Source organism: Oryx dammah, unplaced genomic scaffold, assembly GCF_014754425.2.
Source record: "Oryx dammah isolate SB20612 unplaced genomic scaffold, SCBI_Odam_1.1 HiC_scaffold_11, whole genome shotgun sequence".
NCBI classification, from domain to species: Eukaryota; Metazoa; Chordata; class Mammalia; order Artiodactyla; family Bovidae; genus Oryx; species Oryx dammah.
The window spans coordinates 5,390,668-5,534,846 of record NW_024070195.1 but is presented as its reverse complement, the minus strand read 5'-3'; positions in this window follow the sequence as shown (position 1 = coordinate 5,534,846).

The window sequence follows — 144,179 nt, the reverse complement described above, 5'->3', positions numbered from 1 at the left end:
GCCACCTCATGCGAAGAGTTGACTCATTGGAAAAGACTCTGATGCTGGGAGGGATTGGGGGCAGGAGGAGAAGGGGATGACTGAAGATGAGATGGCTGGATGGCATCATGGACTCGATGGACGTGAGTCTGAGTGAACTCCGGGAGATGGTGATGAACAAGGAGGCCTGGCGTGCTGCGATTCATGGGTCACAAGGAGTTGGACACAACTGAGCGACTGAACTGAACTGAACTGGGCATATAATTATTTTCAACCATGAGTGAATAACAACACCAAGTCAAATTGTTATATAAATTAAAGCCGTTATGAAATATTGTGTTAAGAAAGATTCTGGGAATGTAGATTAAAAATAAAATGTTCAGCTCATATATGCCTAATTAATGGCTTAGGCTGTAGCCTCATTAAGCCTCAGAGAAGAGCTGGGTCCTTAGCTCACAAACTTAGGTGACCATTTCCATTGTCCTGAGATTGTGCTGTAGGACCACCTTCTCCATCTCTGGCCTCCCTGAGAGTTAGGTTCAATAAGTCTGAAAGCTTCATGATCCTTGTAAATTCTGAACATCACTGGGTAAGATGAATTTTTTCATTGTTTTCATCTGTGAAGATGTCTATGAAGATTTTTATTTTAAATGTTTTTCTTTTTGAGGTATATTTTATGTAGAATGGAGAAATTGGCAGAAATTTACTATTATTTCTATAAACAAAAGAATCACCATTACTGTGCAAACCCTAATTAGAGATATTATCTATTCAATTTCAGTGACATTCTTCAAGAGAAAATAGAAACTCTGCAAACTCTGACTACAAATGGCACTTATGCAAGTATGTTTTTATCCTATCATCTGTGTATCTACCTATCTATCTAATCTATTTGTCTAAAATTTGATTCGGGTAACCTTTCCAATAAATGCTTATTTTAAAAAAGGACATGTAAGCCCATTTATATAAGTGTTTATATTTCTTTGATTTATTGATTTCCTAAAATCAGAAAAATACCATCAGCAATCCATCAGTGTGGGTTTCTTACCCTCAACACTATCCAACTCGCAGGAGTTCCTTTTAATTATAAAGAGTGAGTTTGGTGACCTCACCCAGACGAATCATTTCATCCTATAACAGGCAGTTTCAAAAAGAAACACACTCAGCACACACACGCATATAATAGCAGAAATTCTCTCAGTCATCTAAGCAGACTAGTCTTTACAATGGTGTGATGCTTGTCTCTGTGGGTGATACAGCTTTGGAGGTGAATCTCCTTAGATATGAAAACAAGGAAATGGGTAAGAAGTATTTCAGAGGGTATCTTATCTATTCCATGCTAGGGCTTCACACTAAGTATGTATGGAGTAATTATAATTTCTGTTCAGGGTTTTATTAATAGGCATTGCTCAGATATACATAATTGACTGAAAGTCTGACCTTGTTCACACTAGTGAACTTGTTCTCCAGAGAAGAAAACTGATAACAGGCTTCTTTGTCATCAAAGGGTGAAGAAATGTGACAATCTGGGAACTGGTTTTAGGGCCCCATCTGCTAAACCAGAGAGAAATCAAGATTTTACAGTTCTATAAATATTTTAGTGTATCCCATCATTTATGAACTGTGGCAGCTATCATAAAACGTCTCTGACTTTTGTTACAACTGCATATAAGGCCAGAAAATTGCATCTCGTGGTAAACCATAAAAACCTAAGTAAAAGCACCATTCCTTTCAGTATATTCTAAAAATATACAACCTCCCTGTCAGTACATGGCAGAGTAGTTACCACCCCAGGATGCCTGTTTCTTTCTCATTTTTTTATCTGATCTTACCCTGGTCTTTTCAAGCCCTTTTGTATTTCAGTATCTTTTTATGTTTCATAAATAATAGCCATCACCATATAACAGCTGAAATAGATTTTAGTTTGTCGCAATATACTGTAAGCAAGAGCCACTTGGATCATGGTAATTCTGCCGTCCCCTATGCTTTCATTCTTGATCCAGTGTCTAATTGCTCAAGCTGTCATTCTCCTTTTGTCTCCACTGAGTTTCTTTAGTTGGCGATCAGAAAAGCTGAATTAAGAAACGGTCAGCAGCTTTCTAAGAGGCAGCTACTCCTCAGGAACTATACAGAAAAAAACACCAGTAAGACCAACTTGGCAGTGAGATTCAAACAGCGATTTGTGCTTTGCTCCGTGCCTCATTCCTACACACTCTTGTTCTCTGAGTTTTAAAAATGTTTTATGATACACTCACCATATTTTATCTCTTGAATATGTTTTGATTCTTCTGATGGCCCTTCCAAATATGTAACTGCTCTGAGGATTGTGTGACATTCCAAGGAGGACAGATTGTTCAAATTGGCATCATTTGATCAGAGAGCAGAATGTTCCTCTTCTTATTGGACTATAATTTGCTAGCCTCACTAACGTCAATAAGGTAGTAGACGCTAGAGTTTGCAGTCATTTGTGGGAATCTGAGAGCTCTCACTGTATTCTGACATACATCTGATTCTATATGGATTATATCTGGGGTGGCTGGGTAATAATATTACTTTTTGTTCTTTATTTCTTCCACACAAGTGAACATGTGATTCTCAATGTCCAAGCCTGCCTGAACATTTATCATATAAGTCAAATCATTCCCAGCTTATATTTTAATGTTATTTCCACCCCCTTAAAATCCATCTTTCCACTCTAGCTTTCCTCCCTATAAATAAGCCATTTTCATTTGCAGTGAACAATGCCAGGCTAATACTTGGGATGGGGATGTGAGTTTGAGACAATGTGAGGGTGATTTATGGACCATGAATATAGTTTGGGCGCACCGAGATCTGTGATGGACTGCCCTGTGCGACTGTGTTCTCAGACATAAGTGGTGAAAATTAGGTCATATCCTGGACCTTTCTCCCATACTGTATAGATCCCACTTCTGACCTGGGAAAAAAACATTCAGACACAGGCAATCTGAGCAAAGGAAGACTGGACAGAACTCCAGGAAAACTCTGGAGGAGTCTGCAGGGCCTCGGTAGAAAGATGAGTGCCTTGCTGGTGAGGTTTGAGACCCCATTGCATAGTACTGGAGCTCCTTTCTGGTACTACAGGACTCCACCCAATAATAAGCACAAGAAGATATCGTATACCTGAGTCTTTAAAGGCAGTGACAAAGGGAGGCAATGAAAATTGTGACCGAGAAGCTGGTTTTTGGAAACATTTAACCCAGAGCTTTCAGGATGCCCTGACTTGTACTATGACATGCCATAGAATAAAAGGCAAAACTAAGAGAAAAATCAGAGCTGAAAATCATAGTGCGAGACGGGCTTATCCTGACTGCAAAGTTAACACACACATGGCGGTCTTGAGAAACAGCCCTGAAAGCTTTGCCACTTGCTATCCAAGGTGAGTTGATTTAATAGCTCACATCCTCAGTTTCCTCTTCTGTGAAATGGGCTTCCTTGAGCTCCCAGGATAGTATACTGACAGGACCATAGTACTTGTTGAATATTTTGAACAACATCCCTGTCTACTCATAGTTATTATGAGAAGCAAAGTGTATAAGATGACCCACCTCAGCGCCTGAACCAAGAGATAAATACTCAGTTACTGAGTAACTGAGCTCTTGTTAATATCACTATATCAGTGTGTCTGACACATGGTGATGCTCAGCAGATTTTGGTTGAATTGAATTAAGTTGGACAGAGATGTATGGAAGTGATATGTAGGGATACATTTCTACTCATTAAAAATAGTCTTGGACGGGGGTATTTCCACTTACACTAAAATAGGAATGAGTGAATTGAATGAATATCTAGTAATGCAAGTGGTCCTAAGCACTGTGCAGTGTTTACTTTCTAAAATTATCATTAAAATGCTGTAAGTTAGGCATTTTTCCACTTCAGTCATAAGGACATTACATTTCAGAGCAGGAAAGTGACTTCCTTATGGTTACACAACCAAATGGCAAAGCCAGGATTTGAATTCAGGTTATCTGGCTCAAAACCAGAAGACAAAGAGGAAAGACAATAGCAGACTGGAGATACTGAAAAGCTCCTGAGTCAGCATTCTGTCAGGATAGAAAAACGATATTAGAATACTGAGTAATTGAAACAGCGTTGCTGTTGTTTAGTTGCTAAGCTATGCCAGATCCTTTTGGGACCCCATGGACTGTAGCCCACCAGTCTCCACTGTCCATGGGATTTCCCAGGCAAGCATACTGGAGTGGGTTTGCCATTTCCTTTTCCAGGGGATCTTCCCAGGCCGGGGAACAAACCCACGTCTACTGTGTTGGCAGGTGGATTCTTTACCATCTAAGCCACCAGGGAAGTCCAATGAAAACAAGAAACATGTTAATATTTTACCTAAAAATTCCTAAAAGATCTCTCAAAGTGTGATGATTTGTGAATCCTATAGTAAGCTCTGTCACCTTAAAAAAATAACTCCTATCATTAGAGATTGGCAATTAATGAGTGCTCTGAATTTGTGCTCTTCCTCTCGACACCAAATCCTGGTGGCACTGGGGCATACGGTTGTGGTGCCGGTGCAAGATTCCCCTTGCGTTCCAGGGAGAGAGTTCTCGCCTGCTCCCACACAAATGAGCAGAAGGACCTTGCTGGAGTAGCCCACCAGTGCCTTCTTTAATCTGTCACAGAGGAATTGGACAGTATGTAAGACCTTATTTATTGTTGGCGTGTTGTTGCTGCTGCTGTTGTTTCACTAGAATTAAGACCAGTGAGAAGACTTGATAAGGAAGTAGATTTAAGTCCTATAAAATAAAGAATGTTTCCAATCATTAGAGCAGTTGTCAAGTGTCATCTACTCTAGAAGAGATTTTAATAGTGAGCAGAAGAGTCAACAGATGATGTCTAGGCTGCCTTTTGACCAGAAATGCGGTGATTCTATGCGAGAAGCTATCTTGAAAGCAGATGTTTTTCCTTATTTGATAATCTTTCATTGTTTAATTGATAATCACATTTTAAAAAGAGAATAGGAAGTCTTTCTCTATGGCAGCATGGGAACTGTTAGTTGCATTATATGGAATCTAGTTCCCTGAACAAGGATCGAACCCAGACCCCCTACATTGGGAGCATGGAATCTTAGTCACTGGACCACCAGGGAAGTCCTGAAATGAAGTCTTTTTAAAGAAAGACTTTTAAAGTAAAATGGAGAAGCCTGGTCGCAGATAAATTTGTTTAATCCTGTAATCTGGACTCATTGAGCACATTGTATGTTTCGATCAAGGCAAACGTGGTTCCAGCCTTGTGAACCGCACAGAGCAGTGGGATCTCGTTGTTGACAATGATCCTGGTAGACTCTAACTGTATATACAAATAAGTGTCTGAAAATTTTGAAAGTTTAGCATTGCAGGTCTTCCAGGGAGGGCTGAAATTTCCATCAAAGAAGACTCTGACGTGTTTCCGAGGTCCCTTCATACACTGTGCCTTTTGTCATCATTCTTGGTTGGATGCAGTTGTCCAGTCTGAGTGCTGACAAGACTGCTCTTCAGGGCTCCAAGCTCCATGCCCAAGCTGCCCATGTGTATCAAAAAGTACAAGCCCTCCTTTCTTTCGTCAGTTATGCGTTTACGATGGCCCTGATGGAGCGACTGTGGATGGTGGGAATTCATTTCCGAAGCAGGAAGTGAGACCAGGAGGAAGCACAACAAAGCCGATGAGTGTCTGTCGTGGTAACTAAATCCACGTCTGGGTTTAATCAGAGGGCAGTGGTGAGTCATAATGTGGAGAGCAGGGGTCTTCATGGCACTAATCAGCAGCAGAAACCCACATCCAAATGCAGCGTCCATGCTTGACTTCCTGCTCTCCATTGTTCCAGACAGACATCCTTAGAGCAGAAGGTGCAGCAGAGCCGGTCGATGCTTTAAGTTCTTGTTTTCACATTTCACAGCTTTCACAGGAGTGCATTCCCCTAAGCCACAGAGACAGGCCAGCACAATAGTATTTATCCTGAGAGCAATAACCTTGTTGGATCTGGATTCACAGTATCGATGCTTGTCTGCAGCCTCCTGTTCCAGTAGCTCTGTGATTGGACCTACGGGAGAGGCTGCGTCTCCCTCTTGTCCATGCTGGCATCTTGCCTGGCTAACAGGGTGTCCCTCCCTCATGTGAGTTATCTCTCTCCCCAAGATCTCAAGGGGACTCCAAGGCAACTTCGCCTGGGGCTTTGTGTTTTGAAAGTCTGCCCCTAGAAAACGTTATCTTTCTGCAGCACATGGGCCTCTGCGGGAAGTGTTCTTCTAAGGAAAGCAAATCATTCTTATTCATCACTGAGTGCTGCCTCACATGCAGACTCGGAAGTACATTGCAGGCAAATTACTGTATGTAGAGTTACAGAAGGAGGGTTAAAGCTCACATTCTGAGGCTACAAGCAGGAGGCTACATCTAGTGTTACTGTTCTTTTAGAAAAAGAACATAAGTGGAACAGAGGCTAGAAAAATCGGCATGTTAACTTCTAGGCCATTTTCCTATTCCATGAACTATATCTGTAATCAACATCAGTTTACACTCAGCAAGTACAAATGGATACTCTGTATACTCAGCAACTCAGCAAGTTGGAGAAGACTCATGAGATTCCCTTGGACTGAGGAGATCAAACCAGTCAATCCTAAAGGAAATCAGTCCCAAATATTCATTGGAAGGACTGATGCTGAAGCTAAAGCTCCCTCCAATACTTTGGCCACCTGATGCGAAAAACTGACTCATTGAAAAAGACCCTGATGCTGGGCAAGGTTGAAGGCAGAAGAAGGGGATGATAGAGGATGATACGTTTGGATGGCATCACCTACTTGATGGACGTGAGCTTGAGCAAGCTCCAGGACATGGTGATGGACACGGAAGACAGGTGTGCTGCAGTCCATGGGGTCACAAAGAGTTGGACACAACTGAGCAAGTGAACTGACTGATACTCAGCAAGTTTTGGTATTTGGAATAATATTATTTTTGCAAATAGCAAAAATTATTATTATTACAAACAGTAATAGGTTGTCATGTCCTTACTCAAAATGAAGATTTCTGTGCCACTTTTGAATTCTGCCATGAATTTTAAATTATTTCTTTCATTACTTCATCTGGGATTTGAAATAAGAGTTATTAGAGCTTTAAAATCTATTTAAATGTAGATCTGACTTTTTCCTTGATTTTTCATGCCCATTTATACTTGAGTGATTTTCTATAATCAGAAAAATATCATTGGTGTCTTAGTTAAATTGGTGATTTTATTTTGCATTTCCTAATGCATAAAAATTAATGCATAGCAAATTAATAAACATTTAGTCAAAAGGGTCTATAATTCTCTACCCCCAGTATAACAGGATGGACTGAAGAAGGCTTTTCTTCACTCTGAAACAAAATGCATTCCCTCACCATTAACAGAAATAATTTATACAACAAATCTAAAAGTTAACTCTTGATCAAATTCACAGGTGAGGAGAGTTCACCCTTGAAATGAATGACTGGTGACCTGGTGACGAGTCACTTAGAGATCTTCAGCACAATGGGCAGTTTTTGTCCATAATTTAGGGCAGAAGTTCCATTCTTCTTAGGGGACATTCACTTCTGGAAGAAGAATGTCTTGTCAATGCAAGTCCTGAGGAGGAGTCATTACAGACTTTTCGTAAAATATTGTTCTTCTTGTATAACAAAAGGGATCAGCCTATGGATGGAGAAAGTTATTCTGAACAGGTGTGTCTCCTGGACGTTTGAAAAACAGCAGCTTTTCTACTTTACGCACGTTTCATAACCTCCTTGACACAAACATGTTGGCAGAACTGTTTGCTTTTTCCTTGTTATATTATTTCTTGTTGAGCTTAACTTGTTGACTTGAGCAGAGCAACCTGATCTCGTAATTGCATCCAGAGGAAATACTCCTGTGACCCCCTAGGCTGCCAGGAGTTTACAGCATCCAGTTTTCACTACCTCTAGGAGGACCACCTTACTTCAAAGGGAAATGGAGAATGTTTTACTTTAGATACAGTCTCAAAACAAGACTTGGCGAAAAGCAACAGAAATGAGAGCTAGTGAGGGAATATCAAAAAGTTCCCATTGCCTGTTCCCTTTTGTTCTCAACTTTCAGTGCCTTTTCTCACTGCAGACTTAAGCAACACAGTGGAAAATGGTGTTGCTCTCCCACGAAACTATAAGAATAATTTTAGGTTAAGGAATTGATTTTGCCATGGCAGGAAAACAAGCACAAAAAAGTTTTGTGTTCCGGAAACTTCTGTTCTTGCCCATAATGCTGTCAGTGGTCCTTCATGCTCTTTGTAATGTCCCAGGGAGCAATCTCGGGGTGGCAGTGAGCATCATTAACCTAATGACTTGGAGTGCTTTGCCCTGGGCCACAATTTCCATTCTTACTTTCTCAGGACATAATTTGGTTTAGCCAGGACTTAATTTCTTTAGAGGCTTGAGCCCAGGGACCTCCACAATAATTTCCATGTCCACAGCACTATATTTTTGGTAGAAAAACATCCAGAAATAACCAATAGACATGCTATACTTGATTAATAAAATTTTAGAGTGCCACTGACAATTTTATTCCACAACTGCTCCTTCCAACAGGTATTTCTACACTTGATAATTAGAGTTGTCATTGAAATGTAGAATAAATAAATAGCTAATAGGTAGATCCCTGGTAACTCAGCGGTAAAGAATCTGCCTGCAATGAAGGAGACACAAGAGACTCGGGTTCGATCCCTGAGTCAAGAAGATCCCCTGGAGAAGGAAATGGCAAGCCACTCCAGGATTCTTGTTGGGAAAATCCCATGCACAGGAGTCCCGTAGGCTACACTCCGTGAGGTCACAGAGTTGAACACGACTGAGCACACGTGTACACAAGCAAGAACGATTTTACCTTCTCCTTTGTGTGTTGGAGGCACTGTATAAGAAAAAAACTTCACAGTCGCAACCGTCTATGTTTTGAAGTAACTCGTAGAAGAGTTTCTTTTGTGCCACTAAAGCGCTGGCACTAACACTATCTGTGCTTTTATTTTATATTATACAGTTCAAGTTCAGCTTGTCTTTTTATCAGGACTTTGGCCTGAGAGTAAAAGATTCCGGATCTGCATTCCCTTAGACTGCACACAGAACGTCTGAGAATGGCTTTCACATTCTGACAACCTCAGAATTTTATTTAAACAAATTCTTCTCCCCCAATTCCCTACAGAGCAGCTATTGTGCCCTTTTGTTGATTGTAGTGGACACACTGCAGATCTCCGATTACGTCCCCGTGGACCACCCACCACAAGGCGGTTTTGTCCCCCCAGAGCAGCAACGCTGGCAGGCTTATGCCTCCTGGAGACTGGAGAGAGGCTTCTGTCCAGCCCCACTCTCCACTGGCCCCCAATCTGTGCTTTTCCTGACGAATAACCTAATCAATTACCCCAAACCGCTTAGGAGCATGTACATCGTCTAACATAATAATCATTAGGTGGTGAAAAGAAAACATCTTAATGTTCTCTTGGATAGGGAAGTTGACAGCTTCCAGACAACACAGAGCTTTATCTGGATGTGATGCCGTAGTACAGGAACAATCAAGTTGCCTTTGAAAGCCTGTCTGTCCAGTCGCTCAGTTGTGGCTGACTCTTCTGCGACCCCACGGACTGTAGCAAACCAGGCTCCTCTGTCCACGGGACTCTCCAGGCGAGAATACTGGAGTGGGCTGCCGTTTCCTCACCCAGGAGATCTTCCTGACCCAGGAATCGAACCCATGTCTCCTGAGCCTCCTGCATCTCAGGCAGATTCTTTACCCACTTAGCTACCCGAGAAGCCCTGCCTTTGAAACTGCAACAAAATACTATATGACAGATGATTCCAAGTATTGTTATGAATCTCTGAGTATTTACAATCAATACCTTAAACCTCGCACTTCTTTTGTAATCTTCCGAAGGAGGTAATTTGATTATTAAAATCTCTTGTTAGTAAAGTAGCATTTGAAAATGTTCTTTGTATACCACTTGAGGCAACATATATCAAGGTAAATTGTGGGTTGAAAATGAGGATGTGGTTCTGGGTAAATAATGTAGATTCTGATTCTTTGCATTAAATTCTTTTCCCAGTTAAGTTTGGTTTACATGAATATGATTTCTGGAATGATGTCTTACTCCTTTCCACTTTCTCCTTGGTATTTTTCCTGAAAAAATAAGGATACTTCCTTAAATTTGAATAAATCAGATGCTATTTCAATTGGTATGTAAAACTACTCTGAAAATATATTCCTATTGTTATAGCTACCATTTACCATACATTTGTAGCTCAAATTTTTTAGAAAAAGGAACAGCCCTTAAAATTTTATGAGTTAGAGTACTAGAATAAAAAGTAAAAGAATCAGATATAGTTTCAATTTATTGGTTTGTCTTCACTAACATCAGACAAAATTATCCTATTATTCAATTTTTTCATTAATAGAAATATGCATAACCCTGAATTTATGTTTCAACACAGAAATGTGGAAAGAATTTTGGGTTTATATGTGAAAAATATTTTAGCTCTTTCAAATATATATTATTTAGTTTCTTCTAAAAATGAATAGCAAAGAGCCACAGTTAAAGATAAATATAAAATGTGTTAGCTGACTTCAACCATTCCTGCTTTTCATTATCACTCAAGAAACTTATTCCTTAATAATTGCATCATTATGAATCATATACCCACAATTAGGATGGAAAATATGAGGCTATCAAATTCATGCTCTTTTTAATTTATGGATCAGAATTAAGTATTGCTATTATGCATAGTAGAGACAAACTGATACCTGAATAGCTTTCCTCTTACATTTTGATTCTGCAGTCTTGCTCACCTCCAACACTGTGCATGAATGCACACACACACACACACACACACACACACACACTTGCTCGCTTTCTCTCTCTCCAGGATCAGTTTTTGATCACGATTGATCAGTTTTTGATCAGGATTGTGATTTCTTTTTTACCATCCAGTGTTTGAAGGCATTTATTATGGAACAATAAAAAAGTGCCGGTGTTTTGTAGACTGGAAAAAGCTGATGGTAGTGATAGGCCTGCACACATACCTGCAGGTGTGTATAGAAAGAGTTAGTCACTCAGTCGTGTCTGACTCTTTGGGACCCCATGGACTGTAGCCCACCAGGCTCCTCCGATCATGGGATTTTTCCAGGCACATGCAGGTAAATCCCTGATGGCTTAGCGATAAAAGAATCTGCTTGTATTGCAGGAGGCACAGGAGATGTGGGTTTGAACCCTGAATCGGGAAGATCCGCTAGAGGAAGAAATGGGAACCCTCTCCAGTATGCTTTTCAGGAAAACCCCATGGACAGAGGAACCTGGCAGGCTAGAGTCCATGGGGTCTCAAAGAGTTGAACACAACTGAGCAACGAACACACTAAGTGTTTATAATCACTTTTAGTAGGTCCTGCCAAGTGTTTTCCAGAATGGTTGTGCCAACGTGTACTCCTGTCTGCAGCTCCTGAGAGTTCTAGTTGCTGCTGATCCTCACCAGCGCCAACAATCTAATTTCACATCTTAGTCATTGTGATGTATGTGTGGTCGTATTACATTGTGTTTTGAAGTATTTCTTTCAAAACCAACATATTGATGATTTTACAGATATTTTTGGTAGTTTTTGAAATCATTTTTATAGCAAAGTGCCTTTCAAGTAGTTTTCTATCGTCCTGTTGGGCTGTGGGGTCTCTTTCTTCTTGTCATGTAGGAGTTTGTTGTAGATTCAGAAGATGAATCCTTTGTTAGCAACAAACACTTCAAATACATTCTCCCTGACTAGAGTTTGCATTTTCCATCTCTTAGTGGTTTATGAGAAAAAGTAATTCTTAGGTTTAAAGAGTTTCAATGTCTCATATTTTCCCTTCAGAATTAGAAGTTTCCATGTCTTATTTGAGAAATCTTTGCTAAATCAAATAACATGAAGACAGTCTTTTGATTTTTTCTTCTAAAATTTGTACTGTTTTTACCTATTACATTAAGATCTAGAGTCCATTTGAAAACTGGATTTGTGCTAGTGTGTATTTGTGTGAGATGAGGATTAAGAGGCATCATTTTCCCATGTGATTTCTAATGACTCAGTGTTATTAATTGAAAACACTATTCTTTTACAGTATTCTTTTACGGTAATTTTGCTGCTTTTATTGTAAATCACATGACTGGATACCCATGATAGACAAGTAATCACTTGTCTTTCCTTCCACCAATATGCTATTTTCTATGACTCAAACATTTTAATATGGATTCTTGTTATGTCCTGACAATCCTCTGGCTTTATCCTTCTTATTTAAGACTGTCTTAGTTATTTTTGTTCCTTTGTATTGCCTCATAATTTTTAGTATAAAAATTTTAACTTGTATCTGCACATACAAACACCTGAAGTACTGTGGTGTTACAGTCCTCCACCATATAGGTCTACCTTAATTTTCTCAGTAATGTTTTGAAATTCTCTGTGTAAAAATTCATCATTTATTTATTATTTTAACTTAACTATCTGATATTTCATGTTCATGTAAGTGACATTTAAAAATTTTCACTTTCTATTGATTTATGCCAGTATATAGAAATGTTATTGATTTCTCTAAATTGACCTTTTGTCATCTGATCTTTTGCTTAATCCACTGATTAGTTTTTCTAGCTCCTCTATAGATGATATGTGCACATCATGTCATCTTTATTTGTTCCTTTGTGATCGCTTTCTTTTCAGTTTCCTTTGCTTTGTTTCCCAAGTTAGGTAGGATCTCCAGTAAAATGTGAATGGAATTAATAATAGTAGGTATCTTTGTTATGTTTTGAGCTTCTGGGAAATATTTCAGTGTTGCATTATTAAACATTATTCTTCATACAATTTTGTTATAAATACATTTATTAGGTTAGAGAAGTTTTTCTCTCCCTACTTTTCAAGATTGCTATTATTATGAATAAGTCTTGAATTTAATCAGTTTTTGGCATCTATTGTAATGGTATTTTCTTCTTTTCCTATTAATGTGATAAATTACCATGATTTTTTAAAATGATATGATAAACGTCTTCCTAGAAAAAAGAAAAAGGCTTAAATTGGTCATGATATATTGTCATTTGTGTGTATCTTTGCATTTGACTTTCTAACATTTTCAGTTCAGTTCAGTTCAGTTCAGTGGCTCAGTCGTGTCCGACTCTTTGCGACCCCGTGAAAAGCAGCACGCCAGGCCTCCCTGTCCATCACCATCTCCCAGAGTTCACTCAGACTCACATCCATCGAGTCCCTGATGCCATCCAGCCATCTCATCCTCGGTTGTCCCCTTTCCCCTTGGAAAAGCATCAGAGTCTTTTCCAAGGAGTCAACTCTTCACATGAGGTGGCCAAAGTACTGGAGCTTCAGCTTTAGCATCATTCCTTTCAAAGAAATCCCAGGGTTGATCTTCTTCAGAATGGACTGGTTGGATCTCCTTGCAGTCCAAGGGACTCTCAAGAGTCTTCTCCAACACCACAGTTCAAAAGCATCAATTCTTCAGTGCACAGCTTTCTTCACAGTCCAACTTTCATATCCATACATGACTACAGGAAAAACCATAGCCTTGACTAGATGGACCTTTGTTGGCAAAGGAATGTCTCTGCTTTTGAATATACTATCTAGGTTGGTCATAACTTTTCTTCCAAGGAGTAAGCGTCTTTTAATTTCATGGCTGCAGTCACCATCTGCAGTGATTTTGGAGCCCCCCAAAATAAAGTCTGACACTGTTTCTACTGTCTCGCCATCTATTTCCCATCAAATGATGGGACCAGATGCCCTGATCTTCGTTTTCTGAATGTTGAACTTTAAGCCAACTTTTTCACTCTCCTCTTTCACTTTCATCAAGAGGCCTTTCAACTCCTCTTCACTTTCTGCCATAAGGGTGGAGTCATCTGCATATCTGAGGTTATTGATATTTCTCCCGGCAATCTTGATTCTAGCTTGTGTTTCTTCCAGTCCAGCGTTTCTCATGATGTACTCTGCATAGAAGTTAAATAAGCAGTTAAATATACAGCCTTGATGCACTCCTTTTCCTATTTGGAACCAGTCTGTTGTTCCATGTCCAGTTCTAACTGTTGCCTCCTGACCTGCATATAGGTTTCTCAAGAGGCAGGTCAGGTGGTCTGGTATTCCCATCCCTTTCAGAATTTTCCACAGTTTATTGTGATCCACACAGTCAAAGGCTTTTGCATAGTCAAGAAAGCAGAAATAGAAGTTTTTCTGGAACCCTCTTGCTTTTTCCATGATCCAGCAGATGTTGGCAATTTGATCTCTGGTTCCTCTGCCTTTTCTAAAACCAGCTTGAACATCAGGGAGTTCACGGTTCACGTATTGCTGAAGCCTGGCTTGGAGAATTTTGAGCATTACTTTACTAGCATGTGAGATGAGTGCAATTGTGCAGTAGTTTGAGCATTCTTTGGCATTGCCTTTCTTTGGGATTGGAATGAAAACTGACCTTTTCCAGTCCTGTGGCCACTGCTGAGTTTTCCAAATTTGCTGGCATATTGAGTGCAGCACTTTCACAGCATCATCTTTCAGGATTTGAAACAGCTTAACTGGAATTCCATCACCTCCACTAGCTTTTTTTGTAGTGATGCTTTCTAAGGCCGACTTGACCTCACATTCCAAGATGTCTGGCTCTAGATTAGTGATCACATCATCATGATTATCTGGGTCATGAAGATCTTTTTTGCACAGTTCTTCTGTGTATTCTTGCCACCTCTTCTTAATATCTTCTGCTTCTGTTAGGTCCAGACCATTTCTTTCCTTTATCAAACCCATCTTTGCATGAAATCTTCCCTTGGTATCTCTAATTTTCTTGAAGAGATCGCTAGTCTTTCCCATTCTGTTGTTTTCCTCTATTTCTTTGCATTGATAGCTGAAGAAGGCTTTCTTATATCTTCTTGCTATTCTTTGAATCTCTGCATTCAGATGTTTATATCTTTGCTTTTCTCCTTTGCTTTTTGCCTCTCTTCTTTTCACAGCTATTTGTAAGGCCTCCCCAGACAGCCATTTTGTTTTTTTGCATTTGTTTTCCCTGCTTTTTTTTGCATTTCTTTTCCATGGGGATGGTCTTGATCCCTGTCTCCTGTACAATGTCACGAACCTCATTCTATAGTTCATCAGGCACTCTATCTGTCAGATCTAGGCCCTTAAATCTATTTCTCACTTCCACTGTATAATCATAACGGATTTGATTTAGGTCATACCTGAATGGTCTAGCGGTTTCCCCTACTTTCTTCAATTTCAGTCTGAATTTGGTAATAAGGAGTTTATGATCTGAGCCACAGTCAGCTCCTGGTCTTGTTTTTGTTGACTGTATAGAGCTTCTCCATCTTTGGCTGCAAAGAATATAATCAATCTGATTTTGATGTTGACCATCTGGTGATGTCCATGTGTAGAGTCTTCTCTTGTGTTGTTGGAATAGGGTGTTTGCTAACCTTTTAAGATTTTTGTATCTATAATAATGAGAGAGATTTTTTCCTCATTATAATCTGTTTGGCTCTCATAGTCAAGTTATGCGGACTTCAGAAATACTTTGAGAAGTTTCACTTTTGAGTATTTTGAGAATTAACTGTAGAAGTGATCTGGGTCAGCTTTTGCTTTATGAGAAGGTCTTTATAGATTCAACCGCTTTAATTATGTAGAATAATTCAGATTATCCATTTTTTCTTATTATATTACTTTTGAGACCTTGCTTCTTATCTAGGAATCTTTCAGTGTGTTCTAAATTTGTAGATTATACTGATCCTAAAATTCTCATGAGGTTGCTTATACCTTGACACATAGGTTCCTTAGAAATATTTTGGCTCATTTTCAAACTGCTGGGCATTTCCTAAAAGTTGTTTTGTTATTAATTTCTAGCTTCTTTCACTGTGGTCAAAAAAACATATGAATGGTTTTGGTCATTACAAAAGTAATGAAGCTTACACTGTTTAGTTGCTAAGTTGTGTCCGACTCTTTGAGGCCCCATGGACTGCAGCATGCCAAGCTTCCCTGCCCTTCATGATCTCCTGGAGTTTGTTCAGACTCATGTCCATTGAGTCCGTGATGCCATCCAACCAGCTCATCCTCTGTTGCCCCCTTCTCTTTTTGCCCTCCATCTTTCCCAGCATCAAGGTCTCTTCCAATGAGTCAGCTCTTGGCATCAGGTAGCCAAAGTACTGGACCTTCAGTTTCAGCATCAGTCCTTCCAATGAATATTCAGGGTTGATTTCCTTTAGAATTGACTGGTTTGATCTCCTTGCTGTCCAAGGGACTTGCAAGAGTCTTCTCCAGCACCACAATTTGAAAGCATCAATTTTTCAGCACTCAGCATTCTTTATGGTCCAACTTTCACATCTCTACATGACTACGGGAAAAACCACAGCTTTGACTATACATTAGTATTCATTGTCACACCACACGTGATTGGTCTGGATGAGATTCATGTGATCTTGAGATGTAAACTTTGTTTCCTGTTGTGTTCAGTTTTCTAGATATGTTATTTAGATCAAATTTGTTGATCATGATCAACTATATTCCTAATAGTATGTGTCTGCTTCTACAATCAGCCTTTGGCAGGAATTACCCCATTTAATTCACAAATAATCCTATAAGATCGGTATTTAAAGATGAGATGTCTTATGTATGGAGTTTCATTAATTGAGCAAAAGTACTAAAGCCAATGAATGGCAAAGCTGAGACCCAGACATAAGTTTCTTTGTCTGCAAAGTTTGGCTTCTCTTTCCTTCACACAACACTGCCTCCTTGCATCACTAAGTAGATGTACTTTAGGATGTCTGTCTAGGCCATGATACGTTCTATTCTCCTGAGAAATGCCTTTCTTCTATAAGGACTAACCTAGGGCAGCTATCTGTGTTCTTAACATACTCCAGACTTGCGGGTGGTTGGGAGAGAGATGAACAACACTTGACCAATGTTGGGCCCCCAGAATCAATCTCTTGGAATGTTTTGAGATAAATTGAGACTAATAGTTGGAAGTTATGTCAAATGATAGCATAAAGGTCAATCCATTTTTTTGCTACCCAGGTTTCCATGCTTCTTAATGTCTGCTTGCCTTTTCATTAGCTGATTTATAATGGTTTGTTTCACTAGCAGCTAGATACTCTAATCTTTGCTACAATGCTGCCCTCCAGGCATTTGCCAATTTTTACCTGTGAACTGTGTTCATATACAGAATATATAAATAATTTCTATAAGTCAATAACAAAAAAACACATTAATGAAATACAGGCAAGACAATCAGCTGATGATGTGATGGTTGTATTCGGTTTCCAAAAATCTATCAAGCTATATGGAACAGCTAAGCCCATGTGCCACAACCACTGAGCCTGAGCTCTAAAGTCCACAAGTCACAGCTTCTGGGCCTGCAACTAGTGAAGCCCATGCACCCTAGAGCCTCTTCTCCACGAGAAACGCCAGCACAACAAGAAGCCCACAGATTAGAACTAGAGATCCAGTTGCTGCTCTCACTCGCTGCAGCTAGAGAAGAGCCCACGCATCAACGAAGACAGGGACAGTCAAAAACTGCTTAATAGTCTAATTGGAAGCTCAGTGGATATCTTGCTCCAAGGCACCATCAAAATCTGATTAAAGAAAAAAAGTCATTTTCATCACAGAAAATGAAAACATATATACATTAACATTCACAGTTAAACATAAAGCATATAAATACACATTTTATTTTCGCTCATCTTTGATACCATCTTTATTGGTCAGTTGATTAAATTTCCTCATATTTTCCTGTGACCTTTTGACCAAAACTGCACTCATGTTGTGTCCTTCCTAGTGCCCAGTTTTTGTCTTAATTGGATGGAGAGCATGAAGATACCACAACTGGAGGAAAAGCAACTCAGAACAATGAAGACCCAGCACAGCCAATAAATAAATAAAATCACTTTAAAAGATCTATCAAGCTGAATCCTGTGATGTGTGTACTTTTTTCTGGGTATTATATTTAAATATGAAAATATTCTTTAAAACTTTATAGGTACTTTCTAATGCATTTAAAATTACAGAAACATCTAACTTTCTCTCTTTCTCCATACAAGCCCCATATGAGATGGTTTTCTTTTTCTCAGATACAACAAGTCTTTATGTTTTCTTCTTCAACAGTTCTGCCCATCTTGAAACAGTATTTGGTGCTGATACTGAAAAATAGGACATGGGTCCCTCCCAGGCATTTTAAAATGGAGGTCCCTCCCATATGCCTGTGACGTTGATGAACTGCTCTATGAAGGAGGAGTATAAAGTTTAGAATCAATTCCTTCACAGGCACTACTAGTCACCTCCTGCCACAAAGAAAGTATTGAAAGATCAAAAGAAACATACTTTTGCCACTCAAATGCCCCTGAGATCTTTCCCCAGTGCTATTATGTATGTATTAATAATAACTTTTAAACAGAAATTGACTCTTAAATAGAAATTTAAATAGTGAAGTTTTCACAAAGTGGAACAAACAGGCTTTGAAGCATTAATCACTTAGAAGAATAAGTATGAGAAACACAAAGAAAAATACATAGTTCTCCCGAACATTGACCACTAGTTAGAATTGAATTTCCAAGAGCCCTGTTTTGAATCAAGTGAACCTGAATGGTTCTTCTTTAAAAGCAAAATGAAAGGACTGAAAGAAAAAAAAAAAGGAAAAAGGATGAAAGGAAGGAAAGGAGAAAGGAAGAAAGAAGGAATGAGGCCTCTGTATGAAAATTCACGTTACTACAATCCCAGCAGAGTCTTAATAGTTTTACAACTACAGTAATAGCTGCTGATTAAATATTTAATTAATAATATCTGGCTCTGAACACTTTTTTTTTAATTTGAAGTACAGTTGATTTACAATGTTGTATTAGTTTCTGGTGTACAGCAAAGTGATATTTATATATATGTGTGTGTGTGTATATGAATCACTTCGACACAAAAAAAGAAATATGTATACCACACACACATACAAAATGTGTGAACTTATGTATGTGAATCACTTTTATCACACCACATTTTCTTTATCCATTCATCTATCAATGGATATTTGAACAGTTTCCAAATGCAATTGCTTCCATGTCTTGGCTATTGTAAATAGTACTTCAGTGAACACTGGGGGTGCAAGTATCTTTTCCAAATAAAGTTTTCTCCAGATCCATGTCCAGGAGTGGGATTGTAAGATCATGTAGGTAGCTCTATTTTTTTTTTTTTAAGGCCTCCATACTGTTCTCTGTAGTGGTTGTACCAATTTATATTCCCACCAACAGTGCAGGAGGGTTCCTTTTTCTCCATACCCTTTTCAGCATTTATTGTTTGTAGACTTTTTGATGTCAACCATCTGACTTCTGTGAAGTGATGCCTCATTGTAGTTTTTATTTGCATTTATCTAATAATTGGGCTTCCCTTGTGGTTCAGCTGGTAATGTGAGGGATCTGGGTTCGATCTCTGGGTTGGGAAGATCCCTTGGAGAAGGGAATGGTTACCTACTCCAGTACTCTGGCCTGCAAAAATATAAAGCACAGCCATGCAGTGCATTAAGCTATAATTTAGAAAACTCCAAGTGGTTATTGAAAGCTGTGTTAGCTGGGATGTTCCATAAACACCACATTGGATGCTGAAACAAACAAAAGAATGTGCAAATAGACAAAATAGAAAGGTGAGGACATATAATTGTGTAAAAATACTTTGAGAAAGGATAAGGCAATTATGCATAAAGCAAGACATGTTTTGAATCACTCTATGTTAGCTTAAATTGGAAAAGGAGGGAACAACTTTGCTTCTTGGTAGAAAAGAAAGCCATTTCACTGTTCTTGGAATGATCAGACTCTACAATTGTCTGGAGTCACCCTGGAGACCAGAAGGATTGGAAGAGATATGTGAACAGATAGAGTCATGCTGAAAGAGTGCACAGATAAAATATAAATATGTATAGCAGTTTGCCACCAAGGGCATCTTGATCGCAAGCAGACCTTACTGAAAAGCCCCTAGCCATTTTTTTGTTTGTTTAAAAAAGCAAAACAAAAAACAAACACACACACACACAGAAACAAAACATGGAATTATAAAGTAAAATATGACTGGGGTTGAAATCTACCTTTCAGAGGGATGAAAAAAATACAAAGCATGACTTCTAACTACAGACTTTTCAGTTTACTAAGGAGTTTTGTGGAAGCTTGTGTGAGAAACTCAGTAATAAATTAATAACTACTTCTAATAATAGATATGCTTAGAATACTTGAGTGCCTCTGAAGAAGCTTTGCTGGTGAAGTGGGAGAAAGCCAGTAAGTTATTTTTATGACAAAGTCTCCCATGTGTCATCCTTGTTTCCGTAGTGTCTATAACTACGAATCAAGAAAAAATACAATAATTTAAAATTTTGGATATACATTTATTTTGTATATTTGTAACAAATTGATACTGAATTAAGTTTTGTAAGGACAGGTACAGCAGAGAATGGGGGATTCCCAGGTGGTGCTAGTGGGAAAGAATCCATCTGCCAATGCAGGAGACACAGCAGACCCGGGTTAGATTCCTGGGTCTGGAAGAAGGAAATGGAAACCCACCCCAGTATGCTTGCCTGGGAAGTCTCATGGACAGAGGAGCCTGGAGGGCTACAGCCCATGGGGTCTCAAAAGAGTCAGACACATCTGAGCACACACAGAGGACAGCAGAGGGTAGAAAATATATGTGCCTTTTGAGTCAGGTTAACCTAGATTCAAATTCTAATCCAGCTATTGACCAGCTACATGACCTTGTACAAGAACAACCTCTCTGAGCCTCAATTTCTTCTTCTCTAAAATGATGGTGATCACTCTTATTTGTACTTAAGGAAGCTCTGATGAAAATAGTGATTGTCTTTACCAACAAGATAAGAAGAAAAATATTAATCTCCTACAAAGTTTCATATTGTTTTCTAAGTCAATTGTTTCTTTGTCAGTAATTTGTTGGGAAAAATTTTTTTTTTTTTTTTAAATTTTTACTAACCCTATATTTTTCCAGCCAAAGCACAACAAAGCCTAAGAAACAGTTTACTTTTTGGAAAAAAAGAAAAAGTTGTACAAAATGTATGTACTGTTATATGTGGCGTACTTTATAGTTCTCATAACTCCTTAATTACCTTTTAGCTAGGGAATCACAGTGGAAAAAAGCTGAATTGAAATTAGACATTCATGACCCGTTTTATAATTTGAATAATAATGGCCTGTAGTTGAAGCAACACAGCACTATTCATTGGCAATTGGTAATAGCGAAACTTCTTAAGTATGTCTCTGGCTTCAGTACTTGGAACTGTTAGACCGTTTTATGCATGACCATTTTATAAACAAAACAAATATTTCTCCTCTGTATTTAAAGTAATTTTTTTTTCCGCAGGCTGTGTGATTCCACTGGCAGAATGAGCTCAATGGTAAGACTGAATGAGCTGATTTTCCTTCAGTATGTGACGGCAACACTTAAGCACAGAGACTTATTTGTAAGTACGCAAACAAGGATTTTGTGTTACAGAAACATTTTATAGATTTCTGCACCAGAGGCCATTGATGAGATGGCATAAGCAATGGAAAAGTAGTTGGGCAGCTGGAGAAATAACCTTGATTCAGCCCCCGCTGGCCGCAGCACCCTACATTAGTCATGTAACCACTTCTGGCCTTAGACTTCCTTCCTGACAAGGTCATGTGGACTCTGTGACCTCTAAGTGTTTCTTCGGGCCTCATGTAATCTATGAGTCATGATAGACAAACCCCAATGACCGGAAAGAATTAATTTTCCTTTTAAAATCCTGCCTCTAATATTTCAATCACAAATAGCAATACCTTAACCAGTGTGGTGGTTACATGAGTGTTTTAGTTATTCACTATGACCTACACCTTTGTTAATGTACTTTCTGTGGATATATGTTATAAATTAATCTTTACATGTTTATAAAGACTAAATAAGTACAGGAATGTGACAGTTAAAATTCACTTTTTTCTTATAGGGCACTGCAAAATACAAACCTTTTAAAAATTATTTGCTTTCTAAGCTGGTGTCCCCTTGACAGTTTTGTGATGGTCTATTGTTTTCCTGAACTATCTTCCTCAAACTCAATAACAAATGCACCAGATGTACTATAAACTAATTAGACACAGAGATTTGGAAAGAAGTTCCATCTTCTCGAAAAGCATTGTTATCACCTATGTAATGTTGTCCAAGAGTGTTTCCTAGGTGGCTCAGTGGTAAAAAACTTGCCTGCAATGCAGACAGCACAGGTTTGATCCATGGGTGAAGATCCCTTAGAGAAGGAAATGGCAACCCATTCCGATATTCTTGCCTGGACAATTCCATGGACAGAGGAGCAGCCCGTGGGATCCCAAAGAGTCTTACAGAGCTGAGCAACTGAGCACACACCCACATACTGTCTAAGAGGCAGACTCTTACAGCTTATCAAGCTCTTCTGCTCATTCACACTTGTGATTGAAGTGTGTTTATTCTTATTCCTCCCCGTGTGCTTAGCAACACTCTTTCTCTTCGTGTTGGAAACAAGATGACCCAAAGCCTTTTGTTACCAGCCCCAGCACCCGCCTTAATGTAGGAGCAGTTTAGATCATGTTCTTCTAGGTGACTTCTTTTTGGTTGTTCCTTTGTTCTGTTTGGCTGTGGTCTCAAATCTGAGTGTATATAATATTGAGCCAAATCCTCCAAACACTCTAAAATCCCCCCAGTGCTCATGAACTTTAACCACTTTGTCTTCACCACATGCTTTCCCAGCAACTGTAGATGTATATAGAGCCTAAGTTGCAAATCCTTTTATCCTTAATGAGAATACTAGAGGCCACTGGGGAAATCCTGAAGTTTTATGATTTGTGGAAAACAGGCAGAACCAGAAAGGGTTACTTGAGACACCAAATAATGATATTTATGTTCTTTTTTCATTTTGTTAGCAATTATATGCCTACGATTTAGAAGTGGGGGGATTTCTCTGTTCTTTTTACCATTTCCCTTTTCCATTGCCATCTCCAAACTTCTTTCCTTATGACTTGTTTTTTTTTTTTTTGCATGAAACATTGAGCTCATTGATTACCCGGATGGCACCAAGTGACCTAATGACGTGTCAGTCTTAATGAGAAAAGCAAGCGGCTGCCTGTGATGTGGCCGGGCTTGGCCACCCCCCACCGCGTCCCGGCATGTCAGACTTAGTCCCCTTTAGGAGAGGGGAGCATGGAAAATCAACAGAGACCCGCCCGGTGCCTCTTCACAGAATGGACATGGGCATGGCTATTTAGCCTGTAAAAGGGGGCGCATTTGCACAAATGGGAGTGAACATAAGGAGTCCTTCAGCAAAGAATGGGACCTTGGCAAATTTATAGACTCCCCTGAAAGAAAGTGATTACAGATCATTGTCCAATTGAGGCAGATTGATGGGCTGGGGTCAAAGTAATATTGCAGATCCCACAGAGGGCACAATGGCTGCTTGTCACAGTGAAAGGAAAGAAAGGGCAGGGGTGGGGGTGGGGGAGACAGCCACACAGAGAGGCAAGGCTTAAGCTTTACCAACTGCTCTGAAAGGGCCTAGATGTGTATGTCGTTACTTTTCTAGAGCACCATGTTTTATTTTATGTTGGAAAGGACATGCCATTGAGATCAAATTGGGCATTCAAACGTACCCCAATGAAGAACATACAAAAGCCCTTAAATATAGACGGCGGCACTCTTTCTTTTTCCTCCAAAAAGCACTAAAGCAACATAAATGGGGAAGAGGATGGACCACATAAAAATGCTTCGCTCCTCCTTTCTCTCCCTCTTTCTCTCTCTCTTTCTCAAGTGGAACTATCTCGTAAAATACGAATATGCAAAAAGAAATAATAATAGACAGAAGGTCTTAATGTCTATAAGTGAAACTCCCTTAAGCTGACAGCCAGGGGATGAGATCTGACTCTGAAACTTTGCAACATCTGTTCAGGCACAACGTGGTAGTCCTGAAATGGAAGAAAACAGGGCGAGATGTGTCCCCACTGCTTCCTTTGTGTTGGTTCCTGAGTGTTTAAAAGTGCTTTGCGTTCATGCGTTTTACAAAATGCGATACAAAAGACGGAAGAATAGCCAGCGTGCTCAAGTGCATTTGCCTTTCATTTTGCAATAGGTTTTTGGGATCTAGAGAGTGAGAAGTATCAGGCAAACATGTATTCAGAGGAGATCCGGTTTTTATCTACTTTGTTGGGGTCCAGAGAGTATTAGCAAGTAAAAAAGAACACATTTATATTCTGAACGTGTTTTACCAGGAAGAAGCATAGTCATTTTTTTCCCTACATAAACACTATTCTTAAACAATAAAGTTCTTTGATTTCTCTAAGATATATACAGCTAGAATTTTAGGATAGATAGATGATAGATAGAGACATAGATAAAACTGGAGGAAAAGAAAGGAAGGAAAGAAAAACCTCAGTTGGGGAATAGGGAATTTTTTAGCTTTCTCCTTCATGACAAAATTAAAGTTATGAATTCAATCACTTGTGTCATCTTTTCTTATTAAGGCAAATCAGCTAAGCTATAACAAATGGTAATATTATTATTTTTTTGTTTGTTTTTATAAGTATGTAAGTAGCTTACTTGCCTTTATCATTAGACATCACGGATGTGTTTCAAATTCTTGAGTTCAGAAATAATTGAGAACACTCACAAATGAAGATTTCCTTCTCAGCGCTGCTCTTTGTTTATTTTTTTCCCCTATTTCCCCTGATCACAAGGTCTTCACTGTTTCCTAATGAGCTCTTAATGAGCTGTCAATTGCTTATGTAAATAGAGAAGGAAACAGACACTGAGGGGATGCTGGATATTCAGTTAAAATTTGACACTGCCTAACCTCTCAAAGTTATTAAAAATGTAGATTGCTCCAACTTAATAGCTAGCCTCGACTCTCCTTTTCTTTTACTTCTCTACTTTCTGCGAGTATGCCATTTGAAAGACTCAGAGATACCATCACTTTACTTCTAGATTACTAGCTTTCTATTTAAAAATACTGCGTACATAGTTAAAGTTTCATGTTGAATGCACTGTAGAGATGTAGGTTAAAAAAAAAAGTGAAAATTGTTTCATCTTATTTGTGATAATTATGCTAAAAGCCTGGAAGTATGTTTGCTGGATTGATAACAGCAGTTGTCTTTGGTGGGGAGAGAAATAGAAGCTGTAGCAGGACTTTTCTTTTTTTTCAGATGTGTACATATTGCTTGGATAAATTTAACAGAAATTAAAGATTTAATTAAAAACATTTCCCTGTCCCTGAAAATGATTTCCTGAAAATATCTGGGATTCATGAACATTTACAAAGAAATTTAACTTTTAAGTCTATTTTCATTGTGTATTTTACTCCAGTTTTATTTCAGAGTCACTGATGTGTAAATCTGTGTTATGTCTTTTTCCTAAATATGCTGCATTCACGCACATATTGAGACTCTGAAGGGTTTGTAGATAACTCCTTAGGAACTAGATTCTTCAGTGGAGATTGGAAGGGTAACTTGCCATGTGGATTATCATACTGCAGATATGACATGTCAGAACTGATGTTTGAGGCCTTCACGTATGCTGCAGGACAAGCTAATTGAGACCAGTGATTGAACTGAGCATCCTAAGTTAGGAGGGGATTTGGGGGAATGTTGGGCAGTCATGGTGCTAATTAATTTGCTGCTACTTCACACTGAGATAAGGATTGGGCTAGTTTCATAAATGTCCCAAATTCCTTCCTGCAATACCAGCCCTGGGGTCTCAAATTTATTGGCAGTTGGGAATTATAGACCCAGAATGTGACATCTTTTCCCGAATGTCCAGACACCTGGAGTTCTCAAGGGGGCCCTGATTTCATTAAGTATCTAAGGGGAGAAAGGTTCCGAGGAAATACGGGGCAAGGAGAGACGGTGAGTGGGAGTTCCCAAAGGTAAAAGGACCCACTTTTCCATTTATCCGGGATGGATTGTGCCTTGAAACCAGGATCCATAAGATGCTTGATGCCCCTTCAGAAACAAAGACCTACCTGACAGTACACAGCTATCAAGCGAGTTCACTGAGATTGTAACTCGCATGGACTTGATCGCCCTTTTTCTTGTTTCATGAAAATGGTAATGGAGAAAATCCAAGCCACTGTCGATAGGTCTGAAACCTGTTAGGGTTCCACACTGTATCCAGTTGGAGGTAAGCGCAATTCAAGTTATCTTGGCACAAAAAGATTGGCACGTTTCTTTATAGCCTTGTATCCTCTTGGCAAGATTACTGTCTTCCTATAGGGGGCCTTTTATACACTGTGAGTTTCTGTAGTAAATCCAGAAATTATGAGACTTTCTGTGAAAGGCAGGCTGAATTCAGACATTAGTAGAAAGAGCTAGGAAAAGGGAACTGTGGACAATTCTGAAAGAGATGGGAATCCCAGACCACCTGACCTGCCTCCTGCAAAGCCTGTGTGCAGGTCAGGAAGCAACACGGATAACTGGACATGGAACAGCGCACTGGTTCTAATGGGAAAGGAGTCCGTCAAGGCTGTCTACCGTCATCCTGCTTATTTAACTTCTAGGCAGAGTGCATCATGCGAAATGCCAGGCTGGATGAAGCACAAGCTGGAATCAAGATTGCTGGGAGAAATATCAATAACCTCAGATATGCAGATGACACCACCCCTATGGCAGAAAGCGAAGAGGAACTGAAGAGCCTCTTAATGAAAGTGAAAGAGGAGAGTGAAAAAGCGGGCTTAAAACTCAACATTCAGAAAACTAAGATCACGGCATCTGGTCCCTTCACTTCATGGAAAATAGATGGGGAAACAGTGGAAACAGTGACAGACTTTATTTTCTTGGGCTCCAAAATCACTGTGGACAGTGACTGCAGCCATGCAATTAAAAGACACTTGCTCCTTGGAAGAAAAGCTATGACAAACCTAGACAGCATATTAAAAAGCAGAAACATTACTTTGACAATTTGTATTGTCAAAGCTATGGTTTTTCCAGTAGCAACGTATGGATGTGAGAGTTGAACAATAAAGAAGGCTGAGCGCAGAAGAATTGATGCTTTTGAACTGTGGTGTTGGAGAAGACTCTTGAGAGTCCCTTGGTCTGCAAGGATATCAAAGTAGTCAATCTTAAAGGAAATCAATCCTGAATATACAATGGAGGAACTGATGCAGAGGCTGGAGATCCAATATTTTGGCCACCTGATGTGAAGAGCCGACTCCCTGGAAAAGACTCTGATGCTGGGAAAGATTGAAGGCAGCAGAGAAGGGGAAAACAGAGGATGAGATGGTTGTATGGCATCACCGACTCAATGGACATGAGTCTGAGCCGGCTTCAAGAGATGGTGATGGACAGGGAAGCCTGAGGTGCTGCAGCCCATGGGGTTGCAAAGAGTCGAACACAACTGAGTGACTAAACAACAACAAATCAAAACATAGATGAAGTTACCAGCTTGAATATAGTTTGACTTTTCTCTTGTAAAAGATGCCTATTTAGATTGCTGTATTCAAGTGCGTACTATGAGAGAATACTTACGGCTTACATGGTGTTCTCTAGAAATAGGCTGATTGTGAGTAATAAATCTTTGAGAGGATTGTAGCTAAATTGTTTAGGTTTCCATACTATATCTGTTCAACTCAGTTCAGGTAACTCAGGTTTTACACTAGCAGACTGAGTAACTGTTTTGATAAAACAAAATGCATTTATTTTCATAGATATTTTGTAAAGAAATTGGAAAAATCTTTCGGGAGGCTGTGATTACTTGTGACAAAGTAGAGAAAAAGATATAATTTTTATCAATCTGATGTATTTCTATAGCTAATCGGGATCATGCCAGTCTGTGAAGGGTGTTTGGGGCCTGACTGATTTGCTTCATATTTCTCCAGTTACCCATGATTGTCTAAAATACTGTCTAGAATGCCTTCAAAAATTTTGGAAAAATAAAAGAAAATGATGAATCCCTATATACTTCGGTTATTAATCTGAATTAAGGTGGAATAAATAACACTGTTTTCATGTTATAGTATTTGTTTATATGATATTTTTATCAAAATAGCCTAAGAATAAAATAGATTATCCTCCCTACACAAAGTATTTTAGGAGTATTCCAGCCAGTTAAAATGAAATACCTCCTTAAACCGACACTTTTCTCAGCTTTAGTTGACTGTTACATATGTAGGAAATATATATATGTAGGAGGTAGATATATATATGTGTGTGTATATATATATATATATAGATGTATATATCTATCTATATATATATAGATATATATATATGTAAGAGATAGATTATTGTGGTTAATTCTTATAAGTATCCCAAAATTCTTATCATCATAACAGCTTTGTTTTAAAGTGTTATAATTTCAAATATTATTTTTGATACATTTTATTTAATCCTTATAGAACATTATAGATGACTTCAACAGTAACAAAACATAAACAATTTCTCAACAAAATACAGCTACTAAGGGAACTATAAACAGAATGAGCTTCTTCAGTGGCTCAGTGGTAAAGAAAATCTGCCGGCAATGCCGATGCCGCAAGTTCCATCCTTGGATCAGGAAGATTCCCTTGAGAAGAGAGTGGCTACCCACTCCAGTATTCTTGCCTGGGAAATCCCATGGACAGAGGAGCCTGGTGGGGGACAGTCCATGGAGTCACAAAAGAGTCAGACACAACTTTGCGACTAAACAACAACTTACCACCTTACTCAAAGCCTACCTGAGTCTGTTAGATGACAACAGGCCACACACTGGAGTGGAGTTGGATGCATTCATTCTTGAGATGGCTTCTGGATCTCTAAATTTGGAAGTCTGTATAGTTCCTCACAATTGCTCACGGTCCTGCCACGCTGAAGCCATTAGGTGTCCCAGAGGTCTCTAAGTTGAAAATGAAGGACCACGGTTCAGCCTCTGGGCCCCTGTGTGCATCATATTAGTTGAAAACAGCTCGGTAAATGTAATGGAGGCCATCCGTTCGGACTCAGAGCTTAGCCCCTCCTAATAGATTCTAAATATCCAGGCCAAATTCAACTTTGTTGAAGCCAGTGGAAAGCCACTTAATGCACTTTCATTAGTCTGATAAAGCACTTCTTGAATATTAATTGTGTACATTGCTGGTAAGACAATTTTAAAGAAACTTAATAACTTCACACACAGTTTGGCCTAAAAGAATTAACGGAACTCCCAAGAGGTGAATCATTTGTTCCACAGAAGTAGTCTGGCACATTGAAAGACTTCACTCGTTAGTGATAGAACAAAGTAGGATTTCTCCAACATATTCTCCACATAACATAGGTCAGCCTTACCAGTGTATAATTCTGCCCCAGTTCTCCTCATCAAGAAATTCCAGTGTCTAGTCACAGCTGTGGCATATTTATTTTTACATTTTCAAAATATGTTATTTCCCCAAATTGGCCAAAACATTTATTTTCTTTCCCCTCCAAAATAAGTCTTCACAATAGAACATCAATTTTATTCATGCAGAATGTTATATTTTTCAGCCTTGAAAATTGTTTCACTTCTTTCTAAAGTCTTACATTAAACTTCAAAGCCTAACCACAAAATCTTTCCCAATCTTGCAATACTACCAAACTTAGATTTTCCCCAAGTTTTGCCAGAAAATAAAATTTGTTTTGTGCCATAATTGTTTTTTCTAAGAAAGAAGTCTCCCTAGAGGTTAAGAAGAAAAAAAAAAAAACTAACCAATTGTATCATGTAAAAGACAGCATAACACAAGCAATATGTGTCACAAACAAAACGTACCAAAGGCAAGGTATCAGTTTATTGAGAAAAACTGATTATGCCATATGCCATTACAAGGTAGCCGATTGTTTATCAAAATGAACAAATTGACTGTGCTTGGACCAGAGTAAATACATTAACCATCCTTTCCCAGAAAGGCTTTGCTATAAAACCACCCTTGGGAGGCAGTTCTCCTTGAGTTTCTTACCCTTACTGATAATGAGTTTGACCAAATGTAAATAGAATGGTCTGGGTCTGGCACCCACCAGGCTTCTCTGTCCATTGAATTTTCCAGGCAAGAATACTGGAATGGATTGCCATTTCCTCCTCCAGGAGATCTTCCCAGCCCAGGGATCGAACCTGCATCTCCTGTGTCCCCTGCATTGGCAGGTGAACTCTTTACCACTGAGCCACCTGGGAAACCCACCCCAGGGTTAGAAATTATAAGCATTTTCAGATGAGTCAGTGGTTCAGTAGCTCTGATTGCTTCTTGGCTTGACTAAGGATGTAATTCTAAATCTTCTACAGAGACAGAGGTCCTCAGACTGTACCCTCACTGCTCCACATCTCTCTGGAGCCTTCTGCAATGCTGAAGGTCTACATTTGGACCCTGACTAATTGAGCTGAATTTTCTGCTGACCCTCTTTGCCCCAGTAGCACATCTTTGCGTTGTACTAGCTCTGGTTAATAATTGCATCAAGTCACTCAAGCATATTTCCTTGAAGCAGGAAAAATGCCTGGTTCTTCATTTGACATTTGGTCTCATCATTCACAGGGAGGTGGGCCAGGTCACTCTTAGGAGGTCATGGGCATTGAAAACTACTCTGCTTTGTAAGGGATCTGTGTTATGCATCTGATGAAGTTTGTCCGAAAATCTGCCTTTAGATTTTGTTTGATTAGCAACTGGAAAACAAGCAAGAAAGCAAGATAGATTATCTAGCTTTTTTAAGTAAAGACAGTTTCTACACAATGGACAGTTGATACAATAGGGCCCTCCTGTGGACCCAGGGCAGGTCAATCTTAAAGCTCCCAGTTAATCTTCCTTGCTGGTGACGTCTGCTTTCTAACGCAAGTTCTTCAAGTGTTTTCAAGTACAGAAATGGCAACTAATAATTGCCATTTGCACCATGAGTTTTTTAAAAAAATTGTTTATATATTTCCACACAAGGAAAAGCTTATTTTGTCTCTTAAAATCTTGACATCAAGAATTATATTTTTAAATATAATAATGGTATTCAGACTTGAGATACTTTCTTTGGCTTGAGTTTTGTGAGAGCAAAAAGTTGGGAGGGTAAAGATACATCCTTAATATCCTAAAGGAAATCTAGGCGAAGTCACTCACCCAAATTATATTGACCATAAAGACTTCACGGGGCCATTTCATTAGTTTATGAGGCAAAATTAAATGAAACGGGACCTTAAATGAATTATAACCAGCTTGTGGAATAACAAATATATTGTGCATGAGAAAACTAGCTCCATGTGACTTGAACGGCCACCATATGTAAAAACGCCTATTATTTGTCCTGTCTCTTTGAAAATCATTTTATTGGAATGTATCAGCTAAAGCAAAACACATGACCATCTAGTTGGTACATGAAAGAAACCACTGAAGACGAGTTTCTGCCCAGCCCCCACACCCATCATGTGAGCACTCTGGGAAAACAGCCTGAAGGATTTCTTTTCTTTCCTTTCTTTTTTATCAGCATCTATGTACCAGCAAGTGCATCACATGCACCCTCCACCATTAGCTGCCTCTGCCTAAAAAAAAATTTGGTCAACATTTAAGCCTTTGCTTCATGAAAGGCTAGCCTATTGAAAGCTCTGTTGGCCAGAGGAGCGGCTTGGGTCGTCTCTGACTTCCTGGATCCCTGTAAGTGCTGCTCGGCGGCTCATCCATGTGACCCTGCCCAGGCCTTGGACATCAAGACAACACTGTGATGTTGGAGCCCACACTGTCTGCTGTGGACCTCAGGCTTGATTTCTAAGACGCCCTTCGTTTTGCACACTGCAGCAGGTGGCACTTATTATTGAATGCACAGCGTCAACTTGTGCCTGGAAAGTGCCCTCAGGTGGTCTTCTGGGAAAGGGGTGCAGCTATAGTATGGCAAAGTGTCTAGTTATCTGCAGGAATCTTCATCAGAGACAGTGCACCATGAATTTCTGTTTAAGGCTACCTCCTACAGCAAATGCTAAGGGGCTCTTACCAGAACTTGCTTTTGAGGTTTGGTTGTATGGAAAGATTCAAACATACACGAATGCCTGCCCAGTTGTGTCCAGCTCTTTGCAACCCCACAGACTGTAGCCTGCCAGGCTCCTCTGTCCATGGAGTATTCCAGGCAGAAATACTGGAGTGGGTTGCTATTTTCTACTCCCAATGATAAATCCAACATAAAAGAAGTTCTTTGACCAAAGAAGTTATGTCAAATTATTTCAATGTTTCCACAGTACTAAGTGTAGCATGAGAACTTGATATTATCATATTTTACACAGAAAATGCATTCAGTAGATAATTGCTTACCCATTGCATGTTAACATCAGTCACAGATTGAAATAGTGGGTCCTGGACTGTTAATTTAGAAGGCCAGAGAGGACCACATTTGCTGAGTATACTTCTATGCAGTCATCACTGAGTCATCATTATTTTTAAACAAATAATCTCATTTATTTATATTTAATAAAAAGATTTAAGTTCTAATTGGTCTTCATCATTAAAAATCTGTGTGATTGAATAAATAACATCACCTCCCTTGAGTCTTGAATTTTCATCTAAAAAATGAGGAGACTGTTTTAGATCATCTTGAATGCCTCAAATTTCCACGCACACATTTCTCTCAACTCTATAACTGTTCTTTCATAGTTATTAAGAATTTCAGAAAGCAAATATACAGATAGCTAATAAACACATGAAAAAATGCTCAACATCTCTCATTATTAGAGAAATGCAAATCAAAACTATGATGAAGTATTGCCTCACACCAGTCAGAATGGCCATCTCTGAAATGTCTACAAACAACAAATGCTGGAGAGGGTGTGGAGCAAAGGGCAGCCTCTTGCACTGTTGGTTGGAATGTAAATTGATACAGCCACTATGGAGACAGTATGGAGATTCCTTAAAAAACTAGGAATAAAACTATCATATGACCCAGCAATCCCTCTGCTGGGCATATACCCTGAGAAAAGCCATGACTGAAAAAGACGCATGCACCCCAATGTTCATTGCAGCACTGTTTACAATAGCTAGAACACGGAAGCAATCTAGATGTCCACTGACAGATGAATGGATAAAGAAGCTGTGGTACGTATACACAATGGAATATTACTCAGCCATAAAATGGAATGCATTTGAGTCAGTTTTAAAAAGGTGGATGAACCTAGAGCCTATTATACAGAGTTGTGTGGAATCTAGGAAAATGGCACTGATCATTCTGCAGGGCAGCAATGGAGACAGAGACATAGAGAACAGACTTGTCACAGGGGAGGGAAGGAGAGGGTGGGGCAAATTGAGCGAGTAGCATTGAAACATACGCGTGACCATGTGTAAAACACAGAGCCAGTGGGAATTTGCTGTATGACACAGGCAGCTCAAACCTGGTGCTCTGTGACAAACTAGAGCAGCAGAATGGGGAGGGAGGTGGGAGGGGGGTTTAGGAGGGAAGGGCGGATATTTGTGGCTGTGTCATGTTGGTGTACGGCAGAGACCAACACAATATTGTAAAGCAACGATCCTCCTATTAAAAATAAATAAATTAAATAAAAATAAAAGAAAGGAGAGAGAGAAAAAAATAAGAATTCCAGATTTTTAGGACATATCATGTTTGTGTGTTTGGGGCCCTGAATTTAAGTATCATTTTTCCACAGTAAACACACATGTAGATAAGCTCTTGGAGACACTGCTCTCCATCTAAGAAAGAACAGAAGCCCCTCTAGTCACCATCACCATCACCATCACCCATAGCTTCCCTTCCTCCAAATCCTCTCCTGTGATCCTAGTCAGCAAGGGTTGGCGGCATTATTTAATGAGATGTTGTTGTTCACCTCATGGGCATTGAACGTCATCAAAGAAGCTTGTGCCTTGGTTTCTTTTCTTGCCTGGAGAATCACATGAACAGAGGATCCTGGCAGGATACAGTCCCTGGAGTTGCAAAGAGGCAGACGTGACTGAGAGACTAACACTTTCACTGGAATTTAAGATATAAGAATTGTCTAATTCTAAATTTGTCCCTAGTTGATATAAGCTTACTGTTTGTATCTTTTACCCTCAATGAAACACTGTTCCTCCATCTTTCACTGAAAGAGAGAACTAGACTGCCATCAAATTGCATTTATTTCAAAAGTATTATTGCCATATTTACCAGAATAATCAATTCTCTTTTCCCAAGTCCTGCCATTCAGATATAAGATCTTTTAAAATGTCCCATTTAGGAAGGTGTTATAGTGAATAGGAATAAAGACTTCAGAAGTAGTTGGTCATCTGGGGTGATGAAGAATTTTGTTCATACTCATTTTTCTTAATGGCAAAATGAGATAACAATGGTATTTATCCCATTGCTTTGTTGAGAATATTAATTGAAGTTATATGCATAAAATTCTTAGAATCCTGGTTACAAGTAGACAAATTATAGATAGCATATATTCAGTTTGTTGTTATGACTTTTAACTATTAGATTTGTTAATACAAATATTATTCTTACTTATCACTTTCTACAATAATTTAGATGGTTTAAAAATAAAAGTACTTGCCAATGAAAATAGGGAACACAAGTAAAAATTCAACATTTGAGAAGATATTTCGTTATTAAAGTCAGTTTAAATATAAGCAATTAATGCTAATATTTTTATACAAACTTGTAAAAATATAGAGGCTCTCTTTATCCTGAATTGAATTGCTCCTTCTAGAACAGGAAAATCCTAAATTATAATTTTCTTAATGAATTAATATACCAATATAAATACATGTTATTAATTTTAACAACAATATCTTTATCCATGTATAATATATAAATTAAGCACATAACTAGTAATTAACATGACTTGCTAAATTATGACACATATTTCAGAAAAATCTTGATATTTTTCTTGTTACATGTAGCTGTCAAATCTGTTTTCAGGTTTTAGTAGCTTAATTTCTTTTAATGTTTCCATAGAAATATCATTAACTAGATGATAGATTAGAGGCAATAACATGATATCCTTGACATGCAGTCAAATTTATCTTCGTCACAGGTCTGGTAATATCCTCTTATTGTGTAATGGACCCTGCTATTTGTATCTATCATATTTTTATTCATTCATCTTCTTAGCTCCTAAAGATAGAATTCTCATCCAGACTCTGTTACAGTCACAGATTCACATGCCTCCACGTGTCCTCCGTTATTTGTGGTCATCTAAGAAATTGGCTCTTTGTATACCAGATCAAGTGGCATAAGACTGGAATGCATGCCCATAAGATAATACAGAAACATTTTATATATCAGTAATCCCAGTTGAAGAAGAAATTATGGTAAGCAATTTTTTAGGCATGTTTGCAAAGTGTCAATAACTGCAAACACCTTTCTACTAAAAGCATGAGCTAGGTAGAAAGTTGAGAGGAGGCATGAGAATGGGATGAAAGCTCTGCTGTCTACGTTGGTTCTCAGAACGGGAGTATCTGAGAACAGGAGCCATGTCAAAAGCTCTCCTTTTCCCTGTCTCTTTTTGTCTTTAATCACTCACTATCTGTATTCTATCAATAGCTTTGCTCTTGGCTGGCAAAAAATGGAGAAGAAAACAGAAAGTAGATTTGCTCGCTTTCTAGAATTTAGAGGGACTTCCCTGGGGGTTCAGACAATAATCTGCCTGCAATGTAGGAGACCTGGGTTTTATCCCTGGGCCCAAAAGATCCTGTGGAGAAGGGGATGGCAACCCACTCTTGTATTCTTGCCTGGAGAATAACATGAACAGAGGATCCTGGTAGGATACAGTCCCTGGAGTTGCAAAGAGGCAGACGTGACTGAGAGACTAACACTTTCACTGGAATTTAAGATATAAGAATTGTCTAATTCTAAATTTGTCCCTAGTTGATATAGGCTTACTGTTTGTATCTTTTACCCTCAATGAAACACTGTTCCTCCATCTTTCACTGAAAGAGAGAACTAGACAGACATATATGAAGGACTAACTGTATCGCAAGAGATATGTGAGCTTCTTGGAGTAAAGTAACCAAAATACTTGACTCCCAACCTTCCTTGCACCTATATTCTGTATATGGAACCAGATAGGGAAATCATTTTTACTCACTGGGGGAAGAAAAGAAACAAAAAGTACCTTGACAGGGAATGGGTGGGTGGACAGAGTTGCCCAAGGATGGCAAAACCTTGGAAACACAGGCTATATATCACATAACTTCATAGAGATTAAATTGGAGCCATAGGTGAAATGGATATTTTTTGAGGAAAATGCAGTTTACCAAACTGACCTCAGAAGACATAGAAAGTTGAAACAGGCCAATTTCCTCCAGAAGAAATAGAGAAAGTTTACAAACCTACCCTTTCCTCCCACCAAAAATCACCAAGGAGCAGCTTTTACTGTGATAGAAGTTTATTCCCAGTGGTAAAGAATCTGCCTGCCAGGGAGGAGACGCAGGTTCGATCCCTGGATCAGGAAGATCCCCTGAAGAAGGTAAAGGCAACCCACTCCAGTATTCTTGCCTGAGAAATCCAATGGACAGAGGAGCCTGGTGGGCTACAGTTCATGGGGTGGCAAAAGAGTCAGACGCAACTTAGTGACTAACAACAAAACATCAAGTTTATTCTACTTATGAAAAGAGCATGCAATCTTTAGATAATTTATCATCAAAAGATCTAAAAATAATAATTATAATCAGCTTCATAGATGCTGTGTTCTGCTCATAACCCTTCATATATATATATATATATATATATGTATGTATATATTTTACCATTTCTGAGCACCCTATTCACCCCCACAGTGTTTTCAGCAACCAGGAAATACTGTTGATCTTCACACTGTTGTCCTTAGGTTGCTGGAGCCACTTTGAACAGATATACAGAAATCTGAATTTTTCTCCTCCCTCTCCCAACCGTGATCCCGGTGGCTGCTGACCAGTGATTGGAAAGTTTGGGGTATGAAAGTCAATGGCCTGCCCCGATTGGGACAACTCTGAGATGTAATTTACATTCCAGGGTGGCCCTGCAGGAAACGGCTGAAGTCCACCCTCTGCAGGACTCTTGCCTGCAATTGCACTTGGGTTTGCTGTGTCCCACTCTTCTGGCTTGCTCTCCCTCTTCCCTTACTGGTCTCTCCTGGGATCATTTCCTTAATAAATGACTTACTTATGTGTGCTATCCTTAAGATCAACTTCAGGAGGACTTGTTCAGAGTAGACACTAAAAGTGTATTCAACATTAACTGATTGATTTTTTTTCAGCCAATAAAGTAGAAACAAAAAGAAATTCTCTTATCCATGTAGGATACAACTATCTCAGTCAAAACTAGCATCATACTTGATGGGAAATGGAAAAGCCATTTCTGCTAAAGGCAGGAATTGGACAGGAATTCCTGCCCTAGTTTCCAGGTTCTACTTGTTTCTTACTACAGTAAATCTCAAGCTTGTTCCTAATATTTAAAAATTGTCCTGAGATTCTTCTTTAGCAAGAGCAACCAACCCAGTTGTATTGTGAAATGCTGAATTTCTCAACTTATGTTGTAAAAGATATTAACATATAGAGCAAAGACTTTCTTTTAATTGAAATATAGTTGACTTAAAATGTTGTGTTAGTTTCATGAGTACAGATAAGTGATTCATATATATATGTGTGTGTGTGTGTGTGTGTATGTGTATACGTTTCCAGAGTTTTTCCATTATACTTTACTTATTTATTTTTTAAAATTTTATTTTATTTTTTTTAATTTTATTTTTACTTTATTTTACTTTACAATACTGTATTGGTTTTGCCATACATTGACATGAATCCACCATGGGTGTATACAAGCTCCCAATCTTACCAGATATTGAATATAGCTCCCTGTGCTATACAGTAGGTTAAATTTTATATATGGTAGTGTATACCTGATGTGATCACTCACCTAGAGCCAGACATCCTGGAATTTGAAGTCAAGTGGGAATTAGGAAGCATCACTATGAACAAAGATAGTGGAGGTGATGGAATTCCAGTAGAGCTATTTCAAATCCTAGAAATGATGCTGTGAAAGTGCAGCACTCAATATGCCAGCAAATTTGGAAAACTCAGCAGTGGCCACAGGACTGGAAAAGGTCAGTTTTCATTCTAATTCCAAAGAAAGGCAATGCCAAAGAATGCTCAAACTACCACACAATTGCACTCATCTCCCATGCTAGTAAAGTAATGCTCAAAATTCTCCAAGCCAGGCTTCAACAGTATGTGAACTGTGAACTTCCAGATATTAAAGCTGGTTTTAGAAAAGGCAGAGGAACCAGAGATCAAATTGCCAACATCCGCTGGATCATCAAAAAAGCAAGAAAGTTCCAGAAAAACATCTATTTCTGCTTTATTGACTATGCAAAAGCCTTTGACTGTGTGGACCACAACAAACTCTGGAAAATTCTGAAAGAAAGGGAATACCAGACCACCTAACCTGACTCTTGAGGAATCTGTATGCAGGTCAGGAAGCAACACTTAGAACTGGACATGGAACAACAGACTGGTTCCAAACATGAAAAGGAGTACGTCAAGGCTGCATATTGTCACCCTGCTTATTTAACTTCTATGCAGAGTACATCATGAAAAACGCTGGACTGGAAGAAGCACAAGCTGGAATCAAGATGGCCAGGAGAAATATCAATAACCTCAGATATGCAAATGACACCACCCTTATGGCAGAAAGTGAAGAGGAACTAAAGAGCCTCCTGAAAGTGAAAGAGAAGAGTGAAAAAGTTGGCTTAAAGCTCAACATTCAGAAAACTAAGATCATGGTATTTGGTCCCATAACTTCAAGGCAAATAGATGGGGAAACAGTGGAAACAGTGTCAGACTTTATTTTTGGGGGCTCCAAAATCATGGCAGACGGTGACTGCAGCCATAAAATTAAAAGATGCTTGCTCCTTGGAAGAAAAGTTATGACCAACTTAGACAGCATATTAAAAAGCAGAGACATTACTTTGCCACAAAGGTCCATCTAGTCAAGGCTATGGTTTTTCCAATGGCCATGTATGGATATGAGAGTTGGACTATAAAGAAAGCTGAGCACCAAAGAATTGATGCTTTTGAACTATGGTGCTGGAGAAGACTCTTGAGAGTCCCTTGGACTGCAAGGAGATCCAACCAGTCCATCCTGAAGGAAATCAGTACTGAATATCATTGTAAGGACTGATGCTGAGGCTGAAGCTCCAATCCTTTGGCCACCTGATGCGAAGAACTGACTCATTGGAAAAGACCCTGATGCTGGGAAAGATTGAAGGCGAGAGGAGACAGGGATGACAGAGGATGAGATGGTTGGATAGCATCACCGACTCAATGAGTTTGAGCAAGCTCTGGGAGTTGGTGATGGACAGGGAGGCCTCGTGTGCTGCAGTCCATGGGGCGCAAAGACTGAGTGACTGAACTGAAGTGAAATGTATACCTGCTAATCCCAAAGTGCTATTTAAAGCTCCACTCCCCTGCTTCCTTCTTTGGTAGCTATAAGTTTGTTTTCTCTATCAGTGAGTTTATTTTTGTTTTGTAAATAAGTTCATTTGTATCTTTTTTTTAGATTCCACATGTAAGTGACATCATATGGTGTTTGTCTTTTTCTGTCTCACATATCACTTAGTATAGTCTCTAGGTCTATCCGTGTTGCTGCAATGGCATTATTTCATTACCATTATGGCTGAGTAACATTTATATATATATATATATATATATATATATATATATATATATTCTTCTTTACCCCTTCATCTGTTGATGGACACTTAGGTTGCTTCCATGTCTTAGCTATTGTAGATGGTGCTGCTATGAACATTGGGATGACTATATCTTTTTAAATTAGAGTTCTCTTCTTTTCCTGACGTATCTCCAGGAGTGGGATTACTGGATCTAGAAAAAGGTTTTTGTTCAAATAAATATGTGGCTCTATCTTGGGCAACCATCTCTCCTTAGATGAGATTCTTAAAGCCTAACGAGAAAGGCCAGCTATCCTGTGTTCATACTGACAGTAAAAAGACTGGAAGAAACTTGTGGGTGGACGTTCCTGAGAAACTGTTGCTACTAAAATACCTTTTAAAGAGTGTGCAAGTGACTTGCGAACACACATAAAGTGATTGGAAGAACTAAAGTCACCATTTAAACAAGGAAAACTCTAACATTTGCCTTCAAAGGAAAGATATAGTTTAGGATTTTACTATTCATATTTTTAGTATACAGTTTTTCTGTTTTCAACATATTGTATCTGCTTTCCATTTCCCTTTACTATACAATATTACTAAAAGAACCGCTGTTCTGGTTTTTCTGAAATTGTAGAGATATCTTGAATTTCCGGTCAAATAAATTAAAGACTTTTCTTTTCACAGAAACTTTTCTTTGTTTGTTTTTTTAAGCAGACCACCTTTGAAAAGGATCAAAAAATCCAGGAACTGTAAAACTTTTTCTTTTTGAAAAGAAATTAGACCTAGTTGGCTGATAAGACTTAAAAAAAAAAAAAAAAAAAAAACACCACTATTTGTGGTTGACTGTTTTCCTACATAGATGCCAAATCAGTGGTTGAAGAATTTACTGATTTTAAAAATTACCCAGAATTAAAAATGGAATCATCTTTTTTTTTTTCCTTTAAACATTAGCTTACCAAGAGGCCACACCAAGATTATATCTTCTGTTGTATCACCATGTAACCATCTCTGGAGAAACTAATGGCGCTCCTCCATTGAGTCTGCCCAAGGACAATGTACCAAGGAAATCCCAAATGCACTCAGAACTGTAAGAATTAATTTGCAGAACTGAGGCACAGTGCTCACCTCCCCACGAGCCTTCACTGTTAGTCTGGGCACGTGAACTTCTTCACTACAGAAAAAAGAAAAAAAAAGGAAAAGGAAAAGGGCGCACCAGCTAGTGAATCATGAACATTCATGATTTATTGAGGGAGAAACTATAGCGATAGAATGCTTCTTTTTTTTTTTTTTTTTTTAAGCAAAGCCTCAAGAAATCCAGCATCAGTGGCATGGAACTGGTTTTTGAATTGAGCCCTGAGAACTCATTGTGATTTGCAATCATGTAAACACCTACATTTTTTCGTTAACTGAACTGATTTAACTGCTAATTAAAACTAGTCAGTAAGCACAATGCAAAATTAATTAAACCATTTAGCAGAGAGATGCAAATTAGGCAAAGCAATGTATTGGACACTATCAAAGTAAGTGCGACTGCTACTTGTCATCAGGCAAAATAGTTCCTAGGGTAAGTGCCTTCCTTAGGGAGCAACGTGAAGGAATAAAAATCACCCTGTTGACTGTATGATCTTCTGTTAGGCCAACATTCTAGAAGTCAGCTTATCCTTCAAATGGAAAAATGAGGGTTTCATAGTTGTTTAATACTAAGAAAACTTGTGAAATTTATAGTGAAATTTATTATTTTATGAGACAAAATTTTACACTATATGATATAGGACCATTGCTTATTTCACCTAAAGAGAGAAGTCAGTTAGCCTTTTCCATCCTCCATCTTTCAACTCCAGTCTCTTATCTAATAATACTGTAGTCTTCTAAGAGATTAGCACTGTCTTTGTAAATAAATTTATCACATTGGCACTCTGGGCATTCTTCATTTTCTTCACTTTTTTTTTTTTCATTTAACTTTGGATTATTTCCTTTTTTTGGGTAGCTCCCCTCATTGCTTCTGGATATCAGCCAAGAGGAAAAAGACCATTTTGCTCTTAATGCTCAAAAATATGTAGTGGGAGAAATTTCATTTGTCGTGCTTTTTCTTAATGAATGCTGGTGGCTGCCTCCATAGACATATCTTGCATGCCACCTCTGTCACCTCACATGCTGAGGGCAATTATTAGTCAGTGATTTGGGAAGCCATCTACTGAGGTGGGCACAAGTTGTGCTCACAACTGAGATGATGATATGATACGCTGGTTGCACTGCTGAACCAACTCTACATTCTTTGGAGATAAAACACACACACACACTGTGGTACTCTGTTCTGAGTACCATAGCTAACATCTTTCATATGCTCCAAAACATTTTCTGATTCTTTTTCAAAAATAAACTGAATAGGGTTGACTGTAACCAAAACAAAATGACTTTTTTAAGATAAGGTAATCTGGATTTGGGTTCAGCAGTTTATGTTTTATACACTTGATAAAATCTCTTGGATTAGTTGAAGAAGCTTCTAAATACACTTCCGTAAAACTGGCATTAGAACAGGCATATCACAGAGGAACTGTGGTAAAAAGAACCAAATCAGAATCACCATAATCAACATAATAAAAACCGAAAGAAGGAATTTTGAATCTATAACTAAAATACGTTTATCAAGAATCAACTCATTTCGTGAAATGAAACCTTGTATATGGTTTCCCTTAGCCAGAGAAGAAAATACTCTTTGATAAGTCACAACTGAACCATAGGCAAATTTCCTCACTGTGGAAAAATCTGGGCCATGGGATTTTTTTCCCTCTGCATGTGGTTTCCTTTCAGACCATGAGATGGATGTTAAGCCTTTCAACTATCCAAAATAAATGTTGGCCCTGAAGTTCAATCTTCTACCATATAGCCAGGTACCTTGGCTTCTGACATACCCAATTTATCCCTTCAGAATAAACCCAGAAATGTGGATTTACAGTAAGTTATAGGAACTTAGAGCAAGTTTTATTCCATATATACAATAACTCTTAAATGTGGAATTTTAGTTGGAGTTGGGTATGGGGAAGGTGGGGTCCATGTGTTAGACCTGAATCACAGCTATTAAGACAGGAGCTTCTGTTATATCCCCCCGACCACAAGATCAAACCAGTCAATCCTAAAGGAAATCAACCCTGAATATTCATTGGCAGGATTAATGCTGAAGCTGTAATTCTAATACTTTGGCCACCTGATGCGAAGAGCCAACTCACTGGAATATATCTTGATGTTGGGAAAGATTGAGGGCAGCAGGAGAAGGGGGCAACAGCGGATGACATAGTTGGATAGGGAAGCCTGGCATGCTGTATTGCTATACTCTGTAAGTGGTCAGCCTTCTTTTCCCTGTAGAACTATTTATCCATTCAAGGACCAGGATTCAGTTTTGGAAGAAGTTAGCAATACTTCCATGAAGCATGTACCTGACCTTACAGAGTGTGATTTGAAACTAACTTTATCTAAAGTGGAATTTTTTTCTCAGTAGAATGATAGTTCTTTTTCTTTTGCAAGAGGCAGAAAATCAGCTCAAACTCTATCTTAATGGAAAAAAAAAAAAGGAATGCGTTCATTTACTAACTAAAAAATACAGAAGCTTCCCTGCTGGATCCAAGCTTACACAGGTATTTCTTTCCTTCCTCCTCATCTCTCTCTTCTTCATCTCCTTTCCATTCCTCTTTTTTTGTGTCCCCCCTTCCTCAGTTCTCTCTCCTTTCCTTCCCTCGCTTTAGCTATTTCAGCTCTCCTGTCCTCTTTTTCAATCAGGATTTCTTTTCTATAATCCCAAGGCTTACAAGCTCCTCAATGGCCATAATCTCCCAAAGAAGGACACCTCTTTCTCTAGCATCAATGCCACTCCCCTCAAGAGTCTTTTAATCTAGAATCCTGGTTAACATGCCCATCTGTGTGGTGAGGAGGGCGGGGCCTCTGGACTGACAGAACACCCCCTTGCCAGGTAGGGAGGGGGAATTTCCCAAGCCTGGTGAAGAGCAAAGGAAACCAGGTTAAAATAAAACAATCCATGCTCACTGCAACCGCACAAAGAGTTTGATAATCAAGGAGGAATCAAAGCATTAAAGAAATGAAGAATCTGGACTTAATTCAATGCAGAGAATATAAAATAAGAGAATGAAAAAGGACTTGGATTTAGATTCTGGTTTTGAGTTCAGTTTAGTTCAGTCGCTCAGCATGTCCGACTCTTTGCAACCCCATGAATCACAGCACGCCAGGACTCCCTGTCTATCACCAACTCCCGAAGTTCACTCAAACTCATGTCCATCAAGTCAGTGATGCCATCCAGCCATCTCATCTTCTGCCATCCCCTTCTCCTCCTGCCCCCAATCCCTCCCAGCATCAGGGTCTTTTCCAATGAGTCAACTCTTCGCATGAGGTGGCCAAAGTATTGCAGTTTCAACATCAGTCCTTCCAATGAACACCCAGGACTGATCTCCTTTAGGATGGACCAGTTGCATCCCCTTGCAGTCCAAGGGACTCTCAAGAGTCTTCTCCAACACCACAGTTCAAAAGCATTAATTCTTCGGTGCTCAGCTTTCTTCACAGTCCAACTTTCACATCCATACATGACCACAGGAAAAACCATAGCTTTGATTAGATGGACCTTTGTTGGCAAAATAATGTCTCTGCTTTTGAATATGCTATCTAGGTTGGTCATAACTTTCCTTCCAAGGAGTAACTGTCTTTTAATTTCATGGCTGCAATCACCATCTGCTGTGAGTTTGGAGCCCAAAAAAATAAAGTCTGACACTGTTTCCTCATCTATTTGCCATGAAGTGATGGGACCAGATGCCATGATCTTCGTTTTCTGAATGTTGAGTTTTTAAGCCAACTTTTTCGCTCTCCTCTTTCACTTTCATCAAGAGGCTCTTTAGTTCTTCACTTTCCGCTATAAGGATGGTGTCATCTGCATATCTGAGGTTATTGATATTTCTCTCAGCAATCTTGATTCCAGCTCTTGCTTCTTCCAGCCCAGAGTTTCTCATGATGCACTCTGCATATAAGTTAAGTAAGCAGGGTGACAATATACAGCCTTGACGTATTCCTTCTCCTATTTGGAACCAGTCTGTTGTTCCATGTCCAATTCTAACTGTTGCTTCCTGACCTGCATATAGGTTTCTCAAGAGGCAGGTAAGGTGGTCTGGTATTCCCATCTCTTTCAGAATTTTCCACAGTTTATTGTGATCCACACAGTCAAAGGCTTTGGCATAGTCAATAAAGCAGAAATAGAAGTTTTTCTGGAACCCTCTTGCTTTTTCAATGATCCAGTGGATGTTGGCAATTTGATCTCTGGTTCCTCTGCCTTTTCGAAAACCAGCTCGAACATCTGGAAGTTCATGGTTCACGTATTGCTGAAGCCTGGCTTGGGGAATTTTGAGCATTATTTTACTAGCATGGGAGATGAGTACAATTGTGCGGTAGTTTGAGCATTCTTTGGCATTGCCTTTCTTTGGGATTGGAGTGAAAACTGACCTTTTCCAGTCCTGTGGCCACTGCTGAGTTTTCCAAATTTGCTGGCATATTGAGTGCAGCACTTTCACAGCATCATCTTTCAGGATTTGAAACAGCTCAACTGGAATTCCATCACCTCCACTATCTTTGTTCATAGTGATGCTTTCTAAGTCCAACTTGACTTCACATTTCAGGAGGTCTGGCCCTAGATGAGTGATCACACCATTGTGATTATCTTGGAGTAGCCATCATGGTCAACAAAAAAGTCCAAAATGCAGTACTTGGATGCAATCTCAAAAATGACAGAATGATCTCTGTTTGTTTTCAAGGCAAACCATTCAATATCACAGTAATCCAAGCCTATGCCCCAGCCAGTAACGCTGAAGAAGCTGAAGTCGAATGGTTCTATGAAGACCTACAAGGCCTTTTAGAACTAACACCCAAAAAAAGATGTCCTTTTCATTATAGGGGACTGGAATGCAAAAGGTAGGAAGTCAAGAAACATCTGGAGTAACAGGCAAATTTGGGCTTGGGATATGGAATGAAGCAGGAAAAAGGCTAATAGAGTTTTGCCAAGAGAACACACTGGTCATAGCAAACACCCTCTTCCAACAGCACAAGAAAAGACTCTACACATGGACATCACCAGATGGTCAACAGTGAAATCAGATTGATTATATTCTTTGCAGCCAAAGATGGAGAAGCTCTATACAGTCAGCAAAAACAAGACCGGGAGCTGACTGTGGCTCAGATAATAAATTCCTTCTTGCCAAATTCAGACTTAAATTGAAGAAAGTAGGGAAAACCACTAGACCATTCAGGTATGACCTAAATCAAATCCCTTATGATTATACAGTGGAAGTGAGAAATAGATTTAAGGGATTAGATCTGATAGACAGAGTGCCTGATGAACTATGGACAGAGGTTCATGACATTGTACAGGAGATAGGGCCAAGACCATCCCCATGGAAAAGAAATGCAAAAAAGCAAATGGCTGTCTGAAGAGGCCTTACAAATAGCTGTGAAAAGAAGAGAAGCAAAAAGCAAAGGAGAAAAGCAAAGATATAAGCATCTGAATGTAGAGTTCCAAAGAATAGCAAGGAGAGATAAGAAAGCCTTCCTTGGCAATCAATGCAAAGAAATAGAGGAAAATAACAGAATGGGAGAGACTAGAGATCTCTTCAAGAAAATGAGAGATACCAAGGGAACATTGCATGCAAAGATGGGCTCAATAAGGGACAAAAATTGTATGGACCTAACAGAAGCAGAAGATACTAAGAAGAGGTGGCAAGAATACACAGAAGAACTGTACAAAAAAGATCTTCATGACCAAGATAATCACGATGGTGTGATCACTCACCTAGAGCCAGACATCCTGGAATGTGAAGTCAAGTGGGCCTTAGAAAGCATCACTACGAACAAAGCTAGTGGAGGTTTTGAGTTATTCCACTGTTAATCATAACAACAAGATTTTTGTCCTCTCTGAGTCTTTGTTTATTTAGGTTACAAATGGAAACTTAGGTAGTTTCTCACTACCAAAGCCAATGCAATTCCATCTACATTAACTGGTGTGGGTCTTTGGGGGGTTCTCACTCTATGACAGTGTGTCTGATGAGGATACAAAGAGTGAACCCCTCTTCGCTGCTCTGTTTACGCTGCCTGTTCACTCAAACTCTTTACAAACTGACTTCCTTGTAAGAAGTGGCAATTAGGACACCAACACAGGAGAGAAGAAATTGTGAAGACACAGGGAGAAGATGGCTGTCTGCAGGCTAAGGAGAGAGGCCTCAAAAGAAACTAACCCTGCCAATACCTTAATCTCTGACTTCCAGCCTCCAGAACTGTGAGAAAGTGCTGCTAAACCAATACAGCCAGTAACTATAACCATGAGAAATTACTTTTTGAACTTAGTCAAGTTTGGATAAAAACACTATTCGTTCTATTACGAAATGGGACGTGCTTTGAATCATAGAAGAAAAGTATGTGCAATTAGCACCACAAACTATCACGTTTCAAGCAATCATGAAGTAAACTTAGGATGTTAATATTGACTACAGAAAGTTAGTTTCTCATTAGTGATGTATTATGGGCACATCTGTACCTAGCTAATGCAATTATGTCTACACTAACTGGTTTGAGTCTTTAAAAGAAGGTGTTAGGACTGCATAAGTTCTTTGGATGAATCTGAAGCAAGTGTTACAAAAACACGCAAGTGCTAAAACCTTGCCTCACAGTACTCTAAAGAATGAAAATAAAAACAGTACTTTAATTTGAGTAATCTTTTCCCATCTCTTTTCCCTGTCTGAGGGCTTCCCTAGTGGTTCAGATGGTAAAGACTTGGCCTGCAAGAATCGGGTTCCATCCTTGAGTAGGGAAGATCCCCTGGAGAAAGGAATGGCTACCCACCCCAGTATTCTTGCCTAGAGAATTCCATGGACAGAGGAGCCTGGCAGGCTACAGTCCATGGGGTCACAAAGAGTCGAACACAACTGAGCAACTAACAAAAAGTCCTTTGCTCTTTTTGCATGTAAAGTGTCCGATAATTTCACAATTGCATCCAGAGTAGTCTTTTATATAGATTAGTGAACAATGCATATAGTTTGCCTTTTCCTACCTCCTCCTAAGGGAATGTAATTTTCCTACCCTTTAATAGCAGAGAAATGTGTTTCTAAAACAAATTCACCATGGTGATACTAAAAAATTAACATAGCACCTCTGCAGTTTGGGTCTACAGCCAACAGAGAAAAGGCAGTGCAATATGGAATTGGAATATGAATGTTTCTATTTTGGATGATGACTGTGTTGGCAGTAAATTATTTTCCACACCCATGGCATTTTTTATATAGGTGGGGAAACCAACTTGAAAGACTAAAGATACCTTATTAAAGTCGTTATGATTAAAAGCATTCAAAAAAAAAAAAAAAGAGAGAGATGATGTTTGGAGAAGTTCCAAATCCTAACTAGTCAGAAAAAATTGTGAAATAGATGAGCAGTGCTGATCACACATACAGTTACATAGATGCAGAAATAGAGAAGGCTAGCTGCATTTCATTCTAAAAAGAGTGTGTTTGTGGAATTACTTCGAAAGGGTAGATTTTTAAAGATGGTAGTTTAAAATAATCAGACAATTAGGCTTATATGAGTATATTTCCATGAGGAAAGTTTGAATCAATGTATGAATTAAGATGTTCAATGCTGAGATATATGCTTAAAATGAACATTGATCGTGCAGACTATTGATTCAGAGCTGGTTAGTCATGGAGTAAAATCCACAGGGGGTGAAAAGTAGAATTTTAAACTGTTTCTGAGTGCGGGATACCAATGTGGCCAAGTGACAGTTTAAAAATCCCACTAAAAACTGTATTTATGTTGTAAGTGTTCAAAGCAGAACTTTCATTTGGTTTGGTTGGTTTATTTTGGTTTGGTTAAATTCTGTTAGCAAAATTGACTAGTAAGTCGGCATAGTTTTACATAAACAGACTGCCCATTCCTACCCACTAACTCTAGGGATTCTGCCCTTAGGAGCCAAAATGCAAAAGTCTTGATCTTTGTACCTCTGAAGAGTGACACCTCTGCCCCTTGCTTAACGTAGCTCCTTAGGCAAGCGTGGCTGTTACAGTGGGAGAAAAAGGATCCCCCAGCTTGGCTCCTGACCAGGCTCTCTATGCTGGACAGACCTTTCAGAGATGAGCTCAGATTATACCCTCCCCTGCCATCCACATAAAATTAGAACCTACCAAATATTACCAAATGTACAGGCTTCCCTGGTGGCTCAGTGGTAAAGAATACACCCACCAAAGCAGGAGACACAGGTTTGATACCTAGGTCAGGAAGATCCCCTGGAGAAGGGAATGGCAACCCACTTCAGTCTTCTTGCCTGGAGAATCCCACAAGCAGAGGAACCTGACAGGCTATAGTCCATGGGACCATGAAGAGCTGGACTCAACTTACCAATCAAATAGCAAACAACCAAATTACCACTTAAGGGATTTCCAGAAAGCCTTTATGCTTCTAAATGCCTCTCCCATGTTGCCTGAGATCCACGGCTTCATCCACTTCCTGAAATCCTTCATGGATTAGTTACCAGACATGTAAGTGATATGGTCTCAATTGTGGAAAGGAGAGGCAGTCTAAGAACCCCAAATCCTGGTACTGGGAAAGGAAAGGAAAAGTCTGATAAACAAAGTTCTACCTCTGGGCTTTAGAATAAATGGACAGCTGAGGGATCTAACTGAGTTCCTAGGTTGGGAGAAGTAGGGAAGAAAAAGTAATTTTTCTCTTATCCTTCTGAGTTCTTAGCTGAGACCATTTTAAAATGACAGATTAACAACAGGAAAACAAACATGAGCTTATTTATAAAAGAACCTCATTTATATCTGGAAAATTATACTCATTTCAACCCAGGGAAAAATGAGTAACTCTCTGAGGTGGTTTAGAATTCAGGCTTAAATGACAGCTGAATTCACGATGTCATCATCTTGGTAGAGAGGGAATGATTTTTAGGAAAGCTGAATGGGCTCTTAGGAGAGTAGGTGGGAGGGGTGACCGTTTGTGACAAAGTGTCTGGGTGTGGTGTGGATGTCTAGTCTCCTCTCCTGGGGCAGAAGTCAGTCTTCCCTGGTTGATGAAGTTCCTGGGGGAGGGATCTACAACAGCTGAAAGTTTTTGCGGGGGCCTTCTCTTTTGCCAGAGAAGAGGAGTTCAGAGAAAGCCTCTCCCTGCATTTGCTGGGTTTTCAAGTGCCTACAGCTTAAAATATGCCATAGCAGCATATTTTGGGGTGTCATACACAATTGTCCCATAAGGGAGGACCTGCAGATTCCTTTTTGTAGATATATTAATTTGTTTTCTTTTCTTAATTTTGATTCATACTTTGGATAATTGAAATATATATTCAGATTATACTTTCTGATAAAAGACTTCCTTATATTTCTCAGTGTTGGTGAAGTATCCGGTGTTGGTGATGTATGAACAGTGTTGGCAGAGACAATGCATAAACGGATGCAACAGCTATTATACAGGCCCATCTGCAACAGATCTGAAATTTTAGAGTCCAGAAACCTCTGGAAATGCAAAGTACTCTCTCTTATTATTCATCTGATGGTAAAACGTGACCTAACCTAAGACTATTTATGTGCCCTTTTTTAATCCCACTGAATAGTCATACATTTCACTGCAGAAATAATAATGTGGGTGGGTTTAAAAAAACAGTGATATTGTCAGTTTAGCTTTTAGCTCAGACATAACAGCTATTTCATGATGTAAATATGTGCACATATTAAGGAGTTTCTGTACACAACGAAGAGGTCATCTTTTCTGTGACCCCCAACTTCACGTGTTTTAGTATAGGATATGACCTCCGGCTCTGAGTCTTAGTAAAATATACACTGTAGCCGTCTAGGATTATCCTGCTAAATATTTTCAGAATCATCCACCTCTGGTCTGCAATAGTTCTAGCTTCCTAGTAGGTCTTCTTGTTTCTCCCCCTATTTCCCAAGCACAAGTCTTTTTTCCAGCCAGCGGTCATCTCCAATCTTTTAAAACCAAACAAAGCTCTTCCCTTTCCTACTCTCAACTCTACACTACCAAGGCGTCTAAAGGTCTGTGGACCACAAGGCCCTGGCTGAGCTGCGCCGGTCTCCCGTCTCTTCTCTCATTCCACCTCCATGGTTCATGGGGCCGTGGTCTCGCTGCCCTTCCCGCTGCTTCTCACACCATCCCGATGGATCCACTCCTCAGGGCATCTTCACTTGCTGTGCCTTGGCACGGGAAGTTCTTCCCCTGGATATTTAGGTGGCTTTCTCGCTCTCTGTTTGGAATCACTACTGAAATCTCACCTCTTTAGAGTCTTCCCCAATCTACCTGAAATAGCCCCAGCCTACCCCTGTACATTGCCTTCTTTGTCATTTGTCACCACCTGCCATCATGCAAATAAGTATATACCTGCTTTGGTTTTAGGATTTCACTTCTTTAAATAGGACATTAACTTCATGAGGGCAGGAAGTGTCGTTCAGTGACTCAGCCATGTCCTATCCTTTGCCACCCCATGGACCACAGCACGCCAGGCTTCCCTGTCCATCACCAACTCCCAGAGCTTGCTCAAACTCATGTCCATTGAGTCAGTGATGCCATCCAACCATCTCATCCCCTGTCGTCCCCTTCTCCTCCTGCCTTCAATCTTTTCCAGCATCAGGGTCCTTTCAAATGAGTCCGTTCTTTGCATCAGGTGGCCAAAGTATTAGAGTTTCAGCTTCAGCCTCAGAATATTCACCATGAATATTCAGGACTGGTTTCCTTTAGGATGGACTGGTTTGATTTCCTTGCAGTCCAAGGGACTCTCAAGAGTCTTCTCCAATACCACAGTTCAAAAACTTCAATTCTTTGGCGCTCAGCTTCCTTTATGGTCCAACTCAAATAGTAGGTACTACATAAATGAATGAATGAAACTAATTTGTATTATTTTGTTTTATTTTTATATTTATTTCTATGTGTTTAATATTCATTATTTTATTTATCAACACTGGTTATTGATTTATTTGAACAGTACAGAGTCAAAATTATTTGCCTCCTCAAACCCTAATCAACCTGTCACATTATCAAAACTATCACAAAATTTAGGGAAATCAAAATTATGTAATACTATATTGTATGGGATTCCCTGGTGGCTCAGACGGTAAAGTGTCTGCCTGCAATGCCAGGGACCCAGGTTTGATCCCTGGGTCAGGAAAATCCCCTTGGAGAAGGAAATGGCAACCCACTCCTGTATTCTTGCCTGGGAAATCCCATGGACAGAGGAACCTGGTGGGCTACCGTCCATGCGGTCACAAAGAGTCTGACATGATTGAGCGACTTCACTTTCACATATAGTATTATTTTAATTCATTAATTATAACATTGTCTTGGAAAGGATCTAAGAGACAAGGAAAGAACAAAGCTCTTACTCAAAGCTATTTTCTGCAAACAGGGTTACCAGTGTTATCTTCGTTCTTTGAGATTATTGTGTTAAGTTTTGTATTAATACTAAAATGTTATGCAGTCACTGTACCTTAATTATATTTAGCAAGCTATCTTCTACCATGAATTTTGTTGTTGTAGTTCAGTCGCTAAGTTGTGTCTGACTCTTTGCTACACCATGACCTGCAGCACTCCAGGCTTCCTTGTCCTTAACTATCTCCTGAAGCTTGTTCAAACTCATGTCCATTGAGTCAGCAATGCCATTCAACCACCTCATCCTCTGTCTCCCCCTTCTCCTCTTGCCCTCAATGTTTCCCAGCATCAAGGTCTTTTCCAGAGTTGGCTCTTGACATCTGGTGGCCAAAAGATTGGAGCTTCAGCTTCAATTGTGAATCTACAAATCTGTAATAAATTATTATCTTCCTTATAAGTGGCCTTTGCCAGTAGCTCTCAGTTGACCTTAATAATTATGAACAAGCAACTTAAAATCTCCAATTTAGATGCATCCAATCTCACAGAAGTTTCTGTCTTACATCCCAGGATAAAATTCCAGGCAAACAAACAATAGCAAAGCAATAGCAGGTGTTGTGTGCTTAAGAAAAAGGATAAACACTTTATAACAGATAAAACTTCTAGCTATGCCACTTAAGACATGTTGCTTTTTGGTTTTTTCCATTACATGCTAAGCCAGATGGGGAAACAAGGCTGGAGAAACAAGCTCGATACATGTGACACTCACAGACACAGGTGGCTCACCTTTATCACAAGTGAGTGTAAACTCATTGTAAGTCAAGTTTGGCCTGTGTGTGCACGTCAATAAAAACAGCAAGTGCAGTTTCTTTGCTTCTTTGTTCTGAGACGCTCAGAGCTCTTTGCCAAAAAGAGGGTGGGGAGTTTTCATGATTCCCTTTAAGAATATTAAAACTGGAAGTAAAACACAGATGACATGACTTGGCTAGGAGTCTACACAGATGAGAGAAGAGATAAAATTAAACTGCTATTTTGCTTGTGAAATTAATCACTGCCAAAATTCTATAGGGATCCTTCAAAATATTATTCTTTGGCTTAGTTCTCCATTGAGTTTCCTAGCACGGGTAAAAACTTTTGTCTCATCCTCAATTCCAAGTTGTGTCCTAAAGCAGCAGTGTGTGTGTGTGTGTGTGTGTGCTCAGTTGTGTCCAACTCTTTTCAATTCCATGGACTATAGCCCATCAGACTCCTCTCCATGGGATTCTCCGGGCAAAAATACTGGAGTGGGTTGCCATTTCCTCCTCCAAGGGATCTTCCTGACTCAGGGATCGAACCCATGTCTCTTGCATCTCCTGCATTGGGAGGAGAATCCTTTACCACTTAGCCACCTGGGAAGCCCCACATTGCAGTATAAAGGAAGGCATTTAATGGTAGAGAAAGTCTTGAGGATTAAGCCTTGAGGTTATAAGACAAAACAAAATATAGCAAAGCAAACGTACAAATAAACCAGAGGGATTCCCTGAACAGTTCAAATGCAGAAATCACTTCTTTGCTTCGATGTTATAACCAGTGTATGGAGCATGTTGTGAATGTTAGAATTAGATCTAATAAGATTAAAGGGAATGTATAAAAGGAAGAAAGAAGAATCTGGGGAAAAGCTTAAAGGGACTTACCATAGGGTCATTCACATGCCCTAAGAGCTTTGCAGATACCTCTCCTGTCCTAGCAGCTACATCTGGAATATTTTATCATTGTTTAGTTCACAGGGGACCAGAAAGGAGGTTATCAGCAACAAAGACATCATAAAAGTCCATCAGGATTTCTTCTGTATCTCAGAGAGCATGTTCAGATTGCCTTAAAGAATCAAAAGAAAGCATGCCATACAATTTCAGGGAGAGGAAACTACAATGCTTTCTTTTTGCCCTTGCCTAAATTCTGGATCTCCTAGCAAAATATAATTTTCATAGTTGAGTGAAATTTTAACCCAGTGATATCTAAAAACAAATAATAAAAGTACAATTAAAATCTAACATGGCAAAACAGGGTGATATTCAACAATCTCTATTATTTACCATTCACAGAAATTATGATTAATTTGTTGTTTCTACAAGATAGAATGGAGAGATAATTAAGTACAGGGAGCATCAGATAGTGTTCTCTATGCATTTTCACTTTAATATTAGAACTGAATCTGTCCTGGACTAAAGGCTGCCCTGGACCACACTAAAATCTCTTAACAACAACAACAACAACAACAAAAACTCAGAAAAATCCAACTTATCCCAAGTAGTTTAACTATTTGAAAGAACAAATTTCAACAATATTTTTAAAATGCACCAAAATCAAGCTTGAAACCAGGTAATATTCATAACATCTGGCATCTATCAAAAGTTCACAAAAATTCAAAGAAGCAGGAAAGTATGATTCCATAGCAGGAGAAAAAGTAATTATATAGAAATATACTTAGAAATGGCATATTTGGGAATGAGAAAAGACAATAACACAATTATAAATATGCACCATAAAGTCAACAAGGTCTGGAAAGACAAGAAGAGTATATAGAAGGGTAATGAAGACTAAATAGAAGATATTTTTAAAAAATCCCACATGAAAGTTCAAGATATTGACAGATACTATCTGAAATAAAAGATACTCTATAGAGACTAACAGTAGATTATACATTGCAGAAGAAAACATTAATGTAGTTAGTTCAGGTCAGGTCAGTCGCTCAGTCGTGTCCGACTATTTGCGACCCCATGAATTGCAGCACACCAGGCCTCCCTGTCCATCACCAGCTCCTGGAGTTCACCCAAACCCATGCCCATCAAGTCGATGATGCCATCCAACCATCTCATCCTCTGTCGTCCCCTTCTCCTCCTGCCCTCATCTTTCCCAGCACCAGGGCCTTTTCCAATGAGTCAGCTCTTCCCATCAGGTGGCCAAAGTATTGGAGTTTCAGCTTCAACATCAGTCCTTCCAATGAACAAACAGGACTAGTCTCCTTTAGGATGGACTAGTTGCATCTCCTTGCAGTCCAAGAGACTCTCAAGAGTCTTCTCCAACACCACAGTTCAATAGCATCAATTCTTTGGTGCTCAACTTTCATTACAATCCAACTCTCACATCCATACGTGACCACTGGAAAAACCATAGGCTTGACTAGACGGACCTTTGTTGGCAAAGTAATGTCTCTGCTTTTGAATATGCTGTCTAGGTTGGTCATAACTTTCCTTCCAAGGAGTAAGCGTCTTTTAATTTCATGGCTGCAGTCACCATCTTCAGTGATTTTGGAGCCCCCCAAAATAAAGTCAGCCACTGTTTTCATTGTTTCCCCATCTATTTCCCACAAAGTGATGGGACTAGATGCCATGATCTTCGTTTTCTGAATGTTGAGCTTTAAGCCAACTTTTTCACTCTCCTCTTCACTTCATCAAGAGGCTCTTTAGTTCTTCTTCACTTTCTGCCATAAGGGTGGTGTCATCTGCATATCTGAGGTTAGTGATATTTCTCCCAGCAATCTTGATTACAGCTTGTGCTTCTTCCAGCCCAGCATTTCTCATGATGTACTCTGTATATAAGTTCAATAAGCAGGGTGACAATATACAGCCTTGATGCACTCCTTTTCCTATTTGGAACCAGTCTGTTGTTCCATGTCCAGTTCTAACTGTTCCTTCCTGACCTGCACATAGGTTTCCCAAGAGGCAGGTCAGGTGGTCTGGTATTCCCATCTCTTTCAGAATTTTCCACAGTTTATTGTGATCCACATAGTCAGAGGCTTTGGCATAGTCAATAATGCAGAAATAGCTGTTTTTCTGGAACTCTCTTGCTTTTTCCACGATCCAGTGGATGTTGGCAATTTGATCTCTGGTTCTTCTGCCTTTTATAAAACAGCTTAAACTTCTGGAAGCTCATGGTTCACATATTGCTGAAGCCTGGGCTGGAGAACTTTAAGCATTACTTTACTAGCATGTGAGATGAGTGCAATTGTGAGGTAGTTTGAGCATTCTTTGGCATTGCCTTTCTTTGGGATTGGAATGAAAACGGACCTTTTCCAGTCCTGTGGCCACTGCTGAGTTTTCCATATTTGCTGGTATATTGAGTGCAGCACTTTCACAGCATCATCTTTCAGGATTTGAAATAGCTCAACTGGAATTCCATCGCCTCCACTAGCTTTGTTCCAAAAGTAACCAATGTAGTTAAAGATACTGTAATAGAAACTATCAAAAATGATGAGAATTCCATGGTGGTCCAGTGGTTAGGACTCCTCACTTCCATTCTGGAGTCTGATACCTGGTCAGAGAACTCAGATCCTATGAGTTGCATGGCGTGGCCTTAAATATAAATAAATTAAAAAAATAAAATCATGTCACTGAAGTCCTATTAGGAAGAAATGGAAAAAGAAGGGGACAAAAATAACTAAAAAAAAATTGAATAAAATTTTCCAAATTTTATAAAACCTGTAAACCAATATATTAAAGAAGCTGAAAGAACTCCAAAAGGAAGGACCCTTAAAAAGCCGTATGAAAAGATATTATAATCAAATTCTGAAAACAAATGATAAAGAGAAAGAGGCCCATCATATACAGGAATAAAGATTAGAATGATATCAGACTTCTCATCAGATACTTTGCAAAGATCCGATATTAGAATGACATCTTTAAAACACCAAGAGTTCAGAAAAAGCAGATGCGTAACCCAAAACACCTGTTTGCCCAGAAGTCTATACCTAAAGAAAATGACAGTCAAAAATAAAGGTGAAAAAAAGAACTATTGACACTCACAAAACTGAGAAAATTAACCAGGAGTATACCCATATTATGATAAATGCTGAAGAAATTTCTTCCAAGAGAAAGAAAATGATCCAGTGGAAATTTTGATCTAATAAAGAAAGAATGCAGAAAATGATAAATGCTTGAATAAATATAAATTACATATTTCTCAATGTTTACTCTCTTTAAAAGATAACTTACCATTTAAAGAATGATTAAAGTTTATAACATGTAGATTTCATTTTGATAAAGCACAAAGGACAAAAGTCAGGAGGAGCGGAGTGTGCTATTGTCTGTTCTTGCACTGTATGTGAAGTGGTGTAATGTTACTTGAAGATGGGTTGTGATAAGTTGAAGATGCATATTGAAATATTCAAAGCAAGCACACAGTCATAAGTAGTAGCGATATTTATTCAATAATGGAGATGAATCATAAAACAATACTCAATTATTTGAAAATAAGGCAGTAAAAACCTAAGGGAGGAATGAAGAACAGCTAGAACAACTCCAAAACAAAATATCAAATGTTAGATTTAAACCCATTCATATTGATGGTTGAATTAAACATAAATGGCTTAAACATCCTTTTTAAAAGGCAAAGATTGTCAGAATTAATAAAAATGCCTATCCCAACTCTTATAAAGCTACTTAACTAAAGGCAACACACTTTAAATATGAAGACAGATTGATTTAAAATGAAAGTATCGAAAAAATGTGTATACTAAACAACACTCGCCAAAAGAAACGACATGGCTGTATTAGGATCCAACAGAGGAGTTTTACTCTGACTTTTTAAAAAATAGCCAAGAAAAACATTTTAGAATGAAACCTTTCCACCAATCAGGAAATATTTTCTCATGTGTCTTAGAGAAATCTGCCAGGACTTTTCCCTTCCACAGTAGAAACATTCCATTTGAGATTCCATACATTTGGATTTACGCTTTCCACGGCTTCCATCAGGTCACTTGACAACTGTAATTTAAGCATTCAGACTCTAATAAGGGTACGTTTCACCCAACATGTTAGGGCACCACTGTCGGTTGGTTGCCCTAAACTAGTGGTCTGAAATTGAGACTTATGACCAGGAAGTGATGAAGTCACTGGGGGTAATCTGGCTCTAGTTTCTATTAGTATAACACTTGGTCACAGAAATGCACATATACATTAATATTTATAGAGTAAAAGTCTGTCACTTCAAGATAATCATGTGGAGATGCCCAGTTTTTAAAAATTGTGTCTAAGAGATTCTGAAGTTGTTCAAACAAAGCCCTCTGGGGGAAACAAAAAAGGCAAGGTTTAAAACCTCCTTTTAACTTCAAAAAAACTGAAACAAAATGAAAAGGAAAAGGGGAATTAGAAGCCCCATCCTGCAGAGAGACAGATGCAGAAATGAGGTTATTATCTCAAGTACTGGGTGGTTTTTAGCCAACAACAGAAGCATTAGTATGGGATCTTACTGAACAGGCACACATGTCATCACCGTTAAGTAAAGTGATTACAGATTTGGCACCAGCAAAGGCTTTTTATTTGCCAAAATGTGGTGGTTCAAGTAGCAAATGATTACCACCACTTTGAGCAGGTCTGATCATCCATCAGTTATTAATTCCCTTGGCACACCATTGCATAACATGGCTGTTTCTGGGCAAATGAGCCAGCATGACTCCAGTTAAATGAAACTCACTTCTGCAGTCTGATCTTTCCTCAAAATTGCAATTTGACTGTGAGATACAATGACTTATATGATCATTTTCATGACTGTCATACTCAAATATGTTTCTGGGGAGAGCATTTCTGACTATCTTCAGCAACTGAAAGGGTTGGAATTATTTTCAGAAGTCATGGTATAGATAAAAGGAAAATAATTTCCCATGCCATTGTAATTTCTTCTTTATTGGCACTTGCTCTGTGATGATCTCAATGTTCAGATATATAGAATTTCTTACCTTATTCAAAACTTTCATATTAAATGTATTATACTAAATTCTTAAAATACTTAAACACTAAGATTTTGTCTTAGATGGTGTTCTTTTGGCACTTCTTTGACTAAAATCAAACCTATAAAACATTCATCACTGCATAAATTGTATCTTACATTAATTTGTTTATTTGCATGTTTTTATTTGCTTTTTTATTTCTTTGTCTTCTCTTCTGGATTGTAAACTCCATAAGGATAGGGGCTTTATCTGTTTGTTCATTAGTGTATTGCCAGTCCTGAGAATAGTGTATAGGTTATAGTAACATTCAATAAATATATATCTAATGAATGACGTTTTCCAGATGCTTCCAAAAAACATGTGACAGTTGATGATTTTATTATTTTTTTGAAGATAAAGAAAAGCAGTTTATGAAGCTACTGACTTTTTTAAAAAAATTCCTTCCTCATTTATGATGATGCATAAATAAATATATAAATTAAAAAGTATACTGTTTATTTTTCAAAATTGCTTTGCTGACTCCATAACTAATTCAGGCAGGTACTAACAAGTCTATGATGATTTAAACTCTCAGGACTCATTGGCAAAATTAAAGCAAATTTTTACATATTTATTTAATGGTATATGTTCTTTAAAGAGATCACATCTTGTTACTATGATGTAAATAAACTGGAAGCCATCAATTACCTTTTAAGTCTATGGTTATATACAATTCAAATATTACTTAGTGAAATGTCACCATGTCAAAGAAAATAATGAATCCAAAATATTTTTCCTTGTTTCCTTATATAGAAGTGTCAGTGTCAAAAAAAAAAAAACAAAAACACCCCACCTAATTCTCAATAAGTTGTAGAAATGGACAGAAGCGGCAATCTGTCTGTTATTTTAGAGTAAATGTCTTAGGCTGACATCACAGTCTAGGTATGTTTGTTGTCATTATGTACAATATTCTACACATGCTTAATCTTGGCTCTCAAATGAGAGTATGGCCAACAGCTAAGAAACAGGAGCAACGTGCTATTCCTGCACAAGCTTGTCAGTTTGGATGCAAACAATTTTAAAGTGCAAAAATCTAATCTGCTAATAGACTGTTTATGACATAATCAGTTTTCAAACTAGCCTAAACAAATCTGTTTTCACCAAAGGGTTTTCCCTAAGATTTCACTTAAAAGTTTATAAGGTCTTAGGGTTTGGAGGAAGAAAATAGAAGGGAAATTGATTTATTGCTCATTTTTGTAAAGGATAGATTCAACAGTCCTATATGGAATGGATGCCAAAATCTGTAGTGCTTTCTTTCACTCTTTTTCCTCTTTTAAAATTTACTCTCTGCCTTCCTTATCTCTTCCTACTCTTCAGTTCAGTTCAGTCACTCAGTCGTGTCCGACTCTGCGACCCCATGAATCGCAGCACGCCAGGCCTCCCTGTCCATCACCAACTCCCGGAGTTCACTCAAACTCACGTCCATCGAGTCAGTGATGCCATCCAGCCATCTCATCCTCTGTCGTCCCCTTCTTCTCCTGCCCCCAATCCCTCCCAGCATCCTACTCTTAGAAAGGATCAATTTAGAGAAGTTCATGTCAAGGTTGAATTATAAGCAAAAGGATGAGAAGAAGGACTTGTTAATCTCACTTCAGTCATGAGCGGCAACAATAATTACCATCAGGAAACAATCTCAGTTCAGTTCAGTTCAGTTCAGTCGCTCAGTTGTGTCCGACTCTTCGCAACCACATGAATTGCAGCACGGCAGGCCTCCCTGTCCATCACCAACTCCGGGTGTTCACTCAAACTCACATCCATCGAGTCAGTGATGCTATCCAGCCATCTCATCCTCTGTCATCCCCTTCTTCTCCTGCCCCAAATCCCTCCCAACATCAGAGTCTTTTCCAATGAGTCAACTCTTCGCATGAGGTGGCCAAAGTACTGGAGTTTCAGCTTTATGATCAGTCCTTCCAAAGAACACCAGGACTGATCTCCTTTAGGATGGACTGGCTGGATCTCCTTGCAGTCCAAGGGACTCTGAAGAGTCTTCTCCAACACCACAGTTCAAAAGCATCAATTCCTCAGTGCTCAGCTTTCTTCACAGTCCAACTCTCACATCCATACATGACCACTGGAAAAACCATAATCTAGACCCACAGAATTTTCTCTATAAAAAGCATATGTATTAGAATATCTATGGTGCAGAAGGCTCCAAAGAACTAGTAAAAGCTTAAATTTGAAATCAACCAGGTAATGGCACTCTATAGGAAAACTTTTAGAGCCTACAGGGGGAGTTAAATTTTCTTGTACAAAGCAGTGTCAGAGCAGGTCACCTGATCCGTTAGGAAGTGAGCTGAGCTGAGACAGGCTTTATGGATCTTTGAGGGCTGGCTGATTTGCAGTTTGCCTTTACTCTTAAAGGGGAGTCCTTCAGGATTCCCAGCTCAAAATGTGAGGTGGTCACTAAGTTTTTCCCTGGTAAACCCTGAATTTCATTTCTTAATCTCTCAGTAGCCGCTTTATTCATGGAATTTGAGATGCTCAGATTTAGGAATCACCTAATGATTCCTAATCATTAGGAATTCTCTGCCAAGAGAATTTGGGGCTTGGCAGAGAATTCAGGGCTCATTTTATCACATTTTCCTCTCCTCTAAGCCTTGACCTCTGAATTCTGTCTGCCTTTTTACTTCCAGTTGCCTGAAAACTGCCAGCTTTTAAGTCATTTTCTGTGGGATATTTGATCTAATACAAGCTACTCCATTGAGGCCAGAAGATAGTCTCCATTTGTTTTCTCATTAGGTCTTGTTAGAATAATGTTCAGTTATTTTGGTGCCATTTTTTAATTACATATAACCATTTTGTATAGGGTGATAATGTTTTCTGTCACTGACTTTACCACTATTTTTTTCCCTTAACTTATCTAGCTTTATATGGACTTCCCTGGTGGCTCAGACAGTACAGTGTCTGCCTACAATGCAGGAGACCTGATTTCAATCCTTGGGTGGCGATGGCACCCCACTCTAGTATTCTTGCCTGGAAAATCCCATGGACGGAGGAGCCTGGTAGGCTACAATCCATGGGGTCACAAGAGTCGGACATGACTGAGTGACTTCACTTTCACTTTATCTAGCTTTGGTTGATGACTCTACCTGTGTCTTTCCACTGCTTGGTTCCTCAAAAATAATCTTTCTTTGACATTCTCTTCCCTTTCATTGCCTCTTTATTCTTTCAAGGAAACTCTCTCTATCCCTAAAAATTTTGTTCAGGAAAAATTACTGCCAAGAGTAGTTTGAGGTAGAATAAAACAAGGGCAAAAGTTATTAGATTTTTTAAATGCTTATAGGTATAAATGTTTAGACATAAATGGAAATGCACTGTAAGTGAAAAAGACCAGTTCTCAACAATATGGAGGTCGAGTTATATTAGATGTTTCTCTCAAGCAAAGTTACATGAGGTAATACTTAGATGTAAGTTATAGTTGGGAGATTTGGGCCATAATGTTGATCACGAAGAAACTATATTGTTGTAGAAAACTCAGTTAAAACAAGCTGATCATATACATGAGATATTAACTTCTCACTTTTTATTTATAGGTGAGACCAACTCTTGTATATTTTCAGTTTATATTCAAGCTCTGCCTTTCAGATGTTTACATGTTAAAAGTCCTATATCCTATGTTTCTTCTTCTTAGAAAGTTATTTTCTTACTCCTACTTTCCTGAAAGTAACATAAATCACCAACTTGTTTGAATAATAAACAAATAAAATGGTATATAATTTTTCATTCCCTTCCTGGAAACTTGAATCTTATTACTCTGAATGCAGAGATATAATCTAATATTATCAATACATACTGAGCAACCTCAGTTTTTTCAATCTGTTTGCATTTGTAATGTAATATTTCTTCAGAATTATTCCTTTAAACAGTCAAACTTCTCTGTGTGTGCATACAGTGATGTGTAGCTCTCTATTTTAAAGACAATGAAATGCTGGATGAGTCTCTGCTAACATTCCTGAGCTCAGTAATGCATTTATTTCTTCTACCACTTTAAAAGACTATGGTATGTAGCAAACTGTTTCTGTATTATTGTGTTTCTGTAAGTGATAGGAATTAAGTAAAGATAACATTTGAAAAATACCAGATGACCACCAAGCATAAACATTTTCAATCAACACTTTTCTACAAACCAAGATCAAAAAAGGAATTCTTAATTAACATAAATAGGATGATGCAATGTATCCTAGTTTGAATATAACAATAACAGAATTACAGTCAACTATTTCCATTTCTTCTGTGATTTTACTTAGTATTATGATTACTATGATTAGCATATGAATGAGGCCTCAGAATCTTCAAGTTCAAATGCTCTGAATTCATATGCAGAAAAGGTGGTTAGATAATATACAGCTATATATATTGGAAAAATTGGCTTCTTGAAAGGGAAGTTGTGTTCCTGGCAGCTGAAAGATAGAGTGGAAAACCTAGGGCAAAAGAGAGCTCACTTAGATCTAGCAGATTCTTTAACAGGTTAGGGTCATATTCAAAAATCTGTCACCAAGATCAATGTCGAAAATATTTTTTCCTATGTTTTCTTTTAAGAGTTTTATAACTTAAAGTATTATATTAAGTCTTTACTGGAGAAGAAAATGGCAACCCACTCCAGAATTCTTGTCTGGAAAATTCCATGGACAGAGGAGGTCAGTTCATGGGGTTGCAGAGTTGCGAAGACTGAGCGTGCATGTCATGCCACATTAAATCTTTAATCTTTTCCAATTTATTTTTTGTATGTGTGTATATTGTAAGATAAGTGTCCAATGTAATTCTTTTGCATATGGATGTCTTGTTTTCCACCACCATTTATTAAAGAGACTGTTCTTTTCCCATTGTTTATTCTTGTTTACTCTTATCAAGAATAGGTTGACTGGATACACATGAGTTTATTTCTGGGTTCTCTGTTCTGTCCCATTGGTCTATGTGTCTGTTTTTATGCCAGTGCCCTATTATTTTGATTACTGTAGCTTTGTGTATAGTTTGAAATCAGAAGATGTTCAGATTTGTTCTTTCTCAAGATTACTTTAGTTATCTAGGATCTATCTAAAGGTTCAGTACTAATTTTAGTTGTTTTTTTTTTTTTCTCCTGTGAAAAGTATAATTGAAACTATTATTAGAATTGCACTTTGTATAGTATGGATATTTTAACAACATTAATTTTTTCAACCTATATACATAGGATATTTTTCTACTTATTTGTGTCTTTTTTAATATCTTTGGTTAGTTTTGACTAGTATCTTATAGTTTTGATTAGTATCTTATAGTTTTCAGTGTACAGATCTAAAATGACTTTTGAATTATTTGATTTTTATGTTTTAGTTATATCCTTTCATTCAATATGGTTTTTAATAAATGTCTTTATTCTCTTTTTGTTAAGTTTTATTAACTAATTACATTTATATATTGATCTTAAATACTTATCTTTCTTGACCTAAGTTTTAATTGTGGTAAGGATAAAAAAGATAAATGCATACCTATGAATATTATTTATTTCATTTGTAAAGGATATAGAAAGTGTCTCATCTCTGCCATTTATGATGTCTATCTCAGTCCTACCCACATGAATGTCAACTACAGAATTGTGATGTTAGTGATGACCCAAGTTTGTTTCTGTTTGCAACTGTCATGTAATGAGGCAGAAATCTTTTAACAACAGGCTTTTCTGTTCCAAAAACCCTAACCCCTTTAGAAAATAACTTGAGATTAAAATTTTCTGGCTGTTGCCAAAAGTTCCTAATGTAGACCAAGCTGTGCTAACAAATGAAAGAAATAGGACAGAGGCACCATTGAGAGAAGAGTCCTTTGTGTAATCACATAGATTTAGGTTTAGTAAGCAGAGAAACATTTCTGAATTTTGTACTACAACCATTTTTTAGAAAAAAGGTCCATGAGTTTTTTTTTTTTAATCTCTATGTATTAGCTCATTTCTTGTCTGTGGCCACTGTGTAACAAACACAGAGAAGGGATCTCCTGTACTGCCCCAACTCTGAAAACTCGGTGGAATTAGTATTGTAGTCGGGCATATTAGGTTAAGGTGTATATTTTTGCTGGCTTCTCTGTAAATATATAACAAAAAAGAAGCTCATTTTAATCAGCAGGAGTTTGACTTAGATTCCTCCGGAAAGGACAGACTCTTACTCTTCATGACAGTGATGTTGTTGTTGTTATTTAGTCACTAGATGGTATCTGACTCTTTGCGACCCCATGGGTAGCAGCACACCAGGCTTCCCTGTCCTACTCTCTCTCTTGGAGTTCACTCAAACTCATTTCCATTGAATTAGGGATGCTACCTAACTGTCTCATCCTCTGCCACTCTCTTCTTTTGCCTTCGATCTTTCCCAGCCACAAGGCCTTTTCCAATGAGTTGGTTCTTCACATCAGGTGGCCAGAGTATTGGAGTTTCAGCTTCAGCATCAATCCTTCCAATGAATTTTAAGAGTTGGTTTCCTTTAGGATTGACTGGTTTGATCTCCTTGTAGTCCAAGGGCCTCTCAAGAGTCCTCTCCAGCACCACAATTCTAATGCATCAAAAACAAGAACTGACTCTACAATAATACCTACTGTCAGTTCTGTGGTGTGTGGCTACCGTCTGCAAGTGCCGTAGTCCATGGGGTCGCAAAGAGTCAGACACGGCTGAGCGACTGAACTGAGTTGACTGCCTATAGAATCCCTCTGCCACTCAGGTTGACACATGGCTGAGATGACAAAACAGGCTTGAGATGTTGAGTGGACGGCTGATGTCAGTCCCCTAAACCACACTGCCACTCCTCAGCTAGATGTTTTATATAAGGTTCATTGTTGCTGCTGTATTATTTTATCATTATTTTATTGGCATAAAGCTCAGGAGACCTAATTCATATTCTAGATTTTAAAGGGTTTCCCTGGTAACTCAGGTGGTAAAGAATCCACTTGCAATGCAGGAGACCCTGGTTTGATTCCTGTGTTGGGAAGATCCAGTGGAGAAGGGATAGGTTACCCACTCCAGTATTTTTGGGCTTCCCTGGTGGCCTAACTGGTAAAGAATCCACCTGCATTGAGGGACACCTGGGTTCAATCCCTGGCTTGGGAAGATACCCTGGAGAAGGGAATGGCTACCCATGCCAGTAAAACGAACCACCTTTTTTTTGTTGTTGTTTGTGACATATGGGTCATAAAGCAGATAATGCAAAAATGAAACAAAGAAGTAGATATAAAATATCCCTTCCAGCTCTAAGCTTCTGTTACTGATGATATGTTCACATCCCTTTCATCAACAAAGAGCAAACATGTTGGATGTCTCTTATGAGCAAGAAAATATCTGATATGTAATGCGTGGCCCCTGCCCTTTGAAGACTCACAGACAATTCTGGAAAACAAAACATGTCATAGGCAAGGCTGAATCTTGTCATATGACTGTGTGTTTTTGAACATTGGTTTAAAAAAAATCTCTGGCTTGAGATATGAAATATAAATGACCAGTCATTTTGCAAAAGCAAACAAATGACAACTTTTGGTTAACTCAAAATTGCACATCAATTGCAGCTGGAAAGTGGAAGGTCTTTCAAGCCTTCTTCCCGTTTCTGTTGGTGCTTCCTAGAGTAATACGATGACTGGGTCTCAGAATGTGGGTTTGCTGCAGGCAGCATCATGCATCAGACGTTTTATGGTCCACCTATTTCCTGATCAAAGGAGAAGTTCCAAACCCATTTTCATCCACATTGCAGATGCTGTCCCTGTCCAAATGTCTTTTTAAGTATCCAGACACAGCAGTCTGGCTCTTCCTCCTCTGGGTTAGCGAGCTCCTCTTCTGGCTACACAAATAGAGATGGGCTCCAATAGACGAGATCTCCCAAAAACTTTCCATTCTAAAATAAAAATATCATTTTCTCTTTGGAGACACGTGGCTTCAAAACAAAGATGGTCATTAATGAGAAGTGCGATGAAGCATCCGCCCCCCCCCCCGACTCCCACCAGTTTTGTTCACAGAGATCAAACGATGGAAGGGAGGGAGCCTTGGATGAGGTTTCTGGGATGGTTTCAGGAGAGGAGGGCCATTGACAACTGGAGGAAATATCTCTGTCTCAGTCATTATGCCGCCAGGAGCACTTGAAACTCAGCTGCACACAGTGGGAGATCGGCGCTCTCAGAAGAGGCAGATGGAACAGCACGAGGGAGCGGGGAAGCAGAAGCTTCGACTTGACTGAAGGGTCCTCTCCCCTCCTTTGTCACACGGCCCATGAGACTCCAAACCCGCCTTTTCTTTCCTGCCGTTGAAAGGATAGAGTAATTGCCAAGAGAGGAGCCCCAAACCTTCCCCCGGACACCCCCTCATCTCTCAAGCTCCACAAGAGCAGACTCGGAGGCAAGTGGCAGCGTAGTTTTTGAACTCAGCGTCCAGCCAGCTTGCTGAGGGACCTTCAACTTTGTTAAACAAACAAACAAAAAATGTCTTCTTTCTCCTGTGTATTTTCTGCCGGTTTAGAATCACACACGCACATTCACACACCATTGCCAAGAATGAGGGGTGGTGGGGGGTTATATTTCCCACCATTTCTAATCTTCTTGAGTGGAACCAATTTATTTTGTGTTGAATGGGGGTGCTCATAAGCCAAAAGGTAGCCCTGGGAATGGATTGAGATATGAAGGGAAATTGAAGCACAATAAAGCTCCATGCACAATGGTTCGCACCAGATCCATAATCACCACATAAGATGTTCCTGTGTAGACAGGTGCAGGTAATTAAGCAACACATTGACAATTTTTCAGTCCCTTAGTCATTTCCAGGGGAGCTGGGATAATGCCGGGCTCCCAGACAAATCTTTTGAGATAGGATCAGGAATGAAGAACTTCTCCTCCACTGTCCAGTTTCACAAGAAACAGTCCAAATTTCATTTTTTCCTTTTAACTGAGAGCCAAATGAATCTATTGAATCTGATTGGGCTGGTTACCTTCTGAAATATTATTTGCTGTAACATGTAATGTATCAAATTAAAATTAGAGTTATATAAATCATTACGTATTCAAATTTTAAAACTTTCTGGGACATGGAATTTGCCAATGAAAGTATGGTACACTAATAAATTAACAAAATTAGATGTGAAAATGAAACTGGAAATATTGTATACCTTAATTTTATTTAAGCCATCCAGGAATTGTGGATGTAGGCACCCTCTCTGTTCAACAGATGAGGAAGTTTAGAGAGACTGAGGATTTTCTTAATGCCCCAAAGCTAAAAGGGGTGATATTTGGGCCTAAGTATATATCAACATTAGAACTTCCCTGGTGGCTCAACAGTAAAAAACTCACATGTCAGTAGAAGATGCAGGTTTGATCCCTGGGTTGGGAAGGTCCCCAGGAGAAGAGAAAAGCAACTCACTCCAGTATTCTTGCCTGGAGAATCCCATGGACAAAGGGCCTGGCGGGCTATAGTCTATGGGGTTGCAAAGAGTCAGACACAACTTAGTAACTAAACAACAACAAGAACAACAAATATCTCAAGGCTAGTTTCGGTTCTTAGGAAGAGCGAAATTGCACATCAGTTGGGAAGCTTTTGTCTTTAGAAAACATTTGAGAAGTCACAGTGAATTAATGATTGGATCTCAATCTACAGTGCAATTTTTCCAATTTTTCATTAATAGTATTAGTCTGATCTTGAAGTTATAAAAGGATTAACTAAGGCCCTCATACTGTTTCTTCAGGAAAGAATAACAATATGTTATCTTAGAATTGTGGTTCCTTCTGAAGACTTCCTGTAGGGATTGCCTGAAGGGTATTATTGGTTGTCGGCTGAATTGCATCCTCAGAATTATGCTGAAGTCTTAACCTCCATTCCCTTGGAAGAGGATGGTGTCTGGAGATAGGGCATTTAAAGAGGTTATTAACTTAAAATAAGGCCATTAAGGTGGACTGCAATCTCATCTGTGTATTTAGAAGACGAGAGGAGTAGATCAGAAACACACAGCAGGGGAAAGATCATGTGAGCAAGCTATCTGCAACCCAGAGAGAATGAGCCAACTGCTGTCAACACCTTGATCTTGAACTTCTAGCCTCCAGAACTGTGAGAGAATCAGTCTCTGTGCTTTAAGCGGCCGTCTCTGGCTCTTTGTTTTTGCAGCCCTTTCAAGCTCATTCAGTATTTTATGTCCATATTTACAAAATTCAAAAACATAAACTCTTACTGACAAACTGGCAGGGATATAATGCAATTTAGAGATGATGAATAAAACAGATTCTTTTTAAAAGGATTTTAAATATAAAAATGACCCTAATTAATACACCATCAAGTATTTATTTCCCACTTATGAGCATGAGAGCAAGTTCAGCTTTTGCCAGTTCCAATATAGATGGAACAACCAAGGGCAGTAGATAATTGTTTTGGAAACATGTGGTAGTGAGGTCTTTGTTCATTATTCTATCTTGTTTGGGTCTCTAACACTGCATAGTATAAAATAATAGCACAGAAAACAGGAAATTAATTGGAAAACCAAGCTTATTCCTCTGCCAGTATCTTGTTAAATGTCCTCTCAGAAATCCAGTTTACCTCTTTGGGCCTCGTTTCTAAACAAAAATATAATATACCTTATTCAAGTCTCATTCTAGAGAAAAAAAAATGAAATTGCTAAAATAAATGAAATTACTCATTCACAAATGAAGAGTAAAAATGGGTTTTAATAAGGAAAACAAAATCATTTGGAGGAGAAAATAATAAGTTTGAAAATCTTTACATACTGAAATAGACAACAACGCAACACAAAATGACCTTCTTCCTTGGATATCTTAACCAATACAGAATTGTAAAGTAAAATAAAAAATAAATTAATTAATTAAAAAAAATAAAGTAAGTAATTAATTTGTTATTTTACTAACACATCAAGTACTTACTCTATGTCAGGCAGAGTGTTAGCTGCTAGATATACATTCATGAGCAAAAATAGAAACAAACGCCTGCCATGGTTGTTCTATAAAAGAGAAAATGGTAATCAAATTAACATAATCGCAAAGAAAGATTACTTGAAGAAAATGTATCTGGGGCTCTGAGAGCTTGGGATAGGAAGTCTGGGAAGGCTTACCTGAGGAAGTGGCCTTTAATCTATTTGAGCTGTTATCCGAAAGAAGCACAAAGACACCACTAGTCTCATTACTACATATAAGCTTCACTTTTTTCTTATCAAAAGAATCCTGATATTTTTTCCTTTTCCTGGCCACCAGTGTGCTCAGCTGAATAACTAACTTCTAGCCTCTGCTGCAACGAGGGATACCTGTGTGACACAACTTCTTATACACGAGAAACAATCAGAACACTGCTGATGAATTCTCTGAAAACTTTACGTTTGTAATGTAAGCACTGCACGTTTATCTTTGTCAGTTTTTTCTTTCTACCTGGAGGAGAGATGCAATACTGGGAGGTCCAACGGCCATCTTGTGGCCATAGAGAGCAAAGTCAGAGACAGAGTGTCTAATCGGTCAGGTCTGTAAACACTCACCAGCTTCCACCGGCTGATTCACTGAAACTACCCACACCTTCGGCAAGGTATACAGCTGGGCATTTTCAGTTGGATCTCTCTATAGTGTAGATGTACATCTCTGCTCCCACAGGTGTGGTTATTCATTTATCAAGTGTCATTCGTGTTTTCTGTTAAGCCAGTTGTCAGATGTACTTGGTATTGTAGTCATTCAATTGTGTACTACGTAAAGCAATAAAACAAGAGTGTCAAAAGAAGTTTTAGTTTCTGTTGTATGAAAAGTAAATGTTTTTAAAATGTGTGATTGAAAGTTGCTAAAAATATGTCACAATGTGTTTGGACAAAGCGTTATTGTAAAATTAGAAAAAAACATCAAAAATTCCAAGAAAGACTTTGCACTCATATTGCTATACAAATACTATACAAGTATCTTCATTCTCTCCATTGCTCCAATTAGGACAAAAACTGGGATTTATGGAGGATACAACATGAGATGGTTTTTGGTCAAAAGGCCACAGGAAAAGATGAGAAAATTTAATTAGCTGACTGATAGAGAATGGTCCTAATTAAAGATGAGTGAAAACAAAATGTGTATTTATATGCTTTATATTTAACTATGAAGGTTAACTATGAAGCTTAATGTATGTATGTTTTCATTTTCCATGATTTCTTCCTTAAGTGACTTTTAAAATTTCATTTATTTCACTTTATTCCATTCCACAATACTAAGTGCAGATCTAATACCACTATTGGTTTACACATACGTGCATGTGTGTGCATACATGCATGGTGGGTTTAAATCACTTGAACATATATGCTCATTTATTGATAAGTTACTCTATTCTAGCTAGACATTGCATTAAGTGCTATTCTATATGCCATCCCCTTTAATCATTACAAACATATGAGAAAATTATAGCTCACAATAGCTAAATATTTGGCAAACATTGGATTTTGAACTTAGATCAAGTTTCAAGACTAAGGTTTAATATCCATGCTATACTAAATAGCTGATCACACAAAATTTGCTTTATAAATAAATATCCCTAAAAAAGAAAATATTCACTCACAAGAAACAATGGTCATGTCTATGGAGGGATAAGAAGAAGGAAGTTGTATTTAAATTATCTTTAGTAATGCTGCGATTGAGAAACTTCACAACACTAAATAACAGAGCAGGTTTGGCCAGTTTTATCTCTAATGTCAACATAGGAGATCGTGTTTCCCAGAAACTCTGATGATGACAATTTAGGCTAGGTGGGAAATTTTCATGACGGTTCTAAGTTTTCTTTTCCATTTGACTCTCAAAATCTCAGAGTTTAAAGGTTGTTTGGGAGTTTCTCAGCATCTCAATAAAGAAATTATTTATAAAAGGCAGAGAATGCATAAGAATTCCATGCAAAATATTTTCTACTTTAGAAAATAAGATACCCAATGATGGTATATAAATCAGGTTGTGTGTGTGTGTGTGTGTGTGAGTGTGTTAGTCACTCAGTTGTGTCCCGCTCTTTCATTACCTCATAAACTGTAGCCCGCCATGCTCCTTTGTCTATGGGATTTCCCAGGCGAGAATACTAGAATGGGTTGCCATGTCCCTTTCCAGGGGATCTTCAAATAAACAGACAATAGCAGAACTGGAGGAATCAGTCATCCTTAATATAATAGCAATGTGGAGACATAGGTACCCCAATCCTTTGTGACTCTTAAACTACCTTTACTCTCTTTTAAAAATGTATTTATTTATTTTAAACTGGAGAATGAGGAAGTCTGGCATGCTGCAGTTCATGGGGTCCCAAATAGTCAGACACAACTTAGTGACTGAACAACATCAGTTGCTTTATAGTATTTTGTTGGTTTCTGTCATATATCAACATGAATCAGCCATAAGAACTTCTTAAACAGAATGTATTTTGTTCAGAAACATTCCTCAAGGAGAAATGCCGGGTTAGAAAGCCCCCTTCTTGGGACGAAACTGTGGAATGGCTCCCCACAGTGAGTGGATTTACGGGCCATAGTGACAGACATTCACACTAGATTTTACATTCTTTCCACCACCACATACATCATGTCTACAGAGAATTACAAGTTCATTGTAACAAAAGAAAGAGCTCATACTCTTTTAATCACATTAATATTGGGCCTTTATTCATGTTAGACTATGCCTCCCAGGAGAAGATTTTGTATCTATCAGATTTTAAATTACCACCAGATGAGGAAAGAAGATTGAAAATCAGAATCAGTGGATCCCTTTTCATTAAGAATATCAGTAAATATCCAAAGTAAATGAGTTCAAATTAGGCAGAGGGACTAATTCCAAGGGTTCATGTGCACCAAAGTCCCAAGAAAATATTTCCTCTCAAATTCTGGGAAGAATGTTTTAACAGATCAGTGCATTTCTGACTCTGGGTTCATATGTATGATCATTATTGTTTTCTTTTAGCTGTACTCTTAACCCAAAAATGTGTATTCATCAGGACAAAAATCATCAAATGTCTTCAAAATTACTTTAACTTATGAGCAGACTCTTAGGGGAAATTTTAAATTTTAACTAACTTTGCCAAAATTAGTTTTCCTCCTACTAAAGATACAGCTCTCTTTTCAGATCCTTGGGCTGTTGTGTGGTCCATTAGAAGAATCTGTTGATACATAAAAAGTTTTTAGGGGACAGTGTTATAATTGGAAGAGTGTACATTCACATGGAAATTATTTCCTGGATTAAAATTTTTAAAAGCTTGAAGATTGGCAAATCAAAATTTTATGTCTTGGTTTCTTACAAAAGCTCCTTTATTTTCAAATCCACAAGCCAACACAAGTAAAATATATTTATTGCCTGGATGGCACATCAAAATAACAATGTACTCTTTTTTTTCCCAATTGCAAGTGGAAAAACAATTGATATTGTGTAAAATATTAAAATATTGAAAACAAGCTTTAAATAGAGAAAATGTGTTAGACTTAAGAAAGGATCCATGCCTAAAATGAGATTGATGGCAATTCTGAGTTAGTGCATTTTATCCTGAAGTTGTATTGAATTCATAATAGACTTTTATTTAAATCCTTTGAATTCTTACAGGTCATTATCTTTAATTGTGTAATATTAACACATGCAAACCATAATAAAAGCATTCATTTTTAATTGTATTAGAAACAAGCACATTAGCCCATTTGTTCTCCTCAAGTGTCCTTTGATGTACACAGGTTATAATAAAATTTTCAAAGTAAGGAAACAGAACCAGAAATGAAAAGGAATTTCCCAGAGAAGCAAATAGAAAGTGTCATAGCTAGATGGGAACTGAGGTATCCTGACACTGAAGTCCAGTGTCCTTCTCATTAAACCATATTGCAGAACTATTAATATCCAATATTGCCTATTCAGTATGTTAAATGAAACTATCATCCCATACTGAAAGCCCATTATCAGCTACCTGTTATTGTCTTTATCATTAGTTATTATAGGTTATCAATTATCTGCTTTAGTTCACAGTTGTCCAGTTATCTAACAAGAAAACATGAGAACAGAGCTATTGAAAAATGCATAAAGTGTAAAAATACTAATAGTTGTTTCAATATATTCAATCAAAATTAGCCTGTTAATTTAAAAAGTCTTCCAAAGGCAGCATACTAAGAACTATTTGGAAAGCAGTAACAATGCAAATTTACCCCTTATTCTTCAATTCAGATTATTCTCTGATAAAGTAAAATATAACTCAGTGACCAAAGGGGATAAGCAGTAAGGCAGCACAAGAGCACAAGTTCAGCATTATACATGGATTTAATCATCAGACTTGAAGAATGAAAATCTGAAAATGCATAAGAACGTCTGCAATTTGTAAATGCCATTCACTTCATTGGGCTTCCCTAGTGGGCTCAGCAGTAAAGAATCTGCCTGCAATGCAGGAGACCTGGGTTCCATCCCTGGGTCAGGAAGATCATCTGGAGGAGGGCATGGAAACCCACTCTAGCACTCTTGCCTAGAAAATCCCATGGACAGAGGACCCTGGCAGGCTGCAGCCCATAGGGTTGCACAGAGTTGGCCACGATAAGGCAAATAGATGGGGAAACAATGGAAACAGTGACAGACTTTATTTTCTTGGGCTCCAAGATCGCTTCAGATGGTGACTGCAGCCATGAAATTAAAAGACACTTGCTCCTTGGAAAAAAAACCTAGACAGCATATTAAAAAGCAGAGACATAACCTTACCAACAAGGGTCTCTCTAGTCAAAGCTATGGTTTTTCCAGTAGTCATGTATGGATGTGAGAGTTGGACGGTGAAGAAAGCTGAGCACTGAAGAATTGATGCTTTTGAACTGTGGTGTTGGAGAAGACTCTTGAGAGTCCCTTGGACTGCCAGGACATCCAACCAGTCCATCCTAAAGGAAATCAGTCCTAAGTATTCATTAGAAGGGCTGATGCTGAAGCTGAAGCTCCAATACTTTGGCTACCTGATGTGAAGAACTGACTCATTAGAAGAGACCCTGATGCTGGGAAAGATTGCAGGCAGAAGATGAAGGAGACGACAGAAGATGAGATAGTTGGATGGTATCACAGACTCAATGGACATGAGTTTGAGTAAGCTCCGGGAGTTGGTGATGGACAGGGAAGCCTGGCGTGCTGCAGTCCATGGGGTCGCAAAGAGTCACACACAACTGAGCGACTGAACTGAACTGATTCACTTAATTCTGTCAAGAAGAAATTCTCGTTAACACAATTACTTTATTATAGAGCATTTGAAGTAACTTTATAAGACTAAGACTGCTTGAGTAGAAGGAAGAAAGGGTATGCATAATCAGAGGTTGGTATGAAAGATGGCTTATAGAAAATGATGGAATCCAAAGAAAATAAACAAGCCATCAAAAACAAGAATCCACCACCTCCCACCTGATAAAACAGCATTGTTTTGAGTCTAGCATCATGCCAAGTTTTTGTATCATATTTAATATTCCTGTACTCAGTACATTGAAGAATAAAAGACCTTTGAACAAAGGGATAAACAAGATTCTAAAATACGCACAGTGGCCAGAATAAAGTCATATCCTGATGGCTTACAAGTCTGACTCAGTACTATGTATTGAAGTGATCTGGCATTTTTTAAAAGATTGTAAAGTAGCATTTATTAAGGATTACCACAGGTCTCATTTGTCCACTGGCAAAATTAAAATGGTTCTATTATTCATGTTTTTCAGTCAGCACTCTGTGATGCTTTTGACATGATTGAATAAGTGAACAAGATTTAAGATTTAACGAAGTTATAGTTTTAAAAATCAAACAAGATTTGTTAAACATTTGTTACTTACATCAGCAATAGAAATATTCTCTCTCTTCATACTTTTAAGTACAAGAACCCAAACAGGATTTAAGTAGTTCACACACATTCATAAATAAAATAAGTCCTTGAAATCCCAAAGACTTTGGAATATAAAAAGGTAAACTGTGCTCTAAGATAAGATGCACATGAGCCCAAAGGTCTTCATATTACTTGTTTAGTCCCTAAATCATGTCCGACTCTTTGCAACCCTATGGAGCCTGTCAGGCTCCTCTGTCCATGGAATTCTCCAGGCAAGAATACTGGAGTATGTAGCTATTTCCTTCTCTAGGTACTTGTCCTGAGCCAGGAGACCAAAACCAGGTCTCCTGCCTTGCAGATGAATTCTTTATACCACTGAGCCACCAGGGAAGCCCTTTCATACTATAAGAAGCCATTATTTTCCTAATGGACAGAAGAATAGCAAGAACAGTCATGGAAAGTATCTTATCTTTATCTGTATCTGATATTATCCCGCTGTTTAGTGTCTTTCATCAGGGCTATTGATGCATCATTAATTAAGCTAAGCATTTGAGTTTCTCATAGGGTGTAATCTTGGCAAGAATCTCTGGTTTGTATGCCTGGCCATGACCTGAAGGGTTGCTGAGTATGTGTCACAGTAGTTTAAAACTGCTAAGAATGATGTATAAACAAAGCCCAAGTCCCACGCATTGTTATTGATAATTATAGCCGTCATCATACCTGTCTCGAAGGTTCATCAGATTCCATGTGAAACCTAACTCATTTCTGCTAGAACCCCTTCCTTTTCCGTGCTAACGACAGCACTCTACCCTGCTGACCACACTAGCAAATGTCCTAGTTCCTTTTCTTTCGGGTCCCTCATCTAACTCCTCTCTAGGTTCCGTGGACCTGATTTTGTCTTTATGATGTTGTTAGCATCATCCTCTCTGTGGCTACTACTATTTACCTCCGTATTTGTCACCAGAGTTATTGCAACATTTCTCTAATAGGTTCTTTTTGTAGCTGTTGTTGACTCTGTCCTCTCCACCGCTGCTTGAATAGATGGTATTCTATCACTCTTTTGCCTAAAGTCTTTCACAGTTCCCCATGGTCTACAGGAAAAAGCTAACCAGCTATGTTGGTTCATGAGGCCCCATGGGATGTAGCCCCTGTCTCTCTCTCCAGCCTCATCTCCAGCCACTCCCTGCCACAAACATGTTTCAGAAACAGACAGTGTTTGTGTCCACACACATGCACACACACACACAATCGCTTTACTGCTTTTTGCCTTTGTAACTTTGCATTCCAGCCCCGCTCCCTGGAATAAACAATCCATCAACACTCATTGTTTAAAACTCAGTTCAAAGTTACTGCTTCCAGGATGCAGGAACCAAGCCATCTTCTCTCCTTGTCCCCTCTCCACGCCATCACAATGCAGGTATTACTCACTGTAATTATCAGCTTATGTCTTTCTTTCTTATTAGGAGGCAAGCACTTTCAGGGTTAAAACTGTATCTTCAGTTTTAACTAAATCCACAGCACTTATCTTGGGGCCTGACACAGTAAACATTCAATAACTGTTTGCTAAATATTTGAATTTATAGGAAAAAAGATTTTCATTACTTAGGCAAGTGCAAGAGATAGCAGCCATGCTGTTTTCATTATGCCGGTTTAAAAACATATCTGCAGATTCTTTGAAATTTCTTACAGAGAAACGTGGTCTCTGTTTCCTGTTCGTGACATTGGGCAGCATTTTGTCATCGTTTCAACCAACAGGATATAGCCAAAGTGATGCTCTGAGGCTTGCAATGCTGAGGAACCAAGGCACAACTTCCTCCGTGCTTCCTGGCATGCCGGCTTTTAGAGTATTTATTGGCCAAGTGAGCAGGTTGGCAGCCCTGAGGCTACCATGCTATTGGGAAGCCAAATATAGCCCATGTGGAGACCATATGGATGGGTTCTGAGACTATGCAAAGAGACAGGAAGATGCTCAGAGAGTCCTCAGCCATCTCAATCCCACCTCCATCACCTCTGTTCCTGACTCAGGTGCCTTCTCTGTGATCAAAGTACAGACCCGGAGCCACAGCTGCCGGGCTGGTCCCCAGTCCCTTCTGAAACTTCTCACCTATAGAGGACCTGAGAGTAGAGTGATGGTTACTCTTTTAGGCCCATCACTACATTTTTAGATGATTGTTATACAGCAATAGAAAACTGGAACATTCTTTTTAAAGAGTAATGAAAAATAAGGCATTATAAAATTTAAAATTAATTATTCTTTTTTTTTTTTTAGAATGTTGTGCTCAGTGACTTGAAGTCCTAGGAGCATAGATTATTTATTTAATTTATTTTTTTTAATTTAAATTTATTTATTTTAATTGGAGGCTAATTACTTTACAATATTGTATTGGATTTGCCATACATCAACATGAATCCGCCACGGGTGCACACGTATTCCCCATCCTGAACCCCCCTCCCACCTCCCTGCCCATACCATCCCTCTGGGTCATCCCAGTGCACCAGCCCCAAGCATCCTGTATCATGCATTGCACCTGGACTGGTGATTCATTTCACATATGATATTATACATGTTTCAATGCCATTCTCCCAAATCATCCCACCCTCGCCCTCTCCCACAGAGTCCAAAACACTGTTCTATACATATGTGTCTCTTTTGCTGTCTTGCATACAGAGTTATCGTTACCATCTTTCTAAATTCCATATATATGCGTTAGTATACTGTGTTGTTGGAGAAGGCAATGGCACCCCACTCCAGTACTCTTGCCTGGAAAATCCCATGGATAGAGGAGCCTGGTGGGCTGCAGTCCATGGGGTCGCTAAGAGTTGGACGACGACTGGGCGGCGACTTCACTTTCACTTTTCACTTTCATGCATTGGAGAAGGAAATGGCAACCCACTCCAGTGTTCTTGCCTGGAGGAACCCAGGGACGGGGGAGCCTGGTGGGCTGCCGTCTATGGGGTCGCACAGAGTCGGACACGACTGAAGCGACTTAGCAGCAGCATACAGTACTGTTGTTTCTGGCTCACTTCACTCTGTATAATAGGCTCCAGTTTCATCCACCTCATTAGAACTGATTCAAATGTATTCTTTTTAAATGAAATAATATTTAATAATTAAAGTAAAATACAGGCATAGCTTAGAGATATTGTCAGTTTGATTCTAGACAGCTGCAATAAAGCAAAGATCACAATAAAGTGAGGCACAATTTTTGTTGATTTCTCAGTGAATATAAGAGATATATTTATACTGTACTGTAGTCCATTAGGTTTGCAATACCATTATGTCTTAAAAAACAATGTTGTTGTTCAGCTGCCAAGTTGTGTCTTACTCTGAGACCCCATGGACTGCAGCACACCAGGCTTCCCTGTTCTTCACTGTTTCCTGGAATTTGCTCAAACCTATGTCCACTGAGTCGGTGATGTCAGCCAACCGTCTCATCCTCTGTCATCCCCTCAGTTAAGAAATACTTGATTGCTAAAAATGTTTTAACCATTTTAGGAGCCTTCAGAGAATTATAGCAGTGACATTAAAGATCACTGATCACAAATACCAAAGTAAATATCATAATGAAAAAGTTTGAAATATTACACAAATTACCAAAATGTGGCTCAGAGACACAAGGTGAGCAAACGCTGTTGGAAAACGGGTGCCGATCGATTGTCTGAGCACAGGGTTGCCACAACCTTCAATCAGTGAAAAACACAGTGTCTGCAAAGCTCAATAAAACAAAGAGCCATAAAGCTAGGTCTGCCTGTTATTCCACAAACTTTAGAAAGAGAATTGGAAAAACTACTTCGAAAAAATGTTGAGCCCAATGAAGATCAGACATTGAAAGAGTGTTTAACAAGGTTAAAAAAAAAAAAGAATTATATATATATATACATATATATATAGTAGAATTTACAGACATCTGGGTAAGTTAGGATTTAGTTTTTAAAAAAGGTTATTAACAAAACAAAAGCAGCTATCAACACTGGTTTCGAAGGAATAAAGAAACTGAATTTTCGTCCATGTTTTTCTCATTATAGGTCACTAGAATAGTCTACTTTTTAAGTCATTGGCCTCACATTCTTCTGACTATTTGTTATTCTGTCAAGTAGAGTTCTGTGATTCTCAAAAGCACCATAGAAATCACTTGAGGTTTTAAAATTCATAAAAATAAAGGCATTAAGTACTAAGGAAGAGGTGAAGTTTCTTTTGTACTTCATTTTCTATGTGACGATACCACCAGAAAAGCTATACAATTAAATAATTATTTACATCTGTGTGGTCCTCTGTGTTGCACAAAGTCCTTTTATGTAGCTTCACTTTGTGTTTCTTGTCTAGCCTTGCAGAAATGGGAATTGTAGAGCAAATGAGATAACTAAAGCTAAATGAGTAATTACCCCTTGCCTCTTCCCCTACTTGTAGGGGAATTTAATATGCTTTAAAAATCAGCAAATATTGTTATATTTATTACCTATAAAATAGTGAACAGAGAACTGAAGTATAGGTAAAAATGAATAAAATCCACTTTCTGGTTTCATGGAATTTGTACTCTAAATGGGTGAAATGAATTGGCAAAAAAACAAAAACTATATTATCACAAACTCTCAGGATTTCAGAGTTAAGAAAAGTCTCATTTGTTTAAAAAACTCTTAAAAAATCTCTACTTAAATTAGTCTTTGAAATAGACTATATTATTTCCCTTAATAATAATAAAACAGAAAAGTAGGAAGGATAATACAATGTGCTTGTCCAAGTATAGAATTTTGTCTCATGAGGAGACTCAAGGAAGCGAACAAGTGTGTTAGTAATTTGGGGTCGGAGACAAACACTGGCTGTGTGAAAATCCTTGACTCTGATGCTTGGTTTTTGTTCCAAGGAGCAGCAAGAGGGACAAGTCAGGCAGGCAGAGAACCAGGAAGGTGTCCGGCTGCAGCTGGAAATCTTGCTGTTTAGCCTGTCATCTTGTCATTATCTCCCCCCGTTTGGTCAGTTGTACATACGCCTTGAAAACTAATGTAAACATTCTAGGTTCTAGTCCAAATCTGGTTCAGCAACACACTGACAGATCTCTGGTAACATTCAGGAATATTTGGTCTTTTCCCAGCAACACGATTCTTTCATTAGGTAGACGCCTAAAGAAAATGTATCATACACACACACACTTAAGTAGAGAATCCTAAAGTTTAATTAACTTCCCTGGTGGCTCAGATTGATAATCTTTCTTTTAATTTTTAGTCTTCTTTGAAATATTGTGCTTTTCAACTTTAAAAGACAAAGATAACTCTCGAAAGTAACCTGCCTGCTGCATCTTCATCTCTTGAAAATCACTCTATATGGAATCCAGGTGAGTTTCTTCCTTTGAATAAGTCACTCTCTTTCCCATATTTTATGACTACAACTATCAGTGATCTCCAGTCCAGCTAGCTAGAAATGAGGCTTTCGAAATCAAAGCCACAGGTTCGCTCCTGTCCAGGGCCAGTTACCTCTATCCTGCCTCATCCCTGCAGTCCGAACACACAACTGTTCTTACTCCCCAGCCTCGGAGGGGGACTCAGTACAACAGTGTGAATGGACACATCCCTTACATCTGTGGACAGGTGATGCTAAGCTAGCCGTCATACCCACGTGATTCGGTAGTGATACCTCAATCTCAGATGCAGGGTAACATAGAGCAGGGTCCGAGGCCCACAATTAATTGATTATGCAACCTTGGATGAACCTGTTAAACTCCCTGGATCCTCAGAAGTAAGGCATGTCAACTGATTTCGGGTTATCTGCACAGACACCTCAATCTCACATTTACAAAACCACAGCTATTTCCTTCCCAGCACCTCCAATCTAATCCCACTCTCACACTTCCTAAAGCAGTGTCCAGGACATCTCTCGATCCTGTTACCTGAGTCAGGAATCTAAGAGTTTTCCTCATTTCTTCCCCTTGTCTTTTTATTTAATAAATAAAAACGTGGTCTCCTACAAATAGTTCATGTGTCTGCCCACTTCCTTTCTATTCCCTCTTCCTTAGTTCCATCCTTTCTGTTTCTGACTTGAATCCCTTGAGTAAACCCCTCATTGTGCCCCATCCTCTAGCCTCATCTCCCCTCTTTCTAACCCTGCCCACAACCTCCACTCATAGGCCCAGCAGAGTGACGCCTCTGAGATGCATATGATCAGGTCACCCTCAGGCTCAGTATTTTCTATTGCTTTGCCAGCAGCCTCACATTCCACATGAAACATGTCTCCCTGTCTTCACACTCATTCATTCTTGGCCATTGTCTCTGCTCTTGCCTCTCTGTGGAAAGCCCTCCTCCGTCTGGTCTACCTGCTGTTCATCCTGTCCCAGTTTACACATCTCCCCATGGGCAAGGCTTTCTACAGATCACTGGGTGAACTGGGGGGTTTGGCTTGCTTGTTTTCCCCAAGAAAACAAACCTCAAGAAAATTATCTATCATTCTGTACTTGTTTCTCCTCCTTCTTCCCAACACATTCTAAAATCATTACAAAGATAGAAGATACCTCTTGATTACTATACCCCACCCCCATATTTAGAATAGTGTCTGGCTCAGAATGGTCACGTGTTGTGTCTAACCAACATGTGAGAGTATGGATGCTAAAAGGTAAGACCTTTAGTCTAACGGGCACCTGATGGGCACCCAGTACCCCATAACTTTCTAGCTTATCTCCACCCTCCATTTCTCTCTGCTTTGGATTGTCCTTGCCGAACGTCTACTTCTACGGTTCTTGTAACCCAAAGGTACAAGACTCTTTGTGACCCCATGGACTCCAAGAGTACTGGAGTGGGTTGCCATTGCCTTCTGCTAATAGTTTCCAAAAAACAGGAATGGGTGGGCACTTGGATGTGTGTGTATGTGTGTATGTATGAGAGAAAGGAGGGGAGACAGAGAAATATATATATAGTATATACAGAGAGAAAGTTTCTTTTCCCTTTGAGCATAAGCAGGGCTTGGTTTCATGCTGTGCAGATGGGCTACAGCATCCAGACCATCATTTCACAGTTACCTATCCAAGCAGCAGAGGAAACCGAGTGAATTCCTTGAGAAGCCTTGAACATAGGCTTTAGAGTTAAGAGTTTGGATCATGGATCAGACAGTAAAGAATCCACCTACAATGCAGGAGACCTGGGTTCGATCCCTGGGTTGGAAAGATCCCCTGGACAAGGGAATGGCAACCCACTCTAGTACTCTTGGCTGGAGAATCCCATGGACAGAGGAGCCTGGTGGGCAACAGTCCCTGGGGTCACAAAGAGTCAGACATGACTGAGTGACCAGCAACTTAGCGTGGAAGAGAAAGGCTGCTTCTCATTTAGTCTCTGGGTGACAGGAAGAATGGAAACTTCACACTTAATATCAATTTTGTATTCTAAATAAGCTCACCATCCAAGCTTGCTTTCAACTTTTAACCTCCAAAGTCTGAACCACTCCCTATTATAAGTTAGGGAGGTTCATCCACCCTCTCTGTTTCCGGGGGGTTGAACAATGTTCTGCAGATCTGAATATCTGAATGTTTCTACCTGAAACAATGAAGCAATCGTAAATAGCATATCCCTTGATGGATTAAGCCACTTCCTGGTACCTTCATGAAGCGCAAGAACGTCAGTAGTCTTGTCTCTCCTTGACTCTCCAAGTCAGTCCTGTGTTCCTAAGTCCTTGGGAATCACTGGCTCAGAGAACAAGCCTCACAGAGTGTAACTCCCCATCATCTTAGAGACCTGCATTCAAGAGCTCTTCTCATGAAGTTGCCGGATTTTCATTAGCCTGCATGACCTGTTGCACTGTATTTGTACCGGGACTCTTGGGGAGCTTTATTATCCATTATATTGCTTCACGGCATGGGCCAGGTACCTCTGTCATTAGGCTGAAAGAAACAATAAGCTTGCCTTCCTGGGCACAGCTTGGGCAAGGCCATCAGATCAGAAAGGCGTTGTAGTCTGGGAGACAGCTTCACGGCCCGTGAGGTGCAGTGGCTCTGCAACCTTCGCTGAGTCTCAGCTCTCCTTCCCCTTTTGAGAGCAGGGAAAACACAAAATGGAAGCCTGAATCATTTGGACGTTCATTTCAGATGGGCTCTCTCTAATTATCTATTCCCAAACCTCTGTGTTCATTCATACTTCCCCAGCTAGGAAAGGAATATGGTCTTTCAGATGTTTTGATATTTTAAAGGAAATTTTATAAACATTATTGCAAAATCATTTTGTTCTGTTCTCCCTTAACTTTCCAAAAATTCACAAGTTTGATTTACTGATTTCTAGGGACATTACCTCTTGATTCTGCCCTGCCTTCCTCCCTCCATTCAAAGGCAGTAACTGGCTCACCAGATATATTATATAGTTAGTTCTTGAAGAAGGAAATGGCAACCCACTCCAGTGTTCTTGCCTGGAGAACCCCAGGGATGGGGGAGCCTGGTGGGCTGCCGTCTACGGGGTCACACAGAGTCGGGCACTACTGAAGTGACTTAGCTTCAGCAGCAGCAGTTCATGGTTATAAATAGGGTTTTCTTTCACTAATAAGAGCTAAACTTTCTGGTGGCTGTATTCCTTGGTTTGCAGCTATACCACTCCCATCTCTGCCTCCTAGTTCACTGGGTCAAGAAGTAAAATACCCCTCCTTCTCCTTCTTAGAAGAATGCTTGTGATAATTTTACGATCTGCAGGGATAGCACAGGAAACTTTTCCCATCTCAAGATCATTAACCTAATCACAGGTGTAAAGAGCACTTTTTAATGTAAGGCAATTTGACAGGTTCTAGGGATTAGAATGTGGGTATCTTTGAAGTGGGCCTCACTGGTCACTCATGCCTGCAATGCAGGAGACCTGGATTTGATTCTTGGGTCAGGAAGATCCCCTGGAGAAGTTAAATGGTAACCCACTCCAGTATTTTTGCCTGGAGAATTCCATGGACTGAGGAGCCTGACGGGCTACAGTTCATGGAGTGGCAAAGAGTAGGACATGGCTGAGCGACTAACACACAAAATTTTTGAGGCAGGGCATTTTTCGTCCTGCCACAGGCTCACTCACACACTGTCAGTGGAAATGTAGATGGGAAGGAACTCAGGAAAAGAAGTTGGGACACGTCACAAGTCTGAAATGACCACACTCTCTAGTTTCACTACAAATATAATAAAAATTCATTGATGGAAAATTATGATTCTTACAAATGTATGAAAAAATAGTTTTTTAATGGACAGTCTGTCTAACAGTGGGTCAAACTGTCTGTAAATAAATAAGGTTTAAAATTATGTTGTGAAAAAATATAATCATGCACAATTCATGAGAAAATATTAAAGAAAAAATAGCTAAACAGATATTTCCATCTCAATAAATGTATTTTATACAGTTATGGCTATATTTATTTTTATATTATTAATATGCTTATGTACATGAAAATAGGGATTGCCCTAAAAGTCTTAAGGCAGTTTTAAGCTTGCATAACTTCAGACGTAGAAGTGCTGCAATTTTTTTAAATTTCAATAAGTAGTTATTAAAATTAACAGTCTTTTCACTTTGTATTTTTTCAGAAATTTGTCCATTGCATCTAAATTGTAATTTTCTATAAAGTTTTCCTAGCAACCTAATATTTTTTGACACACGTTTAATTTTAGAATATTTTTAGATTCACAGAAAAGTTACCAAGACAGTGCAGAGAATGACCATATATTCTAGACTCAGATATGATGAAAGTTCATAGTTCTCTCTGTGGGAATTGGTTCCAGCTGAACCTAGAATAAACATGATGACTTCTTGATATGCAAGTTTTAAAGATACTATCCGAGTATGATATAGAAAATATTTTGAAGGAGAACTTGAACGATATTTCTTATCCTTCCCAGATTAGGAAAAAGGCCCTTGTGGAGGAGTGAAGGCAACCAAGTCTTTTTGAAGAGGAATCAGGAAAGCCTGAAGTCAATGTGGATTTTTTAGACACTGTATGAACCCCTGCTCTGTGCTAGGCTCTGTAGTCGTCAGCTCTGAGCAAAAGTAAACCCAGCCTTTATCCATAGTTTCAAAAAAGTTTCCATTAGAAATGGAGACACTGCGGGCACATGCAGAAGTAGAGGAAGGAACATCTTCCAAAACACAAGGGGTGAGCGTAAGGCCAGGGGCCCACAGGAACCCTTCTCTTCAGAGACAGAAAGGGATTGGAAGAAACTGTTTAGAATGCACGGAGAAGGCATGGAATCGTGGTTTCTGTCTCAAGGCTTTTGTCTTCTCAGTGATGTGTCTGGAAAGGAGGAAATGGTTTCTGCGAAGAATAAAGAAGGAGCTTTAGTGAATGAGGGCGTGCTTTAAAGAGCTCCCCAAGGAAATATTCAAGAGGAGTAAATATATGTGTATAACAGAATAGCAAAAAAAAAAAAAAAAAAAAAAAGCTTGGTGGTGCGCCTAAACTCAGGGAGCTTGAAACAGTGGGCAAATCAATGTGCTGGGTAATGGGTTTTTTTCTTCACTGGATATTGAGCTGAACCTAAATCTTTTAACCACCCAACTTCCAGCACTCCAAAAGCCAGCAATCAAAAAAAAATGTGATTCTGGTAGCTTCTGCCTGGCCCCAGCCTCAATTGTGTATCCATCTATCTCATCCCTCTTCATACCCAACTTCCACATTGGTCCTCAAGATTTTCATCTCCCTCTAAAATTCTCAGCGGCTGCTGATGGGTTGCACTTTCCATTTCTGGGCAAATTTAAAGGGAGCAAGGAGATAGAGTGAACACTGAGATAATTATAATTAATAGGGAATATAAGTTATCCAGATTAAGGGGGGAAAAATGAGTTATTTTGAAAGAGGACCTACATATGGTGGTAATGAAGTAATTGAGAGAGTTGGAGGAATGACAGAGACACACTTCAGCAAACGTGAGGAGGTGAAAAATAAAGTCAGGTTAAGTTTCTGGTCACAGATGAGAATTTCAGACTCTAAGAGAGTGAAAATATACTCACACTATGACAAAATCACCAACTCAATGGACATGAGTTTTAGCAACCTCTGGGAATTGGTGATGGACAGGGAAGCCTGGCGTGCTGCAGTCCATGGGGTCACGAAGCGTCAGACATGACTGAGTGACCGAACTGAACTGATGACAAAGTCCAAGGCATGGTCATTAGTTGGAGTCAAGCGTAGGTTAAGGCTGTTACAATTTTGTATTTGAAGGATTTCAAAACTGGAGTGATGCATAGTCAACAATTCATATAATTTTGCTAGGATTCCAGCACTATCAGATCACTTTCATAGACACTTTGTAAGAGAAATTTTTTGAAAACCGAGCCTATTTCATACATATCCTACAGACGAGAGAGAGTAGGGAGGATGGGGAGAGAGAGACAACAAAGAAGAGACACAGGGAGAAGGAGAATGAATTAATATGCTGCAAAGAGCAATCAGTATCACACTTTTGGTTAATGTATTACTTTACTGTATCTGTCATTCCTTCCAACTCTCCTGATGACTCCATCACCAACATCTGTAGGTCTTCTGTCTATCGTCATAGTATTTTCCATATGCCACAGTCTATGCAAAAATTTTCCAGCAATCTTTGGAAAATTGATAGTTTATGTGATCCACAGATCTAGTGAAGAAAATAACCATAAAATGATAAACTGACAAAACCAGAGAAGACCAGTGAAAGGGTTTGCTTGTTTGTTCAAAACAGGTGAAACATTTAAAAATGTAATAGATTTTTTAGAGGCAATCCTAGACTTACTGTATGCTCAGTTGCTCAGTTGCTCAGTTGTGCCTGACTCTTTGCAGTCTCATGCCAGGCTCCTCTGTCCATGGAATTTTCCAGGCAAGAATACTGGAGCAGGTCGCCATGTCCTACTTCAGAGGATCTTACCAACCCAGGGATCGGACCCGCATGTTTTCCTTCTCCAACTTGGCCAGCAGGTTCTTTACCACTTTCGTCACCTGGGAAGCCTCCCTAGACTTGACAGATGAAAACTATTTTAGCTCTTCTTCTCAGAGCAATAAAAGGCACAGAAAAGTAACTGGCTTTTCCCAGCTGAGAATGGGAACCCAAGAATCTCTCTCCTCTTTCATCAGGAGAATAGATTTCCAGCTTTGGAATTCTGGAACTAGTCTTTATTACAGTTTTATAGTGAAAACCTATTCCTCTCTCTCCCCTTTCTGATTCCCATAATCACCAAAACTGAGGCCAAATGCTGGAAACATCTATTGTCATAGGAGGGTGGAATTGTAGGAGGTGATGATGTTGTGATGATGTTTCTTTTCACTTCCTTTCATCTTTTTTTCTTCCTTTTAAATGGCTTTTCCCTTAGTGGTTGGCATCTCTAAATTTCCTGCCTATAAACAGTTGGATTCCGGTATTGTTGCAGCATAAATGTATGACTGTGTTTAAAGAGGGACCATTTGTTACTTTCTTTGCTATCTATACAACTGGAGGAAGGACTCTGGAAAATCTCATGGGTGTACACAGAAACTCCATTCTTTCATTTATGAATGCGTGAAACATGCCCAAGCGAGCTAGATTGTAGAACTGGAACCTCCAAGGATCTCCCAGGTACCATAGCAACAAATCAGAAGGGTTTCTGAACAATATATCATGTCAGTGAGGATATGACTGCGAGGCTCCTTTATGTGTAGATGGTTGATAAGATCAGCTCCAGCTCTCCTGACCATTACAGTATTAAGGAGCCTCATGTCAACACAGCTGCCTTATCAACTTTAATGCTTTTATGACTCTGATGTGGTAAATATGCAATTACTTTGATAGTTATGACTTGCAGTACTTAGAAACATGTGGATTAAGCAAGACTGAAAGTACACATGAATCCACCCTTTGAAATACTAAATCTTTGTCGCAATTCCTTCTTTCCCTTGAACTAACACTGGTTATTAATAGCTGATTATTAAGCTAATTAAAAATTTTTAGAGAAATGGAAAAAATCAAATAGCACAAAGAGAAAATTAAAATTCACCCTTAATTTCACCATAAAAATATAATCATAAAATAGAGCCAATCTTAAGCAGTTCATCTTTAAAATTTTTATTTTTATTTAACATTTTAGCCTGAGCATTTTACTACTGTCCTATTTAATATATAATGTTCCATGTTCTACTGTTCCGCATTAAGACTGTTTCTAATTTCTCTATATTATAAATAAGGTATTCCTGGAATGTTTTTCTGTGTTTTAACACATATTCAATAAGTAGTCTAGAACTGAAACTATTAAATCAAATATTGTACATTCTTCTACACTTTTGATATAAATTTCTTCCAGAAAAGTAATCATAAAATAATTTGAATTTGTTTTCACTTCCACAGCACTAGGTGCTACTACAGTCTACAAGCCTTGATGGCTATCTTAATTACATTAATCTACAACTATGTATTATATTACTAGTGTTTACTTTTCAGATTTATTGTCCATTTGCTCATTTTATTGATGAATTGTGTGTGTGTTTACTCACTGGATTAGATTTAGACTAATCCTTATTATTTTGCACAAATACTTTGCTTTTCTTCTGACTTGAAAACACTTTCTTCACTTTTTGGTTTGCTTCACAATTTTATTTATGTATCATTGCTACATTCCATGTATCATTTGGAAGTCTGTTGCTTACTGATAACCAAATATATTGAAAATTTTATTTGGAATTTTCCACTACTTTTATGATCCCTATGCCAGATTAGATAAATATTTCCAAATTTTGGTTCTACATGTTTTATTATTTATAACTTCTTATTTAATCTTTTTACCTATCTGGAAAATACCCTAATGCTTTTTATTATTATATATTATTCACATAGCTTCAATGGGAATGGATTTGTACCTTGTACAGTGAGACAAAAGTAAGTATAATACATTTTCTCAACAGTAAAAAAATAATTTTTAAGTATTCTAACTCAACTATTGACAAAAATATGCTTCAAAAGTATTAAAGACATACTTGAAGAAATGCAGTAGAAGAATTAATTAAAAGTACAATAAGAGATAATGCTGTTAATTGAAAACATTTACATTGGAGTAATATCTACATGTTTTTTTTCCTTTAATAATAATAGCATTTAGGCATTGTCTTTTAACTTATCAGTCTCTCATTGTCTAGTTTTTATTGCTATTTCAGAGTACAAGTCCATTCACATTAAGAATATGTTTCCCACATAGGGAAAATGGGGCAACCTGCCTTTCATCTATTTCCCAATTTACTGTGAGAAAGTTACCTTTTCTGGGCCTACTGACTTTGAAACCCTTCCAAAGGGAATGTTGAGTGTACTCTTCAGGTCTGGAGCTTCATTCTATGTGTTTTCTCAAACTTCCTGTGGTGAAAAAAGCAAAAGCAATTATAAAATATTGTTCAGGTCTAGAAAAATAGTGAGCAAGACTGAGTCTTGTTTGGCTGAGATTTAAATGAATGACTGGGGGAACCAGCTTATATAATGTTCAAGCTCTTTAGTGTGTTACTCACTCGGTCGTGTCTGACTCTTTGTGACCTCACCAGGTTCCTCTGTCCATGGAATTATCCAGGCAAGAATATTGGAGTGGATAACCATTCTCTTCTCCACAATATCTCCCTGGCCCAGGGATCGAACCCCAGTCTCTTGCATCACAGGAAGATTCTTTGCCATCTGAGCCTCATACCAAACTTAACAGTGGCGAGTACATAGTCAGTGGTCCATAGCAGGAAGTACTCGTGTGTTAAGCTTCACCCAGTATAACATCCATGAAATATACACACCACTGCAAAAACAAGAAACATAAATGAAGAGGATTGTCCATTTCTATACTCTCCACAGAGTTTAGCATATTGTGCTTTGAAAGTAGAGCATTTTCTGTGTGATTTGGGGAGGATAAATAGTCATTGAACTGTCACTGCATTACTATATTACATTATGAAAAAAACAATCATTTGTTTTAGCTCTACGAGACAGACTTTGTATATTATTTTCTTCCTTAATATTTTATTATGAATATTTTCCCTACTGGAGTTTCCCAGGTGGTTCAGTGGTAAAAAAATATGCCTGTCAATGCAGGAAATGTGGGTTTTATCTCTGGGTCAGGAAGGTGAGCTGAGGAAGGAAATGGCAACCCACTCCAGTATTCTTGCCTGGAAAATTCTATGGACAGAGAAGCCTGGTGGACTACAGTCCATGGGATTCCAAAAGAGTCAGACATGACTTAGCAACTAAACAACAACATTTTCCCTAATACTTCATTTAATAAACTGTATCCTATTTAATCATCTTGAATTACCAGGCATTTAGGTTGTTCTAAATTCTGTATATTATAAATACTAGTATATTTATTTTTCCTTATCCAAAAATACACTATAAACTTTGTAGGTAAAAACTAGAAATATGCAATTCTTATTTGCCATTTTCAATATCTCTGATATCTACAAAGAAATATTTCTCAAATTGAATATGTGATCATTTAAAATAGCTGTGGAGTGTACGTGATGTATGTTTTTTTCTTACATTTCCTTGAATAATTCAGAGTCACACGTTAGATTTGCATAAATCAATATTTCTTTATCATTATTTACTATATTGTCTGAAAAAGTGAAAGTGTTAGTCGCTTAGTTGTGTCCAGCTCTTTGTGACCCCATGGACTATAGCCCTCCAGGCCCCTCTGTCCATGGGATTTCCCAGGCAAGAATACTGGAATGAGTTGTCATTTCCTTCTCCAAGGGATCTTCCCAACCCAAGGATCTGAACTTGAGTCTTCCATGTTGCAGGAAGATTCTTTACCATCTGAGCCACCAATATATCATTTAAAATCAGTTTTGAAGAATGAGCTTTAATGATTTTCCATATTATGCCAATTTTTACAACATTAATTTTGGAAGTTTCCATTGCTTTCAATATTTTTAAATATCCATGCACATCAATATTTTGGCTTTGTTTAATTTGAATTTGCTAGCGGATTTTATCCAAGGTCAACAATCATCTAGACATGGAGATTAAAAAAAAAAAAGCAATCACTATTAAAAAAATTTAACCACCACAATTTACTTGCTTTTGTTGTGAATTGGGTTCAATTTTTGTCAAGCTACGTGCTTCAGATTAATCAATATTAATTATTTCTTTAAGAGAGGATGTAAATCAATATTAGGATGTTCTAGGATATTTCACAGACCTCAGTCAAGAATCTATGTGCACGTGTGTGCACTGTAGCAAGACTGAGATGGGAAGTAATGCAGCATTTGCTTGGAAGTGTGAGAAAACAATGTCCCTTCAATAACATCTGTAGAATATTGTTTTTGCAGACAAAGAAAGCAAAGCACTAAGAAGCCGCTTGTCAAAATATTGGAAAATGTTAGAAAAGGGCAGTAAAAGCATGTATAACCAATTTTCTGTGCAGAAATGAATTCTCAACTTCGCAGAATAATCCGGAAATATCTTAATTCCTTTTTGACATATTTATCTTCCATTAATTATTTTTGCATATAAGCTCTAAACCCCGCCACCCCCTAAAATAAGAAGGGGCTAAAAGCTGGGAGAGAGAAGGCCATGGAGCCTGGACCAGATGCTTCTGCCATGTGCCACTGCCTCAGTCTTTCCCTCTCATTTTCCGTAGCTTGTCTATTTGCCTGGACCCCTCATTTGTTCAGGGCATTGTGGAACTTTTCCTGTCTCTGTCCCATTTGCCTGGTATGGTGTCTAGTCACAGTGCATTCTCCACAGTTCCTTGTATGTCAGTGGAATGAACAAAAGGAAGCAAAGATAGATGGAAGGAAGGAAGGAGAGACAATGCTGGGGAAAAAACTCTTAAATTCCTGCACCTAGTTCATTAAGAGTAAACGTTCTTTTCATCACACAAGGAGCGAGAGACAGAATGAAGAAACTAGCATATTCGCCAGCTCTCAAATTCAGTCTTCAGACTGTGGGTCTATCATTTGGTCTAGAACCTACGTTTCCCCAGTGGCTCAGTGGTAAAGAATCCACCTGCCAATTCAGGAGATGTGGCTTCGATCCTTGGGTCAGGAAGAGTTGCTGGAAAAGGCAATGGCAACCCACTCCAGGATTCTTACCTGGGAAATTCCACGTTCCTGGGGATCAGACAGAATAATACTCAAATGAAAGACTTCAAACTGCATTGCAGGGCATTTCAAGAATTCATGTTTCATCCATAACACTGTAGAAGCAAAAATGATGCAATTTTACAATAGAACTTGTACTAGTTCATCAATTACAGAGTAGGTTCTTTGTTAGTTATTAATACTCTGACCAAGAACATTAAATAGATATCTAAACCACAACTTTGAAATAAGACATTGTTCAATGCCAAGGGAATGATCCTGTGCCTATGAGCATCTGATATCTCTTCATGTGGTCATCTGTAAATTGAGAAGCTTTTGCCACATATGAGAAAGCTGACCAAAAGAAGCTGAGCCATCAACGTGTTAGACTGAGACTGGCTGGAAATACATTTCACTTCAGAAACTGTAACAAGTGCACATGAGGCAATAAGAGGTTCACATTTTAGAAGAAATGTCTCTAAGTTCTTTCTCCTTTCCCCCCTCTTCCTTTCAACAACAACTCTTCAGAAAAAGATAATCTCTTTATGTTTGTGTCCAATTTGATCAAATTTTTAAAAGTAATTTAGCTAGATATAGATAAATAATTTGACTTCCAAGAAAAAGATGAACACACTCATCAAAGCACTGAAACGAAAAAAAAAAAGTACAGGCTTTGAAATTTGACACCACATGCCAATTCAGAGAAATTAATGTGCTTCCTGTATGGAGCTAGTGGTAAAGAATCTGCCTGCCAATAGAGGAGACACAAGAGACAAGACTTCACTCCCTGGATTGGGAAGATCCCCTGGAGAAGAAAATGGCAACCCACTCCAGTATTCTTGCCTGGACAGAGGAGCCTGGCGGGCTACAGTCCACGGGGTGGCAAAGAGTCAGACATGGCTGAGCATGCATGTACAACTAAAGGTCAATAAATAGGCAAGTTAGACTCTCTTCTCACTCAGAACCAGTTGGAAAAATTTCCAGGGAAGAACATTTATTTTTAGCACATGGGTTTTCAGACAACAATAAGCACAAACTAGACCATTAATGCCCTCAGGAGTCAGTCTCCACCCCCAGGGGATATTGTCTAGACATTTTTAATTGTTGCCCCTGTGTGAGGGGATGCTCCTGGCATCCAGTGGATAGAGGGCTGGCATCCTGGTAACATCCTGCAATTCACAGAATAGTCTTGCACAGCAAAGCGTTTTCTGGCCCCAGACGTCAATGGGTCAAGACAGATATCTGGTGCTAAATAAAGCATTTGGAATCAGGAGGACATCAAAGGGGAGGCCAGTAAACAGAAAGCGCTCAGCAACTGTGTGATCACTAAGACATTAAGGGCATGAGAGTGAAAACAGTAGGTGACAAACATGGAAAGACCAAGGATACAACTAAATGTTTGTGCCGTCCCAATCTGACACCAGCTCCCCTTAGCTCATGTCATGAAATGCTGTACTTGCTGGACACGGCAGCTAAATGGCCTTCCAAGCCTCCCACTCATTCTGCATGAGGGACATTGCATACTCTTTAGGTTTTCACTCCTATCACACAGCTGACAACCAGAGGCTAATAGAGAATATACACCAGCTCAAAAGTCCCTCTGCCAGCAGAGCCCTGGGACTTCCCCAGTGGCTCAGCGGTAAAGAATCTGCCTGTGATGCAGGAAACACAGGAAACACGGGTTTGATCCCTGGGAGGGGAAGATCCCCTGGAGAAGGGAATGGCAGTGCACTGCAGTACTCTTGCCTGGGAAATCCCATGGACAGAGGAGCTTGGCTACAGTCCACGGGGTTGCAAACAGTCAGACATGACTGAAGCACTGGAGCAGAGTGGAGCCCTAATCTTAGGAATGTTCTTTCACATTTTCTGGGTTTTCTCCTCTTGGTCTTTCATGTTCCTTCCTAACAGAGCATCCTGACTCTCTTCTCTCCCTTAATCTCCACTACAGGAATCACTTTCATATCTGACTCTTCACGATCCCATGGACTGTAGCCCACCAGGCTCCTCGGTTCATGGGATTCTCCAGGCAACAATACTGGAGTGGGTTGCCATTCTCTTTTCCCAGGAGATCGTCCCAACCCGGGGATCAAACCTGGGTCTCTCACATTGCAGGCAGATTCTTTACCATCTGAGCCACCAGGCAAGCCCTTTCTGAACTCACCTAAGTACAGAAAGAAAGCATTTGTACTCGAAGTTCTTTGTGATTTACTCTTTCTGACCCCACCAATAATTCCTTTTAATGTGCTCATGAACTTAAGAGAAAGCAAAACAATTAATTATTACATGAGTCTCCATTATCCAATATTAGCATATTAAAAAGCAGAGACATTATTTTGTCAACAAAGGTCCATATAGTCAAAGCTATAGTTTTTCCAGTAGTCATATATGGATATAAGAGTTGGACCATATAGAAGGTTCAGCACCAAAATATTGATGCTTTTGAGCTGTGGTGTTGGAAAGACTCTTGAGAGTCCCTTGGACTGCAAGGAAATCAAACCAGTCAGTCCTAAAGGAAACCAATCTTAAATATTCATTGGAAGGACTGCTGCTGAAGCTGAAACTCCAGTACTCTGACCACCTGAGGCAAAAACCTGACTCATTCAAAAAGACCCTGATGCTGGGAAAGATTGAAGGTAGGAGTAGAAGGGGAAGGCAGAGGATGAGATGGTTGGATGGCATCACCAAGTCAATGGACATGAGTTTGAGCAAGGTCAGGAGATGGTGGACAGGGAAGCCTAGCATGCTGCAGTCCGTGGCGTCTCAAAGAGTTCGATATGACTGAGTGACTAAACAACAACCATTTTCCAGTTTTAAGACACTTGCTCTTTTACCCAATGCAATCATCATCTGACTTCTATTACTCATACTTTTTCCTTCCAGGTATTCTGGTTTACCTGGACTTAGTCATTTTGCACTGTTGGATACACACACCAGTTTAGTTCCATTCTCTTTGAACTGCATGCCTTGGCCCAATGAACACTTGCCAAACTCTGTTTTAACAGCCTTCAAAGCCCTCAGAAGGGTTCTGCAAATCCTGAGGTTACCTAGAACTGCTCAAGTGTATAATTCTTCAGGAAGTCTACAATTTCTTTGGTTTCAGATTTAGAAAAACAGCCAGTTGTCACGTTTCCCATTTCTAAATCAATAGGCCTAAACCATGTGGTTTGTGTCTGAGCTACCCTGTTAAAAGGAAGTAAAATGTCAAGTTGTTTATTTCTGCCTGATTTTCTTATCTCATAGTAACACCAAGTTCACTTCATCAGACCTGTGTTCAGTAACATCAGTGGAATTTCTTTGCCAGTCACCACTCTCTTTCCACAAATGACAAGTTTTGGGAGAGGAAGAGTTAAACGTTTTGACAATGGTGTCAAAGCAAAATAAAAGGCAAAAGTTAACTGGAACAGCCGCTCTCTATTCATGGGAAAGAAAGACTCTGTTCTGATTTCATCTCACATGCCACCTTCTTTAAATGCTCTTTCATTATAGATGAAAAGTGAGATAGGAAGCTCCAAAAAAGACACCCAGAAAAAAAATCCTCCTTCCTGATCAGAAGCTTCCATTTAGTGACAAGAAGAAGCCCTGTCTGCTGATGTCAGCAAAGCAGCATTGGCCTCTGTGCACTTTCTGATGTGAGTCCTCTGTATGAAAGTAAGTGGAACAGCTAAACGATTGTGTTTTGCTTTACTTTACACACCTTCAGCTTGATTTCAAAATCTGCAAGTTGTATTTCCTAGATCTTTGGAAATTGGTGTGTGTGCGTGTGTGTGTGTGTTTAAATTGCCTATCAGAGTGTATTACTTTGCCAACAAAGGTCTGTATAGTCAAAGCTATGGTTTTTCCAGTAGTCATGTATGGATGTGAGAGCCGGACGATAAAAAACGCTGGGGGCTGAAGAATTATACCTTGCAACTGTGGTGTGGGAGAAGACTCTCGAGAGTCCCTCGGATAGCAAGGAGATCAAACCAGTCAACCCTAAGAGAAATCAACCCTGATGCTGAAGCTGACGCTCTACTCTTTTGGCCACCTGATGCAAAAAGCCTACTCATTGGAAAAGACTCTGATGCTAAGAAAGACTGAAGGCAGGAAGGAGGAGAAGTGGGCAACAGAGGATGAGATCATTGGATGGGAGCAAGCTCTGGGAATTGGTGAAGGACAGGGAAGCCTGGCGTGCTGCAGTCCATGGGGTCGTTAAGAGCCAGATGTGACTGAGCGACTGAGCAGCAACAACAGCAATCAGAAATGCATCCATGCATGCTAAGTCAGTTCAGTCGTGTCTGACTCTTCGTGATGCCATGGACTATAGCCCACCAGCCTCCTCTGTCCATGAGATTCTCTAAGCAGGAATACTGGAGTGGGTTGCCATGCCATCCTCCAGAAGACCTTCCCTACCCAGGAATTGAACCCATGTCTTATGTCTCCTACATTGGCAGGTGGGTTCTTTACCAATAGTGCCAACTGGGAAGCCTATCGGAAGAAAGCAAAGCAAATCATGTGTTTATTAGGTGTCCAAAAAGCACTCATTGCAGCCACTCAGCTTTTTTCTTGTGCACAGATGACATAGCACAGCCCACGGTCATTTGGCACATGAACTGAATTCAGAGTGAAGTTAGTGCGGGGAAAACTTCCCAGAAACATATAATATATATACACATATAAAGTGAATTCTCTGCTTTAAAAATGTCTTGGACACATGTTTATAACATACACTTGGCAATTCATCATCTACTCCCTTAGGACATCTTTGCAATTGCTACCTTAGACCATTATTTAAATTTTCTCTTCTTTGCTATTATTCTCAAGCTTCAAGATTTGTAACTTGATTCTTGAAATAAATTGCAACATCGTTTATGCATTTTTTTACACATTTATTTTACAACTCATGGACTATGAGCTCTATGAGGGAGTTGAGCTTTATTGACTCTCCCAGGGTGCTTAGAAGAAAGTCTGATGGGTAGTAGATGCATAATATTCAGTATATATTTGTTGAATAACTTACAAATCCTCTCACTGTGCCTCAATCAGAGCCTAACCTGTAATGCAAAGTCCGTGTGATCAATAAGTCACTGTTGATTCCATATGTTGACTCCAAAATATAGTTTCATGCATTGTTACTTGTTGACATTTGCTCTGAAACATACCTACAGAACTAAGCTTCTTCCCCAACTTTTCAGGTGAGGAAAACTGATACAGAGCAGAACAGCTACAGAGCTTGACCCAATGCAAATGCAGAGTCTGAATTCAAACACCAATCAGTCTCACTCTAGAGCTCAAGGAAGCCCCACTTAGGAGACCACAAATTTTGCATTTTAAATAATGCTACACTGATGAGCACTGCGGTATCTTTTTATGAGTTAAGCTTTTCTTAATGTTAAAGTATTTAATTCTCAGTTATAGCACTTTGCATTGTCAAAATGCTTTAAAAAAAATCAAAACTATTCTTGTATTATCCCTCCCACGTAAGGATTCTGATTTTCATTTCGTGGAAAATGATACCAAAACAAAAAGAGAGCAAACACTTTTTTCAAAGACAATAGAGAGTAATTTTGAAATTACTATTCTTTATTCTCACAGTGGCTGACAGATGTCTCATAATGCATTAAAATTATTAAAATTCACAATGTCACTAGTTTGCAGTAAAGCCAGGGATACCATGCTGGAATTCTGACAATAACAAAGCATCAAGTAACAAAAATAGTCATAATTGTCCTTTGGATGTTTGCAAGGTGGCAAGTAGCATCTCACCTTTTTTACATAAGACTTAATTTAATCTTTGTGCTAACTTCATGAGACAGACTTTTAAAATATCATAAATAAAGATCTGAGTTAGAAAGCTAAAGGTCACCTGTTTTTGATACAGACAGGGTTCAAACTCACATTGGTCTGAATTTTGAATATGGGTGTGATTACCAACCATGTGACCCCTGCTCCCTAGAGAGCTCACTTTGCACTACAAATCTCAAGCCATGAGGCAGCTACTTAAATGTAGAAGGGAGCAGAGTGGACCAGCACATCACCTTTAATCTTAGTGTTTATTAAGCAGAACAAGAATATACAATCCTGTAAGAAAGAATACTGGCTGATCAATCTACCAATGAATATAAAGGAATAAATAGATATGTTGTTCCAGGCCATAGGCATGAAAAGATTTCAGGAAAATGAAGGGCCTCTGTGACCCAGAATAATCAGAGACAACATCACAGGCAAAGCGGCCTTTGGGTTCATCATAAAGAAGCCTGAGCGCTGAAAAATTGATGCTTTCGAACTGTGGTGCTGGAGAAGACTCTTGAGAGTCCCTTGGACAGCAAGGAGATCAAAACAGTCAATCCTAAAGGAGATCAACCCTGAATATTCACTGAATGGACTGATACTGAAGCCCTACTACTTTGGCCACCTGATGCAAAGAGCCAGTCAATTCCTTGGGAAAGAACTTGATGCTGGGAAAGACTGAAGGCAAAAGGAGAAGGAGTGTGGCAGAAGATGAGGTAGTTAGATAGCATCACTGACTCAATGGACACAAATTTGAGCCACTCTGGGAGGTAGGAAAGGACAGAGGAACTTGGCATGCTGCAGTCCATGGGGTCGCAAAGACTCAGACACGTCGGGACAACAACAGGCTCTGAAGTAACTGAGTCCCTACCACATTCCAGGCTCTACTGCAACCAGGAATACAACAGCAGATAAATCAGAGTGGGCACTTAAAAGAGGGGTCAGATATGGCCAGCAGAGAGGGAAGAGAACCCCAGATGTGGGGAAAAGGAGAAGAGTCATTGAGTTAAGAAGGGCATGCCATATTCTGGGATTGAGAGGAATTGGGCTGGTCTACAGAGCTCTTATTGGGAAGGAGTGGAGAATCAGATTGGATAAATAAGACTAGATTACCATCTTGAAAGTCAGGCAGAGGAGTTTGACAGGATTAGCAACTAATGGCTCTTGAGATGAATTTTTAAGGAAGAATTTCCAAGTGACATTAAACAGCAAGGACACCAGGAACAGAGTCCCGTTAGTTATGAAGTGTAGCCTAATGCGAGGTGATGCGGCAGGGACAGTAGCAACTGAAAGGAGGGGAGAGATGCCAGAGATGTTAAATAGGAAAAAATAAGATGTCAAGTTGTGTTTAAGACCAAAGGGAAAATCCACCTAGGTACCTGAAATAATGAAGCAGTGCAAGTGTCTAATTTATTCTGGAAATGAGGACAGGATCAGCAATATTTCTAAGCCAACAGGCTGACCTTAAAGTCTGCTGTAAAGCAGAGTAACAAGCCCATATCAGGAAAGAACACTGGCCTCGACCCAGGAGCAAAAGAGTCTAACCTAAGACAGAATAACAAAGATATATGGATATTGGCTTTGGTGACCTTATTTTCAGACTTAATCAGTCTCCTTATTTTTAATGCACTTACACAGAGACTTATAAAAAGGTGAAAACCTAAATCATATTTAGTGAAGTGTTTCTCAAGGGTCTGTGTTATTCTTATTACATTTTAATTTGGTTTGTTGTAAAAATTACATGATATCTGAAAAAAAAAAGTATCTTTTATGTCTTTCCAAACTTTTAGACAAATCTTTTGTTCCCTACTTTTGGAAAATATACTACTCCTTCAAAAATATTGGTGCTTTTCACGTTTTTATATGTCATTACATGATTTCAAAGAGGCAATTCAAAATACTGATGTCTGCTTTATAAACAGTAATGATTATTTATAGCTATTGGAACTAATTCTTTTTTCCCCCTTTCTTCATTTTTCAACAATATTTTAATTAGTGGAAAATTGATTTACACTTTTGTGTTTGTTTCTGCCATACAACAATGTGAATCAGTCATAATTGAAGCAAATTCTTAACTGCATGTATTTCAAAAGTCAAGAGAGATAATTTTAAAAGGATAGTGTGTATAGATGTTGTAAATGTAAGATTGATTGCTAGAGTTTAAAACAGAATGGTGACTTTAAAAAGTGCGCTGTATGCACAAAAATCAACTAAAATGGATTAAACTCTTAAAAATAGACCTGAAACTATAAAACTCTTGGAAGAAAACATAAGGGAAAAGCTTCATGACATTGGCTTTGGCAATGATTTTTTAAAATATGACGTCGAAAACAAGGCAATAAAAGCAACTATAAATAAGTAGGATTACATCAAACCAGAACCTGCACAGTAAACAAAATAATCAATGGAGCGAAAAGGAAAAAATATTTTCTATTTGCAACAAATATCTCTGGATTTATTGTCCAAAATAAAGAAGAAACTTTGAAAATTCAATAGCAAAAAAGAAAACAAAGCTGCATAATTAAATATGCTCAAAGGACTGGAACAGGAATTTCTCCAAAGAAGATATACAAATGGCCAAGAGATATATGAAAAAAGTACATAAAAAGACGCTCACAATCATTAATCATGAGAAAAAAAACTGTAATGACATATCACTTCACATCTATTAGGATGGTCATTATAAAAATACCAAGAAATAAGCGAACAAACAAAAAAATGTTGGTGAGGTTGTAGGAAAACTGAAATCCTTGCACACTGTTGGTGGAAATGTAAAATGGCTCAGCCACTATGGAAAACAGTACAGAGGCTTCTCAAACAATGAAAAAATCGAGCTACTCTTTGATCTAACGATTCCACTTTAGGGTTTTGATCCAAAAGAACTGAAATCAGGATCTCAAACACACATTTTCAGTCTCATGTTTATTACATCATTATTCACAATAGCCAAGATATAGAAAAAAGCTAAACTTCAGCAGATGAATGGGTGAAGGAAATCTGGTGTACATGTATTGGGTCGGCCATAAAGTTCTATTGGGTTTTTCTGTGACATCTTATGGAAAAACCTGAAGAAACATTTTGGCCAAACCAATACAGTATCAGCATTATAAAGGAAATCCTGCAATAGGTGACAGTATGGAAGAACCTTGAGGACACTATGCTAAGTGAAATAAGCCAGTCACAGAAGAACAAATATTGCACAATTTCACTTGTTTGAGTTATCTTAAATAGTCGAATTCACAGAAGCAGAAGGTAGAATGATGGTTGTCAGGGGCTGGGGCCAAGGTGAGTGCAAAGTTGCTGTTCAAAGGGTATAAAGTTTCAGTTAAGCAAGAGGAAACGTTCTAGAGATCTGCTGAACAGCATGTGCCTAACAATACTGCGCTGTACGCTAAACACTTTGTTAAGAGGGAACATCTTATGTATCCTTACCACCATAATTTAAAAATGCATTGAGGAGTGTCATATTTTAGACTAGCATTTCATTGTTTTCTATAATTTCCTCAAGCAGTATTTAAAGCATCAAAAGTATTTATCATAAACCAAAAAAAAAAAGCAATTACTGGTGAGGTTTTCATCACCTTCTTATCACTGTTATTGCATATTATTGAATTATGTTACCAATGCTACAGGAGCCTGCAATGCTCTCACTACACTTGGCTGCTAAATGAATCCTGTCAAGCTTAATACACACGATAGGCAACATCTGGACTGGCCTATATGCATTGACTGGTCATCAGCAGCTTCACTGGCCTCGGGAAGCTGCATAATGACAGCATATAATGAGGTGTGGGCTTCCCAGGTGGCTCAGTGGTAAAGAACCCACCTGCCAATGCAGGAGACACAAGAGATGTAAGTTCGATCCCTGGGTCAGAAAGATCCCTTGGAGAAGGAACTGGCAACCCACTCCAGTACTCTTGCCTGGAAATCCCACGGACAGAGGAGCCTGAGGGGCTACAGCCCATGGGGTCGAAAAGAGAAGGACACAACTTAGGGACTAAACAGCAGTCAGGTGTGAGGGGAGGTAAGCAAGAGCGATCTGCCTTTGGACCCCTTTATTTTCTGAAGCCTCTCCTGGATCCTTTTTTTTTTTTCCACTTTTTTTCTTTTTTTACACAAACAATTATATTCACCACCACCAAATAAAATAGTTATTTTCACATTTTACCCAACTGAAGACCAGACAATTGAGAAGTCCAACTGAGTCAGAATTATTACTATATCCAGTACTTAGGCATAAGTCTCATTGGTTATTAAGGTCAATTAATCCACTTATTCTTCATGAAAATCAAAATGGCAATGATATTCAACATTTCAAACGCTTGAATTTAAAATAAAAATTGTACTTCGAGCCTGGTGAAACCTTTACAGATTAGTTGTGTTGTTACAGATCAGATATTTTATTAGAGACTATCACTTACAAGATCACTTTTATTTTCTTCCCGGAAATCTTTGTCTTCAAAATAAGAAAATGTCTGTGCTGTGCTCAGAATGGAAGTGAGTTAGTTAGCAGTGCATTATAACCACAAATCAAATGCACTTTAAAAAAATAATCAGCTTTTTGGAACACGTAGAGTAAAGGAAGTTGCAGTCCAAATTAGGAGAAAAACAAAACAAAACAAAACAAGTGCACCCTACCCTAGGGCAGTGGAAACCTGACTAGGAACATTAAATCAACGCCCAAGTGTAGCTCACTGACCGACTGAGATGATTGTTCTGTGTCATTTTTCAATTATTTAAGAGACGTATTTAAGAATACTAACTGAAAGCATTTAATGCAGCATCAATATTCTAGATTTACCCATGAGTACTTTTTGAATGTTTACCTTAAATAATATCTAAAATTGAGAATTTCAGTGAGTTTTAAAGTGAAAGATAACTTTTTACTTACAGATACCTACTGTGATACTATTTATCTTCTATTATTGAATTTGTGAATTCTGAGCCTGGGGCTTGGCTCTGCATTTTGGCAAGGTACTTAACACCTGTGGCTCTCAGCTTTCAGATCTAACCGATAAGGGGTAAAAGCGATAGTACACACCTTTTAGAGTTGCTGTAAGGGATTCGATGAGGTTATGCTCACAAAGTGCCTACCAGTGCAGGTCTTGTCTATTATGTTTTGAATTAGATGCATGTTAGAACTCTGAACTACCACTGTCTGGTGTGATTTGGAAACCTAGGATGGGGGATGGCTCTGTTGTGAAGAATCTGCCTGCGATGTGGGAGACCCAGGTTCGATCCCTGGCTTGGGAAGATCCCTGGAGAAGGAAATGGCTGACCACTCCAGTATTCTTGCCTGGGAAATCGCATGGACATAGGAGCCCGGCGAGCTACAGTCCATGGGGTTGCAAAGAGTTGGATACGACCAAGCCAATACCGCTTGAACTGTGATCTTTTGTTTACTGTGCCCCTAAACTTTATAATGCCATGTGGTCTCGGCTCTACACAATGATCTGCTTCCCCGGTGGCTCAGACGGTAAAGCGTCTGCCCGCACTGTGGGAGACCCAGGTTTGATCCCTGGGTCAGGAAGATCCCCTGGAGAAGGAAATGGCACCCGCTCCAGTACTCTTGCCTGAAAAATTCCACGGACAGAGGAGCCTGGTGGGCTACAGTCCATGGGGTCGGAAAGAGTCGGACAGGACTGAGTGACTTCACACTCACACTACATACACAGTAGATCATATTTTAATTTCTAAATGCTTCATCTGAATTTAGAAAGCAAACGTCACTATCTTCCAGCTTTAGTGCTCACTATTCCCTGGTGTCTCAGATGGTAAAGAATCTGCCTGCAATGCAGGAGACCTGCGTTCGATCCCTGGGTTGGGAAGATTCCCTGGAGGAGGGCATGGCTACCCCACTCCAGTATTCTTGCCTAGAGAAACCCATGGACAGAGGAGTCTGGTGGGCTACAGTCCATGGGGTCACAAAGAATCGGACACGACTCAGCGACCAAGCACATCCACTCATACGAGCAAGAAATTCTGTACGCAGAACGTAAACCTACTGTGCAAAAGTTTAGCAGCTACTCTAAACCAGATAATGCAAACAGCCTGGGTTTTTAACACCAGTCCACATCAATCTGAGGTAATTGTTTTAAACGCTGTAAATATTCATTTGATACCTCTACCATAGGATAAACAATTTCTCATCTACTTCTGAGATTTCCAGAATACCATAAGGATTTATTTACTTCCTGTAAAACAACAGGGGTCCTTAATCCTGTCAACAGATTATGGAGCTGTTTTCTCTTTGGGAGGAAAGAGCAGGAAGGGCCCCAGGCTCGGCGCGGGCGTTGTTTGTGAAATGCTGCCATCTATGGGACCGCAGCGGGCATTGCACAGGGCCCGGTGCAGCGGACCACGGGGCCGACCGCTCCACGCCGCGGTTAGCTCAGTAAATGAAGCAGTTCTCGGTCAATACACAGGAATACAAATTACAGCACTGGCTAGAAAATAAATTTTAGAAACTCAAGCTGGCAGGGCTCGCTACCACAGTTAATCCTAGGAGAAAAAAAAAATATGAGTTCTTCTGCAGTTACTCTGCTGTAGCTTGGATCTAAATCTGTTTCTCCATTTTTCATTCCCCAAACACACCTGTACTTTCATCTAAAGGGTTGCAATGTTTGCAGAACAATACCACCTCCCATACACTTGGAAACAGCTCTGCTAATTCGTTAATGAAACGTTTTTAAAAGCTGCCCCTTCAGAATAATGACATAAGCCACGTTTGCCACCTACTCCTGTTAAAGAATTTGCCTGCAATGCAGGAGACATGGGTTGGATCCCTAGGTGGGGAAGATCCCTGGAGAAGGGAATGGCAACCCACTCCAGTATTCTTGCCTGGGAAATCCCATGGACAGAGGAGCCTGGTGGGCTACAGTCCATGGGGCCACAAAGAGTCAAACACAACTCAGCAACCATCATATGTACTTCCTGACCTTCCTGGATATAATTTTTTTCTCTTTAGACTTTTCATTATTTTTTTCAGTTTTAAAATAGCACATGCTCAAAAAAAAAAAAAAAAATCAGAGTACAGCAAAGTGTTAAGAAGAAACAAGAACTCACAAGAAATCCCTTCCTCCAGAATTAACTCGGCTAGGCCTATGAGACAATGCCACATATTTCTGTTCAGAACGCTGCAAAGAAATATTGATTTGACAGTTTCTCCCCCTCCTCATTCATCTGAAGTCCATACAATAATACCATAAAGACCCTTTTACTGTTTGAAAGACTCTTGTGTGTTTATTGAAAACACTTGGTCAAGCTCTTTCAACAATAATGTCATTTCATGCCCACTTCAACTGCAGGAAGCAGATACTGTTATTGTTGTCTCTATTTCTTAGAAGAATAAATAGAATGTTTAAAAGTTTGAGTCACATTGCTTAGGTTTTAAAGGTAAGTATGCGTTGACCCAGGATTCAAACACGGTTCCTTCTTCTTCTCCTTCACAAGAGAGCAGGCACCCACTCTCTTGCGCCTTCCTTGTGGTCAAGGAATAGGGGCTTAAACCTTGTTCTTCTTTGTGATTTTTTTCCATTTATGTAGCCTTGGGGGAATCATTTAACTTTCTTTTGTCAGTTTTCTCATTTTCTTCAGCAATAAGTTTAGATTTTGTATTTCTATGTTATTTTCTAGCTTTAAATCATAATTCACCTTCCTTGCTAAAGACAATAAAATTAGAGTCACAGATTGCCATTTGGATGGAATTCTGAAAGTTCAGCTCTCTCATTTTAAACATGAAGGAGCTAAACTTGTGGGAAAAAAACCAATAGCTGTGAGGCACTGTCCTAGGAAGAATTACATTCCATGTACCAGCACCTTACAGAGATTTTATTTTAGTCTCCTCCAAGCCCTCTGGCTCTTACCCGGCCAGTGGAGTGAGGAAGTAAAGAGCAAAGAGGAAGCCTGGAGTGTCTTCAACAGGCAAAATACTGGAGTGTCTTCAACAGGCAAAATAGTAATATGGTAGTGGTTACTCATCTGATATAGTCTAGGAAGCAACCAAGGATCTCTAGACTTAGAAGCCATTCTTAGGAATAAGTGAAAGTGAAGTCACTCAGTTGTGTCCGACTCTTTGCGACGCCATGGACTGTAGCCTACCAGGCTCCTCCATCCATGGGATTTTCTGGGCAAGAATAGTGGAGTGGGCTGCCATTTCCTTCTCCAGGAGATCTTCCCCACCCAGGGATCAAACCCAGGTCTCCTGCATTGTAGGGAGACGCTTGACCATCTGAGCCACCAGGAAAGTCCTGGACCTCAAATGTGATAACAGGTTTGCCAAACTGTCTCACTTCAGTTGGAACAGGAGAGAAAGAGGCAACTTTTATAGGAGTGAGTGCAAAAAAAATAAGCAAAAATATTTAAAGACTCCTTAAAGGCCAAGAGTGGGCTAACGTGTTAGTTTGGAATAACTAAAGGTCCTAGGCACACAGCAAGTTTGCACTTACTTGCAAAGATTCTATTCCAAGGTCCTTGACCAGATGCTAGGAGAAAGACGAGGACTGGGCATTGAATAAAGTGACTGGTGTTGGTGAGGATACAGGCGTAAATCCCGCCCATTTTTCTGGATAGTTCTTACAAAGCAGATGCTGTAAGCCATTGACAGAGGAGGAGAAGGGAACACAGTCAAACTCTGAGGGTGTGGAAGGGAACTTGGACAAAGGCAGGAGCCCATTGCCTCCTAAGAAACGGCTGGAGGAGAGACACAAAACAGATACTTTGGTTGAAAGATTGAAAAACCTGAAAATCCACCAATACGAGATTGAAAAATATAATTTGATCCTCAATGGATGATTTTTTTATTTTGAAAAAATAGTGGTCTACACCTGAAATGAATATGTCAATGATATCTAATAAAAAGTTAAAAATACTAGTCAATAAGCAGTCATGTTTTAAATGCTTATTATTTAATGTAAAATGAATAGGCTTGATAAAAATCTATACATTTATTAGTTCAGTATTTAGGGATATGCATAAAGCGAAACAGAATGAAAGGAGTTAACTAGCTTAGTTAGTAATGACTAAGGTTTTCTAACAAATCTCTACTCACATTCTTCTGAACTTGAACATGAATGAATTTTTCTTTTCTTTTCTAATATTTTTGTCATGTGCCTATTAGTTTTACAATTAAAAAATGGAATTAAAAATAATTTTTTAAAATGTGGAAAAACAACATATCTCGATACAAGCATTTCAGATATTTGTCTTTATTTGATGACTAGGGCACCACAGCTGCCTACTCTGCCCACCCCCCCACCACCGCCCCTTATACTTCTCTGATCCATCCCCATCATAATCCTTGCTTGGTAAATTCCATCATTACAATCGCTTATTGTCGGAGAATCTGGGCTCAATTTCAGATATCTTGTTTCTGTCCACATTTCCCTCCTTTCTTATGGCTTTAAATATTTATGTAATCATGACTACAAACTTTATGCATTCAGCTGAGACCTCTCGCCGCACTCCAGGCTTTTACGGCCAATGGTATCCTTTTCATATCTAGTAAATCTTTAAAAGACACCTTGAACCTAACATGTCTAAACTGAAATGCTGGTCTTTTCTATTCCACCCTCTAAGGTCTGCCTCTTTTGCAATTGTCCCCATTCTTCCTTTTTCTCAGGCAACATATGAATATACATCTTGGGTTTTCATATTAACATTCAACTTGAACGTGAATGTGTGAATGTGAAAGTCGCTCAGTCATGTCCGACTCTTTGTGACCCCATGGACTGTCCATGGAATTCTCTAGGCCAGAATACTGGAGTGGGTAGCTTTTCCCTTCTCCAGGGGATCTTCCCAACCCAGGGATCGAACCCAGGTCTCCCACATTGCAGATGGATTCTTTACCAGCTGAGCCACAAGGGAAGCCCAACACTCAAATTAGTGTTTCAAAAAAAAACCATTTAAAAATTTGGTAATTTCTGAAAAATAAGTGTGTAATCATGAAAGTATTAGATTCTCTAATGTGACATAATAAACAAGATAATAGAATTCTAACTCATATTGTAGAGATGTTTAGAGGAAAGATAAAAATGCTTTTCAGAAAAAGGTATTTATTATTTTAAATACTCAGTACTGAGGCTTTTCAGAGTCTTCCTTAGAGTGGGGCTGCAAAGTGAAAAGGGGCTTTGGAGGCAACCAAATGCCCTTTTAAAGGACACTCCCTCCTTGTGCTATTTATTTTCTCTCATTTATTGATTTAACAACTATCACTTGAGCACCTAACTCTGTAAAGTGTATTTTTCCTAACATTGGGGAGACAGGGATGGACAAAATCTACAAAGTTCTTGCCTTCATAGAACTTATATTCTTGTGAGGAAGACAGGCAATAATCAGATGAGTAAAATAAAATTATAATGTAAAGGCAGCAAAAATGTAAAGAAGGTACTATTTAGATGTCACCAGGGAGGGACGCTTTTAATAGATGCCAGGTGGCTCAGCGGTAAAGAACCTGCCCACTAATGCAGGGGATGTAAGAGACATGGGTTCGATCCCTGGGTCGGGAAGTTGTCATGGAGAAGGGACCCACTCCAGTATTCTTGGGCTTCCCTGGTGTCTCAGATGGTAAAAAAGTCCCCTTGCACTGTGGGAGACGGGTTCGATCCCTGGGTTGGGAAGATCCCCTGGAGGAGGGCATGACAACCCACTCCAGTTTTCTTGTCTAGAGAATCCCCATGGACAGAGGAGCCTAGCTGGCCACAGTCCCTGGGGTCACAGAGTAGGACACGACTGAACAACCAAGCAGAGCAGTCTGTACATGTTAAGCTGTTATAGCCAATTGACATGCATCACTGAACAAAACAAACCTTTCTCTCATGAAGCTTACATTAGAGCAGGAAGAAATAGTAATCGACAGATGTAATAAGCGATACATTGTTTAGCATAGTAGATGAGAACTGTAAAGGAAAAGTTGAGCAAGAAAGTGAACTTAGAAATGCCAGTATAAATGAGGGGGTGCATTTCCAAACAGGATGGAAAGGTGAGTGAAGGATGTCTGAATGTGAGCTATGCAAATACAAACAGTTAACATTCTGTGATTGTATGTGATATGGATACACATTTATATATAAAATATATTTATATTCCAGATTGACATATACATAATACGTGTATTACGTTCACTATTTCCATTGGGGGAAAAAAAATGTTTTCTTTAAGCACCTTAATGTTTTCATTAATCTATTTTACATTTTTAGTAAATAAAATATTCCTGATCTTCACTTGAAAACACTCAATATTAATTTCTCATAGATAAATGGAATAAAATATAGGTAAATGAATACATGTGCAAATTCTTCCCACATAAGGTTTTGTTAACTAGGATAAGTTCATTTTTCTACACACAAATGGGAAGGGGCTCGTGATGGATGATATGTACTTACCTGCCTTTGGAATTCAGATGTTACAAACCTGCCTTTGGAGACAGTGGTCAATGCATTGCCTGCCAAGAGAAGAGACACGTAAGCATTTTTAAAGCCATTATATTGGACTCTAGTTTCCTTCACGGCCTCTGTCTATAATATAACTGTGCATGGATGTGTACAGAATCACTTCAGTTGTGTCTGACTGTCCACAGAGAGTGTGTGAGTGCATGTGTGTGTTCAGTTACTCAGTCGTGTCTGACTCTTTGCAACCCCATGGACTTCCTTCCTTCTGTGTCTTTTCATCACTTGATAGCTCATTTATTTGTGTGTGTGTGTATCTTTGTGTGTGTGCTCAGTCATGTCCAACTCTTTGTGACCCCCCATGGATTATCGCCTGCCAGGCTCCTCTCCACAGAATTTTCCAGGCAAGAATGCTGGAGCAGGTTGCCATTTCTTACTCCAGGGGATCTTCCCATCCTAGAGATCAAACCCGTATCTTCTGCACTGGTAGGCAGAGTCTTTTGCCACTGAGTCACCTGGGAAGCTCACTTATTTTTAGCACTGAATATTATTCCATTATTTGGATATAGCACAATTTATTTATCCATCCTAATACTGAAGAGTATCTTGGTTGCTTCCAGGTTTTAGAATTATGAATTAAGCTTCTATAAACATCTGTGTGCAGCTTTTTCTGTGAATATATTTTCAGGCCCTTTGAGTGAATACCAAAGAGTCCGGTTGTTGAATTGTGCATGGTAATAGTCTGTTTAGCTTTGTAAGAGAGTGCCAAACTGTCTGCCAAAGTGGCTGTACCATTTTGCATTCCCACCAGCAATGAATGAGAATTCCTGTAGCTCTACATCCTTGTCACCATTTGGTGTTGTCAGTGCTTTGGATTTTAACCATTCTAGTAGGTGTGTCGAGGTCAGGATACAATCTTTAAAAACATTTTAGATATCTATTATCAGATTATATTAGTACCAGAAAAAAGTATTATGAGTTTCATAATTAACCTAAAAGAATCTAATTTTTAATTTTAGAATAAATCAGAAAAGCATCTGGAAAAGAGTGCAATCACATATAGATCCATTTGACAGTAGTGAGTTTGATACCATTTGGTTAAACAGAAAATAAATCATAATTAAAATCTAATTAAGTTGAATCTTCACCAGATCGTATTCTAAAAATATTAAGTTTTTTTTATTCTACCAAAGGAGGAAGGGAAATAAAGCGTGCTTTAAAAAGTTCTCAGGGATGAGGCATGATCAACTAACTGTTCCCTACAACAAGCTGAAGTATATTATCTTGATAGACCCCACCCACAAGCTATACTGATTTAGGGCTTTGTTTGTTTGTTTGTGCTTTATTTTATTTATAGGAATTCTCACATTGGTAGTTAAGGCAGAGATTTTAAAAGTCAGCATTTTCAGCATTTTCATGCCAAACAGTAAAATTGTTAAATGTTTAGCACAGTTTTAAAATATACACTATTCTCAAACCATTTCCAAGATAGAAGACATTTTTGCAGGGAGAAAGTGATTATTTAATTTGGCAAAACATAGAAATTTCCAGCTGAGGCACATTAAAACATTTTTACAATTGCCTCAAAGGCAGAAAATTTTCACCATTCCTTTAACTATAAAAATCTGTCTCTACTGAACAGAAATGACCAGTTTTTCCTGAAAAAATGTTAGAGTGTACATACAGTTTTTATCCATCCAAAGACTTAATATCTTTTACCCACTTCTACAATTTAAGTCTAATGTTGATTTTCTGTATAATTATTATTGAATTTTTAAAGATTTACTTATAAATTATTAATTAAAACACAATCTTTATACTATTTTTTTTAAAAGAAATGTTATAAATAGTATGCACTCAATAAACTTAGTTATCCTTTTTGACAATGCACGTAGTTTCAGGTAACTTTCACATGAAACCAAATATATGAGAATGCCGATTGCAAGATAGGAAATTGTGCATGGAGCTGAAACTTATATAACTAGAAAGTCAAATGGGAATGAAAGAAATTAAAATAAAATGGTAAAAATGAGGACTCTCTTATAGTTTTGTCATTTGGATGGACAGAGCAAAAGAAAGATTCAGTGAATGTACAAATAAGTCAATAGAAAAGATCCAAATTGATACAAAAGAAAAAGGAAAAATGAAACAAATATATAAAGGTGCAAGTGAAATAAAAACATAATCATAAATGTGAAATGAAAATATAGTTTCCCCAAGTGCTGTGAAACAATAGCAAATAATCTAACATACAAATAATTGAAGTTTCAGAGTTGGAGGAGTGAAAATGCATGACTGGTATTTCTCATTTCAGGTCTAGCATATAAAATGCTTGGTAGTTATTATTCCTGGCCTTACAACAAGAAAAGGCTGGAAAGTGAAAAGTGTTAGTCACTCAATCGTGTTCGACTCTTTGTGAGTCCATGGGGTGGCAAAGCCCGCCAGGCTCCTCTGTCCGTGGGACCTCCAGGCAAGAAGGCTGGAGTGGGTTGCCATGCCTTCCTCCAGTTATCTTCCTGAACCAGGGGTCAAGCCTGTGTCTCCCGCATTGCAGGCAGACTTTTTGCCAGTTGAACCACAAGAGAAGCCCCATAGACAAGGCTGGAATAACTGAAAATCCCCAACTTTTCTTAGATCCCTCAGAGAACTAAAGAAACAGGGAAAACTACGACCCCCGAATCAAGAAAGACAGATGAGGCTAGAGCATCACAGCCAAGATAAGCTGACCCAGAAGAGAAGCTGCTGGGGTTATGAAAGGTGCAAATAGTTTTATAATAATTTTTTTCTATGAATTGTTGGGGACTGAGTCTGGCTTCGAGAGTGAGAAATTCCTGGGGGCTGCAGTTTCAGAGGGGTGCTAAACTCTTTTGTGGTTTTGGCCTTGAGGAACCCCGCCAGATTCTCACATTTTTAAAAAGCCAAGAGAAAATGTTCTCATGGCTTTGGCCAGAGGAAACGTAACCGCGGTGAACTATGCCGAGAGTGTTCTCCATAACAACAATCTACTTGCCGAGGAATGCATCCTTACCTGAGCAGTATTCCACATGCAGAAAAGACGTTTCTGGGACGCCAGCTTCCTCCCTCCATCCTGTCTCACCTCAAGCAACAAAAGCCAGGGGAGGACTGGGTGATGGTCACCGCTCAGGGGCACAGGCCCCTAAAAGGCTAAAGAAGGCCTTCCCTCCCCAGCAGCTCAGTTCCATACGCACAGGTCTCCAGGATAGTACAGGCACTGCAGTGGGAAGAGCTACAAGACACAGACTCCGGGGCAGGGTACAGCAAGCTTTTTCAAGGCAACAGGGGTGACGACAGGGTCCTAGAAGACTCTGAAGCCATCATTCAGCACAGCCCGACTCCTAGCCAGATAAGTTAAAACCTCATGCTAAAGCCCTATTTCCCTCAGTTCCAATTACCTGATGAGCTATTTCTGACTTTAGGTGAAGATTGTTATAGGTAAGAAAGAACATAAGCTGAAGAGACAAGATAGAAATAAAACAAAGGCCATCACTACTGAGCCCAGAGACATACAAGAAGAATAAAGCAATAATAAGAACAACTCATCTCACTATTTGATCACTTAGAGGAAGTGGACCAATACCTTGAAAGATCAAAATTACTAATTCACAAAGTGAAATAGATTATCTGAATAGGAGTACACACCTTCAAGTAACTGAATCAGTAATTAGTAATTCTCCAAAGAAGAAAGCCCAGGCCCTAATGGTTTCGATGGAGAATTCTATCAAACACTTAAAGACGTGACAGCAACTGTCCATAATATCTTTGGTAAAATACAAGCAGAGGGAACATTTCCTAACACAGTCTATGAGGCCAGTAACATCATAACAGCAAAAATAGAAAAATAAAAGACAGGAAAACGACAAGCCAGTTTCTTCCATGATCACAGATGCAAAAATGTCAGCAAAATATTAGCAAATGAGATCCCACAGCATAAAAAACATTACAATACAACCTGACCAGGTAAGATTTATCCCAGGAATGCAAAGTTGAATTAACATCAATAATTAATTAATGTACTACACCATAGTAATAAAAGACAAATCCACATGGTGATCAAACTGATTCAGCAAAATAATTTGATAGAAAACATAAGCTTTTCATGATAAAAATATGCAATAAACTGGACTTAGTTAAAATCATCTTTAATCAGGTGAAGGGCATCTATGCAAACTCACAGATAACATCATACTGAAGAGTGAAAGGCTGAGTTTTTTCCACTTATGATCAGAAACAACAATAAATGTGATAAATCACACTGACAGAACAAAAGATAAAAATCACATGATCAACAGATGCAGAAAAAGTGCTTGACAAATTCAGCATCCATCCATGATAAAAACTCAACAAACCAGGTAGAGAGAGAACATATTTCAACATAATAAATTTCACAGATGACAAACACACAGCCCACATCAAACTCAATGGTGATAGTTTCAAAGCTTTCCTTTGAAATCAAGTACAAGAAAAGCCTGCCCACTTTCCCTACTCTTATTCAACACAGTACTGGAAATCTTTCACAGATCAGTCAGGTAAGTTAAATATGAATTTCCACATGACTCAGAAATTCTTCTTCTGGGTACTTATCCAAAAGAAGGAAAGCATATGTCTCCAAAAACACTTGTATGTGAATTGTCAAAGCATCTAAAATTTGGAAAGAGTCTAAACAACGATCAATTGGGAAATATATAAACAAATTGGGGTATATCCATAACATGAAATGCTATTCAAAAATAAAAGGTAATGCTACATTTATATATGTAAAAACGTGATTGAATTTCACAAACATGATGCTACGTGAAAAAATGAAAATTACTCAGTCATGTCCAACTATTTACGACCCATGGACTATACAGTCCATGAAATTCTCCAGGCCAGAATACTGGAGTGGGTAGCCTTTCCCTTCTCCAGGAGATCTTCCCAACCCAGGGACTGAATCCAGGTCTCCCACATTGCAGGTGGATTCTTTACCAGCTGAGCCACAGTCAAACATAAAACATCACATGCCATATAAGTACATTGATATGGAATTCTAGAAAAGGCAAAACTAGACAGTGAGAAAGAAGATAAGTCCTCACCTGGATCAAGAGTGGAAAAAAGGATCCAGAGCAAAGGGGCAGAGGGAACTGTAGGGTGAGGGAACTATTCTATCCCTGCTTGTGGACATAGTTAAGTTGTTGTACAAATTTATCAAAATGTACACTTAATAATGTTTAACTTTAATATATCTATAAATAATGCATTAATTAAAAAGTGAATAAATGAAATAGAAAATACATAATCTTTCATGTAAAAATCTCCCCAGTCAACTGCACTTGCCTTCAATGTGATATAGTAACAGATGGTCTAATAGATGAGGGCCATCCCTGTCATTGTGTCGTAAAGCTCAGAGCACCACATATTATCTTAATGTTTAGATCTAATGTCAAAAAAGAAAGCAAAATCTATCAATTATTTCTATTTGTCCTACTTACTTAACTCATAGTCTCAAATTAAGAAGTCCAAGACCAAGATGTTCATAGTTGTAAACAGCAGTAGCCAATATAATTGATGCATTAGCAAGATAATGTGGCAGTCTTTGTAAGGAATACAAATATTTAACAATCGATTACATATCTAAAACCTGCTACTGGCAAACAGAAATGTGTGTGTGGCTACATATACATTGTAATATGTGATATGTATGCTAGCGTATTCAAGATATGGACTAATTTACTACTGTGGGGAATATTGATGATGTTTGAATTTTAATTGTGCCTGGACGTGTTGGTGGGATTTAACCTAGACAAGGAAGATCATTCTAGATAGAGGAAACATTGTGAGATGATCCCAAAGGTTTATTTCACAATACTTGCCTAGGAAATGATGTTTTCCTTGATGCGAGTGAAGCAGAAAAGGAGAAAATGAGTAAGTATGAGAAGATAGCCTAAATCCTGAAGATAAGCAGAACTGATTGTTGTGGTAAGAACATTAGAACTTCTGATGTAGACAATGAAACCATGAAGCTTCCAGAGAAGGGTAGGCATACTCATGATCTAATCCATATTCTCAGAAAAGACGAAGGATAAATTGCAGCAAAAAACAAAAAGTTAGAGAGAAGAGTTAGGAGACTTAAATAAGAAGAGCTACAATGGAAACAGGCAGTTTGGCAACTATGCTGATTAAATGAAAGGGTACAGGCTAGGAGGAAGTTAATGGATAGCTCAAAGATTTCTAATCTAGGTGGAAAGAATGATGACACAATCCAAACGAGAAGACAAAGACAGAAGGTTTAGTACTGAGTTCAATTACAGCTATGGTGAATTTGGCATGTGTTTGGAAGCACAGTAGGATTTTAAAATAGTTTTCCTAGATCTCCAAGTAGAGTCAGGATGGAAATATGCATTCATAAACCATGTACATGTCAGTGGCACTAGAATCTGTCAGTGAATCACATAATCACTGTTTGCCAAATGAAGAGAAAAAAGAAAAATGATGGATTGTAAAGAGATATCTGTTCAAGAGAATATTAGTCACTCAGTCATTTCCGACTGTTTGCAACCCCATGGACTATAGCCCACCAGGCTCCTCTGTCTAGGGATTCTCCAGGCAAGAAGACTGGAGTAGTAGCCAGTCCCTTCTCCAGGGGATTTTCCCAACCCAGAAACTGAACCCAGGCTTTTTGTATTGCAGGCAGATTCTCTACTGCCAGAGCCACAAGGGAAGCCCATATCTGGTCAAAGGAAAAACCAAAGAAAGAGACTTAGAAGGTCAGAGCTAAGGGGAGTTCCCATCACAAATAATGTTTCGGGAGCAAGAGAAAAGTTTCATGAAAGAAGCCCTGGTTAACAGTCTGCATGCTACAGAAAGTAGAAAGTGACTGGAAAAAAGACAATTAATTTATCAATTAGGACATCTTTGGTCTGATTAAAGAGATAAAGTACACACATATGAAAAATTAAATAGCAAAGTAAGAAATGAATTTTTTAATTACATCTCATTTGATCCTATAGAGTTGTAGCTCCTAGCTTTAGACCTAGCTCTGACCTCACAAGTTCCTATTAAAATAACAGTGTAGTGCGTACTTTACAGAGTGGTAATTTTAGTCATTATCTTATTCTAGTAACAACACCAAGATTAATAAAATCATGAACTTAACAAAATTGAGGTACAGTACTTTTAGTTACTTTGCCAATTGATTAGATATTCACTGTGATTAAAGATCTGTGATTAAAGGTTTTCCTTCAGCAAAAATTAGACATCTGTAATGACTTACAAACCCAGAAGTTTTCTGTGTACACGTTCAAAATTAGGTTTTCCCCTTTAGCTGAGAAGAATGCCGATAACATCCTCAAATTTTCTTAAAGGCTTGAATCCTATATACTTTCAAAGACATACATACTATGTACTGTAAAAAAGGTATCTCGTAGAAAGGAAAAAGGATGAGGAAACAGAGAAATAATTAATATGGATATGGCCCCACAAGTTCCAATGGTTCCTTCTCACTTTGGTCTCTATAGAATGACATTTATTCAAGTCTGTAAATAAACCCATCATGTTAGATCCTGTATTGCACTGCACTCTGATTAAACTTAGTCTCGTTTATTTATTTCTATGTTAAAGTTTCAAAAGCACGTGTGCACTGCCGTACCACTTCATTTATGTACGTAGTGTTAGTCTTTAAAGGTTAAGGTTTTTAGTGATTATATTGCATTATGCTTGAGTTTTCTAAAATAATCACAGACTACTTTTTATACATAAATATAATAAACATTATTAAAATTGAATATTTATCATAGATATGTAAGTTTTTAATTAAAGCAGCTATACAACTTTCTTAATGAAGCATTATATTTCACTGAAGCTATACTCAGCATTTTATTGAAAGAAGAAAATGTTGAAGGAATAAATCTATTACTCCACATCCCCAAATAATAAGATTCAAAATGACCAATTGAGAATGACATTTGCCTCTCCTTGTTGTCACAAGAAAATAAGAAAAGGAGAAGGGGGAAAGAAGGAAGGAGAGAGAGAGAGAGAAAGAAAAAGAGAAATTATAGACAGGAAAGAGACTGAGGAAGAGGAGGAGGGAGGAAAAGGAAAGGAGGCAGGAAGAAAGAAAAAATAAATCTGAAATAATAGTTTAGGTAATAAAAACTGCACAAATAAACAACAGGAAAATCAACCAGCATGGTGGCTGTGAACATAAAAGAGATTGCATCAGATTTCTTGGAGATGAATAATGTGAATGAAATAGAAGAAGATGCAAATAGAGAGGGGTGTGTCAAAAGATAAGCTAAGATGGCAAGAATCCTAGGACTCAACAGTATCCTCAGTCTTGAAACCAATAGAAAAAACAAGTGAGCAAGCATGAGAAATGAGGATGGAAACAAGCTAATTCAAGATCTACTTAGGAGAAACTTCCGTTGTCGCTCTTAGCTGGTAAAGAATCCGCCTGCAATACAGGGGACCTGGGTTCGATCCTTAGCTTGGGAAAGATCTCCTGGAGAAGGGAAAGGCTACTCGCTCCAGTATTCTGGCCTGGAGAATGCCATCCAGTTCATGGGATCACAAACAGCAGGACACAACTGAGCGACTTTCACTTTCACTACTTAGGAGAAACTGACCCTCTCTATCTAACAACGGCCCCTACCCTTTCACTTGCCCTGGTGTACACAATACAAGAAGGAAATTTACCCTCAGGCAAAAATCGAAGACTCTTTTTGGAAGTTGATGAACAAACTAAACAGAACTGTAACAGCTAGTGTGGTGGTGGACATCAGTTCAGTTCAGTTCAGTCGCTCAGTCGTGTCTGACTCTTTGCGACCCCATGAATCATAGCACACCAGGCCTCCCTGTCCATCACCAACTCCCAGAGTTCACTCAGATTCATGTCCATCGAGTCAGTAATGCCATCCAGCCATCTCATCCTCTGTTGTCCCCTTCTCCTCCTGCCCCCAATCCCTCCCAGCATCAAAGTCTTTTCCAAGGAGTCAACTCATCGCATGAGGTGTCCAAAGTACTGGAGTTTCAGCTTTAGCATCATTCCTTCCAAAGAAATCCCAGGGTTGATCTCCTTCAGAATGGACTGGTTGGATCTCCTTGCAGTCCAAGGGACTCTCAAGAGTCTTCTCCAACACTACAGTTCAAAAGCATCAATCTCGGTGCTCAGCCTTCTTCACAGTCCAACTCACATCCATACATGACTACTGGAAAAACCATAGCCTTGACTAGACGGACCTTAGTCGGCAAAGTAATGTCTCTGCTTTTAAATATGCTATCTAGGTTGCTCATAACTTTTCTTCCAAGGAGTAAGCGTCTTTTAATTTCATGGCTGCAATCACCATCTGCAGTGATTTTGGAGCCCCAAAAAATAAAGTCTGACACTGTTTCCACTGTTTCCCCATCTATTTCCCATGAAGTGATGGGACCAGATGCCATGATCTTTGTTTTCTGAACGTTGAGCTTTAAGCCAACTTTTTCACTCTCCTCTTTCACTTTCATCAAGAGGCTTTTTAGTTCCTCTTCACTTTCTGCCATAAGGGTGGTGTCATCTGCATATCTGAGGTTATTGATATTTCTCCCGGAAATCTTGATTCCAGCTTGTGTTTCTTCCAGTCCAGCATTTCTCATGATGTACTCTGCATATAAATTAAATAAGCAGGGTGACAATATACAGCCTTGACGTACTCCTTTTCCTATTTGGAACCAGTCTGTTGTTCCATGTCCAGTTCTAAGTGTGGCTTCCTGACCTGCATACAGATTTCTCAAGAGGCAGGTCATAGTTACCACCAGTTTCCCATTTGCTCACTAAATAAAAGCCAACCACTGGCCAAATGCTGCCTATGTTTGTTTACAAAGATCCCAGTCAGCTGTTTTACTGCCTCAATTTAAAACATGAATGGAAAATCAAGGAAGTTGTCCTAGCAAGAAAGAGAAGGACCAAGGTAAATAGAAAAACTAACAAAAAGTAAAGAAGACAATTTAGAAAAATAAAGTTTTAAATACACTAATTATTATCAGGGAGAGTCAAGAGGCTCTTTCATTCATAAATAAATATAGGATACTATTAAAAAAGAAATAATCAAAGGAGAAGATTTAAAATAATGATCAAAATTTTACATGTGAATTCAAGGATTTCAAAATAAAATTGAGAAAATCCACAGAATGTAAAGCAAAAGACTAAGAAAAGACCTTTAGAGAGAGAAGTGATGACAAAGGTGAGTGTATGCATTTAAAAATCCAGAAATACAGAATTTTTTAATGGAGAAAAAAATTATCAAAGAAACAATGGCAAAAAAAAAAATTCAGAACAAATACTTCAGTCAGTTCAGTCACTCAGTCATGTCCGACTCTTTGAGACCCCATGGACTGCAGCACGCCAGGCTTCCCTGTCCATCAACAACTCCCAGAGCTTGCTCAAACTCATGTCCATTGAATTGGTAATGACATCCAACCATCTCATTCTCTGTTGTCCCCTTTTCCTCCTGCCTTCAATCTTTGCCAGCATCAGGGTCTTTTCCAATGAATCAGTTCTTTGCATCAGGTGGCCAAAGTATTGGAGCTTCAGCATCAGTCCTTCCAATGAATATTCAGGACTGATTTCCTTTAGGATGGACTGGCTTGATCTCTTTGCAGTACAAGGGACACTCAAAAGTCTTCTCCAATACCACAGTTCAAAAGGATCTATTCTTCAGCGCTCAGCTTTCTTGATAGCCCAACTGTCATATCCATAATGACTACTGGAAAAACCATAGCTATGACTAGACAGACATTCGTTGGAAAAATAATATCTGCCTTTTAGTATGCTGTCTAGGTTGGTCATAGCTTTTCTTCCAAAGAACAGGTGTCTTCTAATTTCAGGCTGCAGTCACCATCTGCAGTGATTTTGTAGCCCAAGAAAATAAAGTCTCTCACTGTTTGCATTGTTTCCCCATTTATTTGCCATGAAGTAATGGGACCAGATGTCATGATCTTAGTTTTTGAATGTTGAGCTTTAAGCCAGCTTTTTAACTCTCCTCTTTCACTTTCATCAAAAGGCTCTTTAGTTCCTCTTCGCATTCTGCCATAAGGGTGGTGTCATCTGCATATCAAAGTTTACTGATATTTTTCCCAGCAATCTTGATTCCAGCTTGGGCTTCATCCAGCCCAGCATTTCAGCATAATGTACTCTGCTTATAAGTGAAATAAGCAGGGTGAAAATATACAGCCTTGACGTCAGTTAGTTCAGTCGCTCAGTCGTGTCTGACTCTTTGTGACCCCATGAATTGCAGCACGCCAGGCAACCCTGTCCTTCACCAACTCCCGGAGTCTACCCAAACCCATGTCCATCAAGTCAGTAATGCCATCCAGCCATCTCATCCTCTGTTACCCCTCTTCCTCCGGCCCCCAATCCCTCCCAGCATCAGAGTCTTTTCCAATGAGTCAACTCTTTGCATGAGGTGGCCAAAGTACTGGAGTTTCAGCTTTAGCATCATTTCTTCCAAAGAACATCCAGGACTGATCTCCTTTAGAATGGACTGGTTGGATCTCCTTGCAGTCCAAGGGACTCTCAAGAATCTTCTCCAACACCACAGTTCAAAAGCATCAAATCTTTGGCGCTTAGCTTTCTTCACAGTCCAACTCTCACATCCATACGTGACCACTGGAAAAACCATAGCCTTGACTAGATGGACCTTAGTCGGCAAAGTAATGTCTCTGCTTTTGAATATGCTATCTAGATTGCTCATAACTTTTCTTCCAAGGAGTAAGCATCTTTTAATTTCATGGCTGCAGTCACCATCTGCAGTGATTTCGGAGCCCAAAAAAATAAAGTTTGACCCTATTTCCACTGTTTCCCCATCTATTTCCCATGAAGTGATGGGACCAGATGCCATGATCTTTGTTTTCTGAATGTTGAACTTTAAGCCAACTTTTTCACTCTCCTCTTTCACTTTCATCAAGAGGCTTTTTAGTTCCTCTTCACTAGCATGTGAGATAAGTGCAATTGTGTGGTAGTTTGAACATTCTTTGGCATTGCCTTTCTTTGGGATTGGAATAAAAATCGACCTTTTCCTGTCCTGTGGCCACTGCTGAGTTTTCCAAATTTGCTGGCATATTGAGTGCAACACTTTCACAGCATCATCTTTTAGGATTTGAAACAGCTCAACTGGAATTTCATCACCTCCACTAGCTTCGTTTGTGGCAATGCTTCCTCATGCCCACTTGACTTCACATTCCAGGATGTCTGGCTCTAGGTGAGTGATCACACCATCATGGTTATGTGGGTCATGAAGATCTTTTTTGTATAGTTCTTCTGTGTATTCTTGCCACCTCTTCTTAATATCTTCTGCTTCTGTTAGGGCCATACAGTTTCTGTCCTTTATTGTACCCATCTTTGCATGAAATAGTCCCTTGGTATCTCTAATCTTCTTGAAAAGATCTGACAAAACATGGTCCACTTGAGAAGGGAATGGCAAACCACTTCAGTATTCTTGCCTTGAGAATCGCATGAACAGTGTGAAAAGAACAAATAGTAAGTAATATCTATTGAAATTCACTGTCATTATTTTCTTTCTCTTTTTTTTTACCTACAGACATGCAGAAGTTGGTCTTCCCAGGCGGCATGGTAGTAAAGAATCTGCCTGCAAATGCAAGAGATTCAGTTTCTATCCTTGGTTCAGGAAGATCCCGAGAAGAAGGAAATGGCAACCCGCTCCAGTATTCTTGACTGGGAAATTCCATAAACAGAGGAGCCTGGTGAGCTACAAGCCATGGGGTTGCAAGGAGTTGGACTACACTGAGCCTCTGAGCATGCACAAACACACACAGGGGACTTAGACCCTACCAAATAAAATAAATAAATGAATGAATATTTTTTTCACGTTGATGTATGGCAAAACCAATACAATATTGTAAAGTAATTAACCTCCAATTAAAATAAATAAATTTTAAAAAATAAAAAAAATAAAAATTGAACCCATAGAGACAGCATTCCCCTTATTCCTCCAGCTCACGCAGACACACCTTTTGTTTTTTGTCTTTTGTTTCTTTCTAAGCCCATTGAGAATGCAGATTAAAAAAGCAAGGGGTAACAGGAATAGCGTATTGATACTATAACTGATAACTCTGGAAATTCACCTAGTACCATCCCTTTCATTAGCTCTTATATTAAACATGTTGTCTCTCATGGAGAATGTAGAAACCTATTTAACTTGAAATCTTAGAGCTGTAACAATTCCAAAACATTGGTTTGTTTAACCCAATGATTTAATCCAATGATTTTTTTCCATATAATAGGATTATACATTCTCACTCGTTGTATGACTTGCCAATTCATTCTGTGATAAAACAAATATATGTACCTATCTCTTTGAGAATAGCATGTTACATGCTTTACTCAATTTTGTTGGAGTTGTTTGCTAACTAATACCTAGACAACCAACTTCAAATAGAACATGTATTTCATCTTCTTATTTAACAGACTCTAACTGGGACTTAATCCCCCAACTCCTTGAATGTGGGCAACACTTGTGATATCTAAAGATAAAATACAGCAAAGGTGATAGGATGTCTGTCCTATGATTGCCTTATTAAGACTCCATCTTATTAGCACTTTGTCTCTCGAGACTGTTTCTCTTGCTGGATTTGAAGAAGTTACTGGCCAGTGTTAGGACACTCTTGTGGCAAGAAGCCATTGCTTGATACTGGTGGCTAATAGAAGCTTCAGGTTTCTAGGTAGCAAGATGTGAGGACCGTCAGACTTAAAGTCATGAGGGAATGAATTCCTCCAACAACAACCACCTCAGTGAAATTAGAAGCAGACCATTCACCAGGCAAGCTTTGACCAGTCCTGGCCAACACTTTGCTTGCAGCCTTGCAGACACATTCTGTGCTCCAGGAGATAGTGAAAGACACGGAAGCTAGGTGTGCTGCAGTTCATGGGGTCGTAAAGAGTTAGATTCGATTTAGCGACTAAACAACAAGACTTCCAAGGTGATAAATGGGTCCATTATTTTAAGTTTCTAGGTTTGTGCTGATGTGTTATAGTAATAGAACAATCATACAGCAGAATCAAATCTAAAATAATATGTATGTGTGTGTGTAAGTATGGAATATAGTACAGTGAACAGGATTTTTCAAAATTCTGTGAAACATACCTCTATCTATTATCTATCTACCTAGAAACACACAGAGAGAAAGAAAGAGAGAAAGATTAAATTTATAATCATTAGTCATTAAGTTCAATGACTTCCCACTTAGGGTTGTAGAATTTTGCAGTGAGTGGATCATGGGGCACAGCAAAAAGAGACAAGGTTCTTGCCTTCCCCATACTATCTTTTCTGATTGAATTGGTGACAACAAAATTAAAATATGTATTTAAAAGCTATTATTTAATATTGTTGAAAGAAACTATTTCATAATTATAATTTCAAATTATAAATGATGCATAAGTTTCATTTAGAGATTTCTGCCTATCTTGCATAAAATCTGCATTTTATAACTTGAGATGGTCATAAAGATTTTATGAAGACCACTTACTTATAAGTGAAAGCTACTAAGACTAATCTTACATTTTATCTTATAAATTAATATGACCGTGAAATATGACCTCAATAATTATAGAACAACATCTGTTTATTTGTACAGCATGTAATCATCATGGTATTTTCACTGTTTAGTCATTGTTTACTGATAACAAAAGTAATACATCAGGAAAGTATCTTTGAAAGTCATTACTAGGGCATTTTAAGAACACACCACATTAAATGCAGTTGATTTTCCATGAGTTGATATTTCTGCACTTTAGAATGTTGCAGACAATAGTCTTTGATGATTTTAATCACAGAAAATCAGAGATATTTAAAGGACCATTGCTAAAGAAGAAAGGACAGATCTGCATGAGTCATTAGTTCAGCCTCTAAAATAGATCAAAGAGGCATCCAAAAATGAACTGCTATTTACTGCTCTGAAGGCAGTCATGGTATTCAGCTGACCACAATGTAAACTTTCCTCCAGCTGTGTGAAATGAGCATTCCTGTTACAAATACTTATTGAGTTCTAGAAAGGAAGGAAAATGCAGTGTAATTTTAGTGCCACCTATTGTTATCTTTCCAAAAATAATTCTTAAGAGTGTAACAGAATTTCATCAATCATTTTTTAAATAAATTCATTTAAATTTCCTTAGCTCTGTCCTTTATAAGTGAATTTTTGACATTTTCCCAAATCCCCCAAAATAACAGCCGCAACAAAAAAATACCAAGGAGTGTTCTATGTTGGCACTGTTTCATCTAATCCCACTGGTGTCCAAAACCAGTGATGTAATAAACCGATTTCCATTTATTACTTTCTTAATGCCATTGACTTTTATAGGCTAAGCTTATGTCTAGCCATCTTGATGAACTCATACAGATTCTATACTTATCATTGATTTTATGGAGCTGGTTCCCTATGTAGAAATATATCTCAAAACATGACTGTTTTTCATTTCCCTTTCCAATCACTATACTTTTATTTATTTTTCTTTTTCAGTTTCACTGGCTAGGATATCCAGTAGAATGATCAATGATAGGAGGGATTCTTATTGTGTTGCCTTTAATATAGATATTTCTCAAATTCTGCCATTAAGAACGGTGACACCTATTGATGTTTACTAAATACAATTTGCTCAGATTATGAAAGGTCTCTCTCAGTATCAAGTTATTAGAAGGCTATTTTTATGATAACATATTGTATTTTATGCATTTTATTCTTCTACATCTACTACAACTATTACTGTTGGCTTGCTGTCTTTTTAACCGCTATTTGGTTATAAGGTGAAGCATTTTAATTGTATAATTTCTATTAGGTTACATTTTATCACTGGAAATCATCTCTAGAATTTCCACTGATCTTGTAAAATTAAGCATGCAAATTTATTTATTTAGTCTATATTCTCAAATAGTCTGACTTAGGGATTATGTATGGCTTGAAAACTTTGCAAAATTCCTCTGTAAAATCACCTGGTCACTTTTAGGGGTTGTGGGTAGGTCCATTTCATTCCTTTAATGTATACTTGGATATTTAGTTTTTCTTCTTTTATCATTTTGAGAAGTTCTATTTTTCTAGGAAATTGTCATTTTGTTTTTGCTTTTAAATATCCTGGTATTAAACGCTCCATAGCATTATATAAATACATTTCACTCTCTTTGTAATTATAGCTAATTTTATTTTCATCTTAATAGATTTATTTCAATTGTTTTTTGATCAGTATTTCCAATATGACTATTTTCAGTTCATTCAAAGATTTATCTTTTGTGCTCCTGATAAGTTTTAGTATAAGTTTTATGTTTATTTAACTATTATCTTAAGTTAATATTATTTCAACTTATTCAGTTTAATTATTTGTGTTCTTTTTTACAGTTTCTTGATATAGATACTAGCATAATAATTTTCAGTATTTGTTTTCTTAATTAAATGCATTGAGAATACAGATTTTCATATAATTGCTTGTTTCATACAAGTCTTGAATTATATACTTTTGCTGTCATTTAATCTGAAAATAATTCCACAATTTCTTCAAGTTTTATTATTCACTGTATAAATTATTTAGAATGGTGATTTTTATTTTTAAATATAAGATTATATTTCAACTCCCTTTTAAAACCTGGTTTCTCAATGAATTGTATTATGGCCAGGAATGTGATCTACATAATATAATCTGACTGAAACTTCCTTTGTGGCCAATTACATGACCATTTTTGTAAATGACTCCATGTGTAGTTGAATGAAAGAGTTTCTTTTGGATATGAGTCTACATAGACCTATTAGAGTAGGTTTTTTTCAGCAAGATAATTGATTTTTTTAAAGTATATCTCATTTAAGTTGCTTAACTTTCTGAAAGATAAGCACTAATATTTTTATTATGACCTTTTCAATTTTCTGTATTTTTGTTCATTTTTTTCTTTACTTCATATATCTTTGAGGCTCTGTTGTTTGATTCATGTTGATTCCTGTGTTGATATAGTTTGGGGCTACATTTTCTTTTTTATGAGAAAAAAGATTTTTATTAGTTTCTGTACTGTCTTCCCATAGCTTCTCTAACAAGTTACCACACATTTGGTGGCTTAAAACAACAATGTAGTCTCTCACAGTCCTGGAGTTCAGAAGTGCAAAACCAGTCATTGCTGTGTAGTTGCTCAGGCATGTATGACTCTTTACAACTCCATGGACTGTAGCCCACCAGGCTCCTCTGTCTGTGGAATTTCCCAAACAAGAATACTGGAGTGGGTTGCCATTTCCTTCTTCAAGGGATCTTCCCCACCCAAGGATCAAACTTGTGTCTCCTGCATTGGCAGGCAGATTCCTTACCACTGAGCCACCAGGGAAGCCTCCAAAATCAGTACTTCTGGGTCAAAATCAAGGTGTTGGGAAGGCCACACTCCCTCCTTTAGGAGTTCTAGGAGAGAATAGGTTCCTTGCAGCTTCTTGTGGCTGCAAGCCAGTAGACCTTGGCTTGTGGCTGTATCATTCCAGTCTCAACTTCTGTTCCCATTTGCGTCCTTCTTTCCTATCTCTCTGTTAAATTCCCTCTACATTTGCTATAAAGATGTTCGTGATGGCATTCCCAGCTCACCTGCCTTGTTGTTGTCATTCAGGAGCAACTGACTCTTTACTGCTCAATGGGGTGCAGCACGATAGGCTTTCTTGTCCTTCACTACCTCCTAGATTTTGCTTAAATTCATATCCATTGAGTTGGTGACACTGTGCAACTATCTCATCTTCTGTCTCCCCCTTCTCTCGCCCTCAATCTTTCCCAACATCAGTGTCTTTTCCAATGAGTTGGCTCTTTGCACCAGGAGGCCAAAGTATTGGAGCTTCAGCTTCAGCATCACTCCTTCCAATGAATATTCAGGACTGATTTCCTTTAGGATGGACTGGTTTGATCTCCTTGCAGTCCAAGGGACTCTCAAGAGTCTTCTCCAGCACCACAATTTGAAAGTATCAATTTTTCAACTCTCAGCCTTCTTTATGGTCCAACACTCACATCTGTACATGACTACTGGAAAAAACCATAGCTTTGAATGTACAGACTTTTGTCAACAAAATGATGTCTCTGCTTTTAAATACACTCTCTAGGTCTGTCGTAGCTTTTCTTGCAAGGAGCAAGTGTCTTTTTATTTCATGGCTGCAGTCACCATTCACGGTGATTTTGGAGCCCAAGAAAATAAAATCCACCAGTGTTTCCACTTTTTCCCCATCTATTTGTGATGAAGACATGGGACCGGATGCCATGATCTTAGTTTTTTTAACGTTAAGTTTCAAGCAAGCTTTTTCACTCTCCTTTTTCACCCTCATATAGAGGCTATTTAGTTAGTTAGTTATTAGCCTCACTGAATCAGTTTAGTCGCTCAGTCGTGTCCGACTCTTTGCGACCCCATGAATCGCAGCACGCCAGGCCTCCCTGTCCATCACCATCTCCCGGAGTTCACTCAGACTCACGTCCATCAAGTCCATGATGCCATCCAGCCATCTCATCCTCTGTCATCCCCTTCTCCTCCTGCCCCCAATCCCTCCCAGCATCAGAGTCTTTTCCAATGAGTCAACTCTTTGCATGAGGTGGCCAAAGTACTGGAGCTTCCAAAGAAATCCCAGGGTTGATCTTTAGAATGAACTGGTTGGATCTCCCTGCAGTCCAAGGTACTCTCAAGAGTCTTCTCCAACACCACAGTTCAAAAGCATCAATTCTTCGGTGCTCACTTCCCTGGTGGCTCAGACGGTAAAGCGTCTGTCTACAATGCAGGAGACCCAGGTTCGATCTCTGGGTTGGGAAGATCCCCTGGGGGAGGAAATGGCAATCCACTCCAGTACTATTGCCTGGAAAATCCCATGGACAGAGGAGCCTGGTAGGATACAGTCCATGGGGTCACAGAGAGTCGGACACGACTGAGCAACTTCACTTCACTTCCAGCCTTCTTCACAGTCCAACTCTCACATCCATACATGACCACTGGAAAAACCATAGCCTTGACTAGACGGACTTTCAGCAAAGTAGTCAGCAAAGTCAGCAAAGTAATTTCTCTGCTTTTGAATATACTATCTAGGTTGGTCATAACTTTTCTTCCAAGGAGTAAGGGTCTTTTAATTTCATGGCTGCAATCACCATCTGCAGTGATTTTGGAGCCCCCAAAATAAAGTCTGACACTGTTTCCACTGTTTCCCCATCTATTTCCCATGAAGTGATGGGACTGGATGCCATGATCTTCATTTTCTGAATGTTGAGCTTTAAGCCAACTTTTTCACTCTCCTCTTTTACTTTCATCAAGAGGCTTTTTAGCTCCTCTTCACTTTCTGCCCTAAGGGTAGTGTCATCTGCATATCTGAGGTTATTGATATTTCTCCCAGCAATCTTGATTCCAGCTTGTGTTTCTTCCAGTCCAGCGTTTCTCATGATGTACTCTGCATATAAGTTAAATAAGCAGGGTGACAATATACAGCCTTGACGTACTCCTTTTCCTATTTGGAACCAGTCTGTTGTTCCATGTCCAGTTCTAACTGTTGGTTCCAGACCTGCATACAGATTTCTCAAGAGGCAGGTTAGGTGGTCTGGTATTCCCATCTCTTTCAGAATTTTCCACAGTTTATTGTGATCCACACAGTCAAAGGCTTTGGCCTAGTCAATAAAGCAGAAATAGATGTTTTTCCGGAACTCTCTTGCTTTTTCCATGATCCAGCGGATGTTGGCAATTTGATCTCTGGTTCCTCTGCCTTTTCTAAAACCAGCTTGAACATCAGGGAGTTCACAGTTCACGTATTGCTGAAGCCTGACTTGGAGAATTTTGAGCATTACTTTACTAGCATGTGAGATGAGCACAATTGTATGGTAGTTTGAGCATTCTTTGGCATTGCCTTTCTTTGGAATTGGAATGAAAACTGACCTTTACCAGTCCTGTGGCCACTGCTGAGTTTTCCAAATTTGCTGGCACATTGAGTGCAGCGCTTTCACAGCATCATCTTTCAGGACTGAAACAGCTCAACTGGAATTCCATCACCTCCACTATCTTTGTTCATAGTGATGCTTTCTAAGGCCCACTTGACTTCACATTCCAGGATGTCTGGCTCTAGATGAGTGATCACACCATCATGATTATCTGCGGTCATAATTTCTCTTGCCTCTGAGATTCTGCTTATACTGGAAAAACCTCTGTCCACTGTTACATTTACTCAGATAACTCTTAAATGTCTTTCAAATCTTTGCTTAGATCTTACCATACCGCTCCAGGCAATATTTTTTAATTTTTCTATACCAAATTAAGAAGTCCTTATTTGTTAGCATGGTAATCTAAGCTGATTCCTACTGTAGTCCTTAGCATACTTCATTAAACATTCCTCTGTAGTTGTCACTCTTGAATTCAGTGAAAGTGGCTTAAATAGCATTGCACTACTAATAGTAATAATCTAAGTTCAATAAATAGGAATTAATTGAATGGATGGAAGAACTACTAGCCTGATTTTATTTTAAATCCCAGGTTTGACAGCTAATTATCTACCCCCAAGAACATCTGATATGGTGAAGGCTTATTATTGTTGTTTAGTCGTTAAGTCATGTCCAACTCTTTTTTTTGACCCCATGGACTGTAGCCCAGCAGGCTTCTCTGTCTATGGGAGTTCTCAGGAAAGAATATAGGGGTGGATTGCCCCTTCCTTCTGCAACGTTGAAGTCTAAAAGCTCAGAAATGTACAAAGTCAATGAGAGGAAGGGGTGAGTATTGGAGGGGCCAATGGGTGCTTTGTGGAAGGGAAGGTCAGCTACTTCAGTTTACATTTCATCTATATTGAGGATCCTATTTCTCTTCTTTTGTCAAAGCTCCCAGTTCCACCCTTACCTTACATACAATGATGGCAAGTCAGGGGAAAAGTCTGAAACGGAAAACCAAGAAACTAAGATAAAGTGCTTTGGGTTCTAAAACCCTGGAAGATACATTTTCCTGGACTACTTTGCTGCTTAAAGAAATGAGTTTGTGGCTCCGAGCTACAGGTAAACAGCTAGGCTTCATGAATTACAGGTGTACATACTGTTCCTTAGGGCCCGGAATTTAAATTCATACCACTGAACAGTTTTTAAAGGCTTTTACGCATTATTTTGTTTGTATGCAAATGAGGACTGTTAATTTCAAATGAGTCTTAACCATTTATTTAAGCAGTCCCAAAGGATCTCTACTTGAAAACAATTTGCTAACAGTTATTTCAAGTACTAGACGCACTCAGAAAATAATAAACTGTAAGTTTTAAATTAATTTAGTAACATGGGTTTCCCATTCCAGCGGATCTCTATAATTAAAATTAATAGAAGAGTCTGCTGCCCTTGCAGACTTTTTTTTTTTTACCTGAATTTAAGATTTCGAGTGGAAAATGTCTTAAACACAAATGTATGAGGTATTATGATGAATAAACAGCGTTTACATACACTGCCCCGTGTGAGCCTGGCAGCATATCACAATACACTTAACGAGTGAGGTGAATATTATTAATACAATTATTTAAAAGATGTTTAAGCAGCTTGCCCTTTTGGGAGAGCTGCAGCTTGAACCTGTGGCTTAATATTTAACCATAGTGACTCTAAATAAACTTATTTGCAGGATTGCCACATTGCATAATGCCAAGTGGCTCTCTTTCACATCATGAGACCGTTCAGTGTTCCTAATTTGCTAACCATGCAGAAAACAAGTGAAGCATTTACTGTCTTCCTATAAGTTGTAGCAGCCAACCCTCGGGATTACTATTTTGGACTTGACCAAGGTCGTTTGTATCATTCTCAGGATCCCACTATAACAGAATAGTTTGTTTTCCTTTCCAGAGAGAGGGGGAAGCACTGAACCATTTAATGCAATATCACTGATCCTACCTGGATTCTCGATTTAGGATGTTTGCATCAGAATTATAGGTCTATACGTGGGAGAGATTTTAGAGTTCAATTAGCACAGTCCCTGAGTCTGCATTTAAAGAGGTTCAGAGGTACATTCTAAAATGACTTGTTAAAATTTGCCTAAGTATGTTGTGGTAGAACCAGAGCATATACACGTACACACAAATTGGTCTGTTTGCCTACTCAACATTTTCCCATAACACCTAGAAGTATCGTATAAATATTTGTATTTTTCCAAGTTATTATTGGGATAAAGCTTTCTTCAGAGCCTTCAAAGCCTACTTAACTTCAGTAAAATAAATAATGGCTTATAGTTAAATGTGGAAAGAGTTATTTTCTGGATAATGCTGAGCAAAATAGCAAATTTCAATAAATTTTTATTGGTGACATGAAAAAGTAAAAATAATGAGTGGTATAGAAACATCCAAAATTATACATAAATGGCTTTATTACTGCTAAATATTTAATGAAGTAAAAGTGTAAAGGAAAATTGATATTTATAAAGAAAAAATAGTCTCATGTTGAAAATTCATTGATAAAATCTTTCATGAGGTTGCCAACTCTATCACATAATGTACATGGATTTACCGTCTATGTAGAGCAAACCAGTGATTCAGCTAAGTCACTTAACTTAGACATCAGCCTCCTCATTTTTAAAATGTAGACATTAAAAATCTTATCTCCCAGGGTTACATGGTCTTCTACATCTAGCCAATCAGCAACTGAAAATAGACACCACATAGGAGGTCTCAGGGACGCTTTATGGGCCAGACCTAGAAATGGCATGAGTCAGCTCTTCCCACACTCCATTGGTGGGGAGTTTCCATGTCTAACAGGGCGCTGAAACTAACAAGTTGCACATTTTGCACAGAAGGTTTCTTTTCTGTGTATTAAACACAGTATTAACATTATGAGGGCAGATACTGTTAACCTCCAGAATAGCCAGCGCAAAACACTCAGCGTTTCAGCATAACTGAGTTATCTCTTGCTTGAGTCTCTACTCAGGGCAGGAAGGACTGCTTTCTCACTTGCACATTCGTTCAGGGACCTCGGTCCTTCCACCTCCTGCCTCCCTTCAAGACCTAAGCTGCTTAAACTCTAAAGTGCATCAGAATCACCCACCGGGCTGGCTAAAGCATATCCTTAGTCCAACTCCCTGGGTTTCTGATTCAGTAGGTTTGGGATGGAGTCCACTGGTTTTCACTTCTAACAGGTTCCCAGATAATAGTGGTGCTATAATATTGTAAGTTTAGAGAGTGGAGATCCTGTATTTATGCTTGCTAAGCACACCCTGCTCCTTCATACGCTTCTACAACCATCCACCAAATAGCAGAGAGAGGCCAGGGCAACGTGGGAGATCTTGAGGATGCCTATGGGCCCAGGTCTAGAGGCCGTACATCACTTCTCACATTCCATAGCTTAGAAGTCTTCGTATGATCCCCACCTGCCTACATGCAAAGGAGACTAAACCTAGCAGGATGTCAAGGAAGGTGGAAAGCACACACGGGTCAGCATTAGCAGTCCTAGCTCCACCTGGTGGGTGCACATCATTAAATTGTTTATAATAGCAGCAATTTATTAAAGTTCCTTTTAATATTTCTATTATTACTTACATAATATATAATACATATATTTAATGTATATAGTATATGATAAATCCATTAATATTAATATAATTAGAAAATAAATTATAGAGCTATTTCATTGTCATTAAAATTCATTCATCATCTGTTAGGCAAGGGAATCATGGTAGAATTGTCACTGACTCCATGAGGGATCACACAAGAGTACTGTAAACTGTGATGCTACTGTTTGTCAACTTAAAAATATTCTTTGACCAAAAAAAAACATGTTTTTTAAAAGAGAAGTAAAGAAATTGTACTTTTCGTAGGTTTCAATAAGAAAATAATAATAAGTACAATAAGGAAATTGTACTTTTTGTAAGTTTCAATAAGAAAAGAAACTACTCCAATTCAATAATTCCCTCAAGTGACTTCCATGACAGAGAAATCCATGTGTGAAATTAAACAGCGTGTGTCACGCTGTTGAGGTTTTTCCATGGGTTGTATTTTCCTAAGTGTAATCTGAGCAGTTTCAAGTCAGTTTTCACTGCTCCCTGTATAACTTTTCCTATATTTATTTACTCAGAAATATATTATCCTTCATGTCATAGTGCCAAGAAATCTGGTTAGTAAAAATGCCAGATTCTTTTATTTGATTTTATTTGATTTCATTAGGGACCATCAGCCTGGCTGCTTAAGCGCCCGACTACCGTTCGCAGTTAAACATTCATTAAGGAATCCCCAGTGGGTTCATCTGTTTCACTGAGGTCCAATTACAGTGCCACAAAAGCAGTTTTTGTAGCAATTAGCTGATTTTTCCTGTTTATGTTCTGTCTCTTTAGGAAGAGGACTAGCTTGTGGAGGTCAGATTTTTAATTAGGCACGATTTAAGGCCAATAGGAAAACTGATAATTTACTAAATGGCTGTGGTGGACTTAACAGCTCAAAGCAGAGGTAAATAACGCAACAGGGACCCCACGACTCAGTTTTCCTGGTGTGCACCGCTCAGAGCCCTGCAGCGTGAGGATAGATTACATGTTAAGTGGTTGTCATCGACGCTAATGTGCCGTGCAGGGCACCAGCATCTTAACCTCAGGTGCCATCGGGGTTAGTCGTCCACACTGTGTCTGCTTCTGGTAGCACTGCATGAAAGAGAGGAATTCACATGTATTTTATTTCCCCAAAGTTGGTCTGAGAGAGAAACGTTTGATAAAATAGTGCAAGGATATATAATTATCAAAAGGCTAGGGTGTAATCTACCAAATAACCCTGAATTGACACTAATTGTAAGATTAACATTCACAGTCTTCTGTGCACACTCTTATGGGCTAAATTATATCCTCTCAAATTCGTAAGTTGAAGTCCTGACCTCGGAATGTGACCATATTTGGCAACAGGATCTTTAAAGAAGTCATTAAGGTTAAATGAGGCAATTTGCAGAGGGCCCTAGTTCAACAAGACTAGCGTCCTTATAAAAAACAATTAGGACACAGATGCTTATAGAGGAAAGACCACGTGTGGACCACAGTTGTGTCTGACTCTGTGACCCCAGGATAGATTCAAAAAAGATTAAATGATTTGTATCCAGTGTTTGCAGTCTTTAAGCAAGAGTAAAGAGTGCTCTCTCAAATGACAAGTCTACTTAAAATTATTTCTGTGATCTTAAGCAAACCAACAATGCTGCTTTACATAATCAAAGAAGTCCTGCAGATTCCAGTTTCTTTCACTCCAAACTATGGAAAAGAAACACATTTTTAGGAAATTTAAGGAGGCAAAAAGATATTTAAGACTACAGTTGGAAGATTTAGAAGTGAGAAGCTGTATATGTTATTAAATACATAAATTTGTTAAATTTCTCATATTATTTTGGTTATTCCTTCCTTTCATATGTGAAATCCATTTTTGCTAAGTGGTGTCCTTAAGAATTTTGTCCTGTATCCTCAGAACAAAGTTATATCATGAGCTCCCCTACTTTTCATGGTGGAACTACACTGCTAACTGAAGCCTCATCATCTTTTCCCAAAAGGACTTAGAGAATTGATAATGATCCAGCCGATACAGATGTATCTGGAGTTATTTACCTATTTGTTCAGTTATTCTAATTATGAATTTTAACATGTGTCTGGATGATCTGTTATATCTTTCTAAATATATGTAGAAAATATAGGAAAGTCTTAGGAAGAGGCGAATGGGTATTTGACACTTTTTAGAAGTTTTCCCGAGTATTGCAAACCACAGATTTAAATGGAATCTCTTTCAGCGAGTGACATTGAAACTATGGGAATAAGTCCAAGGATACTTGGAAACTTGCAGGACTTAGAGCAATGTTCAAAATTCAGTAAATACTAACAGATTGATTTAAAACCATTTTAATAGAAAAGAAAACTCATCCAGATCACAATATTTTTATATAAAACTAGGTAACAGAGTGACTGTTTTGGGATGGTGCAACACAAACATACTCTATGTGATATTTTTAAGGACTGCTAAATTTTCACTTATGAAATGACCCATAACTTCTAAATTTTTTCTTTCTTTTAACACTTATTGCACCATTTTGGGGGTAATTTTTCTCTTCACATTTCCCTGGTAGGTTGTCAACTTCTTATTAAGGAATTCACTCCATTCTATAGATCTGCAGTTCACAATTACCAGACCCTGGGCATCATGGTAAGCAACTGAAACTGTATTCAAAGTGTATATGAAATACGAGAAATCCTATTTTAAATAAAGATTCAAAACATTCTCTTACAATATGCTATCTAAATCTTAGTTATTTTGTCTTTTTGTTTACCATTTTGGGGTGTTCACAACACTTTTTAAGTTGTCTCGATTCTCAGTCATTTTGTACTTTTCCCAGAACAATTCTAGTTTTTTTCCCATTGACCTGTTGTTCATTATTATGAACAACACCAAGTTTAATGCAGGGCTTCCCTGATGGCTGAGTGGTAAAGAATCCACCTGCAATGCAGGAGACCTGGATTTGATCCCTGGGTCAGGAAGATCCCCTGGAGAAGAGGATGGCAACCCACTCCAGTATTCTTGCTAGAAAATCTCATGAACAGAGGAGCCTGGTGGGCTACAGGCCATGGGGATCACAAAGAGTTGGACACGACTGAGCAGGCATACACATACAATAAATTATCAGTCAATGAATATATATCCAAGTTTCTAGGTAAATGTCCCTTAGGTCAGTAAAATATTTCAACCCAGCCAGGATTTCACGGGAAAGTCAAGTGTGGTTGCTTAGGTCTTGCCTGGAACAAACACGGGCCATTATCAGGATCTTCCTATTCCAGGGGGGTGTGTTGGTGGGATGGCTGAGACGTACGTTAATTTCAAAACTCAAGTTCTGTCTGACTTGAAATTCTTTCCGGAGGGTAATTAATAAAAATCAGTCACCGAAGTCACTTTGTACAAACAATGAGTGGCACTAAATTCCCTACAGGCCAAAAATAAATACATGGCTTTCAGAGAACTCAGCTGACAAGGAAAAGGAGAGAGGTTCCTCCAAAGCTGCATGTAGAATTTGAGACCATAATCCAGTCTGCCTTTGTTTCATCCAGGGCTTTCACTTGAGTCACTTCTGTTATCACAAATACAGTCATTTTAGTTAGTTGGTCTGTTTGGGCACAATTTTTATATCATTTATAAACAAAAGATGTCTTAGATGATAGCAGTTTTTGCAATCCTGGTTTTAAAGAGCATACCTTCTAGCTTTCCAACAATCCGTATTGGAAGTGTAAATATAAAAACATTTAGAAAGATTTTGCTGGTTTATCTAGGATACTAACAAGATGTTTTTGAACCCTGGATCAATCTGGCTTGCTTGATTCCTGTAAGAGTCTGTCTAATAAGTTAAATTTTCCAGTAGCAGTCATTCCTAATGGAAATCTCAATAAACTTTCCTTCAATGTTTGTTTCCTTCAGTGTTTAAGTTTACCTGAAGTAAAATCTGACCAGCTATGAGGTCAGAACATGGGCTAAGGCTATTTAATATTAACCAGTAGTGAAACCCACATTTCAATTTCTCATAGTTTATAATCAAGCTGTACATTTTGAATCCATAAGATTTTGACAAACTAGTATATTTGCTGTTAGGAAAAATTGGACATATATTAAGGGCTCTTTATACAGATATTACTAAACTGGCAAATTAAATAATAACAGAAAATTTATCAAGTCAAAATTAATTCATGTTATCCTAGAGCTTTTCAAAGACCTGAACTCTAGTGATGCAATACAGATTTATATAGAAAATGGCCCTAATCCTTATGAAAATATTGAAGCCGTATATCAGGTTGAACTCAAGAAAAGCAAACAGCCTGATGATTTTGTGTTGGTTTAACTTTTTCAGTGTTATTTCAGGCCAGATTTTCTTTTGCCTTTTTGTTATGGAAGGAGGAATCCAAGACAACAAATTACTAATTCTGTTATTTGCTTTATACATCAAGCCAAATTGAACATGTGTTTGTTTTTCTTTTTTTCTTTCTTGTAAATTTCAAATGGCCTAAATCATGTTCAAGAATGATAACCATGAATTTCATTTAAAACAAATAAAATGTTGCATCAAAAAAATTGAAGTAGAAAAATATTACCCATAAGCCAAGGTATCGTATTCAGGCCATCGACACACCAACTAGCGCAAGCTGGCTTCTGAATTTGGGCCACACAGAGCATTGGAGCTGCTGGGATTCACTGTGCAGTCGTGCACCACCAGCCCCTTAATCTAGGACCCCTCGGTTTCTGCCTGGGCTACTGAATCTGCCTCAAGTGTCTCCTGGCATCCACTCAGCCTCTTCCACTTCGGATACATTTTCTGATTGTTTCCAGAGCAAACTTTAAAATATGCTAATTCACTGAATGCTTTATTGGCTTTCCATGTTCCAAGGACAAAGACCAAAATCTGGACTCAGCCCACGAGGCTTGAACTACTCGATCTCTTTCCTCCTGCCATCTTGGCCTCATTCCTGGTTTTCGTCCACACCGACCAGTTTCAGTTCTTCCACTGAGTCAGACTTCCCCTCTGCTCCCAGACCATGGCTCTTCCCTCTGACTGGGTGTGTGCGTAAAGGGTCACAGTTTGGGCAAACATTCGGAGCTTTCTACTGCCGAAGGCTAGTTGTTACCGAACTCCTGCATGAAACGATGTGCGTGGAGGACCGCTTCTCTCAGACTCCACGGAGCAGCAGCTCAGCTCTTCCAGTTCCCATCTACCTAACCTTGGGATGGTTACCTCGCCTCTCTAAACCTCAAGTTCAACGCTCATGAAACGGTGGTAACTAAAGTACCCAAAGGGCTTCCCTAGTAGCTCAGCTGTTAAAGAATCTGCCTGCAGTGCAGGATTCCTGGGTCGGGAAGATCTGCCGGAGAAGGAATAGGTTACCCACTCCAGTATTCTTGGGCTTCCCTGGTGGCTCAGATGGTAAGGAATCTGCCCGCAATGTGGAAGACCTTGGTTCGACCCCTGGGTTGGGAAAATCCCCTGTAGAAGGGAATACCCACTCCAGTATTCTGGTCTGGAGAATTCCATGGACAGGGGAGCCTGGCCAGCTACAGTCCATGAGGTTGCAAAGAGTCAGACATGACTGAGTGACTTTCACTCACTAACTCACTCAAAGTACCCAAATCAAAGGTTGGTGTCAGAATCAAGAGAGTCAATGGATGTAAAGCCCTCAGGTCATACCTGCTACAGAGTAACAATTCCATGCATATTGCTGTTAGTATTACTGTTATTACTACCCAAGTTCCAGCCAAACACACATCCCTAAAAGTCTCATAGACTGCAAGGACTTTATGTAAGGTCTCACCTATACATCAGTTCTGATCCTAAATTACATGCTGACACAGAAAAGGAACAATTTGGAATACACAGAAGAGGATAAGCAGCATTTAATTCAAAAGTAAACTTAATACTGATTCTCTTGATCAGACCTATTTCAAGGTTTCTTGTTTCACTGCATGCGTGTGTGCCAAGCTGCTTCAGTCATGTCCGACTCTTTGCTACCCTGTGGATTGTAGCCTGGCCAGATTCCTCTGTCCATGGAATTCTCCAGGCAAGAATACTGGAGTAGGCTGCCATTTCCTCCTCCAGGAAATCTTTCCAGGGATCAAACCCACATCTCTTACATCTTCTGCTTTGGCAGGTGAGTTCTTTAGGACTAGCAACACCTGGAAAGTCCACTTGTGTCATCAGTAAGGCAGACTTAATATCAGACTCAAGATTTGTACCACATACAGCTTTGATATCATCATAAACATCCTTCTCCTGAGAGCTCTTCAAAAGTATCCACACTAAGCAGGCACTCTCTTATCACAGCCCAGCCTGGGTAATCTTTTATTTCTGTCTGGGTGTGTCTTACATTGATGCTCCCATATTTTGAATTTGTTCAACTAAATATAATGAGCCGGAACTGATTCCAAATGCTCCTTGCTCTTTTGGACTGTATTCCAGGAAAATAATTGCAATAGTTAAAATGGATTTTTCTCCCAAAAACTCAAATTCTTTTCTGGAATGCAGATCTGGCCTCGGTTTTAGCATGGCCAGTAGTCTGAACACACTAGATTGCATGCCAGCCTCGCTGCCTTCCATGACAGAGCAAACCATTCGGCTAGTCGATGCCAGAATGGAACTGGAACCTTTTTTTTTTTCTTTCTTTCTTGTCAACCTTGTGAATCTAAGAAAATAGCTTTTAGCCGCATCTTTATTTCATTTATTTTTTTAAAAATGCCCTCACAAGCCCTCTTCTCTTCCAATCACCTTCTTATGAAGTATGGATTGAGTTCTCAGACTGCTGTTGGTGCAGCTGCCAAAATGACTGAAGGCAAATAAAGCAGAAGCGGAAGAAACGCCAGCACTCATAACGCCCAGGCTATGGACCACTGTGGCTCCGGAATGCCTCTTGCTTTCATTTCATATGGGCCAGAGGTTTTAACTCCTAAGCTTTGTTTAGGCGTATGATTGCTGGGCTTCTGAACACATTGTACATTTTAAGCACATGCAACACAATTTTAAAACAATGTGTATAGACTATACATGAAACCTATACAAGTGATATATACTTTTGGCTTCCCTGGTAGCTCAGCAGTAAAGAATCCACCTGCCAATGCAGAAGACGGGTTCGATCCCTGAGTCAGGAAGATCCCCTGGAGAAGGAAATGGCAACTTACTCCAATATTCTTGCCCAGAGAATCCCATGGACAGAGAAACCTGGTGAGCCATGCGGTCGCAAAAGAGTCAGACATGATTTAACAAGCAAACAACAACAACAAATATATACTTTTAAGGAAATTTATTAATACTCATTTTAACATAAAGAAGAGTCCCTAAAAGTGGTTGTTTAGGGCTATGCCTTTTCTACGTGTTGTAGTTCCTAAAATTCTATGGACATTCCTTTCAGAACTCACCATGCAAGATGATGGTCATTCTTGGAGATGAAATATAATTTTTTAAAACACTCATATAATGAGGCAAATACATAAACTAATTTAGGGTATTGATGTTATTGATATATGCTAATTATATGCATATATAAATTTTATATACATATAATTTAACAGGTAAGACTGATGAAATAATAAAGTTTTATTTACTTCTGACTCAAATTGCAAATAAAAATAATTCCAAAATTGGAATAGCAAAAAATGATGTGGACAGTGGCAAGATAGGCCTTTCAAGGGGACTGTTCTATTCAATTTAACAAGTAAGTCTGTTTCTGAGTTACATGTTGTAATGCGAAGATAATCAACACACACCCATTTTAGCTGATTCCAGTATTTTTGTTTCAGATCAATGTTATGCATATTTCGCAACATAAAACCAGAAGCAGCATCGTGTCATAGTTAAGAACGTGGACTCCGGACTCAGGCAGATGTGGAGCTGTGCCCTTGGGGAATCATCTAAATTCTTTACATTTCACTTTCTTCACAAGTAAAATATGAATGTTTGCTGTTTAGATGAAGTGAGCTAATGTAAAAGACAGCTTAATAAGGTGTGTGGCACAATAGTAAATTTCCATTAAGTATGTTACTAGTAATTGTAAAAAAGGCTTATCTCAGTTGATATTTATTGCCCATCATCAACAAGAAAATCATTTCAACACATCTAAAAGAATGGAACAAACAAGTCCGTATAGAAAAATCTAACAGCATTCTACAAAAAATACTTAATTTGCTATAGACTGGGTCAGTTATTAATATACGTCATTAGCAAGTGGCCTACTCGTGCCAGATACAAACTCTGTCATAATTTTAGTCTTTTACATTTTTAATTTGCTTTTCTTACTTGGTTGAATGTTAATTATTTGGGTCACTTGGGGGGAGAGGGGAGATAACGGGTTTTTGTTAAAAAAAAACAGAGTGAGCTTAAGAAAGGCTTTACTGGTTTACAACATAGTGATTCACAATTTTTAAAGTTTATACTCCATTTAGTATGAGATTGCTTATATGTGGCATCTAAAAAATAGAGCAAACTTGGGGGAAAAAAAGCCTTTGAAGATATTCCAAAATAACCACGATGGGAAGGGTTACAAGTACTGTATTTCAGAATGTTTATTTTTCTTTCTCGCTGGTTTCAAATGGGTCAGCATTATCACTAAAACAAGAAGTAAACGAAGACCTATCTCAGATTACATCAGCTCCTGGGGCCATCAACAAAGTAAACATCAGTCACCCCATGAAAAATACAACGATTACCTGTTATTGGACACCTGCAGGCCTGGCCTAGCCACCAAGTGCCACAGTTAATGAATCCACTTATTTCTAATACAAATAAACCAGAGAGAGGAAGTGGTCAGCCAAAGCTGAATCTGAAGGCAAGATGGTTAATAAAAACGCTCAAGGCTGACATTTCCTTTTTATTTGAAACATGCTTTTCTTGAGAATGACATGATCTTATTGATACAATTTAGTAAGCCTCAGCTGATGTCAGGTTTTAAGTTCATTCTAGATGCTTGCTCTTTTTTCTAAGTGAAAAAAAAAAAATTCAAAGGAAAAAATCTAAAGTCTATCATGGTTCCATAGCACAGAGACTAAATAGGAGAAAACACAATTTCTTTCATCTTTAGTCACTAGTTAAAAATGATGATGTTTACAAGATATGTCTTTTATGCAAAACAATTTGTCAAGATTTGTGAAAAGCCTTTAAATTGTTCATACCCTCTGCTTAAGTAATTCTACTTGTAGAAGTGTAGGTTAAGGAAATAATCAGAAATGTGTTTAAAATATATGGAAATGATGTCAGGAACACTTAATTTAATAAGTACAAATAGAATAATCTAAAGGCTTAAGAATAAATTGATTAAATAAATCATGACATGTTTTTATAATCGAATGTTATGATAGCTTCAAAGGCATTAGATAAAGACAAAGTTCTTTTAATGTTAAATGAAAAAGTAATATACGCAACAATAGAAATGATTTATATTCTTTTTATTTTGCTTTTGTCATCTTTTCAGAAATTTTTATTAGGTTTTATTAAAACACACAAATATATAAACTTGACAAAATATTTGAAGAAATAATACATATGTGATGTTAACATCAATTATTAATATCTTAGAAGGATGATATTAAAGGTGATTTTTTGACTTATGATTTTCTATGCTTTTATGCTTTGTGTAATGAACATGTGTTTCATAAAGTTTCATAGAAAATATGGTATATGCCATACATCTTGGGGCTTCCCCGGTGGCTCAGTGATAAAGAATCTGCCTGCAATGCAAGAGAAGTGGTTTCGATCCCTGAATTGGGAAGATCCCCTTGAGGAGGGCACAGGCAACCCACTCCAGTGTTCTTGCTGGAGAATTCCAATGGACAGAGGAGCCTGGCAGACTACAGTTCATGGGTTCACAAAACAGTTGAACACAACTGAGTGACTGAACACGCATGCATGCATACATCTTGGCCAGGAAATTATATATATACAACTCAAATAAGAATATAATTTTCCAGTCCCAAAGCAGTGTCCCTTAGTTTTCCACTTTTATACATGGATATTCTTGGTGTCTAATCTAAATTCATCATGATAGAGTTTTATGTATTTTCTCATCTCCTTTGCTGACATAAATAGCAACTAATTACCATCTGATGTTTCAGTTCAGTTCAGTTCAGTTCAGTCGCTCAGTCGTGTCCAACTCTTTGCGACCCCATGAATCGCAGCAAGCCAGGCCTCCCTGTCCATCACCAACTCCCGGAGTTCACTCAGACTCACGTCTATCGAGTCAGTGATGCCATCCAGCCATCTCATCCTCTGTCATCCCCTTCTCCTCCTGCCCCCAATCCCTCCCAGCATCAGAGTCTTTTCCAATGAGTCAACTTTAAAACACCACATATTTGAAGACTTTCAGCTTTCTCTCTCTTCCTTAGGCTGCGTAATGGCAATCCTTTCAAACTTTTCCTATTGATCTTCTTTTCTAGTCTTTTAATCATTTTTGCATGACTACCAAAAACAATTAACTACAAAATTTGAGGAAAATTATGGAAAAAGTATTTACAATCCTATAATGCCTAGCTAAGCCATAAAATACCCACGTTTCCCCTGTATTCTTATCCTTCCTTTGAAATAACTAAAAAGGAATCAAGGCACTTATAATTTCCTATTTCTCTTTTAAATAAATAACATACCAAATTATTTTTCATGAACAGGCAATTAGAAACTACTTTGGGGTAAATTAGGATATATATATTCTATTATGCCAGTTCACAAATGCCACAATATAATAAATATTATCACATAGAGTGAGTTTCAAAATATATGAATACTTATGTTGTAACAAATGAAAATTTTTAAAATTAATTCATCATGTATATTGAATTCATTGATTCAAACATTAATTAAGAGCATCCATAGTTGGCACTTGTAATGTGTTAAATAATTATGACTCATAAATATTAATGGCATAAGTATTCCTTCTTTTCATCTGTTTTTTTTTTTTTTTTTTTTTTTTTTTTTTCTGTTTGCTTTTCAGCATTTTACTGTTAACTATTTCATGTTTACTATATTGCAGGGTGTCTTTATGCCTCTTATATAACTTGATGTTTTTACCAAAACCAAGCATTAGCCAGTGGTACAAGATATAAACACGACTGTGACTGAGTTTACATTTAAATACATTATATATATATATATATATGTATGTACACACCATATATTATACATTTTAACATAAACCTTTTCTTTCCACCAACTTGCTTTGGTGAACATGCTGTGGCAAGAGTTAGTTGCTCAGTCATGTCCAGCTGTTTGTGAGCCCGTGGACTTAGCCT